At 41.6% G+C, this 144,179-nt stretch overlaps 1 protein-coding gene across 2 annotated transcripts; it reads left to right on the top strand.

Moving 5' to 3' along the window:
- Positions 1–34,616: 34,616 nt before the first annotated feature.
- On the top strand, positions 34,617–115,545 carry EXOC3L4 (exocyst complex component 3 like 4). 2 transcript variants are annotated; one of them, XM_020971185.2, is made up of 13 exons: positions 34,617–34,810; positions 64,828–65,220; positions 68,724–69,110; positions 70,333–70,963; positions 76,780–76,891; positions 82,681–82,803; positions 86,753–86,853; positions 89,833–89,928; positions 98,228–98,342; positions 105,047–105,166; positions 105,323–105,475; positions 107,016–107,137; positions 111,987–115,545. In XM_020971185.2, the coding sequence occupies exons 2-13, from the start codon at positions 64,863–64,865 to the stop codon at positions 112,162–112,164; spliced, it is 2,496 nt and encodes an 831-aa protein (XP_020826844.1). In that variant the 5' UTR covers positions 34,617–34,810; positions 64,828–64,862; the 3' UTR covers positions 112,165–115,545. The 2 variants fall into 2 exon arrangements, with proteins under 2 accessions (XP_020826844.1, XP_020826845.1); XM_020971186.2 differs by lacking the exon at positions 34,617–34,810 and adding an exon at positions 55,795–55,893.
- The last annotated feature ends 28,634 nt before the right edge of the window (positions 115,546–144,179 follow it).

Raw genomic sequence — 144,179 nt, 5'->3', positions numbered from 1 at the left:
ATACTTGCATACAGCAACACACATGCACTTATCAGTCATCAAGAAGTTATTAAGGGGCTACTACTTATGTTGCAGGTATTGTGATAAGTCATGAGGATACAAATACAAAGAATGAGATTGCAAATGAATACAGACACACAGAGTCACAAATACCTGCTCAGTTTCATTACCACCCTCTAAAATCTGTCAGTTTCATCAATATCCATTGTCCCCTGGGAACAGAAAATAGGCACTGGGGCCAGTAAATAGACACTTGGATAGATGTATACTAATACTCAAAGTAATCAGAGAAAATATAGTATCCCTGAAAGAGTTGACATACTTCATAGAGGAAAGAAGAAAAAGTATGTGAAAGGGACAGAGGAGAATTCTCACTTAGTGGGAAAAATGTGGCGTAGAAGAAAAAAAAAAGTAAACTCTTGGAGTTAATAGGTGTGAAACTCTCCCTGTAAAAGGGAGAGCTGGAACATCTCAGGAGGAAGCAACTTTTATGTTCTAAGGACTGACAGTTTGGTTTGTGCCATTGGGTGAGAGGTTATCCAATTATAGTCAGAGGAAGAAGTAACAAATGGTGATTGGTGACTCCTTGACAAGGGGTAGTGTGGTAGCTATTTGTCAGTCTGACGGTAATAATACAGAGGTCTGCCATCATCCCAGGGTATGTAACTGGAATAAGACAGAGATCCTTCCAACACTGGTCAATTGTGGTTATTCACATGGGGATAAATTATACCACCAGAAGGGACCTAGAAAAAATTACTAAGATCTTTGATGACTTGGGCAAAAACCTGATGACGTTAGGGGCACAGTCTTTGTTTTGTCATTAGAGGCAGGCAGACTCACTATTTTGAAGGCAGAGGATACAGAATAAGAAGGCTTTGTGTTAATTGGCTAAGATGTTGATTGACAATTCAATTGGAGCCATGGCATTGCTCAAATATAGGAATGATCAGGCTCTTAGCCAGGGATGGAGTATAGTGAAAACACTTAGTGTTTTAGATTAGATCATGATAGCTTTAGTTTAAAAGGAGAAAGGAAAGGAGAAATTAGATTACATAGACCTACCAAGGCAGATACCAAGAAGAATAACTAATACGCTGTAGAAATATCCCTACTTGTAAGTAGTTTACATTCTAATAGGGAAAAGCAAGTAAACATACACACAGTTGTAATCCAAGTTTCAAAGAGCATTTGTCTAAGACTCTTCTCATTGGTGGAGATTGATTACTTAATGCTCCCCAACTTGTGTGATGGGCAGAGTTGGTTATTGCGTAGAGGAAAAATAGATCCTAGTCTTCTGAATTCCAGATTTCGGAGAGAAAACACTCAGGTCCAGACTCTCTTCAGGACCCTGAAGGGAAAGACTAGAAAGCTGATATGTAGAAGTTAGCTCTATCCTCAACTTGCTACATACAGTGTTTGGGGGAATTTCCCCTTGGCTGAGATCTGGGACCCTCTCAGTTGAGCTGAATTATCTTGCAGTGGAAGAGTTCCTTCACTCTGCATATTGTTTGGTATATAGTCTCTTCTATCTGATTTATGTTTGCTATGATCTTGGATAAATGAGCTTATTTACTATTCATTGTGAAACGGACATTTGGACAGAAGAGAGTCAGGCCTCGGATAGATAGCTTGGGGAATTCTTCCCTGTTAAGGGAGAGTGTTGAGGAGCTCAGCTTGAACATAAATTATTTCCCCTGGACTAACAATATTTAAAAGGGAGGGTGTGGAAAGATATAATTCTAGCCTGATACCCTTTGGAGAACAGAGTGGCCAGCCCTAGTCCCAACCTCCTGCTCACCTCCTGGCAGCAACCAGTCTTGGAGAAGGATGGATGAAGGAGACTCTAGAAATATGTGTTTATGCCTCTTTGGGAACCACATCTAGTTTCTTTTTTTTTTCTTTTTGGGCTAGGCAATAGGGTTAAGTGACTTGCCCAGGGTCATGCAGCTAGTAAGTGTTGTGTCTGAGGCCGGATTTGAACTCAGGTCCTCCTGAATCCAGGGCCAGTGCTCTATCCACTGCACCACCTAGCTGCCCCTGGGAACCACATCTAGACAGACCCATTGTGTATACACGTAACCTACATGGGCAAAACATAGCACACATTCCCGTTATATATGTATATATATGTATGTGTATACATACATACATATATACATACATATATGGAATAAAGACAAAGACAAAGCAGTTTATTACCAGTTTAACAGTAGTTTAATACAAGGTTGTTTGGGAGGGAGGTTTTTGGCAGTTGGGGGAATTAGGAAAGACTTCATGAAGTGGTGTGTTTGATATATTTCTTGAAGGCAAAGAGGGATTCTGTGAGGAAGGGGTGAGAAGGAAATGCATTCTGAGAGATGGGAAAACACCAGTGCAAAGCTATGGAGAAAGAAAAGGAAACATTTTGTGTATGGAACAGAGAGAAAGCCAATTTGGACAGATCACAGATTGTGAAAGGGGAGAGTTATGTCCTTTAATGACACTTCAATGGGGGCCTGGTTTAAAAGGGCTAAAAAAGATGAGTTTCTATTTAATCCTAGACACAAGTGTTAGAGAGAGCCACTGGAGTTGAGTGAGTAGAGGAGCCACATGGTCAAATCTGCATTTAAGAAAAACTTCTTTAGCAGCAGCGTGGAGGACGGTCTGGACTTAAGGGAGGGAGACCAATTAGGAGGCTTTTAAAATAACCTAGATAGGAGGTGATGAGCTTTCGCACTAAGGCTGGTGGCTGGGTGAGTCAAGAGAAAGGGTCAGATGTGGGAGATGTTGTGAAGGGAGAAACAGCAAGATTTGGTGACTGATCGGATAAATGGATGAAGGAGATTGAAGAGCCAAGGATAATGTTGAGATTGTGAATCAAGGAGACTTGAAGGATGACGGTACCTTGGACAGCAAAAGAGAAATTTAGAAGAAGAGAGAGTTGGGGGCAGTGGCAAAGATAATGAGTTCAGTTTTGACATAATGAGCTTGATAATTTTCTGGGACATCTAATTTGAAATCAATCAATAGATAACTGTTAAGGTGGGACTGAAGACACTGGGGCTGTGTATAGGCCTGCAGGAAGATGATGATTAAACTCATTGTAAAGACACAAGCAGAAATGATTCCTGTGAAGAGGAGAAAGGAAAACTGTCCATGTAGCTATACAAGAAATTCACTGGTGAATTCAAATTTTTTTAATTCAAATTTTTTAAAGGTTTGCATGTTAGGTACCTACTCTTTGCCAGGATCTGCCAAATATTTTGTAAATATGTTTTCATTTGATTCTCACAACAGCCCTGCAAAGTAGATCCTATTATTATCTCCATTTGATAGGTGAGGAAACTAAGCCAAAGAGCATTGAAGTGACTTGCCCAGGGTCACACAACTAGTAAGTATCTGAGGTGGAATTTGAACTCAGCCCTTCCTGACTCCATATCCAGTGCTGTATGCACTGAGCCACTGGGTTACTTAGGTATAGGACTGTTGTTTAGTGTAGATGGGATGATAACAGATGATGGTGCGAAGGCAGAACTATTTAACTCCTGTTTTGTTTCTGTATTTTCTTTCAAGAAGAATAATATTTGAGCCAGGAAGGAAAGAACAGAGAACTGAGATCAAAGATAAATGGGGAGACAGCAAAAGAGTTGACTTGGATGAGTTAAAGTCTTGGGGCCACAGATGAAATACATTCCAAGGCACCCAAACAACTGAACAATGTGGCTGAAGAGCTGCTCTTTGTGATGTTTGAAAGACTTTGGAGAACTGTAGCAGTGGCCCAGAACTAGAAGGGCAAGTGCTCTGATTCTCCAAAAGGGGAAGAGAGTAGAATTCATCATGATAGTATTCTTTGGAAATTGTGAGAATACATTATCAAAGGGATGGTGTGTGAGCATTTGAAAAAGGAATTATTGTTTGTTCTTCATTTTTGAAGAGGACCAATGATATCACAGGGACTTCAATGAGGCAGAGTTGCTCAAAGTCGTTAGCCTCTCTCTCTCTTCCAGTCATCGAAGTCCAGTGGAATGTTGTCAAGTCAAGACAAGCAGTGATGGCCCTGGATGCAGTGGATGGCCTTGGTGTCATCTCATGCTTGCTTCATGGCTATCAGAACAAATTGTTCTCATCTGCCCGTTCTGCTGGGGAAAGCCTTCACATGTCTGGGGTAGACGTTCCACTAACTCACCAGTTGGTTTGAGTCCAGATTTTGTGTCTTGAGCTTCCCTGTTGTCATAATAGCTTTTTATGGTTGTGTTCTTTTTCTGTTGTTTGCTCACTTTTTCCAGCCTATTTCTTCAGTTTAGTCCTGTGACTATCACTGGACACTGGGTTGCTCCTGGTGCCACTACTGCTACAGCCCGTGGCCATGGAGCTCTTCCATACCACACTCCTAGCCAACTCCCAACCTAGTATCCACAGAACTCTTTGTCTTCCTAAGCTGATCTACACTGGAAAAATGACTCACTGTGACTTTTTCTTGGCTTTCCCTTCGTAACCTAGGCCCTCCCTCCCTGCCTTTCAGTCTTTTTGCACCTTACTTCCTAATATGTTACCTTTTAATCCCATGCCACTGGCTTCCTGGATGTTCTACAAATAAGACACTTGATTTCTTGGCTCTGGGAATTCTCTCTGGTTGACCCTCATGCTGGGAATGCTCTCCTTCCTCTGTTCAGACTACTAACCTTCCTGACTTCCGTTCCCAACTGAAATGCCACTTTCTAAAGGAAGGCTTCCCCAATCCCTCTTAATTTCAATGCCTTTTCTCTGTTATTTTCTATTTATCCTGTATATAGCTTGCTTTGTATATATTTATTGCACATTGTCTCCCCGATTAGATTATAATCTCTTTGAGGACAAGAGAACTGTCTTTTGCCTCTTCTTGTATCCCCAGTACTTAGCATAGTGCCCGGCACACAGTAGGTACTTAATAAATGTTTACTGATTTATTGATTTCCTGCTCAGAATTTGGTTCAGCATTCTTTTTAAAATTATTGTAGAGATGGTGTGTTGAGAGACCTCAGAAAAAAATGTTGACTTTAGTCCAGCATCTTGGCCTTGCCCCCCTCAAGTCTTCAGCAAAACATTTGACCAAGTCTCATTCTATCCTTTTTTCTTTCTTTTTCTTTTTTCTTTTTTTTTTTTTTTGGCTAGGCAACCAGATTAAGTGACTTGGCCAGGGTCACACAGCTAGTAAATATCAAGTGTCTGGGATTAAGTGACTTACCCAGGGTCACACAACTAGTAAGTATCAAGTATCTGAGGCCAAATTTGAACTCAGGTCTTCCTGACTCCAGGGCCAGTGCTCCATCCACTGCACCAGCTAGCTGCCCCTCACTCTATCCTTTTTTTTTTTTAAGGTAATCAGGGTTAAGTGACTTGCCCAGGGTCACACAGCTAGTCAGTGTCAAGTGTTTGGTCTGAAGCTGGATTTGAAACTCAGGTCCTCCTGACTTCAGGGCCGATGCTCTATCCACTGTGCCACCTATCTGCTTCCCCCTCCCCCCCATCCTTACAGAGATGTTGGAACAATATGGATTTTGGACTGGTTGAATAACTGAACCCAAATAACAGTTATTAATACTTCAATATTAACTTGGGGAGAAGTCTCTAGTGTAGCATCCCAAGGATCTGTCTCTGGCCCTGTACTGTTCAAAAATTTTTTTATCAGTCATTTAGATAATGCGATCAAAGGGGCATATTTGGAAAACTTGAAGATGACACAAAGTTGGGAGGTATCTAACCTCAGAATAATGATCTCAAAAGATCTTATCAGGTGAGTAAAAGTCCAAATATATAAAGATGAAATTTAATAGGGATAAATTTAAATCTCTGTACTTTGTTTCAAAAATCAACTTCATTGGGGAGTGGCTGAGCAAGTTGTGGTATATGAATGTAATGGAATACTATTTTGCTATAAGAAATGATGAACAGACTGACTTCAGAAAAAACTTGGAAAGACTTGTATGGATGATGCTGAGTGAAGTGAGCAGAACCAAGAGAACATTGTACACCATAACACCCACGTTGTGCCATGACTAATATTGATAAACTTAACTCTTCCCAGCAATACAAGGATCTAAGACATCTCCATAGACCTTGTGATGGAAAATGCTATCCGCATCTAAAGAAAGAACTATGGAAGTTGAATTGCTATCTCTTTTTTTCTTCTGTTGAGTTTTGTTTCCTCTTTCTGATGGTTCCTCCTATTGGTTTTAATTTTTACTTACAGCTTCACTAACGTGAAAATATGTTTAAGTAAATGTAAAGCCTGTATCGGATTGTGCGCCGTCTTGGGGAGGGTGGTGGGGAGGAAAGGGGAGAAAAAGTTTCAACTCAAAAGCATATGGAAGTGATTGTTGATAAATCAAAATAAATTAATAAAATAAATTTTTAAAAAATCAACTTCATAAGCATAGGATGAGGCAGACTTGTTTATACAATAGTTCCTGGGAAAAAACACCTACAGCTTGTATTGGATTGTAAACTAAAGAGGTGGTGCAGTAGATAGCTCAGTGACCCTAGAGTCAGGAAGAGCTGAGTTCAAATCTGGCCTTAGGTACTCACTAGCTGTGTGATCCTGGGCAAGTCACTTAACCACTCTCTGCCTCAGTTTCCTCACCTGTTAAATGGTGTTAATAATAGCATTTGAAATATCTTTCTCCAGCTTCTTTAATTAAATTTGCCCCTGGTGCCAGAACTAGCTTCAGTCTTATCTAAGAGGGTTAACAGAAGCCCTTCAGGAACTAAGGAAACAACCATTTATTTGACACTATGGGATCACGACTGACAAAGGGCAGGGACTTTGAACTGAGGAGGGACCATGGCTTGAAGGGAGTAGGGATTTTAGATCTAATAATTCTTTTCACAGATATGAACTCATAAAATCCCTGAGCTGGAGGGGGACTTAGAGACCACTGAGGCCAGTCACTTCAATTAACCAAATAGAGGGGAAGGCAGTTACTCCCCAAGGTTACCCAGGCCACGATGAGAACCCAAGGATCTGAGAGGAGGGAAAGGTAGGAAAGAGAAGCCGGGAGGGTCAACGATTAAGCATTGGGCTCCTCGTGGATCAGGACTGTTTCATTTTGTTTTGTGCACGCCCTGAGCTTATGAGAGTACTTGACACAGTGTTCATAAATGCTTGTTGAACTGAGTGCCGATGGCGGCTTCTCAGGAGCTTTAGGCCTATAGAGTAAGCAAGGACACGGTCTGGCTGCCCGGTCGACACTTCTCTCCCATGGAATCCTTCATTTCTTTCAAGGCTCAGGTCAGATGTCGCCTATGAGAAACTTTTCCCAATCCTCCCACTTACTAGCACTTCCGCCCACCTCAAATTGTTTCATATACGATACTGTTGTATCTTCCAGTAGAATGTTATCTCTGGTAGAGAAGTACTCTTTTATTTCCTTTAAATCTCTCCAGCCTGAGCACTTAGCAAGTGCTTAATAAAGTGATGGCAGTCTTTAAGCAGTGGATTATTTTCTTCTATCAAAGACACTGCCTAGTCCAACGCTGCACTTCCAACCTTTCCAGTCCTTTCCTTTCCCCTAGGTGAGGTGATAGGATTACTGAAAGATCTCCTACACAGGGCCATCTTGTTAGTGCTTGGAGAGCCCAGGAATATCCATGGCCTTCCCCCACTCCCACTCAAGGTGATGGGGGGAGAAGGAGCCACTCCCATGGTATGCCTGTACCCAAAGCCACTAAGGACATCTCTCCCTGGAGGCAATCTCTTCCTGAGACAAAAACCAGGAGACACTCAAGCCCGTGATTTTGATCAGTTGTGTTGGAAAGAAGCTTATCTTACGGTTTTTCACTATAGCTCACTCTGCTGACCTCTACTGCTGGGAGTGGGAGCAAATAGTAGCAACCAGATCATAGCTCTCTATGATCTCTAATCTTTCTACCTTGAACTAGATCTGAGGCTTCTCAGATACCCATTTACCTGTGATGTTCCTGCAGGTAACCGTTGAAACACTTTCACCATCGATTCATTCCCCAAACATACTCTTTTCACTCACCAGTCCACCTCTGACATACAACTAGGATCAGATTTTAGAGGTGGAAAGGACCTCAGAAGGCATTAAGTCCAACTCCCTTATTTTACAGATTAAAGAAACTGAGGCACAGAGAAGTTAAACGACCTACTTGCCAAAAGTTACACATCTATTAAGTATCTGAGGCAGGATTTGAACCCTGGCTTCCTATCTAGTGCCTCGTCTAAGAATCCACATTGCCTCCATTCAAGACCATTGGATTTCCTTCTATGAAATTCCTTTCTGAATCTATCACTGTTCCCAGTCCAGTTTCTCAGCCTCCAACTAGACCAATACCAGCCCTGAGGTCCCTTTCTGTCACACCTAAATTCTCCCAAGCAACTATATACAACTACTTCCCTTTGTAGCCTCTTTCTCCTTTTCTCCTTTTGGTCTCATACTGTTCCAAGGTGTGGACATGTGACTGTGGGACGATGGGCCTCAGTTTCCCCATCTGCATAATGAAGGAATTAGACTATTTTTTTTTCAGTGCTCACTTCTTTGACTCCAGTTCTTGGCCTCCCCTTGACAAAGCCTTTGTTCATACCCCCCCCATTTAGAATGGACTCCCCTTTCCACCCTCTGTGCGCATCTTAAGTCTCTTGCTTCAAGGTCAAGCTTAGGTGCTACTTCCTCCATGAAGCCTTAGTCAGAGGATCATAGGATTTAGAACTGCATAGAACCTTCCCTGATTCCCCAGTTGCAAGTGGTGTTTTCCTCCTCAAATTTCTCACAACGCTTAGCCTGGACCTCCTCTTTGTGTCTGTCTCTTCCCTTTTGTTCCAGTTACTTGTGCATTTGCCTTTCCCCAATATTTTAGAAAGTTTTTGAGGTCAGACCGTATGTTATTTCTATCTTTGCACCTCTAACACCCAGTATAGGATCCTATACATAACTGGGGCTTAATAAATATTTGCTGAATTTGAAGGCTTATACTCTATGGCAGAACTGGGAGTAAAATCCGGTTCTCTTGACTCTCAATTCACTGTTCTATCCATGGCCTGAGAGAGGAAGAGAGAAAGACACAGAGAGACAGAGAGAGAGAGAGATAGACAGAGATAGCAGAGAGAGAGAGATGGGGCCTGACATCTGTGCTTGTCTTTTTCAGTCTTCCCTCCCCCAAACACAGAAACTAAATCAAGAAGTCACTTTAAAAAATATGTTTCCAGTCTAACTGTGGCTCTGTGGTTCATTCCTGGGGCTGGACTAAGAGCCTGTTCCCCAGGGAGTCTAATGAAGGTCTGGATAGGACAGTGTTTCCCCTGTTACCCAGAAACTAGCCCTGACCTTTGGCAGCCCCAGGCCTCTGGATAAGCCACCAGCAGCTTATCTCTTGGATACTAAGCTGAGGGACTCACCAAAGCCCCAAAGCCCCATGTCTTAGTGCTTTGGGCCTGAGGCCATCAGAAGACTTATGGAGACCTCACAGTCAATTGGAAGGCCTTAATCAGAATCTCATGGGGATGGAGCATAGGGCAGAGGGTCACGTCTGAGGCTAAGCCTAGAGAAGAGCCTATTATTAGATTCCCAAGAAGAGGTGCCCATCCAGAGCAGTGTCCTATTGGGTTCACGCTGACAGGCCAGAGAGGGCCTAGAACAGGGGTGGGGAACCTGTGGCCTCCTAGGTCCTTGGGTGCAGCCTTTCGACTGAGCCCAAGTTTTACAAAACAGATCCTCTTTGAAAGCAGGGACAACCTTTCATCTACTCACTCCAACTCTGCGTTTGCCTAGTCTCAACTCAGTGGAAAAAGGAGCCCCTTCCAGATCAATCTCATCACCTGTAATCTTTTTTTAAAAAATTAATTAATTTTGATTTATCAACAATCACTTCCATATGCTTTTTTTTTTTGGCTAGGCAGTGGGGTTCAGTGACTTGCCCAAGGTCACACAGCTAGTAAGCGTTATGTGTCTGAGGCCTCATTTGAACTCAGGTCTTCCTGAATCCAGGGCCGGTGCTCTATCCACTGTGCCACCTAGCTGCCCCAAAGAAGCATTTTTTTGTTTGTTTTTGTGAGGCAATTGAGGGTAAGTGACTTGCCCAGGGTCACACAGCTAGTGTCAAGGGTCTGAGGCCAGACTTGAATTCAGGTCCTCCTGACTCCAGGGTCAGTGCTCTATCCACTACACCGCCTAGCTGCCCCTCCATATGCTTTTGAGTTTAAAATTTTTTCTCCCTTCCTCTCCTCCTCCCTCCCCAAGACGTGCACAATCTGATATAGACTATACATTTACATTCCTATTAAACATATTTTCACATTAGTGATGTTGTAAGGAAGAATTAGAACCGACACGAGGAACCAGAAGAAAGAGGAAACAAAACAGAAGAAAAAAAAATAGCGAATAGTATGCTTCTACCTGCATTCAAACTCCACAGTTCTTTCTTTCTACGTGGATAGCATTTTCCATAACGAGGCCTTTGCAGATGTCTTAGATCCTTGCACTGCTGAGAAGGGCTCAGTCTATCAAAGTTAGTCACCACACAATGTGACTGTTACTGTGTACAGTGGTCACTTCACTCAGCATCAGTCCATACAAGTCTTTCTACGTTTTTCTTAAGTTTGCCTGCTCATCATTTCTTATAACACAATAGTATTCCATTACATTCATATACCACAACATTCTCAGCCATTCCCCAATTGATGGCCATCCCCTCAATTTCCAATTCTTGGCCATCACAAAAAGAACTGCTATAAATATTTTTGTACATGTGGATCCTTTTCTCATTTGTATGATGTCTTTAGGATATAGCCCTAGAAGTGCTATTGCTGGGTCAAAGGGTATGCACGTTTTTATAGCCCTTTGGGCGTAGTTCCAAATTGCTCTCCAAATGGTTGGATCATTTCACAACTCCACCAACAATGCATTAGTGTTCCAATTTTCCCACATCTTCTCCAACATCTATCATTTTCTAAGTTTTGTCATGTTGACCAATCTAATAGGTGTGATGTGGTACCTCAGAGTTGTTTTGATTTGCATTTCTCTAATCAATAGCAATTTAGAGCATTTTTTCATATGACTACAGATGGCTCTAATTTCTTCATCTGAGAACTGCCTGTTCATATCCTTTGACCATTTATCAATTGGGGAATGGCTTGCATTCTTATAAATTTGACTTAATTCTCCATATATTTTAGAAATGAGGCCATTATCAGAGAGACTGGTTGTAAAAATTCTTTCTCAATTTTCTACCTTTCTTCTAATCTTAGTTGCATTGGCTTTGCTTGTGCAAAAACTTTTCAATTTAATGTCCATTTTGCATTTCATAATATTCTCTATCTCCTGTTTGGTCATGAATTCTTCTGTTCTCCATAAATCTGATAGGTAAACTGTTTCTTGCTCTCTCAGTTTGCTTACAGTATCAGCCTTTATATCTAAATCATAAACCCATTTTGACTTTATTTTGGTATATGGTGTGAGATTTTGATCAATGCCTAGTTTCTGCCATACTCTTTTTCCAGCAGTTTTTTTTTTTTTAAAGAGTGGGTTCTTATCCCAGAAGCTGGGGTCTTTGGGTTTATCAAATAATAGATCACTGTAGTCATTGACTACTGCACCGCCTCTAATCTTAACACCACATTGCTAACTCCAGCCTTGACTGATACCGCCTCCATCAGCCAGGAGGGTGGAGTACCAAACTCCTGCCAATGGCTTCCATTATAGAAGGCAGAAACTAGAAGTTTGGGCTCACTCCACTCTGCATCTGCTGTCCTGCCTGGTCTCAACTCCAAGGAAGAAAATACCCTCTGGTGTCCCATCCCCTTCCCCCAGTCCCTTCTCCCCGTTCCTGCCTCCTTTTGTGTATTGTCTCACCCTTTAGATTGTAAACTCCTGGAGGACATTTACTGTCTTTCTTTTTATTAATTGTATCCCTAGCACTTAGCACAGTGCCTGTCACATAGTAAGTACTTAATAAATATTTATTTAATTGGATTGAATTGGATTTGCACAATGAATATCTTCTATGTACATAGCTGTTTTTATGTTATCTCTTCCATTTGAATATAAGCTTCTTGAGGCAAAGACTGAGTTTTTGCCTTTCTTTATATCTTAGCTTAGCATTATGTTTAATAAATACTTTTTTACTTTATGTGGCTACTAAAAAAAAAATGGAAGCAAACAGGGAATGACTGATTTAGTACCACTGTCACTCCCAGGAAAGATGTGATTTCCCCCCACTATGTGGGTTTCCCTGAGAGACAGTACCTCTCCACTGGTAACTGTAATCTTTGTGCAGGTCATCCTGACATTACTCTCTCTACCATCCAGTTCATCTTTCCATTCAATCAGTATTTATTCTGTGCCTATTACATATAAGGCACTGTGTTTGGCTCTGAGAAGCCAGCATAGAGACTGGACCTGTGATTTCTCTGGCATAGGTAGCTCCTAGCTTGGGAAACTCTCTTTACTAATGAAGGTCAGCACTTTCTCTGTAACTTAGAAATATGCCTAGAGCATTAAGAAGGTAAATGACTCACCTAAGGTCATACAATTACTATGTAGGAATTGAACCTAGATCTTCCTGGCTTTAAAGTTGGCTTCCTAACCCTTCCACCATGCTGCCATCTCTCTAAGGTGATAAAACAAAAACAAAAATGATCTCTGCCCTTAAGGAACTTCCATTCCACTAAGGGCATGGTGATATGACTTCGATAAAGATGAGTATAATATGAAGTAGGCAGGGATAGGAGCAAAAGAGTGAACAAAGCAACGTTTGAGGAGGGACAGAACATGCTTAGTTGGGAAGGTCAGGGAAATCTTAAAGAAAGTGTAAGGTGAACCTTGAAAGAAGATAAAGAATATGAAAGGCAAGATTAGAGGGGGAAGTCTTTCAGACAGTAGACATTTGCGCATGCAAATACATGGAGGTAGGAAAATGGAATATTGCATGTATAGTTTTGCTGGATCGGGGATATTGTGAAAAGGAATAATATGAAATAAGACTGGAGCAGTTGGCTGGGGTCAGATTGTGGAGGGCTTTATATCTTGGCCCAAAGAGTTTGAATTTATTCTATAGGAAAATCGGGAGTCATTGAAAGCTTTTCAAGAAGTCAATGACGTTGTCAGAGATCTACCCTAGTAAGATTATTTTGGCAACTATGTGAAAGATGAATTGGAGAGAAGGAAATAACTGGAAACAGTGAGACCATTTGGAAGCTATTAGAATACAAGGGCAGCTAGGTGGCTCCATAGGTAGGGCACCTCTACCTTTCTGAGTCAAGAAGACTTATCTTCCTGAGTTCAAATCTGGCTTCAGGCACTTCCTGGTTATGTCAGTTAACCCTATTTGCCTCAGTTTCCTCATCTATAAAATGAGCTGGAGAAGGAAATAGCAGACCACTCTAATATCTTTGCCAAGAAAACCTCACATGGGGTCTCGATTAGTCAGATACGACTCAACTAGAAGAATAGTATAGGTAATGAGGATCTGAAGTCTTACATTAGGATGGTGGCAGTGGGAGTAGAGAACAGGGTAGATGTGATCTGTGCTGTGGGATAGTAGTTAAATTATTAGCCTAGAAATCATTTCTGTTTGTATGGCAAGCACATATCAATTATCCTGGATCTCCCCCAATCCCTCTCCTCTCCATGAAGATAAGGTAATCTTGTCTTTCTTGCTTTAGGTGTTTCATTTCCCAGGAATTAGATTCCTCTAAAACCGACCTTCTGCTTTGTGCAAGGCCATCTAGTTAGGATAGCAGAAGGTCAGATGACAGCAAGGCCCTTAGTGTATGTACGTAGTGTCATAGAGCAAAAGGTTTAGAAGGTTTAAAAGCTTTAGAAATCATCTTCTAGGCCAACCACTTCATTTTATAGACAAAGAAACTGAGGCCCAGAGATTATACATTATTTGTACAAGGTCACACGGGCTGAGCCAGATTTTGACTGCAGTGTTTTAAAGCCTAGTCCTTTTATTCCAAACCTGTGATTCTTTCTCCTGGATCATTCTGCTTATAGGGATTATTAGTACTTTTATTATTACTACTTTTTCATTTATCTCTCCTTTTGGAGCATAAAATCCTCTCAGCGTCAGAAAAGAGCCCGCTAGTTCAGCATTAGGGCAAGGCTCTGCCTGTTGCCATGCGTCTTTGATTAGAGGGGCCCACAGCACCTCCTTCCCACACCAGGGTAGGACACTGGGGCTTAAGGACAGCCCGGTTGAATGGGATTGTCATTTAAAGATTAGCAGGAATGTATCATGGAGCCACTGATTTTTACATGACTATGAGAGTCCTCTATAAACATATCTAGATCTATACACTGTGAGTTTCTTTTTCGTTCTTTTTTTTTTTTTTTTGATGAGGCAATTAGGGTTAAGTAACTAGCCCAGGGTCACACAGCTAAGAAGTCTTAAGTGTCTGAGGCTGGATTTGAACTCAGGTCCTCTTGACTCCAGGACCAGTGCTGTATCCACTGTGCCACCTAAGCAGTCCCGATCTACACACTGTAGAGAAAAAGAGTTGTTGAATGGCATTGATAGGAAATGACAAATGATTGATTATGTGAGGGAGCAGGAAGAGTCAGAAATGACTCTGAGATTTCAAACCCAAGTGATTGAGAGGATGTGGTACCCTTAACAGAAGTGAAGATGCTCAGAAGAAAGATGGGTTTGGAGAGGAAGATAAAGAGTTTGGGACATATTGGGTTTGAGGTGGCAGTGGGACACATGGATAAAGATGTGTAACAGAGTTGGAGATGTGGGATTGTATGTCAAGAGAGACTGTGCTTAAATATAAAGATCTGCCTACAAGTGGTGCAGTGGCTAGAGCACTGGCCTGGCGTCAGTGCAGATTCCTCTTAAGCTCAGTTAGGGTCAGGGTTAGGGTTAGAAAGGAATCAGAGCGCAATTAGGGTTAGGGTTAGAAAGGAATCATAGGGTTAGGGTTAGGGTTAGGGTTAGAAAGAAATCAGAGCGCAATTAGGGTTAGAAAGGAATTAGGGCTAGAACGCAATTAGGGTTAGGGTTGGGGTTAGGGTTAGGGTTAGAGCGCAATTAGGTTTAGGGTTAGGGTTAGGGTTAGGGTTAGAAAGGAATCATTAGAGCCCAATTAGGGTTAGGGTTAGAAAGGGTTAGGTTTAAGGTTAGGGTAACATTAGAAAGTAGTCATATGGTTAGCAAGAAATCATTAGGTTTAGAAAGGAATCACAATTAGGTTTACTAAAGAAAGGAATTAAAATTAGGGTTAAAAAGGAATTAGGGTTAGAAAGGAATCACAGTTAGGGTTAGGGTTAGAACGGATTAGGGTTAGTAAGGGTTAGGGTTAAAAAGGGCTAGGGTTAGTTTTAGGGTTAGAAAGGAATTAGGGTTAGGGTTAGAGCACAATTAGGGTTAGGTTTAGAAAGGGTTAGGGTTAAGGTTAGGGTTAGAAAGTAATCATATGGTTAAAAAGTAATCGTTAGGGTCAGAAAGGAATCTAGCATTAGAAAGGGTTAGTGCAATTAGAGTTAGTGTTACAGTGTAATTAGGGTTGTGGTTGGACAGGAATCATTAGAGCCCAATTAGGGTTAGGCTTAGAAAGGGTGAGGTTTAGAGTGCAACTATTGTTAGGTTTAGTGTTAGAGTTGGGTTAGGGTTTGAAAGGAGTCATAGGGTTAGCAAGGAATCCTTAGGTTTAGAAAGTTTTAGCAAGGAATCATTAGGGTTAGAAAGGAATTGTAAAGGAATTAGGATTAAGGTTAAATCGAAATTACGTTTAGAAAGCTTATAGTTAGAGTTAGGGTGAGAAAGGAATCAATTAGGTTCTGTGTTAGGGTTAGGAAGGTTAGGGTTAGAAAGGATTCATATTTAGGGTTAGAAAGGAATCATTAGGTTAGGGTTAGAAAGGAGTCATAGGGTTAGGGTTAGAGGGCAATTAGCATTAGAAAGGATTAGGATTAGGCTTAGCGTTATAAAGGAATCATAGAGTGTAATTAGGGTTAGGGTTAGGGTTAGAAAGAAATCAATAGTTTTAGGGTTAGGTTTAGAAAGGAAAGGCATGGAATCGATTGGTTTAGAAAGAAATCGTTAGGGTTAGAAAGGGTTGGGGTTTGAAAGGGTTAGAAAGGAATTATAGGGTTAGGTTTAGAAAGGAATCATTAGAGTTAGGGTTAGGGTTAGAAAGGAATGATTAGGGTTAGGGTTAGGGTTAGGGCTAGTAACGAATCATTAGAAAGTAATCATTGGGCTTAGAAAGGGTCAGTAAGGGTTAGAAAGTGTTGGGGTTAGGGTTAGGGTTTGAAAGGAATCATTAGGGTTAGAAAGGGTTAGAGTGTAATTAGCATTAGAGAGCATTTAGGGTTAGGATTAGAAAGGAATCATTAGAGCTCAATTAGGATTAGGCTTAGAAAGGGTTAAGGTTAGTGTAAGAAAGTAATCATAGGATTAACAAGGAATCATTAAGTTTAGAAAGGGTTAGAAAAGAATCATTAGGGTTAGAAAAGTATCATAAGGGTCAGAAAGAAATCATAGGGTTAGAAAGGGTTAGTGCAATTAGGGTTAGGGTTAGAGTGCAATTAGAGTTAGGGTTAGATAGGAATCATTAGAGCCTAATTAGGGTTAGGCTTAGAAAGTAATCGTAGGGTTACAAAGCAATCGTAGAGTTAGAAAGGAATCATAGGGTTAGAAAGAGTTAGGGTTAGAAAGGAATCATAAGGGTTAGAAAGGGTTAGGGTTAGGGTTAGTGTTAGGGTTAAGGATGAGGGTTAAGTCTCCCCTTCCTTAGTTCACATACGGCCTCACTCTCTTGTTAGCTGTGTTACTGATATCAAGTCACTTAGTCCTGTTTGCCTCAGTTTCCTCATCTATAAAATGAGCTGGAGAAGGACATGGCCAATGACTCCAGTATCTCTGCCAAGAAAAGCCCATATGCGGTCACAAAGGGTTTGACACAGCTGAAATGACTCAACAACAGCAAATGAATAAGGTCCCCAAGGGAGAAAATATAGAGAGGAATCGAATGAAGACCTGTGATAGAATCTTTGGAGACAACCGCAGTTATTGGGAGTGGGAGACAGATGCTGAAAGACTTATTTTCATCTAAAAAATATTTAGTGGCTCCCTAGATAAGTAAACTTTGAACTCCTTTGCCCTCTATAGTATTCCTCATGACTTTTTATAACATTACCTCCTACTACTTACTCCTACTCCATTTGTCCTTTACCCTAAGAAAATTATATGCCATAGGTACCTAATAATTAATTTTTAAAACTTTATTTAGTTCAATTAATAGATGACGAGAGTATTTCTTTCTTACTTTTAAAAATCTGTGAACTCTCTGATGTGAGTATTCCTTCCAATGAGCTGCTTAAAACCTATTCACATCTTTTCATCCTAAAAAAGTCTTGCTCACATCCTGAATGAATCCTCCACAGGGGCCATGCAATTTTCTGGGGAGCTTCTTTTGACATTACATAAACAGCAATGCATTGTGTGCGTTGTGCATGCCCCTTACCCCTTGCCGACCTTACCTACTGTAACCCCTCACTCTCATTGACTGACCTACTTCCTTTTCTAAATCATACATAGCTTTAAAGACCTATTCTTTTCTGCTATTGTACATAATTAATTACTGGTAATATACCGCAACCTATTTTTGCCCATCAGGCCTCTTTCCATTGCTCTTTCAATTTTGTTTCCTCAGATTTTGGCATTCCATAAACATGTAATATAACCAGAAGAAAACTGATATTAGGAAAATTGATTTTTGCTTCAGGGAGAAACTTGAGGTCATTGGAAGTACAACATAGTTTCCCAAATATAATCCACTCCTCTCTGTCATATTCAGTTCAAGAACCAGATCACTGTGCACTGGTCACATCTGTCCAGGGTATTTGCACTGATAGACCAGATCTATGGACTATACAATATACATTCTTCATCTGTTTGGTTTTTCTGTTGTGGATAGTTAGGCTGAACTCTTGAGTGATGATAGATCTCATTTAGGAGGCCTTGCACTGGTCTGGAGCTTCATGCAATTAGCACCACATCATCTACAAATAGAAGCATCTTCGGACATTAGCATTTAGAGGAAATCCTTCTTTTACTTAGACTTTCCCCCGACCTCCATGACGGTGGCAAAAACTCTCGGAGAGCATATGCCTCCACGTTTTATAACCCGTTTTGATATTATTAACTAGAGGATTGCCAAACAAAGCCATCTCCGTTGTTACCTCTTTCAAGAAACCTTTTATTAGGTTAAGATATGCATGGGAGACATCTTGTTAGGACTGAGAATGAATTGTTAGAGAAGAGCTTGTAAGGCTGCATTTTGCTCCACCAAAACACTTTTAATAGTCAGCAAACAAACACGCTAAGAGCAGGTGTTCTTTGTCAGCTGATCGGTTGGGTGGTTGTTACCCTCCGTTCTCCAAGAGGACCAAGATGACATCACTATGTTAGAGTCAAGTTTCAGTGTGTCTGACTGTGGCTGATCAGACCAAGACAAGCTTGGAATGTTCTACCACAGGTTGGGTACAAATAGTCCATGTGAACATCGTATTCTTTGTATCTTTCAGACAGTTGTATGATGGTAAAGTTGTGGTCCACTGTAGAATATAATTTGCAAACTCTTGGGTTTTTTTTATTTGTTTGTTTTTGGTTTTTTGCTTTTTGGTGAGGTAATCTGGGTTAAGTCACTTGCTCAGGGTCACACAGCTAGTAAATGTCAAGTGTCTGAGGCTGGATTTGAATTCAGGTCCTCTTGACTCCAAGGCCTGAGCTCTATCTACTGCGCCATCTAGCTGCCCCACAAACTCTTATCAATGAAATGGCCAATACTGTCTTCAGAGGTCCTATGATGAAGCATGTTACCCATTTCTTGACAGAGAGGTGATAGTGTCAAGGGGCTAAAGGAGTCATATATTTTGGAGCATGGCTTCCAAAGTTGGAGAACATAGTGAAAAGAACTGCTATTCTATTATTCTCTCATCCCCATCCTCCTGGACCCTACCCCACCCACATTCCACTTTACCCCCACCCCCACCTTCCATTATGCCCTTTAGATTCCTTAGTTAACAAACTCTCTTCATTTTGGACCTCTTTCTCTCACACTCCTTCCTACCTTCTCTTATTGAGACGAGTCTCATCTTCCTCCCTTTTGCTGCCAACAACACAGCATCCCTGGCCATTCTCAAAAGCACTGGCTATATCTTCACTCACATTCCCAATATACTGGTCCTAGAGGGAATGTTGGAATATTTCTTGCCACTAGCTGCCACCTCAACACTCTCTCTCTACTTCCATCACTCAGCAACCTTTTCTCCTTTGAAGTTCACTTAATTAAAAATTTTTACCCAATCCAGTTCATCATGATTGTTGTGGACTGAACCCCAGGTCATTCTCCCTCTTTTCACAAGTCTCACAGTATTCCTCTCTTCCCCTGCTTACTCCCTTATACCAGAGGCCTTCAACATCCACATGTCCAGCTCCTTCAAACTCCCTAACCTAACAATTCCACAGTCTTTTAAAATCCCGTGACCCTTTCCCTCCTTAACTACACATAGGAACAATCATACCCTGGATTTCACCATTATCCATTAGTGTTGTTTCCAATAAAGAAATCTGATATGGCTCTATTTGAGTATAAGGTCCCATTACGCCTCCTACGGCAATTCTTCACCCTCCTCCTGACCTGTAGTCCTTTCACCTCACAGTATTTTCTTAGGCTGTTACCCCTGCTCTGATTTCACTTTCTTCCCTTTCCAAGCTTGACACTACAATTAGCAAATTCAACTTTACATTGTCCTCTACTCTCAAATCTCTCACCCACTTGCCCTACCAATTCTCATTTCTTGACAAACTTCAGACTTGGATTACCATCTGCCTTTTCCACTCCTACTCAGAGTGCTACTCAATGGATCTGAAAGACTTTAGGTATCAATTCTGACTGATTAAGTTACAAATTCATGGTATCCAACTTCAATTGGGCCTTCCCTGCATCAAGTCTATACCCCTTTAACTCCTTTGCTGTTGATCGCCTATCATAATCCCCTTAGAAGTTATTTCAAACCTCTTCTCCCTGCATTTCTCCTTCCCCCACCCTCTCAGCTGAGAACCTCATCTTTTATTTTCCTGAGAAAATTTAGGGCATTTCACGAATTCCACCTTCTCTTCTCTTCATCTCAAACCCCCTTGGCATCATCCTTCATTCTTTCCTTTTTTCTCCCTCTGATTATAAGATGTTTCTTAGTATAAGGTGACCAATCTCTGCAATATGCCCTGGACTCCAAACTCTCTCCTGTTTTTCTGATAGATTGCATCCTCAATATGCAGACTCCCCTCCTGGGATCCAAACCACACAAGCTGCTATAGTTTACTTCTGAACTTGCCCCTTTCTTGGTAACCAGAACACCATTCTTAGGCATAGGTCTCCTTGTCAGTCTGCTTTGGATCTGTGAGCAGGATCTACTTGGAACTGGGTAAGGAGCAACAGAGCTTCCAGTCAGCACCTATTCCTGCACCTTACACAACTGCAGGCCTCTCTATGCTGGATGCCGGTCCTCCTCTTGCTCGGGCGCACAGCTTCTCCCCGTGCTGAAATGCTCCCTGTGGCAAGCTCCTGGCCAGAACCTGTCTCCAGTGTTTGCAACCTCTCCTTTTTACTCCCTATACTGACTTGGGCTGGAAAAATGACACACTGTAATTTTTTCTCCTTGGATTTCTCAATAAGGACTCAGTCTGGTGTGTTTTCTAGATGAGAAGTGTCAAACATGCAGGCTGAGGTCATGTGTGGTCCATAACACTCTTGAATCAGATTAAAATGTAACTGAGAAATATTTAACAAAATAAATAAAAAATACAACAAAACATAATACCACATTTAAAAACCAAGCCAATATGTAGCCTGCAGGTACTGATTAGTGGCCCCCATTTCTTTTTCTTTTTTTTTAAATTTTATTTTTCTTTTGATTTATTAACAATCACTTCCATATGCTTTTGAGTTGAAAATTTTTCTCCCCCTTCCTCCCCCCCACCCTCCCCAAGATGGCACACAATCTGATGTAGGCTTTACCTTTATATACCCATTAAACATATTTTCACATTACTGAAATTGTAAGTAAAAATTAAAACCAATAGGAGGAACCATCAGAAAGATGAAACAAAACTCAACAGAAGGTAAAAATAAGTGATAACGATTTGATGTCCTTAGTTCTTTCTTTGGATGTGGACAGCATTTTCCATCCCGAGGCCTCTGGAAATATCTTAGATCCTTGTAATGAGGAGAAGGGATCAGTTTAACAATATTAGTCATTGTATAATGTGGCTGTTATTGTGTACAAAGTCCTCTTGGTTCTGCTCACTTCACGCAGCATCAGACCATATAAGTCTTTTCAGGCTTTTCTGAAGTCAGCCTGTTCATCATTTCTTATAGCACAATAGTATTCCATTACATTCATATACCACAACTTGCTCAGCCATTCCCCCATTGATGGGCATCCTCTCAATTTCCAATTCTTTGCCACCACAAAAAGAGCTGCTATGAATATTTTTGTACATGTGGGTCCTTTTCCCATTTGTTTGATCTCTTTGGGATATAGCCCTAGAAGTGCTATTGCTGGATCAAAGAGTATGCACATTTTTGTAGCCCTTTGGGCATAGTTCCAAATTGTTCTCCGGAATGGTTGGATCATTTCACAACTCCACCAACAATGTATTAGTGTTCCCATTTTCCCCACATCTTCTGTAACATTTATCATTTTCCTGTTTTGTCATGTTAGTGGCCCCCATTTCTATTTGAGTTTGACACCCCCATTCTAGCTTTGTTTGGAGGAGTTGTTGAGGAGGAGGAGGAGGGAGCTCATTGTATTACTTTGTGCTACTCCTCCATCTTGGCTCCACCTCCTAGGATTAGTTTAAACTAGATAATAAAGTCAGCAAATACTCATAACTGAGCACATACAAACAATAATACATCACAATACAGTGCATGCAAACAAAGGAGTGAGGTCAGCCCCTTAGCATTATGGGATTCCCACACCCAGGACTATCTGACATACCTGGGGCCTGCTTAGCATGTCTTGTATATATTTATGTACATGATGTCTCCCTTGGTAGAATATAAGCTTTTTGAGGATGGGAGTGTTTCACTTTTGGTTTTGTATTACAAGTGCTTAACACAACTCCTGACATACCCAGTAGGTACTTAATAATAATGTTGTTGTTCAGTCATTTCAGTTGTGTCCAATTCTTCGTGACACCATTTGGGGTTTTCTTGGAATGGTTTGCCATTTCCTTTTCCAGCTCATTTTACAGATATGAGCTGAAGCAAACAGGGTTAAGTGACTTACCCAGGGTCACATAGCTAGTAAATGTCAGGGGCTGGATTTGAACTCAGGAAGATGAGTTTTCCTGACTCGAGGCTGGGCACTCTGTTCACTGCACCATCTAGCTGCCCCTACTTAATAATAATAGCTAGAATTTATATAGCACTTTAAGGTTTGCAAAGTACTTTACATATTATTCATTTGATCTTCACAATAACCCTGAGAGACAGGCACTATTATTATCCCCATTTCACAAATGAGGAAATGGAGGCTGAGAGAGATATTGAAGAACTATTTATTTTTTAAATTATTTTGACCTTAAAGCATCTCCAATTGTTAACCAAGATAGACTTGAGGGAGATGGAAAACTTGTGTTGGGGAAAGATCACTGGATTTGGTGTCAGATGACATAGTTTCAGATCCTGGCTGTGCCATTGATTTGTTGTGTGACCTAGGATAAGTACTTCACCTTTCTGGGCATCAGTATATAAACTGAGGAGGCTAGATTATATGCTTTCTAAGGTCCCTTCTCCATCTAAATGTGCCCATCTGTGGCCCCAGGTGCTTCTCTGGGCTCCAGAAAAGCCAACAGGTGTCAGCTGCTGCCTTATGTTAAGAAAGGGGGTAGACAATGACCTTTGGGTCAGAGAGTGTTCAGGGGTAAGCAGGTCCTCCTCCTGGTAGGATTAGGGCAGGGGTCCAGGTGGCTGGTGTTAAGTCCTCAGCTACTTTGTGAGGTAGTTGACACATAGGGCCATCCAAATAGTACAGGGGAGGTTTGGGAAAGAAGGGCTAATTTCTTGGTTCAGTTATCCCTTCCCCATTGCCATTGTGATATATCGCAGGGTCGGCATAAGAAATTAAATGGGAATTTTTTGAGAGTTTTGCTAAAGTTGGAGACAACATGTGAAAGCCAGTAGATGACACAGAAAAAGTTTTGAAACTCAGAAATGCATAAAATATATGTATTGCATTGTATAATATCAACATATTTTATCTTTTAATACAATAATAATTCAGACTTCTCTGGTACATAGGGAGGGCCAGAAATTTTTACACAGATTTTCCAGATTGAGGCACCCACACCCCTAGTCCCTGCAATGTGGAAGGGATAATTGTACATCAGAGAAAACATCTGAAGAAGTGGTAGCTTACTTGGGTCTTAATGGATGGTAGGCATTTCAATAGATAAGAAGCAGAAAAGGTTCAGGGATCAGTAGAAACAAAGGAATGGAGGAGACCGAAAACTCCAAGACAAATAGGGAGGAATTCACAATTGGTACTTTCAAAAAAGTCTCTGGTTTTTCCCTGATTTTCCTGCTTTATTCACCCTGGCAGGGATTCTGGCATTCAGGAGGGGTCTGCCTTTTATGAGAAGTCTGGGTAACAAAAGGCCCAGTATTCCCTTCTTTTCCATTTATGGGTGAGGTTCATTCATTCCAAGGCAAAGCTTAATCTAAGTCATTCATTCCCCTGGCCTAATGGGCACTCTTCCCTCCTCTTCCCTTTCCTAATATTGTCTGTCCTTCAAGGTCTACTTCCCATTCCAACTTTCAGTGCACCCCATCTGGTAAGTCATCTATAACTACAGCAATCTGCACAGAAGGATGTCTGCCTTCCCTGAACACCTGCAGCTATATATTCTGACACTCAAATGTATCTCTGTTTCCCATGTATGATGAGCTCTGCTCTCCTTCTCAGATGACCTTTTCATGAGCTGTTCACAATACCTAGTATTCACTGTCCCTTCCATTGCCACTTCTTAGAATCACTAGTTTCTAATGGTTTGTGCCATCCTGACAGAGCTGAATGACAGAATTGTTTCTGGAGTTGAAAAGTCAACAGTTGCAGTTCATGGTTAGAGGAGAATCTGACTATGATATTTCTTATTGCAATACATTATTAAAATTTTGAAATGTCTTTTTATTTGTTAATAAATTGCATAGCTAGTGAGTTGATATTTATTTAAGCCTATGAGAATAGAGGATTTGAGAAAGAGAGAGGAAAGACGTTTATGGGGAAAAAGTTTTTCCAGTTTATTTTACAAATAGGATTAGAGGTTCAGAATTAATTGATTAATTGATAAGAGAGATTGTACATTTCTATCAATTTGTGGGGAAATATAAAAATATACTTTTTAATTGCCTTAACATTCATGATGACAATTAATAAAGTAATGAGTCAAGTAGCAGGCTCAGGGGTAAGGATTTGCTGTAATTGTCAACTGGTATAGTATACCACCCAACCCCATCTAGGACACATGTGAGGTCACTGTCATCCCTGATCACTGCTGCACCTATATATGTACATGATGTCTCCTCTAGCCAGATTGTAAATTCTTTGGGAGCAGAATTGTTTCATTTTTTTCCTTTCTATCCCTAGCATCTAGCACTGTTGATACATAGTAGCATCTAATACACGTGTCTTGGTTGATTTTTTGATTGATCAAACAATGGCAGTTAGCAGAGGACCCTGTTGAAGTCTAGAAGATGGTAACAGAGAGAACATCTTGACAACCATGCCTCATAGAGATAATACAGCAATACAGCAGAAAACAGAGAGTGGGATGTAAGCATCTCTGCAGTGTCAGAAATATGAGTCACCTGGAATACAAGCGTACCCTGGCCACACATGACCCCTAACTTTATGCCTTTCACAATGTACCCTGGCCACATGAGTTCCTTACATGTGTGCCCTCTGTGTGTCTTCCCAGGTCAAATGTATTCCCTCCTTATGTACCCTCCTCTGCTGGTAGTGTGGTTATGGAAGAATCAACCCTATTTAGATATTTGGGAGGGGGGAGGTTTTTCTTGTTCTTTTATCAGCTATACTGGTTGATAAAATGACTCTTATTTCGAACTATGTGCTCTGGCAAGATTACTCCCACCATCTACCTCCTTCTGCAATGAGTGTCTCTACTTCCTTTCTTCCTGCTCTCTCCTTTTTTTTTTAAATGAAGTCTTGAGGAGTAGCTAGGTGGTGCAGTGGATAGAGCACTGGCCCTGGAGTCAGGAGGACCTGAATTCAAATGCAGCCTCAGACACGTAACACTCACTAGCTGTGTGACTCTGGGTAAGTCACTTAACCCCAATTGCCTCACCAAAAAAAAAAAAAAGTCTTATCAATACCTTTTGTTTTTATATTACCTAACTTTCTCTCAATATCCTTCCCCTTTGCCCTCTTCCAGAGAGTCATCCCATGTAACAAAAAATATTTTAAAAAGAAAAAAAGAAAAGAGAATAAAATTCAGCAAAGCTTGTCAAGACATCAAACAAGTTTGAACATATTTGCAGTATTTTATACTTATAGACCTCTCACTTCTGCAAAGGAATGGGATGAGGTGTTTTCTCATATCTCTCCTTAGGAGCCATGCTTGTGCTTTGTAATTCTGCACTGTTCACTTTCTTTCTTTCTTTCTTTCTTTTTTTTTTTTGTTACATAAATTTTATTGATTTTGTTTTTGTATCTTTGGAACTTCTCCCAGTATCCCTCCTTCTTCCTTTCCCAGAAAGCTATCCCACATATCAAAGAATATTTTTAAAGAGAAAAAGAACAAGAGGAAGAATAAAAAAAACACTAAGAAAACCAATCAATACACTGAGAAAGACTGGAAATACATGCAATGTATAACAGCTATACAAAAAAGTGAGGTGACAGTGTATTCTCAAATCTCTTCTGTGTAAGAAACATTGTTCCCATCCACTCAAACTAGAATCCAATCATATTGGCTCACAAACTCTATCTCTTATCTCTATGACTTTTCATGGTCCATGCCCCATGCCTGGAATGCTCTCCCTCCCCATGTCTGCTTCTTATGCTGGCCACCTAGCTTTCTTTGATGCTCAGCTTGGATGGATGACATCTGTGCAGGAGGACTTTCCCACTTCCCCTAGCTACTAGTAACCTTCCCTTTAAGGTTACCTTCTTCTACTCTGTATGCCTCATGTACATATTATTGCTGTTGCATTACTGTCTCCCCTATTAGAATGTGAGCTCATTGTAAGCAAAAGCTGTTTTTGCTTATTCTTCATCTTAACAGTGCTTTGTTTGGCAAGCCCCCCATGCATGGCAAGACCCCACATGTAATGAGGAGGTGTCATTCTGTAGCTTGAAGGGAGGCAGAATCTCTAACCTCTTCTCTACCCCCACCCCCATCCTTCTCCAAGGGAAATTTAAAAAAAAAAACCCTTTTTGCTTTTTGGTGAGGCAATTGGGGTTAAGTGACTTACCCAGGGTCACACAGCTAGTAATTGTCAAGTGTTTGAGACCAGATTTGAACTCAGGTCCTCCTGACTCTAAGGCCAGAGCTCTATCTACTGCACCACCTAGCTGGCCCTCCAAGGGAAACTTTAATTCCTAACAGGAGGGGAAGAAGGAGGTTGGCACTCTCCTCAGAAAGAGGGGATACTGGACTAGAATTATATCTATCTGTTCCCTTAAATATTATTCATCTAGGGGAAGTGATTTTCAAGTTCATTCTATCTCCTGATTGCAATTTAATTTCAGGAGGATCCCAAGCTCTATATCCAACCCCTTTTCCCACCAAATATTACTTCTACAATGAACACACATAGCATTTAGCCAAGAAAACCCATTTATCCAAATCAGTAGCAAAACAGAAACCTGAGGAAATATACATAGCAGAATATATACCATCTAATCCATAGAATAAAGAAGGTCTCCTATTGGGATCAAGGTAACTCTGCTCAACTGAGAGAGAGAGAGTCCTAGTCTCACCCAGAGGTAGTTCCTCAAAGTCTCTAGTGTAGCAAGCTGGGGATAGGGACATGATGGAGACTGCCAGCTTCTTTCATGTTCTCCTAGAGTTTTTCCTTCAGCAACCTGAAGTGGGTTGACTTTTTTCATCTTCCTCTCAAAACTTGAAGTCAGATGTCCTGAAGCAACTTGAAGCTTGAAAAGTGAATCTCTCACTCTTGCCTCTCATGTAGGGCAGGGCATTCATCTCCACTAATCAGGAGTGAGTCCCATATGAATGGGGTTCAGGACTGGTATTACATTTGCACAGTGCCAACATATAGTAAGTGCTTAACAAATGTATGTTGATTGATCAATGGGCTAAATATTTGGTAAAAGAACACATGTTGGTTGGAGGGCTTATGGTTTTAAGGGGGTGCTTTGCCAACAGAGAGCTTTGAACTTGAGGAAAACTTTGCTGGGAGTTGGGTAAATGTGAGGGGGTTGCTCCAGTTGTTATATACATTTAAAGGGATAAAAAGGAGATTTGGAACACCCAGTCAAACTCAACATTTAAGGGAAAAGAAACAGCATCTTCTATCATGTGCTCTTGGAAAAGAGGAATAAACTTGTTCTTTTTGGCAATTGGCCACAGACAGAAAAATTAGGAGCAATGGTTGAAAGTTACAGGATGGCAGATTTCAATTTGATATTTGGAGGGACAGGGAGTGGGAAGCAACTTTATAACAATTAAGACTATTCCAAAGAGGAATGAGATGTTTTAAGAGGTGATGAGCTCCCCATCAATTGTTCAGGATATTTGTAGAAGACATTCCTACTTATGTAAGTTTGGCCTTGACTCTGAGACTTAAGAATTCTATGAACTAAGATTCTATAAAGTTGTTAGAAATAATCCAGAAAAAGGATCCAAATTGGTGGAATAAAGGCAGGGACTTGGCTGAGTTCTCCCAAATTCCCCTCCAAACAACTTTAAAATAACACTTCAAGTTGAATTCTGGAATGGCAGAACCAACAAAAGATTGAGGTGAAACAATTTTCCAACCCAAGACAACTTTCCTGCAGTCAGCAGGAAAGGTCTGTCTCACTGGGGTGAGAGTGGAGTCCAGTACAACGCAGACAGTGCCCGCATAGACCACACAAGCTGGCAAGCCAACAGCAGGCTTTGGGGGCATCTGAATTGACAATGGCTGTAGTTTCCAGAGATCTCATCCCACAGACAGTACAGGGGTTGAACAGCTAGTCAGAAGGAGATTACAAGAGACCCTTTGCAGGTGCTGGGGGAAAGATTCTGTTGCATTGCTCATACTTAATTCTGGGTCACAGTCCCAGGAGTAAGAGGAGGACTAGAAGGAGCAGAGACCCTGATCACAATAGCAGAGTGGAAAAGAGTGCTTGTGGTCACTCACAGACCAGAGCATAGGCCAGGAGAGCAGTGACCACAGCTTTCCTTAGATCATACCACCTTGGAAGAACCAAAAACTTACAGACTCCCACAGGTAGCTCTGAAAACAGCAGCACAAAAAACTTGAAGCTTGGGATATTGCCTCCTCAATCCTGGAAGCAGAGCCCAATTTTAACATAAAGTTAAAAGTCAAGAAATAGTCTAGAAAGATGAGCAAACAAAAAAAAACACCTTACCATAGAAAGTTACTGTGGTGACTGGGAAGATCAAAACATAAACTCAGAAAAAGATAACAAAGTCAAAACAGCTACATGCAATGCCTCAAAAGAAAAATATGAATTTGTCGTAGGCCAAAAAAAAGTTCTAGAAGAGCTCAAAAAGGATTTAAAAAATCAAATGAGAAAGAGAGGAAAAATCAGGAAGAGAAATGAGAGTGATGCAAAAAAAAAATGTGAAAAAAGAGTCAACAGCTTGGTAAAGGAGAAAAAAATGCTGAAGAAAATAACACCTTAAGTAACAAAATAGGCTAAATGGAAAAGAGGCACAAAAATACACTAAAGAGAAGAGCTCCTTAAAAATGAGAATTGGTCAAATGGAAAAGGAGGTACAAAAATCCACAGAAAAAAAGAACTTTACAAATAGAATTGGCCAAATGGAAAAGGAGATACAAAAGCTCACTGAAAAAAATAATTCCTTAAAAATTAGAATTGAGCAAGTGGTAGATAATGATACCATGAGACCTCAAGAAACAATAAGCAAAATCAAGAGAATGAAAAAACAGGAGAAATGTGAAATATCGCATTGGAAAAAACAACTGACCTGAAAAATAGATCAAGGAAAGCTAATTTAGGAATTTTTATACTACCTGAAGGCCATGATAGAAAAAAAAAGGGCCTAGAAATCATCTTTCAAGAAATTATTAAACCCTGATATCCTAGAACCAGAAGATAAAATAGAAATCAAAAGAATCTGCCAATCACCTCCTAAAAGAGAATTCAAAATGAAACCTGCCAGGAATATTATAGCCAAATTCCAGAACTCTCAGGTAAATGAGAAAATGTTGCAATCATCCAGAAAGAAATAATTCAGATATCATGGAGCCACAGTCAAGATAGCACAAGATTTAGCAGTTTCCATGTTAAGGTATCAGAAGACTTGGAATATGATATTGCAGAAGGCAAAAGAGCTAGGATTACAACCAAGGATCACCTATGCAAAATTGAATATAATCCTTCAGGGGAAAAATGAATATTCAACAAAATAGGAGATTTTCAAGCATTCCTGATGAAAAGCTGAACAGAAAATTTGACTTTAAAATACAAGACTTGAGAGAAGCATAGAAAGGTAAACAGGAAAGAAAAATCATAAGGTATTCAATAAGGTTAAATTTTTAACCTACATGGGAAGATGATGATACTTATAACTCCTTGGAACTTTCTAATTATTAGAAGTATACATAGACAGAAGGTGCAGATGTGAGTGAACTGTGATGGAATGATATACAATAAAACAAAATTAAGAGGTGAAAAAGATGCAGTTGGAGAAGGGGAAAGAGAGAGGTAGAATGGGGTAAATTATCTCACAGAAAGCAAAAATAATGACAAGACAACATACCAAAATTTATGGGATGCAGCCAAAGCATTACTTAGGGGTAAATATATAACTCTAAACTTTTAGCTTACATCCATAAAATAAAGAAAGAGCAGGGGACAACTAGGTGGTGCAGTGGATAGAGCACTGGCCCTGAAGTCAGGAGGACCTGAGTTCAAATTTGGCTTCACACCAAACACTTGACACTTACTAGCTGTGTGACCCTGGGCAAGTCACTTCACCCCAATTGGCTAAAAACAAACAAACAAACAAGCAAATAAATAAATAAATAAAACCAGATCTGAATTGGCCATGCAACTAAAAAATCTATAAAAAGAACAAATTAGGGGCAGCTAGGTGGCGCAGTAGATAGAGCTCTGGCTTTGGAGTCGGGAGGACTTGAGTTGAAATGTGACCTCAAACACTTGAAATTTACTAGTGGTGTGACCCTGGGCAAGTCACTTAACCCCAATTTCCTCACCAAAAAAGAAGAAGAAAGAAGAAGAAGAAGAAGAGAAGAAGAAGAAGAAGAAGAAGAAGAATTAAAAATCCCCAATTAAATACCAATTTGGAAATCCTGAAAATGAAAGGAGAGATTAATAAAGGTGAAAGTAAGAAAACCATTGAACTAATAAATAAAAGTAAGAGCTGGTTTTATTAAAAGAAAAACCAACAAAATAAACAAACCATTGATCGATTTAAAAAAAGAAAGAAAACCAATTGATCAGTATTAAAAATGAAAAGGGTAAATTCACCCACTAATGAAGCAATTATTAGGAGCTACTTTGCCCAATTATATGCCAATTAATCTGACAACCTAAAAGAAATATATGACTATTTTTAAAAGCATAAATTGCCAAGATAGCAGAAGAGGAAATAGAATACTTAAATAACCTTAACTTAGAAAAGAAGTTGAACAAACCATCAATGAGCTCCCTAAGAAAAAAATCACCAGGACCAGATGGATTCACAAGTAAATTCTACTAAACATTTAAAGAGTAAATAATTTCAATACTATGTAAACTATTTGGGAAAATGGGCAAAAAAGTTCTATCAATCCCTTTTACAACACAGATACATGCTGATACATAAACTGGGAAGAGCAAAAAAAGAGAAATAAAACCATAGACCAATTACCTTAATGAATATTGATGCAAAAATTTTAAAACAAAACACTAACAAGGAGATTACAGCAATATATTACAAGGATCATACACTATGACCAGGTGGAATTTATACCAGGAATGTAGGGCTGGTTCGATATTAGGAAAACTATCAGTATAATTAGCCATATCAATAACAAAATCAACAAAAATCGTAAGATTATCTCAGTAGATGCAGAAAAAGCTTTTGACAAAAATACATAACTCATTCCTCTTAAAAACACCAGAAAGCATAGGAATAAATGGAATTTTCCACAAAATGATAGGTAATATCTCTATAAAACCATCAGCAAGCATTATCTGGAATGGGCATAAGCTAGAAACCTTTCCAGTAAGATCAGGGGCAAAGCAAGGAAGCCCATTATCACCACTATTTAATATCGTACTAGAAATTCTAGCTATCACAATAAAAGAAGAAAAAGAAATTGAAAGTATTTGAACAGAATATAAGGAAACAAAACTATTGCTCTTTGCAGATGATATTGTAGTATATTTAGAGAATCCTAGAGAGCAAACTAAAAACTAATTGAAACAATAGCCAGCAAAGTTTCAGGATAAAAAAATAAACCCACATAAATCATCAGGCTTTCTACATGCTACTAACAAAGACCAGCAAGCAAAAGATAGAAAAATTCCATTTAAAATGACAGTAGAAAATATAAAATATTTGAGAGTCTACCTGCCAAGACAAACCCAGGAACTATATGAACACAATTACAAAACCCTTTTCACACAACAACAACAAAAATAAAGTCAGCTCTAAACAACTAGAAAAATATCGCTTGCTCATGGATAGGCCAAATCAATATAATAAAAATGACAATTCTACCTAGATCAATCTATTTATTTGCTGCCATACCAATCAAACTACCAAGAAACTATTTTGTAGAGCTAGAAAAAAATAATAAATTCACCTGGAAGAACAAAAAGTCAAGAATATCAAGGTAATCAATAAAAAAAAGTGAAGTAAGCCATACCAGAACTCACTATATTATAAAGCAGCAATTATCAAAACAATCTGGTACTGGCTAAGAAATAGAGTCATGGATCAGTGGAACAGATTAGGTACAAAATACACAGTAGTAAATGACCATAGTAGTCTAGTGTTTGATAAACTCAAATATCCAAGCTTTTAGGACAAAAACTCATTATTTGACAAAAACTGCTGGGAAAACTGGAAAACAGTGTGGCAGAAACTAGATATAGATAAATATCTCGCACTGTATACCAAGATAAGTTCAAAATGGGTATATGATTTACACGTAAAGGGTGATATCATAAGCAAATTAGGAGAACATGGAATCGTTACCTGTCATATCTATGGATAAGGGAAGAATTTAGGACCAAACAAGATATAGAGAGCATTATGAAATGTAAATTAAATAATTTTGATTATATAAAATTAAAAAGTTTTTGTACAAACAAAACCAATGCAAGCAAAATTAGAAGAAAAGTAGAAAACTTGGGAAAAAAATTTTTGCAGCAAGTTATCTCTTATAAAGGCTTAACTTCTCAGGTATATAGAGAACTGAGTCAAATTTATAAGAATACAAGTCATTCCCCAACTGATAAATGGTCAAAGAATATGGACAGGGAGCTTTCATATAAAGAAATCAAAGCTATTTATAGTCATATGAAAAAATGCTCTAAATGGCTATTGACTAGAAAAATGTAAATTAAAACAATTCAGAGATACCACCTCACACCTATCAGATTAGCCAATATGACAAAAGAAGAAAATGGTAAATGTTGGATGTGGGAAAATTGGGATACTAATGCACTATTGGTGGAGGTGCAAACTGATCCAGCCATTCTAGAGAGCAATTTGGAACTATGCACAAAGTGCTGTAAAGATGTGCATACTTTTTGATCCAGCAATAGCACTTCTAGGTCTATATTCCAAAGAGATTTTAAAAAGGCGGTGGGGGGAGGGACCTACATGTACAAAAATATTTATAGCAGCTCTTTTCATGTTGGCTAAGAATTGGAAATTGAGGGGATGTCCATTGATTGGAGAATGGCTGAACAAGTTGTGGTATAGGATTTTATTATTGTGCTATGGGAAATGGTAAGCAGGATTATTTCAGAAAAACCTGGAAAGACTTATATGAACTGATGCAAACTGAAGTGAGCAGAACCAAGAGAACATTATACACAGTAACAGCAATATTGTTAGATGAAGAACTGTGAATGACTTCGCGATTCTCAGCAATACAATGATTCAAGATAATCCCAAAGGACTCAGTGATGAAACATGCTATCTGCCTCCAAAGAAAGAACTGATATTATCTGAATACAGACTGAAGCATACAATTTTCCTCTTCCTTCCTTCCTTCCTGTATTTCTTTTTATTTATCCTTTTATTCATTTATTCATTCTTTTTTGTTGTTCAAGTCTTCTTGTATAAAATGACTAATATAGAAATGTTTTACATGATTGAATATGTATAACCTATACCAAATTGTTTACCATTTCAGGGAGGGTGGGAGGGAAGAGAGAGAGAACTTAAAATTTTTAAAAATGAATGTTAAAAATTGTTTTTACATGTAATTGGAAAAGCTAAAATATTTCTTAAAAAAGGAACTAATCCAGAGACAACATCCTGTTAGGGAATTCTAGCAGTAGGTAAGGAAAGTGAGAGAAGCTAAGTCTAGGCTTCTGAGCATCCTCCCAGCTCTGACAGTTTGATATTCCTTTTTTTTTTTTTTTGGTGAGGCAATCGGGGTTAAGTGACTTGTCCAGGGCCCCACAGCTAGTAAGTGTCATGTGTCTTGATACTGGATTTGAACTCATATCCTCCTGACTTCAAGGCCAGAGCTCTATATACTGCGCCACCTAGCTGCCCCCAGTTTGGTATTCTTTACTCTCTGAACACTTACTATGTGCTGAAGCCTTATCTCAATAGATGATCCTGAAGCTCTCTTCTGGGCAGCTAGATGGCATCGTGGATAGAGTGCTGGACCTGGAGTCAGGAAGACTCATTTTCCTGTCCAAGCTTGGACACTGTGTGAGCCTGGGCAAGTCACTTAACCTTGTTTGCCTCAGTTGTCTCATCTGTAAAATGAGTTGGAGAAAGAATTGGCAAACTGCTCTAGTATCTCTGCCAAGAGAACCCCAAATGGGGTCACAAAGAGTCAGACACAACTGAACAAATATTTTTTTCATTCATCTGTTTGTTCTGACTTTCATAACCTTGAGTAAGTCACTTAAGTAAATCCTGGAGTCTCAGTTTCCTCATCTGTAAAATTGAGGAGCTGAAGTAGTTGCTCTTTTAGGTACTTTATAAATGGAAATCTGTGACCTTGTGACTCTAGATTATTTTTTTTCAAGGATAACTTGACTTATACTCATATGAATTAAACATTCACATCTTGGAATTAGTTAAGACAAAGGTCAGAGAAGTTGCAGCATTTCCCTGTTTGCTTTTACTTTAGAAAGTGAAAGCAGCTAGAGAAAAAGAAATAGACTGAAAGAGGTAGAAACGAACAAAAGGAGAGAGAGAGAAGGAGGAAGGTGCAGACACATAGAAAGGAAGGGCAGGAAAGAAAGAGAACAAACCCACAGTTACTGGTCCTCCCAGACCTCCCATCCCAAGGCTGGCTGCCAAACCCACATGGGGCCAAGGAGATGAACAGCTGTCTCAGCCTGACTTTCATCAGAGATCTGACCTCTTTGTAGAGCTGGTAGGTACAGCGCAGTTCTTTGGTGTAGATGGAAAGGTGGGACAAAAATGAGAGTGGAGAGGGCATCCCTTTGGCATCTAGGGAGTTGGCAGCTAGTTTCCTGGTACCTGTCACAGAGCCAACTGCCCAGCCTGAGCTGCTGCTTCTAGGAACTAGCAGCCACATAAATGTGGGATGGCTGTGGGAGGTGGGGCAAGGGTGGTTAAGGTGCTTAATAAATGTTGGTGGATTTATTAGACATGTCTGGAAAGATTTGGACTAGATTATTTCTAAGGTTCTTCTTAGGTTTGTGAATCTGCGCTTCTGCACCTTCATCCCTGAAGGTTTAGTGGGAACCTTGAATGACAGCTCCTTAACCTGTTTCTGAAGGAAGCAGGTAAGATATTCAGCTTAGGTGGCCTCTCCTCCAGGAAACCTTACCTGAGCCCTCCCTCCACCTTTCCTTCTCTGCTTCCTAGACAATTCTGTCTGGACCTTCCCTTTGCCCCAATCACGTTACATTTTGTACTATGTTTAACTGTGTAAATGTGACATTTGCCCACTTAGATTGTCTGCTTCCTGAGAACAAGGTCTGGGTAGTGCCTGTCTTCATATCCCCAGCAGTGAGTACAGGAACCTGAACAAAGCAGGGGCTTGATTAATGTCTGTTGAAATTGAGTGCACTGAGGCATTCAGTGTGGAGTGGTGGATAGAACAAGGGACTTGGAATCAAGAAGTTCAGTTCAGTCGTGTCTGACTCTTTGTGACCCCATTTGGGGCTTTCTTGGTGAAGATACTGGAATGGTTTGCTGTTTCCTTCTCCAGCTCATTTTACAGATGAGGAAACTGAAGCAAACGGAGTTAAGTGACTTGCCCAAGGTCACACAGTGTCCAAGCTTGGATTTGAACTCAGGAAGATAAGTCAAGAAGACTCATCTAAAGCAAAAAAGGAAAGTAACTTGTCTGGGGTTACACAGCTAGTAAGTGTCTGAGACCAGATTTGAACTCAGGAAGATGAGTCTTCTTGACTTCAGGTTCAGCACTCTATCCACTGTGGCACCCAGCTGCCCAGTCAAGAATCAAGAAGACCTAGGTTCAAGTCCCACTTTAGACACTTGATAGCTATGTGATCCTGGACAAGTAACTTACCTTCTCTGTGCCTCCATTTCCTCATCTGTAAAATGAGGGGTTTATATTTCATGGTTTATGTTTTATCTTTGACCTTATGAAATGCCCTGTTGGAGTTGAGGAGACATCAGTGGTCACTGACGGTTGGGTATGACAAGGACATCTTCCTGGAGGAGATGGCAGCTTGATCTTCATAAGAGAGGTAGGGCGTTACTCTGGAAGGAAAAAGGTCTGATCTGGGAGTTAGAAACCCTCCCTGATTTTCTGTGTGATAAGCAACTTTCCCCATCCCACCTCCGCCCCCTCCCCTGGCTCAGTTGCTTCATCTATAAAATAAGGATAATAATTTTTGCATTACCTACCTCTCAAGGTTGTTGTGAGGAAAGTACTTTTTGAGCTGAAAGGGATCTTAGAAGCTATTAAGTCGAACTTTCATTTTAATGATGAAGAAAGTGAGACATAGATAGGTAAAATGACTTGCCTAGGATCATAGAGTTAGCAAATGTCTGATGTGACTCCAAGTCTACTGCTCCATTTACTAAACCATTCAGCCTCTACTTAACTGTTATTATTAATAAAAAAAAAAATTATTCTGAACTTAAATATCAAAAAAGAGCATTTTTATACACATAGCATAGTAGAAAAAAGAAGACTCAGTGTAACAGTGAATTTCTATTTCACACAGTTTGCTTTAAAAATAGTATATAATAAATTCTACAAGCTACTTTCAAAACTATCTTGCTTATCTGTGCTTTCTTCTGAATTGCCTTTGGTTCTGTGAATTTTTAAGATTTTAATGGACCTCTTTTTTTTGGGTGAGGGGACACACCACTATTGCTAATACCTAATCTTTAAACTTCATCCTTCCCCCAGCCCCCATTAAGTGAAAGGGAAAAAAACCCTTTTAACAAATAAGCACGATTGAGCAAAAATGAATTCACATAGTACCTATGTCCGAAAAGGCATGTCTCTGCAGCCAGGGTCCATCACCACTCTTTTAGGATGTGGGTAACATGCTTCATCGAGGGGTGTCTTAAGACATTGCTGGTCATTGCTTCGATAAAAGTTCTTAAATCTTTCCAAACTGCCTTTTTGTGAAAACAGCATTACTGTCCTTATATAAATTGTTCTCCTGATTTTGCTCACTTTTTCCTGTGAATCCATACTACACACGGGAGACCCAAAAGGCATTGGGCAACGCGGCTCCTTCCTTCTTCCTTACCTTGCCTTGCCTCCAACCCTTCTCTCTGTCCACATATGGTATCATACCCTTACCTGCAGGTGCTCTGCCCAAAGGATTGTAAATTTTGATTGCTAAAACCTGACAACATATCTTGGGGTTTGTGGGCTAGATTTCTTTCTTAAGGACCATGCTAAATACCCAAATCACTCTGGCTCTCATTGATTGGCCAACAATAGGTCCCAGCCCAAGCCCACGGGGTCATTGTTTGGGCTCTGACTGGCTCAGAGTGAATATAAATAGCAATTGTTTCTGTTTTGGCCAGAAACCCTGAGGATCTTCCCCTCTCAGACTCATATAAACACATATACATACATATATAATATACATATATACACATATATGTACATATATACACATATATATATACACACACACATATATAATTTTTTTTTTACTAGGTAAAAGAGACCATTCTTTGCCTCATCTTTTACCTAGCCTTAATCACTGAATGGACATTGCCTCAGTCAAACTGAGACCTAGGAAAGACCTTAGCTTAAAAAGGCCATGGTTTCCCATTGCATCCAGGGCCATCTCCAGTTATCCTGATCTGTATCTTGCCACTGGACTCAGATGGCTCTGGAGGAGAAAGTGAGGCTGGTGACTTTGCACAGCTCTCCCTCACTTAAATCCAATTCACTTGCAAGTCATGGCATCACCTTCTTGATATCGTGGTCCTCTTTGAGAACGAAGGACAAGCAACAATTACCCAGTATTCTCTGAAATTATCTCTTTCAGAATTTCTTACAGTATAATAATATTCTATTATGTGCGATTCATTTACCACAATTTGCTCAGCTATTCCCAAATTGGCTAAGAGGAATTCTAAGGTACCCCTTTAGATTCGAATTCTTTTCTCTTCTCCCCTTTTAATCTCTCCCTTTAACATTAGAAAGTATGTTTTGTTTATGACTATTCCTCTCTGGTGCCATCCTTTCTCTTAACCTTACCCCTTCTTTCTTTCCCTAGTGAGTTTGATATATTTCTACACCAAATTCTTAGTATATTTGTATGTATATGTTTGTGTTGATCCCTCCTTTGTCTATTCAGATTAAAAGTAAGATTCATCTGATGCCAACTTCATCTAACCCTTCCACCATAGTTGTTTATTTTTCTTTTCATTCACTCCAATTATAAGAAATTCCAAGTGACAATCCCTTCTTTTTCCTTTCTATACTTGTATATTCCTCTATTTACACTCTTCTATTTTCCCTCTTCAAGCTCTCAGAATAGAACCACATCCACCCACAGGGCTTCTGTTTTTCTTATTTAACTCCCTTAATACCCTTTGAAGACATTAATATTCTGAAGGGAAACTTGTTTCTTCTTTCCTTATTAGCATATTAGCACTTCACCATCATACAATGTTTAATTCTTCAAACAAATTTATCTTTCTGAGTTTTTCTGACTTCTTGTGATTTTATTTCAAAGTTCCTTCTTAGCTCTGGTTATTAGAAATATTTGAAACTCCCCTATTACATTAAAGGTTCATTCTCCTCCTTTTCACCATTGGATTACACTCAGCTTTGTAAGGTCAGTTGTTCTTGATTATAAGTCTCTATCTTTTTGCCTTTCAGAATGTTGTGTTCTAAGATCTCCCCTCTTTTACAGCAGAAGCTGATAGGCTTGTGTAATACTGATCGCAGGTCCTTGGTACTTGAATTGCTTCTTTCCAGATGTTTGCAGAACTTGTTCTTTGACGTGGGAGCTCTAAATTTTAGCTAATATCATTCCTGGGACTTTCCTTTTGGAGATCCTTTCAGGAGGTCATAGGTAAATTCTATTTCCACTTTATCCATTAGTTCTAATAGATCTGGGCAGAATTCATGTATGATTCCTGAAATATAGTGTTCAAGATTTTGGGAGGGGCATGGTTTTCATGGAGTCCAGTGATTTTTTAAAGTTATACTTTTATTTTGTTAAATGTTTCTTAATTACATGTAAAAGAATTTTAATGTTCATTAAAAATTTTTTTGAGTTCCAGTTTCTCTCCCTCACTCCCCTTCCCTATCACTTGAGAAGGCAAACAATATGACATTGATTATGTGTGAATATGATATCAATTGATGTGTAAATTATTATGTGAGAACATGTGAAGTCATACAAAACATGTTTACATATTAGCAAAAGAAAATACACACAACACACACATGAAAAATAAGGAAAGTTTTAAAAAAGAATATGCTTCAATCTGCGCTGATAGTTCATCAATTCTCTCTCTGGAGGTAGCATTTTTCATGGGTCATTTGGAATTTTCTTGGATGATTGCCGATCAGAGTAGCTAAGTCTTTCACAGCTGGTCATTGGTACAATATTGCTGTTACTGTGTATGTTTTCCTGGTTCCGCTCACTTTGCTTTGCATTAGTTCGTATTAGTCACCCCAGGTTTTTCTGAAACCAACTTGCTCATCATTTCCTATGGAACAATAGTATTTCATCACAATCATACACCACAGCTTGTTCAGCCATTCCCCAACTGATAGACATCCCCTCAATTTCCAATTCTTGCCACCACAAAAAGACCTGCTATAACTATTTTTGTACACATAGGTCTTTTTCCTTTTTCTTTGATCTCTTTGGGATACAGACCTAATAGTGGAATTGCTAGGTTCGAGGATATGCACGGTTTTATAGACCTTTGAGAATAGTTCCAAATGTTTTTCAGAATAGTTGGACTAGTTCAAGACTCCACCAACAATTCATCAGTGTCCCAATTTTTCTGTGTCCCCTCTAGAATTTGTCATTTTTCCTTTCTGTAATGTTATCAAATCTGATAGGTGTGAGGTGGTACCTCAGAGTTGTTTTAATTTGTATTTCTTTAATCAATAGTGAGCTAGAGCATTTTTCATGAAAGCATTGATAGCTTCGATTTTTTTCTTCTAAACGCTGCCTATTCATATCCTTTGACCACTTAACAATTGGTGAATGGTATGTATTTTTATAAATTCAGCCCAGTTCCTTATATATTTGAAAAATGAGGCCTTTAGCAGAGAAACTTGCTGTAAATTTTTCCCTATTTCCCGTTTTCCTTCTAATTTTGGCTGCATTAGTTTTGTTTGTGCAAGTTCATTGAGTATCTCTCTTTGATCTGTTTTCCAGGTCAGGTTTTTTTTAAATTAAGTATCTTGCTATCTCTTTTTCAGTCTTTTGATTTTATTTGAATATTTGTTACTTTCATGGAACCATTAATATCTGATTGATCTATTCTAGTTTGGGGGGGGGGATTCCTACCACTTTCTCTTCTAAGCTATTTAGCTTCTTTTCAGTTCTTTCTTTCAGAGCTTTCATTTCATTTTTTATCTCTTTATTTCTCTGTTTATTTCTATAATTTATATAATTCTCATGGACAATTCATTTTTTCATTTAAGTCTCTGCTTATAAGCAAGTATAGCTTATAGTTATGGATTTGCCATAATTTTTTATACTTTTCAGTGTTTTCTTTAATTTACTTATTTCTCCTGCTTTAGTTCATGAATTGGGGCTTCATCCAAGGGCCAGGCTCTTTGTTCCCTTCTGCATGTTTGGGTGGGGTGGTTGGCACTGTGTGGTCTCTCTCTGGGTCACTTGGATTTTTGCTCTTACTTCCACCACTTGGAGTTAGCCCATTTGGATCTTGGAGGTTCCCAACTGGTGTTGGGAAGCCTTGAAGCCTTTGGGACTGAGTGCTGTTGTCACTTGCTGGTTATTGGTTGTTGTATTACTGTATGCTGTCATTCTCCAAGGCTCCCAATGACACCACTTTCTGGCTTTCTCAGGGACTCTTTTTGACTTAAGACATATAGCCTTAGACTACATATGTCCCAGTCTCTAATTACAGGTTCTCTGTGCTGGCAGTGGCAGGTGTGTATGTTTTGGGGAGCAGAAGGTGTTTCCTTTGTTTCCTATTTCCCTGTTGCATCTGTTGACCTTTTGTGCAATTCTGGGATGGAAGAAGTCACTCATTTGAAATTTCTCATTGGATTTCTTGATCATTTATTCAGTCTGTGTAAATCTCAAGATTTTGCTGGAGCATGTATGTGGGAGCCAGGTGGTCTGGCCCTCATTCAAGAAGCCACATCGTAAGAAAAATCTCTATATAGCACTATTATTATTGTAAAGGAATTAATGGTGAGCCCCTGATCAATTTAATGAAATTGCAAGGAATGTGCCTTTGTCTGAAGAAGTTTTCTGTGAATAAGACTTTATCTTGAACACGTCTTCCTTTGATTGGTCCCTAGCAACATGAGCTACCTCCACCAGTATGCTGGTAAGTGCTGGCTCTCGAAAGGAAGACAGACAGAAAGAAAGAAAGAAAGAAAGAAAGAAAGAAAGAAAGAAAGAAAGAAAGAAAGAGAGAGAGAGAGAGAAGGAGAAAGAAAAGAAAGAAAGAAGAAAGAAAGAAAGAAAGAAAGAAAGAAAGAAAGAAAGAAAGAAAGAAAGAAAGAAAGAAAAAGAAAGAAAGAGAAAGAAAGGAGGGAGGGAGGGAGGGAGGGAGGGAGGGAGGGAGAGGGAGGGAGGAAGAAAGAAAGAAAGAAAGGAAGGAAGGAAGGAAGGAAGGAAGGAAGGAAGGAAGGAAGGAAGGAAGGAAGGAAGAAGGAAGGAAAGAAAGAAGAGAGAAAGGAAGGAAGGAAGGAAGGAAGAAAAGAGAGAAAGGAAGGAAGGAAGAAAGAAGGAAAGAAAGAAAGAAAGAAAGAGAGAGAGAGAGAGAGAGAGAGAGAGAGGGAGAGAGAGAGAGAGAGAGAGAGAGAGAGAGAGAGAGAGAGAGAGAGAGAGAGAGAGAAAGGAAGGAAGAAGGAAGAAGGAAGGAAGGAAGGAAGGAAGGAAGGAAGGAAGGAAGGAAGGAAGGAAGGAAAGAAGGAAGGAAGGAAGAAAGAAAGAAAGAAAGAAAGAAAGAAAGAAAGAAAGAAGGAAGAGAGAAGGAAAGAGAGAAGGAGAGAAGGAGAGAAAGAGAGAAAGGAAGGAAGAAAGGAAGGAAGGAAGAAGAAAGAAAGAAAGAAAGAAAGAAAGAAAGAAAGAAAGAAAGAAAGAAAGAAGTGTACTCAACACACTTTCAAGCCCTAATCTGCATTAATATTTTCTTCCTAACTTTCTTACTTCTAGAAATCAACAAAACAATAAATCAAGTCCTGACTTGTAACATTTGCTGATTTTTGAGGTGTGTATTCACACAGAAAATTTAGTCATAAGTGTGAGCTGGCTCCAGCACAATACCTCTGACATGCTCAGATACAGTGTCAGTGAGTGGGATGGACTCCTCAGAGAACTCTTTCCTGAAACTCTCTAAGAGTGAGTAGAACCAACCCACCCTATTCCCACTGCTCCTTTTCACTGCACTTTGGTCTCCAAGCCTAAAAGAGACACAACAAGAAGAAAGGAGGTGTTCAGTTATCACAGTTCACTCTTACATTTATAATGAAATATAATGAAATATGATATGATATGATATAACATAACATAACAACATAATATAACATACCATCATATAATATAATATAATATAACATAACATAATATAATATAATATCTTTCATTTACATATCTCATACCCAGCAAGTTAGTGAGAGCATCTTATTTCCAGTTCAGGTTTTCTTTCTCTTTTTTAATTTAGCAGTCAATTAACAAGCATTTACTGAGTGCTTACTATTTGCCAGACAATATATAAAGTGCTGGAGATACAAAAAAGGCAAAACAAAACAGAACAAAACAAAACTCCATAATAATAATAATAAAATAATAATACTGACCATTTAGTAAGTTCGTTCACTATGTTCCAGGCAGGCACTGTGCTAATCACTATAATTATTACCTCATTTGATCCTCACAACAATTCTGGGAGGTAGAAACGGTTATCATTTCCATTTTATAGAAGAGGAGATTAAGGCAAAGTGACTTTCCCAGGGTCACACAGCTAATAAGTGTCTGAGGTGGGATTTGAACTCATATCTTCTTGAGGTCAGGCGCTCCAGGTGCTCCAGGTCCTCCAGGCCAGGTGCTCTATTCACTGCACTACCTGGCTGCCCACAAGAAGAAACCCAGATGGAGTGCTCTGAGAAAATAGTAGCTCGTAATTGTATAGTTTTGAGGTTTAAAAAGTACTTTATGCCCACAGTGTGTGAGGCAAGTTATAACGATATTATCACCCTCGTTTTATATTAGAGGGAAACTGAGGCCAGGAGAGAATAAGCAGTTGGTTCAGGATCACTAAGCTAAGAAGTAGAGAGTCAGAAGATCTGCCTCCCAACTCCTGGTCTAGAACTTTTCCTCTGGTACCATTTTCCACTCAAAGGAAAAAATGAGGTGGGGAAAGGGATGAAGGAAAAGTAGGACTGGGATTCCCTAAGGCCACAAGACCCTTCAGGTCATCTCCCTAACCTTACCCTCACCCCCTAAGCCAGGGACAATGGGGGTGGGGATGACTCAGGAGTCCTGAATGCTGTCTCAGGGCCAGGTCTTGCCACTGATTTATGATCTTATCTCCCTGAGCCAACAGTATGGCCTGGCCACCAGCCTACAGCAGCTCACATAGCATTGGGAATTTCCACCCAGACCCCCTTCTCAATGTCCAACTCCACCCCCAGCACATGCATGCACGTACACACACACACACACACACACACACACACACACACACACACACACACACACATTCCACAGGTACCCCTCCCCCAGACTCGGCTTTGTCACAGATCTTAGTACATACCAACCCTTCTCACCCCAGAACCATGTCCTCTCTCCCAGACTTCTCACACAGATTCCACCCTCCCCACCCTCCTCACTCCCAACAAGCCCTGAACCCAGACGCCCTCCTTTAGACTCAGCCCAACCTCCCTAGAGACTCTGGAAAGAATAGAAAGGGTCACTGACAGGCCCAAGACACAGACTGGAAAAAGGGGAAGGAGGGAAGTAGAAGAAGGAAGAAAAGAGAGGCCTGGGGTAGAGAATGGAGAAGAGAGAGATCCATCTGTCTCACTAATGACAAGACTTGATCCGAGGTCACCTGCCTATCCCTGGTCTAAGACCTGCCGTGAGCTTCTGGCCATTGGGACAATTAGGTCATCAGTCTGTCAGGCCCTCAATCCATCAGTCCATTAATTTTCAATCCATCAGCCTATCACCACTCTATCAGTCAGTCCATCAATCTGTCAGTCTGTCAGTAATGTTTATCAGGCGAGCATAAATACTCTTTGAGCACCTATCATGTGCAGGGCCATATATTAGGTTATGCTATGAGGGAGACAGAGAGGACTAAATCATAGTCCCAAACCTCAGGGAGGCCAACCAATGAACAGTTAAGCACCTCCCGTATTCCACACGCTGTGCTAAGCAAGAGGGCTACAAAGAGAAAACCAAAGTATCTCTTCTCTAGGAGGTTATACGCTTTTGGGTGAAATAAGATGGACACATATGAGTGTATGTAAATTCATATAACATATACCTCTGTGTGTGTGTGTGTGTGTGATGCAAAAGCACAGACAGAAAATGGAATGTCAAGTGTGAGGAATCCAAGGTCAGTTTGGCAAAATTGAAGTGTGTGTGAAGGAGAGTAAATATATAAGACTTAAAGGCAGGTGGGGAAGGTCTCTAAATGTCAAGTAAAGGAGTTTGAACTGGGCCCTAGTGGCAATTAAGAACCACTTCTTGAGCAGGAGAGTGACATGGTCAGACCCATGTCGTGGAGAGAAAAATAATGATAGCTAACAATTTATAACTCTTCAAGGTTTGTGAAGCACTTTGCATATTAATTTGGCAGCTATTTGGAGGACGGTTTGGAGAGGGGACGGGTGTGAGGCAGGGAGACTAAGGAGTATGCTATTGCAATAGTCCAGATAAGAAGTGATGAAGACCTGAGCTATGGAGGTGGTCGTGTGAGTGGAGAAAGGGAGAAGGAAGTGAGAGATGTTCTGGAGGTAAAAATGACATGCTATGGCAGCTGATTAAACATAATGGGGTGATGAGAGTGAGGAGATGAGGATAACTCTGAGATTGCAAGCCTGGGTGGATAAAAAGATAAGGGTGCCTTCAACAGAATTAGAGAAATTAGAAACAAGGGTGGATTTAGGGAACCAAATATTGTTAGACTTTTGGATATGTTGAATTTGAGGGATCTGTGGGATATCTAGTTCTAAATCATGAGGGCCTAAAGCTCTGGAGGGAGAATTGGGTTAGATATATAGATCTAGGGGACACCTCTGAAGAGATTACAGCTGAACCCATGGAAATTGATGAGGACAAGAGGTAGTGTTGGGAGACAACAGAAGAAGGGCCAGGACAGAGTATTGGGTTCTATCTACACTAAAGAAGTGACACACGAATCTAGGAAAGAAGACCAAGGAGTGGTCAGACAGAACCAAGAAGTAGCACAGGGACCTGGTGTGGGACAGAGAGATAGCAGCCCCAGCAGGCTCTTTTCCTAGTGAGAAGCATGGGGCCCCCAAAGTCCGAGTTGCTGATGGAGGATCACTTCCGTCTGAGATGATCAACCATGATCTTAGAAAGAGGATCTATCTTCTGGCTAAAACGCTAAACCATGGCCTCTAAGAGGGGATGATCTTTGCTTTAAAAGACAGCTAAGATTCGGATAGTAGAAAAGGGGGGTGTGGGAAAAGAATCCGAGGAAGGAGAGACTAATTGTGACAAATGATAGCGATAAATTCCATTTCCATATTAGTCTAAGGTTAACAAAGTATTTTCATCTTAGGTACAAAGTTTAGTCCTTTTAGGTAAGAAGTATAATTATTATCTTCATTTTACAGACAAAGAAATTGAACCTCAAATCAAGAAAATTATTTTTGTCCATTGTCCCACAGCTAGTTAAGTATCACTTTCCAATCAGCACTGAAATCTAGATTGGCTGATTGCTAATTAGGCTAGTCTGCTTAGGGATGAGTACGTTGGTCAGTCTGGCTAAAGAATGGAATATAGCTGAGGAAGCGGCATGAGCTGGGTGACTACAAAGGTGGGGTGGTGTTTGACTGGGGAGGCACTGAAAGCCAGGTGAAGCTAGCTTTGCATTTGAGCCTATAAGCAACAGGAAGCTAGTGAAGCTGTCCAAGTGGAGGAATAACATGGTCAAACATGTTAGGCATTATGAAGATGATTTTGGCAGCTGACTGACTGCCCTTTCTAGCTTTCCTTTGCCAAATCTACTCCATGTCTGGTCCCCTAACTTCTTTGCCCCAAGGAACTATCCTGGGTCCCTTCCTATAAGAATATCCCTCCTCTTGGTGACTTCCCCCATGTAGTCAGTCAACATCTCTGTGCAGATGACTTTTTAGTCTGTGTGGTCTCTCTCCTGAGCTCCAGCCTTACATCTCCAACTGTATGTCCTAGAAGCACATCAGATTTAATACATCCAAAAAGAAATTCATTATCTCCCACACACTCTTCCTCACTATACAGCACTTCTCTATTTCTGGTGAAGCCAATACCAGTTGCTTCCCTGTCCCCATACCATCGAACTCCCATATTCAATCAGTTGTCAACTTTTGTCAATTCTACCTCCAAAACATCTCTAGCATCCATCTCCTCCATACTCATATGAGTTACCACCTCAGCGCAGGCACTCCTTACCTTTCAATTTGAGTATTGCCACGGACAGTTAACTGGGCTCTCAGCTTCTAGGCTCTCCCCTAACCAATTCATCTTCTCTTTCACATAGTAGCCAAAACAATCTTACTAAAGCATAGGTCTGACCTTGTCACTTACCATTGTTGTAATTATTCATCCTTCATTTTCCAAGAGGACCAATGACATCACAGGTGATGTCTTGACTTGAGTATGAACCCCAAATGGGGTCACAAAGAGTTGGACATGATTAAACAACCACACCTTGTCACTAATCCTCTTCTCAAACCCTTTACCTTGTAGCTCCAGTCTGCCTTGGTAGGCCTATTTCACATTATTCCGCATCAGACTGTGTCCTGAGTCAAAATGGTCTAATTATTTTCCCTTGAACTCAGCCTTCCATTGGCTACCTCCACTTTCTGCTTGCTTCCACCTCTGAGAATCCCTATCCTCCTTTAAGGTTTAGTTCCTCTACCATCTACTATAGGAAGCCTTTCTGATCCCTCTTTTTAAAAAAATAATATTTAGTTAGTTATAGTTTTCAACATTCACTTCCATAAGATTTTCGAATTTTAAATTTTCTCCTCCTCCCAATCCTTCCCTCCCCAAGATGGCATGCAATCTGATATAGGCTATATATGTTTATACATACATACATACATACATATATATATATATTTCCACATTAGTCATGTTGTGAAAGAAGAATCAGAACCAAAAGGGAAAAACCACAAGAAAGAAAAAAAAGAGAGAAAATTGTGTGCTTCGATCTGTACCCAGACTCCATAGTTCTTCCTCTGGATGTGGATAGCATTTTCCATCAGGAGACTTATGGAGATGTCTTTAGATTTTTGCATTGCTGAGAAGGGCTAAGTCTATCAAAGTTGGTCGTTGCACAATGTTACTGTTACTGTGTGCAACATTCTCCTGGTTCTGCTTATTTCACTCTGCATCAATTCATGCAAGTCATTTCAGGTTTTTCTGAAGTCTGCTCGCTCATTATTTCTTATGCACAATAGTATTTCATTACATTCATATACCACTACTTGTATAGCCATGCCCCAATTGATAGGCATCCCTCAATTTCCAATTCTTGTCCACCACAGAAAGAGCTGCTAGAAATATTTTGGGTCCTTTCTCCTTTTTTATAATCTCTTTGGGATAACGCCCTAGAAGTGCTATTGCTGGATCAAAGGGTATGGACAATTTTATAGACCTTTGCACATAGTTCCAAATTGTTCTCCAGAATGGTGGTCTGATCCCTCTTCTCGTTAGTGTTTTCTCCTTCCTCAAATAATTAATATTTATGCATTTTATGTGATATATCCCCCAATAAAATATAAGTTCTTTGACAACAGGGACTATTTTTCTTGTCTCTGAATCCCCAGGGCTTAGTATAATGCCTCCCACATAGAAGGCACTTAAAGCTTGTTGGAAGGGATTGTGTTAAATTAATGGGAGAGAGGAGAGACTAGAGGCAAAGAGGACAATTAGTCTGCTATTATAGTCTTGGTAAAAAAGGCCTGAGGCCTGTTCTGAAGTGCTAGGGACTTTCCATTGTTCCTGAGTCAACAACTTTTGTGGGTTTGGAACAAGGTCCAGGATACCAATAATCCCCAGGGTTGGGCTGATGGCCTTCTCTACCCTTCTACTAGCAGCCCTGCCCCTTAGGGTGCTGCATATTAATAGAAAGTATTTATCATCATTAATTAGATCAGCTGCCAGGGCTGAACCTGGGCCAGGCTATACTGGCCTTCTGGCTACCCAGCTACCCAGCTACCCAGCTGTAGGGGAGGGGCAGGATCAATAACCTCACCCTCAAAGGATTTCGAACAATGAGTTCCAGCTACAAGTTCCCTCTCTGCTCTGAGACATAGGACATGGGACATAGTCTGCCTTTCACTCTCCAGCCAATAATAAAAGTATCAGTGCAGGGCATTGGCCTTTGGGAGAAAGGGAGGTCACAGAAGAACACAGAGAGTGTGGGATTAATGGAATCATATGATTTAAAGCTGAAAGGTTTCTTTGAAAATATAGGTACTTATCAGATTGGCTAATATGACAGAAAAAGAAAATGATAAACGTTGGAGGGGATGGGGAAAACTGAGAAACTAATGCAAGGTTGGTGGAGTTGTGCACTGATCCAACAATTCTGGAGAACAATTTGGAACTGTGGCCAAAGGGCTATAAAACTGTTCATACCCTTTGAATAAGCAATACTATTACTGGTCTGTATCCCAAAGAGATTAAAGGAAAAGGAAAAGGACTTATATGAACAAAAATGTTTATAGCAGCTCTTTTTGTGGTGACAAAGAATTGGAAATTGAGAGGATGCCCATCCATTGGGGAATGGCTGAACAAGTTGTGGCATGTGATTGTAATGGAATACTATTGTGCTATAAGAAATGATGAGCAGGATGATTTCAGAAAAAGTTAGAAAGACTTACATAAAATGATAGTGAGTGAAGTGAGCAGAACCAAGAGAACATTGTACACAGTAACAGCAATATTAGATGATGATCAATTGTGAATGACTTAGTTATTCTCGGCAATACAATGGTCCAAGATAATCCCAAAGGACTCGTGATGAAATATGCTATCCAGCTCTGGAGAAAGAACTGATGAAGTCTGAATACAGACCAAAGCATACTATTTTCACTTTCTTTCTTTTTCTCTCTTTCTTCTTTCCTTCCTCTCTTTCAAATTTTCTTCTACAAAATGGCTAAGAGAAATGTTTTATATGATTGCACATGTATAACCTATATCAGATTGCTTAACATCTAAGGGAGGGGGGAAGGTAAGCAGGAAAGATAGAATATGAAACTCAAAATTTTAAAAAAAAACAATGAATTTTAAAAATTGTTTTTACATGTAGTTGGGGAAAACAAAATATTAAAAAATAAAATAAACTTTTTAAAAAATAAAACTAAAAAATAAAAATAAACTTTTATTAAAAAATAAAATAAAATAAAAAAGAGAATGTAGGTACTAAGAAAAAAATACCATCTCACATTTTTATGCTGTTTTGATGTTTATAAAATTATTTTCTCATGTCAACTGTAATATAAACTGTGAAAATATTATCCCCATTTCACAGATGACTACTTCATGCCTAGACTATTGCAGTGGTCTGCTGGTTGTCTTCCTTGATTCAAGTTTCTTCTCCATCTAGCCCATCTTCCACTCAGCTACCAAAATGATTCTCCTAAAGTGCAAGTCTAACCATATCTCCCCTCTATTCCGTAAACTCCAGTGGCTCCCTACTACCTCCAGAATCAAATGTAAAATCTTGACTTTCAAAGCTTTTCATAACTTGGCCCCTTTCTACCTTTCTAGCCTCCTTACACCTTATTCCCCTCCACATACCCTGTGATCCCACCTTCTACAAGAAGCCTTTCCTGGTTTTCTTCCCCTTAGCGCTAATGATGTCCCTGTAAATTAACCACATTTTATCCTTATACAGTCATTTGTGTGTCATCTGTCCGTGCTTGTGAGATTGTGAGCACCTTGAATGCAGGAATTGACTTTTGTCTTTCTCTCTATCCTCAGTGCTTAGCACAGTGCCTGACACATAGTAGATGTTTAAGAAATGCTTTTTGACTTGACCTGAGGAAGACTAAGTGTCCTGCACTGAAGTCTCACAACTGGTGTCAGGACTAGGAGGACTTTTGCCTTTAAGACCAGTATTCTTTCTACCCAAACATGCTGCCTCTCCAGACTTGTGGGTCCCCAAAACCCACTGTCAGTTTCTACAATACAGTGGAAAACATCTGGACCTGAGAGTTAAAAGACTTGAGTTCCAGTTCCAACTATGTCACTAACTCCATGTGTGACCTGGGACAGACCCTTTCCCCAACTTGGCCTCTGCTTTCTCCTCTGTAAAATGACAGGGACTAAGTGATCTCTGAGATCCCTTCAACAACAGATAATTCACTGGATAACTGAAAACTGTCAGTAACAAATGTATATGCAGGCTCCCCATTGCCCATAGAATAAAATGCCCACCCTCCATGGCATACATGACTCTCCATGTCATGGCTCTGATCTTTCTGTACAGCTTGATCTAAGCCCTTTCCTGTACCCTCTCCCCCTTTAATACTTTATATTCCATCTAGAATAATCTCACTGTCCCTTCCATACTTCCTCATTCTGGCCTCCTCGCCTTTGTTTCTACTGGATTCAGAGATGACCAGAAGACTGGACCCTAAGAGTATTGTTATGTCAGTGTCAAAGATGGGCTTCCATTAGAGAATTCTAGGGCTCCCAAGTTGTTTACCACTTTTACTAATAACTAGCTGTAGGCACAAACATAATATACTGTACTTAACAGATTAATAGAAGATATGAATCTGAGAGGAAAGAAGAAAAGATATAACCATTTACTAAGCATCTGCTATGTGCCGGACACTATGGTAAATATCTCCTTTGATTCTCACAAAAATCCTGGGAGGTAGGTGCTATTACTATTCCCATTTTACAGTTGAGGAAACTGAGGCAGACATCAGTTAAGTGACTTGCCTAGGGATATATAGCTAGTAAGTGTCTGAGGCTGGATTATGAACTCAGATCTTCCTGACTTTAGGCCCAGTGCTGTAGCCACTATGCTACTTAGATTCAGGATCCAAAAAGAATCTCAACAGGTAAGAATAATGTTTTTATGTAATGAAATTAAATCGGATAAGAACAAATGCAAATACCTATAAGTGAGTCCCCCCAAAATCAGCTGATGGGTCAAAGAGGTAGAGGTGGTGTGGTGAGGGAACCATTTGTTTGAAAAAGTAAGGGAGAATTGATTGGGAGCAAAATAAACAGATCAAGAAGAAATACATGGCATAATGCATATATATATATATATATATATATATATATATATATATATATATATTTATATACACACAACTATAACAATAGAAGAAAAATAGCACCAAAAGGAACTTTGAGTTGACTCAAAAAAAATCATCATGCAGAATAGATAATGAATGAAACAAATGTCTCCCTCTTCGAAGCAGAGAGTCCAGAGCGATAACAAGGGCAGAATCGGGCATGCCCTGTCAGATTGGGTCACTACTTCTTTCTACCTGATTATTTTTCCTTGTTAGAAGGGAACAAAGACGATTATTCCAGGCTGAGGGAGGGTGGCAGGTGGCGGGGGGTAGTATACTTGGAAATGACAATGATATAAAAATAGGAGATGTCAATAAAATTTAATTCAAGGGGAAAAAAGCTAGGAGTCTTAGTCAACAACACGAATTAATGGTTTGAAAGGGCAGCAAAAAATCTGGCCTACTCTTAGGCTGGTGGCATTAAGAGGCACACAGATGTACAGAGGAGAGAGCCAGCAGTTCTCTGGCCTTCTGTTTCTTTGGCGTTTTGTATTCAGTTGTGGCCTTCGCACTTTAGGCAAGGCACTAGAATGTATCCAAAAGAGAGAGGGCAGAAAGGCCAGGAGGTTAAAGACCATGCCATGGGCAACCAACTGACAATTTTCTTTGGACTAAGGCCAATGTAGGAATTTGTTTTTCTTGATTATACATGTTTGTAACCAGGGTTTTATTTTTTTTGCTTTCTCACTGGGAGGAGGAGGAGGAAGTGGGAAACAAAGAATGTAGGCCTGAAAGAAAAAAAAAAGAACATGGAATTTTTTTAAAAGAAAGAAAAAAGTCAGTTGGAGGAGCTAGGGATATTTAGCTTGGGGAAGCAAAAGATTTAAAGGACCATGATGGTTTTCTTCAAGTGTTTGAATGTCTGTCATGTAGTGATAATAATAATAATATCATTATATAGCACTTTAATGTTTGCAAAGCACTTTACATATGGTAACTCATTTGATGCAATAACCACGTAAGGTTGTTGTTATTCTGTCGTTTCAGTCATGTCCAACTCTTTGTGACCCCATTTGGGATTTTCTTGGCAGAGATACTGGAGTGGTTTGCCATTTCCTTCTCCAGCTCATTTTACAGATGAGGAAACTGAGGCAAACAGGGTGAAATGACTTGCCAAGGGTCACCCAGCTAGTAAGTGTCTGAGGCCGAATTTGAACTCATGAAATGTCTTCCTGACTCCAAGCCCAGTGGTCTATCAACTGTGCCACTTAGCTGCCCCTACCATGGCTCTATTTTACAGCTGATGAAATTGACATAAAAGTGAAATGACTCACCCAGGTCACACAGCTAGTAAGTGAATGATGTAGGGCTTGAAGTTAAGTCTTCTGGACTATAAATGTGCTTAATCCACTGCACCATCCAGCTACCCTGCTAGTAGAAAGATTAGACTTGTTCTGCTTGGCCACAGAGGAAAAAGCTAGGAGTAATGGGAGTTGAAAGGATATAGATTGGTTCTCCTTATAAGAAAAAATAGAAATCCCAAAGCAGAGTGACCTACCTAGACCTTGTGGAAGGGCTCTTGCTCAAGTACAGGTTGTATTAGATCACTTTCATGGTCTCTTTCAAGTCTGAGATTTTATGCCGTTTCCTGAACTCTCCCTTCAATTTTTTTTTTTTTGGCTAGGCAATTGGGGTTAAGTGACTTGCCCAGAGCCAGATTTGAACTCAGGTCCTCCTGACTCCACGGCTGGTGCTCTATCCACTGCACCACCTAGCTGTCCCCCTCCCTTCAATTCTTAATTCCCCTTTAGCATCCCTTTGGGTCCCATTTTTCCCATGAAGCTGCCCCTGACTATTCCAGCCTCCCAGGATTCTCTCTTGCTTCAGAACTTCGGTAGCTATAACTATGTGAACCCTGAAGATGAAAACTCAGTTGCCCATCATGTTGTCCTTTTCTCTTATTAAAATTATAGGCTTCAGAGGCCATCTAATAGATTTAGAGCTGGAGGGAACCTGAGATTATCTAGTCTTTTTTGAGCTAGGTTTTACTTAGCTCAGTCTCCTGTTAATTTAGGTTTGATGATGGAACTAAATAAGGCTCTTGTAAGTCATTCAACAGCTAATGAAAAGAGAGTTGTTTAGCTATAGCAAGGGAAAGATATTCAACAAGGATCCTAGGAGTGGATTCGACTGAGTGAAGTTCTCCTTTGTTCTGAGTTGCCCATGATGGTCTGCCAGCCAAGCATTAGAGAGACAGAGGATGGAGCTCCTTATGGCTGTACATGGCTGGTGACCAGTAAAGTGATGCCAATGGCCCAAGTCTTTAGATATCTTGAGCTAATTAATTCTTGAAGATGATTTCAATATCTTTTAAAGAAAAATTGGCCCAACTTGCATGGAGAATAAGGGAATGGGGTTGAGATGGGTGAAGTATGGAAGAGTGTTTAGATATGGTTACTACCACATAGTCCAATCTCTTTATTTTATAGGTGAGGAAACTGCCCCAAAATATGAAGTGACTTATTTGAGGTCACATAAGTGGCAGCGAGTGGCATGTCCGCCATGTCCTCTGACTCCAAATCCAGAGCTATTCCTTTAAAAAAATATTCTTTTTTTTAAAAAGTATGAACTTTTCAAACATGAATGTTTCACCATACAGAGAACAGAAGAGGATTATCTATGAAACTTTGAACTTCTATTACATAGGGTTTTCTAAAAGTATATTTTAAATTTATCGCAATGTCATAAAATTGTCATGCTTGTCTGTATCTTCTTCTAAACTTCCTTCTCTTCTCTTGCAAGTATTTTTTAAATGTTTGGCTCTTTCCACTACACTGTTTCCTGTGTATGTCTTGTCTCTCAGACCAGGCTTGGACTGAGGACAACAGTCCAGGTTTCTATCTTCCTATCTCCCCTCATTTGAGCCAGCCCAGGGCTGGGCACACAGAAGTTGTTGAAGTAATAAGCTGTGTTCCTTCTCTGTATTTCAGTTACCTTCCTCAGGAAAAATGATCCTAAATCAGGAGTTTCTAACTTTTTTTGGTCTTGGCTTTCAGTAAATCTCCATATACTTCCTATTCAATATGAAAGGAAATAAGTTCTAGAGTTTACTATACATATGCATGTAAGAAATAAAATAGATTGATTTTTCCTGAAGAAAACTTTGGCACATAACTTCTTTTGTGTGTGTATCATAATGTTGTTAAATGTTTATCAGTACAGTCAAGTAAATAAGTGAGAACCTCGGTTCTCACTTATTCTCAATTATCTGGATGGTGCAGTGGCTAGAGTGCTTGACTTAAAATTGAGAAGACCTAAGTTCAAATCCTGCCTCAGACACTTTCTTGTCACTTAAATTCCTGCAGCCTCAGTTTCGTCATCTATAGAAAACTTCTCGGCCAAAACTTTAAGTGCTATATTACCTGTTATTTTTCTCTCTGTGACTCTTGAAAGAGATGCCAGCAAATCATGTTCAGCCTCCATTTTGTTTCTTGCTTTCTCTTTGAATGAGAACAGGACTGATGATCCTGATTCGCAGAGTTAAGTTGTTTTCAATGGAATTAAAGCCTTGAGCACATTTCACAAGACATGGGGCGTGATTCTCCAAGGAGAGTTTTGTGATTTCAATGATGGGAAACCAATTTGGAGTTTCAAGTTATTGCAGAGATCAACAAGCTTGTAAAGACAAGCTCATTAATGTGGTCATTATTGCTGATTTTTTTCTAGCTCATTATGAAAAGTGTTTTGTATCCAAACCTCATTCATTTTGTCTTGGTCAGTAAGAATTTTCCTTCAACTGGCTCTTTCATGTCTTTCAGATTCTCTATAACACTATTCCCTTTCCCTGCTTCCTTTGGTGAAAGTGACCCTTCTTTTCCTCCTCACTGTTTTCTCCCCATTCCAAATTTTTTCTACCAATTGCTACTTTTGGAATATTGAATAACATTTCAAATATAATGCATATATTTATACATATATGTATACATATATGGTCACATGTTTGTTTACCAAATATTTCCTGTATCTCCCTGCCAAGTTTCTTGTACTGTCCGACACCCACTCCTCAGCCACACTCCAGATTGGGAACCCCTACACTAAATGGTCTTTCATGTGCCATCTAGCTCTTCTAATCTATGAGCTAAGATCACTTCCAGCTCGAATTGCCATGATCATATGATCTTTCCAGCTCAGACCTAGGATTCTGCCCTCTTATCCCAAGAAGTACTTATTGGCCTTTGGCTCCGTGATAACACCTCCTCCTGGGCCAGCTTGACCTCTCCTCTCCCAGTCACAATGCAATAAGCTCAGTCTCAGATATGTCTGGGGCCAAGGAGGAGCCTTTGCCAGGAGCAGCTGCTTCCTCACTCAAGGTAGGGTGGTTGCAGAGAGGATCTGAGCAGTCCTGGCCAATGCTTTGTCTTATACTGGGGCCGTAGGGGGTGCAGGGAATGGGAGAGGAATTCAAAAGACACCAGAGCTGGAAAGGATCTTAAGAGAGAATATTGGACATAAAATATCAAAGCTATATCAGTGTGTCTATTGGGGTGGAAAGGGACAGAACAGAGAATCTCAAGCTGGAAGGATCTTAGAGACCATCTAGTGATCAGGGTAATTAAGGGTTCTTAAGCTGTGGTTTATAAACTTGCTTTTTTAAAAAAAAATCATATATTTTGATATTTTTATTTTAATATAATTGATTTTCCATGTGATTCTATGTATTTTACTGTATACATTTAAAAGTATCATCTTGAGAAGAGGACCATACGCTTCATCAAACTGCAAAGCTGTCCGTGCCACAAAAAAAAGTTAAGAATCCCTGAGCCAATCCCTGATTCCAACTCCCTTATTTTGCAGAGGAGAAATATGAGGCCCCAGAAGAAGAAATGACTTCCTTTTATTTTGTTTTTCCTAATAAGCTTTTGACTAATTTATTATCTTTAATTTTTAAACTTATTTTAATTTTTCTAACTTAAATATCTAAAAATAGATCATTTCCATGCACAGAGAAGAACACAAAAATAATTCTACATGAACCCTGAGTCTCCATGTCATACTGCTTGCTTTTTGTTTTAAAAACGTGTAAAATAAATTTTATCCATTGTGGAAAAGTACTTGTCCAAGATCACACAGTGAGGAAGGGAGTTCCTGAGTTAGGACAAGGACTCAGAAGTTCCAGACTCTTTTTTTTTTTTAGGCTTTGGGGTGAAGTGACTTACCCACAGTCACACAGCTAGTAAGTGTCTGAGGTCATATTTGAACTCAGGTACTCCTGACTCCAGGGCCAGGGCCAGTGCTCTATCCACTGAGCCACCTAGCTGCCCTTCGGCTCTTTCCACTACATCATCATACAAAGAGAAAGTAGAAGAAAGAAGGGCGAGGAAGTCAAAAAGGGGGTGGAACACAGGCAGGACGCCGGCAAAGGGCAAGGCGATCCAATGAAAAGAAGCGGCCCCAAGGGAGAGGCACAAGGCTCCTGTCTGCCCGTGTTCTAATCCTGCCGCTGGCACTGAGTCTGTGTCACCTTGGGTGAGTTTTTCCATTCTCTGAGCCTCAGTTTCTCCTTCTGTAAAACAAAGGCAGTGATCCTATAAATAGAGCTAAGGAATAACAGCTGGGTAGAAGCTTTGTTATGGTGGGATGGCAGGGCTGGAAGGTCCTTAGGGATTGGCCACTCGATAGGTCCAGGGGTGTCCCCTGGTCCCCCAAAAGTTAGGAGAGACTTCAACAGAATCTAACTCATACCTTGATTCAGAGAAAAGAAGGAGGAAGGGAAGGGAAAAACAGGGGGGTAGGGTGAGATGAAAGGAGAAGAGTATGGAAAGGAAGGAAGCACGAAGAAAAGAAATGTCTGGCTCTTTGGTTGGAGGGAGAGAGGAAGCTGAGTCCAGAGGCCTGGGGGAAGGAAGAAGTCGGGAAATGAGAACTGAGCAGGAATCCTGGGTTTCCTCATCTTCTGCCGGGAATAGGAGCGGAATGAAAATCCAGGAATTCAGGAAGGTCCCACAAGGTTAGACTTCCCACAGACATCAAAAAGACTTCTCCTTTCTCCTCTTTCTATCTTCAACCCCCACCCTCCTATTCCCATCTTCTTCTCTTCTGTCTTCTCTCTTCACTCTCTCCTTTCCTCCCACTTCTCTCTTTCGAATAAGGAATGGGAAGGAATTTCTTTTTTCTTCCTTGATTTGTGGAGTAGTGGAGACTCCTGGGCTGAGTGACAGTCAGAAGCCCTGGTTCCAGTCCCATCTATGCTGCTTTCTTGCTCTGTGACTTCAGCTAAATTTCTTCCATTCTCTGGGCCTCAGTTTCCTCCTCTGTCAGATGAGGGGGTTGAGCAAATGACACCTAAAACACTTCTGTGTTTAAGGAGCTCAGTCTAGCAGAGTAAATAAGATATATACATGAGCCTCACAAAACACTTTATTTTGAAACTCTGCGTTTACCAAATGATCGCGCAATAACTGACATTCATGAAGCGCTCATAAAGTTTCCTTAAGTATATTATCTTATTGTGTGGGACAGTGAGGTGGTAAAGTGGATAGAGCACTGAGTCTGGAATCAGGAAGACCTGAGTTCAAATCCAGTCTCAGATACTTAGTAGCTGTGTGGCTCTGGGCTAGTCAGTTCACCTCTTTGTTTCAATTTCCTCATCTGTTAAATGAAGATAATACTAGCTCTGATCTCACAGGGAAGATCAAATGAGATAATAAATGTAAAGCATTTAGCACATGGCCTGGCATATAGTAGACACTATATAAATGTTGGCTATTAGTATTATTATTATTGTATAGTAGTATTATTAGTATTATTATATTATATATATATATATATCTCCATTACAAAGTAGATAATATAGGTATCGTTCTCCTTATTTTAGAAAATATAGGTATTGTTATCTTTATTTTTAGATTATCATTATCCTTATATTTAGATGAAACTGAGAGATTGAGTGACCTGCTTGTTGTTGTATAGCTTTCATTGCAGGCAGGATTTGAATCCAGGTCTTACTGACTCCAAAAACAGTCCTCTGTCTACTTCACCACTGTGTAGTACAGCTAGCTGCGCAGGTGCCTGACCGATTTCCTGTCCCCTCCTTACCCCATTGAGGTCCATGAGAGCAAGGGATGACGGCTTATCTAAACCAGCACCAAACAGGACTACGTACAGACTAGAAGATTAATAAACATTTGCTTTATCACAAAATAAAAATTAGAACATGGTAAGAGGAATATAGAAGTCGGAGAGATCACTTCCAATTGGGGAGGCATCCAGGTCTTGGCAAAGATACTGGAGTGGTTTGCCATTTCCTTCTCCAGCTCATTTTACAGATGAGGAAGCTGAGGCAAACAGAGGTTAAGTGACTTGCCCTGGGTCACACAGCTATTAAGTGACTGAGGTCAGATTTGAACTCAGGTCTTCCTGACTCTAGGCCCAGCACTCTATCCGTTGTGTCACCTAGCTGCCTTTATAACCTTGGATACAGACTTCTTTCCCCTCTCTGGGTCTCACTTTACTGCTTTGTAACATGAGGTATTTGGGCTAGATGGTCTTTTAGACTCTTTCTAACTCTACATCCTATTAACCTATGACCTTTCGGGGTTCTGTGCAGTCTGTAAGATCCCACAAAGGGATGAGGATCGCCAAAAGATATGTGTTGCTGTTGTTTTAGCCTCTCTGTTGCATACATTTTCCATGAGTTAATAGTAACCCAGGAGCAGCTAGATGACATGGTGGACATAGTGCCTGGAGTCAGGAAAACCTGAGTTCAAAATCTGGCCTCAGACACTTACTAGCTGTGTGACCCTAGGTAAGTCACTTAACCTCTGTTTGCCTTAATCTACTGGAAAAGGAAATGGCAAACCATTCCAGTATCTTTGCCAAGAAAACCCCATGGACAGTATGGGGCACAATGAGTCAGACATGACTGAATGACTGAATAACAACAGTAGTAACCCAGGCAAGGCAACCAAGAAAGCTAACCTGGTCCTGAACTGTGTTAAGAGAGCATGGTGTCCAAATGGAGGATGTTGATGTCCCCCTGTACTCTGCCCTAGTCAGATCACAGCTGGAGAATTGTCTTAAGTTCTGAGCACCGTCATTTTAGGAAGGACTCTGATAAACTGGAGTATGTCTAGAGGAGAGTGTACTGCTAGGTAATATTATTGCTATATATTACTATGTAATCGTAACCCAGGGGCAGCTAGATGACACAGGAAGACCAGAGTTCAAATCCAGCCTCAGACACTTCGTACCTGTGTGACCAGAATGGGGAGGGCACTGGAGATCAGGATATATGAAGACTGGATCTAGGAAAGTTTAGTCTGGAGAAGAGAAGACTTGGGGGAATATCAGATGCTTACTAGCTGTATGACCTTGAGAGAGTCATTGAACATCTCTGAGCCTCAGTTTCCTCATCTAATATCCCTTCCCACTCTAAATCTATGATCTTTGGTTCTTTTTTCATTTACCTGTTTTGTCATGTTGGCCAGTGTCATAGGTGTGATGTGGTACTCATCTTTGGTTCTTATGAAGGCCAGCTATGTGGAAGAGGATGTAATTTATTCAGGTTGCCTTCTAGAAGTAGCTAGAAGCGATAGCAAGGGCAGAAGCAAGGGGTGGGGTGGGGAGAATCAAAAAATATGTAAATCTTAGCTGAATGGAAGGAAATGATTACAGCTGTCCTAAAGCATAGTGGACTGACTTGGAAGGTCATGAGTTTCCCAAAACCAGAGGTCTTCAAGCAGGAGCCGGATCGTGATTTGTGGAGGCTGTTGTAGAGAGATTCCTTGTGTGGGATGGGTTAGACTAGAAGCCCAGGGAGGTCCCTTCTGGCTTTGAAATTCTGGGATTTCATGTGACAAGCCTAGGGTAAGAGTCTAACATGATTGTAAGGGGAAAACCCCTGGATTAGGAGGCAGAGGAACTGGGTCTGGGCCTGGCCTCTGATGCTCACTCTGTTACCTTGGGCAGATCGATCTGTCTCTGGTCCTCAGATTCCTTATTTGCAAAATGACAGGAATGTGAGTACTACTTACCTCAACAGGTTGTAGTGAAGAAAACACTTTAAACTTTAAAATACTATGTCAATGTGGCCTGCTGTCATTACCCAGGCTTCCTCAAGTTGTGGGCCCCTTGAGAGCCATCCCAAGCTCAAGCCAGGTTCAGCACCCACTTAAAGTTGTGGCTTATGAGCCCCCATTCCCCGTGCTTCCTTGCCAGACCAACCAGAGGACACACAAAAATTAATTAAATTGTATAGCAGAATAAATGACAAGGGAAAATTCCCTCATACCCACAGGGGTACATTCTGCCCCAGATTTCCATACCACTGGATTGGGAGAGAAAATATATATGGGTAATGTGTGTGGCTAGGAAATATGTAAGGGAAAATACACATATGGGGAAATGTAGTCAGAGAAACTCATATTCTTAGAGAAGCTTTTTAGCTGGGACTCCTCTCCACTTTGGACACTAACGCTTGCTGCTACAGACCTGTAGGTTTCTTATCCTTAGGATGTTAACAGAGGACCAGAGAAGCAAAGAGGAGAAAGAAGGACATTGTGTGAGGGGAGCCAGACTCCTCCCCCTTCTAAGCCTTCCTTGGGAAGGTAGGGAGAGGTTCTAGGAAGGACAGTGGCTGCATACTTGTTCCAAGTAAGAGAAAATCCAGCCAAATCTAAAATAGAGTGGTTGTCAAGTTGGACTTGAGCAAATCACTTGGGCAGGCTTCCCATATGCAAAATGAAGGGGTTTTACTACACCAAGAATTCTTAGCTGGGGTCCATGGATACCTGTGTGGTCAGTGGATAGGTTTCAAGGGGTCCATGAGCTTAGATAGGAAAAAAATATATCTCTGTTTTTACTAACCTCTACTTGAAATTTAACAGCATCTTCATTTATTTAAAAGGACCAGAGGGGTCCCCTGAGAAAGGGTCTATTGGCTTAACTGGACTACGAAAGGGGTGCGCGAAACAAAAAAATGCTAAGTATCCCTGCACTAGACAATCTGTAGGCCCTTTCTAATTCTTAGGTTCATAGCATTTAGCACTGGAAAGCGTGTTACATATTATGATACAGTAGACAGAGCTCCAAACATGGAGTCAGAAAGACCTGAGGTCAAATCTGTCTTCTGACACTAGTTGCCTGAGCAAGGCAGTTAACCTATTTAACTCAGTGTTTTCATCTGTAAAGTGGAGATTATAATAGCACCTACGTCCCAGGACTGTTGTAAGGATCAAATGATGTAATAATAGTAATAAAAGCCCTTAGCAGAGTGCCTGGCACAGAGTAGATGTTATATAAAGTAGCTATTATTATTACATGATGTTGTTCAAACCCCTCATTTTATAGGTAAGAAAACTAAGGCCCAAAGAGACGAAGTTATGTGCCAAGATAGTAAGTAGCACAGAGGGGATTTGAACTCAGCTCCTCTAAATCCAATCCAGTACCTTATCCACTAGTTTAAGCACTGCTTGCTGGCTTAAGGCAGGAGGAGTCTGGGTAACTTGATCAGTTTCTTGAAGCTTTGTTGACCCAAGCCATGACTATGCATGGTATCGCTAAGCCACAGAGCTGATATCAGTTACAAGAAGGGCAGGAAACCACTGGGAGAATGAAAAGGATACTCTGGAGTTCCTGGTCTTTCTCTCCTTCCCCTCCTGTCTAGTCAGAAAGGAGACTTCAGTGAAGGGAGCCAGACCTTCTAAGCCTTCCTTAGGAAAGTAGGGAGAGATGCTATGAAGGACAGTGGCTGGGAACTTGTTCCAAGTAAGAGTGTGTCTTGTAGAAACAGACTTCTCAGGTCCAGTCTCTCCTCCCCCAGTCTAAGGTCAAGAACTAGGAGACCTTAGGCTACCAGGCAGTCCCTGGAGATTCTAGCCTTAAATAGCTTTTCTTGTTCAGGCTGTGAGTTCCTTTTTGGGACAGCCCAGACCTGCTCTTCAATCCTTCTCAGAGCAACCTTGACCCTGAGTTTGCTCCTTCTCCCTCCCCTCTAGACCATGAGGTTCAAGAAGGCTGAGCCTGGATCGTTTCCTCTTATTTCCATTGCCTATAAAGTTCCAAAGGCTACATTAGTCACTGAGTGTGTTCTTCCTGTCTCTCCCTTATTATAGATTATATAATGTCAGCACTAAAAGGGAACGTAAATCATACTCTTTCAGGAAGACATGGTGGTACATACTTGTAATCCCTGCTAAGAGGGAGACTGAGGCTGGTAGATCTCCTGAGCTTAGGAGTTCTAAGCTGCAGTGGGCTAAGCCAGGGGTCTGCACCAAGCATATGAGAGGGGGGGCCCAGGTCAGAAACCAGTCAAATGGGATTGGAAAAAGGAAGGCGGGAAGGAGGAAGGTAGGAAGGAAGGAAGGAAGGAAGGAAGGAAGGAAGGAAGGAAGGAAGGAAGGAAGGAAGGAAGGAAGGAAGGAAGGAAAAGAAACAAAGGAGGGAGGAAAGAAAGGAAGGAAAAGAAACAAAGGAGGGAGGAAAGAAAGGAAGGAAGATGATTTTCAGACTTGGAAGAGACTTTCTCATCTAATCCAGAAGTTCTTAATCCATGGTTATGAACTTGTTTGTTTTAAAAAAAAATTTTTTTTGACAAATGTATTTCAATATAATTGGTTTTCTTTGTAATCTTGTGTATTTTATTTTGTGCATTTAAAATGATGTTTTGAGAAGGGGTGCAAAGGCTTCACCAGACTGCCAAAGAGGTCAATAATACAAAATAGGTTGAGAACCGCAGCTCTAATTCAATCTCCTCATTTTACAGATGGAGAAACTGAGACCAAAGGAGCTGAAGTGATTTGTCCAATGTCATATGGCTAGGGAAATAGACCCAAATTGGTTACCAGGTGGGATTTGGATTCCCAAGTCTTTGAGTCCCCAGGGATGGATGGACCCATATCTCACCTGCTATATTGGGGTCCCAGTCTCTGTACCAGGGCTGTAACTCCTCATTTTTTGGGCTGCCCAAACCCTGAGAACAAAGAGAAAGAATGTATTTTCCCTTGCCTCTGGCTTCCCTGTCCCCAAATATCTAAGCAGGGGCTGGTCCATATTCATGTTAAATATAGACATAACTGGTGTACAATTCTGCTCTTCCCTCCTTCCCTTTTTCCTTCCCTCATGCCCAACTCAGATAAGCCACCCCTTTGTGCTGTGCTGTCTTATACAAGAAACTTTCGTGGTAGTCTACTTGTAGACTGATTGCCAATCTCCCTTCTGAGCCTGGGACTACCCTTCTCTGCCTCCTCCCGGTAAGCTTGGGACCTTGTCCACGGCTCCCTACCCCTTCCAGCCTGTCACCCATAGCACCCTCCCTTTCCAGCCTGGGACCTGAAACCACCCTTCATCCCAGGCTGAAGCCTTCTGTAGAACCTTAAAACCCAGGGTCTCTTTGAGAGAAATGATTCTGCCCATTTCCCCTGAAATTCATGGCAGGGGGAGATAAGGAGAGGAGATACCAAGACCTCTTCCTAAGACGACCTATAAATTGTCTGTGTCTTCCCCAATCCTTTTCTCCCTGAAATTCTGTCCTTGCTTTGCATCTGCATGAAGCATTGGCCTGTTATGGGATGGGCAGGGCAGGGCCCTCTCATCTGAGGGGCAGAAGGTCCCTCCTAGGGGAGGCTGTTTGTTGGGGGCGTAAATCGGAGAAGATGGCCTCAGGAACAAGGAAGCCAGATTGGGGAGGGGTAGGCTTTCTCTCTCTTCCTCTGGGTTCCTGTGTGAACCACACAGGGTATGAGGGGGTGACAAGAGGAAGTATTATAGCATAATAACAACAAAAAGAATGCTTTTTTTGGAGCCAGGAGGCCTGCCTGCCAGTCCTGACTCTTCCTTCCAATAACTTGCTATATCACTTTACAGGTCCCTCCTCCTGTCTCAGCCTGAGTTTCTTCAACTATTCTTACAGGAGACAGTTCTCAAAGTTTTTAAACCGTCTTTGTTGCCCCTTCTCTGTATGCTCCCTGCTTGTTGATAATCTTCCTGAAATGTAGCATCTGAGAAATTTGATAACAAATATTTATTAAGCAAGGCATTGTTCTAAGTGATGGGGATAGGAAGAAGAAAACCAAATGTCTCTTCCTTTAAGGAGCTTACAGTCTACTTCTCTGCAGGTAGTACTCTTTAAGAAAGAAATCCTCAGGGTAAGAGTGTCTGGGGATCAGCTCCCTAAATGTTAGTATCCCTATGACACCCAAATAATTGAGAAGAGGCTGAGTTATTAACCATGGCTGGGTTAATTGGGAAGGAATGAATAGGTATCTCCTGGGCTCTCTAATGACCAGGGCTCTTCTATTTGTTCCCAGACTCCTTTGAGGCTCCTAGAACACTTCTGTCAAGCATGGGGGACCAGAAGCAGGAGCAGAGAAGTTCGCCTGGCAAGGACTCTCTGACCCAGAATTGTGGCCAGAAGATTGATGAGTCTTCCAACTTGAGTCCCAGGAAGGAAAAGAATGACCATCTGGGGCTGGGAAACTTCAAGAGGGCCTTGTCATGGAAGATCAAACCTGATGTGGAATCTGGGGACCACGTGGTGGAGAAGAGAACGGTCCTCAGGAGTTCACGTTCCCTCCTCAACTCCTTCCGAAAGGTGGTGGAGAAAGAGGCAGACAGGTCTCAGAAGCCATCCAGTGGTCCTCAGATGAGACAGCAGGTGTCCTCTGAAACAGAGGCTCTGAAGGAGGAGGAGTCTGAAGCAGGTGAGGCAAGCAATTAGGTCTGACCTGGCCAAGGCTTTCCCCACCTCCCACTTAACAGTATTTCATTTTTTTTTTCAATTGCATATAAAGATAGTTTTCAACATTCACTTTTATAAGATTTTGAGTTCTAATTTTTTTCTCCCTCCCCAAGACAGTATGCAATCTGATATAGGTTATACATGTACAATTATATTAAACATATTTTCACATTAGTTGTCTTATGAAAGAAGAATCAGAACAAAAGGGAAAAAAATGAGAAAGAAAAAATAAAGAAAAAGTCTGCTTCAATCTGTATTCAGACTCCATAGTTCTTTCTCTGGATGTGGACAGCATTTTCCATCATGAGTCTTTTGAAAGTGTCTTAAGTCATTGTATTGCTGAGAAGAGCTAAGTCTATCAAAATCGACCATCTCACAATGTTGCTGTTACTATGTAAGATGTTCTTCTGGTTCTGCTAACTTCACTCAGCATCAGTTCATATAAGTCTTTCCAAGTTTTTCTGAACTCTCTGGCCAAAGCTTTTAGAGCTGACAAGTTATAATCATGACATATTATAAATTTGCATAACATTTTATAATTTGTAAAGCACTTTAAAAATAAATATACTTTATATACCATACAATGCTTTAGCATCTATAAAACTTTACATACAGTTTACAAGGTATTTTGTGATTTATAAAGTTTTTCTTAACAAAGTATTTTTAGTTTATTAAATACTTTATAGTTTTGAAGATGTTTTGCCACTTATAAAGGGTTTTACAGTTTGCCAAGAAATTCATTGTTTGTAAGCACTTTGTGGCTTACAGAACTTTTATTAGTTACCCTGATTTCTACCATTTACTAGTTTCACAGCTTTATAAAGCACTTTACTGTTTACAATTTGAAATATGTCACAATTTACAGATCATTTTCCATTTTAAAAGGTATCATTTTATTTCTTATTCCTAAATGTCTACAATGGGATTTGGAGTTTATAAATCACTTCACTATTTATAAAGCATTTTACAGGCTGTAGAATGCTTTCTGACCCATCATCTCGTTGGATTCTCTTAACATCCTCCCCTTAGTCAGGGCACATCATTGTCTTTGAAATTCTCCCCTTTAAGAACTTTTGGAGTGGGGAAAAAAACCCAACAACAACCTTAGTTCTGATTAGTTTAACTGAGACAATATAGCAATAGGAACAGGACCTCTATTTCAGAAAATTCTTGGGTTAGGCAATTCCTTCTCCCAATACAGGTTAGCATCTTTTCTGCTTGTCTTAGAGACTACATTGCCTTGAGAACTTAGAGGTCACATGACTTGCCCAGGGTCAGGATTTTTCAGAGCTATCCATTAGAAAGCAAAGAATAGGGATAGAAAAAGATTCCTAAGCCTTAGATTCCATTGGTATCAGTGGCTAATATTTTCATTAGGAGAGTTCCTGGCACTGGTGATTTTCTGAACAAATCATATCACTCGGGACAGCCTGAGGTCATTACAATGTGCTGGGGCAGGGATAATGGTCCTAGATCCACAGCTGGATTGGCTCCCATTCCTTCAACTTAAAATTCGTCAATACAAATGCTATTCTCAGGACTAAGGATAGAAAGCTAGGTAGAACATAGTCCCTTCTCTTCAGGAGCCTATAATCTAAGAAGAGGATAGGGCATTTGTACAAATCAGTACCCTACAAAAGAGAGTAAGATGAAGCCAGAGAAGTCCAAAGAGCTCTATTTGGTGAGGGGTAGATAATTTTCAACTGGGTTCAGCTCAGGCAAAGATAATTTTTTTTTAATAAAGAGCTTGCTAAACAAAGAAAAGCAAAGAGAATGCAAAATCTTAGCTAAAGGGAAGGCATCATGGAGAATACAGACCCTGAAACCTGAGGGAAGAAAAGGATTTCAATAGATGGTCATGAGGAAGGGAAAGTGCATTCCAAACATGGGAGATGGCTTCCATGTGTGTTTGGCAAAATAAGAGTGTGGAACAGTGGGTCATCCAGTTCTGCCAGAAAGGAGAGAGACTGAGAAAGGGAAAAGTGAAGTAAACTGGAAATTTAAGTCAGAGCAAGATTTTGGAAGGCCTTGAATGTCAAGCGAACTAGTTTTTATTTTATTCTAGAGGGAAAAGGGAGCTACTGAAGTTATCTGAGCAGGAGAGTGGCATAGTCAAAGCTGTGTATTAGGAAGATAATTTTAGCAGCCGTTTGAAGGATGGATTGGAGAAAGGAAACCTAGAAGTAGAACGACCATTGAGGACCAGTGAGGAAGCTATTATGACAGTTTAGATAAGAGATGATGAGGGATAGAACTAGGGATACTAGCAAAGTGAGTGGAGAAGGGGTTGGATTCGAGAGATGTGAAACTCCCATTTTGACACGACCATGCCCAGGTCCAGTCAATCTTGAGATGATGTTTAAGAGGGCCAGTGTCTCATTGATTGGCCTTCCCAGCCCTCCTGTGTCATGGACAGGTAGGTATCAGCTCTCTAAAGAAGCTGGGTATTTCCAGCAAGGAAGATTCCAAATACGGTGGTGAGGGGTGGAGACAAGTTACTGAGAAGGGGCAGGGCAATGCGAGATAAGGCAGGAAGAGGTTTCTGGAACAGAGACAGCCTGTCACAAGAAGGAACCAGTCTAGAGGACCACCATAACTCACTTTACATGCTTGTTATGAGAAAAGGGCTTTGTTTTAACAGTTGTGATGTATAAAATGTTCAAGAGATACAATTTCTGGGTAATCATTTTATTAATAATGCTAGCACATCATTAATAAAAGGATGGTCATTTGGCCGGCTCTCTTAGACCAAAGACCCCTCATGGAACCTATTCAATACTTATATGCCCTTGGAAGAGTGGGTATTCCTGAGGGTAGAAATCAACTTTGATTGGTTAACAATTAATGAAGGAATATTATAATGAGAGGTGGACCTATTCTAATGAAGGTCTGGGGCACATGACTTTGATCATTCAGTTTATTTGTATCCATGTCACCCTTCTGACAAAAGGGAGTATCCACATTTTCCCAGACCTGTCTAAGTCTGAGTAAAACACAAGATAAGATAGCCTAGGTGGGGTAAAATTTTGGCAGAGGTCAGTAATGTCTTTCAAAGTCTGGGCTTCGAACAAGGAAATAGGACAGGGAAAAAGCTTGGATCTCCCCCATAATTGGTTATCAAGAATCATTTCTCTCAGTGCTGGATAAATGCGAGCTTTTCTTTCATTGTATTAGGTTTAATTTGGCAACTACCTATGGAAATATGGTGGACAGTCAGCATGGTTTTGGACTATTTGCTCTATACTATACAGTGGTTTACCATTTATAAAGCTCTTTACATCCAGTTTGTAGGGTATTTTATGATTTAATCTCTGTTCCCTCATCTGTAAAATAAGAGGGTGGGACTCAACAGCCCCTAAAGTCCCTTCTGGTTCTCTGTGACCCTATGATCCTATAACTTGGGGACCCCAAATCCTACTCCCTGGTTGTTGAGTCACAGTGGGGTTCTTCTCCATTTCTCCTCAGATTCCTTCAACAAGACACCGCCAGCAAGAACAGGGGACTCCCAGCGAGAGAAACAAAGAACCCCCAGCAAGCTTTGCTCTCCAACCCAGAACCAGAGGGGTAGGAAACTTAGTGCCGACTCCACAAGCTCTTGCCCTGGAAAGGAGGATGACAGTGTTCTCGGACTGGCCAACTTCAAGAGGGCTTTTTTAAGGATGAGCAAGAGGGAAGGTAGCCCTGGGGGGCAGGAAGCAGAGGAGAGCGGCTCTCGGCGAAAGAGCTCACGCTTCCTCAGGCCTTTCAGGAAGAATGAGGAGGAGGTGACCAACCGCCTTCCAAGGCTACTAAAGGGATCCCAGGGGTCCTCTGAAGAAGAACCCCTAGAGATCAAAATGGAAGTGGAGGAAGGTAAGGGGAACTGCAACCAGTGATCAGAAGAGCTGTCCCTCCCATGTTGTCCTGACAGTTCACCCTTTCTGGAGAGATTTATTTATGCTTCCACAGTTTACCCAGTGTTTTCATTTCCGCTGTCACACAGTCCCCACCTCAGTGTAGGCTGCTATTGTCTCTTCCTTAGACTATTCTCAAAGACCCCAAACTGGTCTCCCTGCCTCTAGTTCTTCCCCTCTCCAATCCATCTTCCTAATATATAAGTTTCATGAGGCCGGATAAGTCTCTAAAACTTTCAGAGGATCCCCATTGTTTATAGGATCAACTAACTTCCTTAGCCTGGCATTCAAGGCTCACCACAATTGGGCTCCAGCCTTGTTTCTATCTCTTCCACTGTGCTAGCATCATGCCTACACAGAGTAGACACATGGTGAATGTGTACTAAATAATAAAAACAATAATAGCTTCAATTTAATTTACATGTATTAAGAGTTTATTGTGTGCCAGGCTCTTGCTAAATACCAGGAATACATATAAGAAAAAGAAAGATAGCCCTTTTCCTCAAGGTGCTTACAATCTAATGAATTAACTTTTATATAACACCTTGAGGCTTACAAAGCACTTCTCAATTGAATTGAACTTTATAGCTTAAAATATACTTTCCTATTGACAAAACACTTTACAATTTACAAATGCCCTATAGTTCATAATATGCTTTCTGACCTATTGCTTCCCTTGGTTTTATTTGGGGTGCTAGGTGGCTCCATGGTGCATAGAGTACCAGGCCTGGAGTCAGGAAGACTCGTCTTTGTGAGTTCAAATCCAGCCTCAGACACTTACTAGCTGTGAGACCCTGGGCGAGTCACTTCACCCTGTTTCCCTCAGTTTCCTCATCTGTAAAATGAGCCGGAGAAGGAAATGGCAGACCACTCCAGGATCTTTGCCAAGAAAACTTCAAATGAGGTCATGAAGAGTCAGACATGACTGAAAAAATGATTTTGGTTTTGTTTCCTACAAAACAGGTACTCAACAAATGTTTTTTTCAAATTGCTTTGATACTCACAACAAATTCACGAGATAGGGCAGGGATTATTATCCCCATTTTAAAGAAGAGGAAACTGAGGCCCTCAAAGGGAAAGTCACTTTGGCAGGAAGTCAACTGTCAGAGCCCGTCTATTGGCTTTAGGGCCAGGGTTGTGTCCCCTGCTCCCAGGTACTTACCATTATTCTCTTTGGGCAGAAAAGCCAGTGTCTGATCTCATTGCTGAACGGCAGCTGCTGAAAGCCTTTTCCCAGCTATACCAGCGGGAGGCCAGTCTCGTGGAGGACCAGCACTCAGGGAGGTTCAAGGACGATGTGACAGCCTACGCTCGCCAGGCCATGGACATCTGTGTTCATTATGATGTGATGGCAGCTGAGATCAGGAACATCGTAGGTGAGACTCTGAGCCAGCCTAGTGTGGACTCAGAGGCTCTGCTGGGCATGGCCCAGCTGATTGAGAAGGAGGAAGAGGTGCACCCGGGGGGTCTGTCTGACAGCGACATCCTGAGTGCTCCTCGGAAGTGGAGGCTCCTGTGGAAGGAGGCGGTGAAGAAGAGTGCCTTGGATGAGGTGGGAAAGGTGGGCCAGGGCATGAGCGAACCTAGCCTGGCCAGCCTCCTTGCCAACCTGGGCAGGGTGGTCAAGAAGGACCTTGTGAAGATCCGGCGGGAGGTGCAGCCCTGCTACCCAGAGGACTTCCCTGTGTGGAAGACCTACGTGGATGCTTTCCACGGAGCTGTGTCTGCCCGGCTTCAGGAGCTCTTGCAGGAGGCTCAAGGCTTTGAGCAACTTTATGTGGTAATGGACTGGGTAGCTAATGTCTACTGCAGGTGAGTCACTCTGGGCTCAGCACTTGCAGGATGAGGTGGAGGGGAGAATCATGGAGCATGTGGCTGGAAGGGATAAAGGATCATAGGTCTACCTCAGAGGCTGTTGAGGCCAACCTCCTTATTTTATAGGTAAAGAAACTTAGGCCCAGGGAAGTTAAGTGACTTGCCCAAGGTCATATAGATTGTCCGCATCCAAGGGGGGATTTGAAGCCAAGTCATCTGATGCCACAGCCGGTGTTCTTTCCACCGTACCCCTGCTTCCTATGTTCTAAGGGAGCCAAGGCAAGGCAAGTCAATCTACAAGCATTTATTAAGTGCCAGGCACTACATTAAATGCTACAGTTACAAAGAAAGACAAAAATACAGTCTTGGCTCTCAAGAAACTCACAGCATGATGGGAGAGACAACATTCAAACAACGATGTTCAGACAAGCTGTAGACAGGATAAATTGGAGATATCCAACAGGTACTATTGATTGCATTGATATGGGGTTTATATGTGTAGATGAGCCAATCACATCTTAGCTCAGCCCCCATCCTAGTAGGAAAATTGATCCCTTTTGTCATATCAGAGTCTGGCTATAGACTTCATTTGATTCACTCAAGAATATATTGTGTAGAACTTTAATCAGAATGTTAGAAATGAATGAAGTAAATAGCATTCACCAACTCAGCTTCGCAGACCAGCCAATAACACCCTCCTCCTTAGCACCTTGGGGCAGCTAGATGGTGCTCTACTTAGAATGCCGGGCCTGGAGTCAGGAAGACTCATCTTTATGAGCTCAAATCCAGCCTCAGTCACCAGCCGTGTGACCCTGGGAAAATCACTTAACCCTGTTTGCCTCAGTTCCTCATCTGTAAAATGAGCTGGAGAAGGAAACGGCAAACCACTCCAGTATCTCGGCCAAGAAAGCCCCAAATGGCGTCACAAAAAGATGGACGTGACTAAAATGACCGAAAGACCACAAAACCTTGCCACCTTATTGTGAGGCAGGTTGAAAAGCCCCAGAGTCTCAGTTCTCCCTCCCAGTCCCTCTCTGGGGGAATTGGTGAGATGTTCTTCCTGGCATTTTTCCACTCTTGATGAAACCTGGGTCAGTACTCAGTCTGTGACAATAATACTGAAAGTCAAGTGTTTCTGCCTGTCTCCTGACACAGTCTGGGCTCCGGTAAACAGAGTACCTACTGTGCTGTGCATTCACTGGACAGGCCCAGTTTCTAATTCTCGGTTCCCAGGGTTTTTCTGGAGTACTCATTTAATGGTATGCAAATGTAGAGGGGGAGCTTTTTTCCCCCTAGGGCATAACAGAGAGGGTCTCCGGAAAAGGGAAAGAAGAAGGGAGGAAGGAAGCAATTGAAGCATTTACATATCATCTACTATGTGCTATCTTAAGCATTGCCATGTTTTTTAAACAAATGCTCAGATTCTCAGGATCTGAGACTCATGACAACCCTGGGAGGTAGGAGCTATTATTATCCCCATTTTATAGTTGAGGAAAGTGAGCCAAACAGGCGTTAAGTGATTTGCCCAGGGTCACACAGCTTGTAATCAATCAATAAACCTTTATTAAGTGCCTACTATGTATCAGGCACTGTGCTAAGCACTGGGTATACAAAAAGAGGCAAAAGACAGTCCTTGTCCTCAAGGAGCTTACAATCTAATGGGAAGTGTCAGAGGCCAGATTAAACTCAAGACTTCCTGATTTAAGGGTCAGTTCTCCATCTACAGAACCACCAGCCGGCTCCTAAATGGTCAGAGAGAAAGAACACATAGGATTTCTTAAGAGAGTACCATTCCCCTCAGCTCCCTCTGTCATGGCCAGCTCACTGAAGAATCAGTTCCAGGTCTTAGAGTACTGCCCCTCTGCTTGGATTTCTCCACTCTAGTTCCGCTTCACTTGCTGCCATGGTTTCTGATTAATCTCTCTGCTCTTGGCATGCTTCCCATTTCTTGGTTGAGTCACCTGTGTCTGTCATTCACTGCTTGTTGCCTTGAGCTGGCTTAAGCCCAAAGGATCCATAGACTCTCTATTAAAATCTTGGCAAAAGAAAGACATTTAAGTGAAAATTTACCACTTATCTGAGCTCCCTTTAAAATCACCATAAGGTGGCCCTGGAGTCAGGAGGACCTGTGTTCAAATGTGGCCTCAGACACTTACTAGCAATCCTGATTGCCCCTGCCCAAAAAACAATCACCGTAAGAACAAGAAGAAATTTAGCCACAAGAAACAAAATATGATCACGAATATAAACCCATCTGTCCTTCCCATATGAGGATGCAACCAGGTTGCACTTGGAGGTGTAGTCTCCAAAATCAGCCCAAGTGTCCTTAGAGGTCAGAAAGAATATTTAGGAGCTCAGGACAGTGCATTTAGGCAGTTCTTCTTCTGCTCTTCCAAAGCCCTGCAAACTGTACTGACCTTTCCTAGATGCTGAGTGAACTGGTCATTTGTTCTGACTTGGGCAAGCCAATATTGCCAAGGATGTGGCAAGTGGCTTATGTTAGGAAGTGCCTTGGGCTGAGTCAGGAGATCTGGATTCTAGTCCAAACTCTGCTACTAGCTTCCAGTGTGACCTTGGACAAGTCCTTTCCTGTTGCCAGTCTCTGTTTTTTCCTATTTAAAATGAGGAGGTAGCAGTAGATGATATCAGAGGTCTTCTTCTCTTGCTCAAAATCTTGTGAGTAGAGAATGCCACGATTAAAAGGAATGTCTCAGGCAGAGTTAGTTTACGTATTGACCAAGATGATGTCTGAGGGAAAAGGAATGTGAGAAGGGAAGGGTAAATACAGCCAGGCAGCCAAGAAGGGGCTCCACCGTCACCAGGTAATCCCACCATTTCTTTACTTGTCCTGGGCCTTGCCTTTTCCTATTTGGTCAATCAGACAATAAACATTTATTAAACATTCTATATCTCGGGCACTGTGCTAAGCACTAAGGGTACAAAGAAAGACAAAAGACAGTCCCTGCTGTCAAGGAAGTTCACAGTCAAATGGGGGAGAGAACCATGTGTTGTTGTTCAATAGTTTTTCAGTCTTATCCAACTCTTCATGACCCCATTTGGGGTTTTCTTGGCAAAGTTGCTGGAGTGGTTTGCTTCTTCAGCTCATTTTACAGATGAGGAAACTGAGGCAAACAAGGTGAAGTGATTTGCCCAGGGCCACACAGCTAATAAGTGTCTGAGGCCAACTACAATGTACAAACAAGATAGGTACAAGATAAATTAGAGATATTTTTAGAGTGAAAGTTTTAGTATTAGGAGAGACTTTTTATAAAATGCGATATTTTAGCTGGGACTTGAAGCCAGGGAAGCCAGGTGGAGAGATGAGGAGGGAGAAAATTCCAGGCATAAGAGATGGCCAATGAAAATGCATGCAGTCTGGAGATGGAGTGTCTTGTTTGAGGAAAAGCAAGGAAGCCCGCGTCACTGCATTGCAAAGCATATAGGGGTGAGTAAGGTGAATGAAGACTGGAATGGTAGGAGGGATCTAGGTTGTCAAGGGCTTTGAATGCCAAACAAACAATTTTGTATTTGATCCTGGAGGTGATAGGGAGCCACTGGAGTTCATTGAATAGGGGGTTACATAATTGGACTTGAGCTTTATTTTTTTAATTTTTTTTTTTTGGTTAGGCAATGGGGTTAAGTGACTTGCCCAGGGTCATACAGCTAGTAAGTGTTATGTGTTTGAGTCCAGATTTGAACTCAGGTCCTCCTGAATCCAGGGCCAATGCTCTATCCACTGTGCCACCTAGCTGCCCCCTGGACCTGAGCTTTAGGAAGCTTAATTTGACAGCTAAGCAGAGGATGGACTGGAGTGGGGAGAGAATTAAGGCAAGGAGACCAACCAGCAGTCTATTACAATAATCCAGATATAAGGTGATGACACCAGGGTGGCGGCAATGCCAGAGGAGAGAATGGGGCATAAATAAGAGATCTTATAAAGGTAAAATTAGCAGGACTTAGCAATGGATTGGAAGTGGGGTAGGGGGTAAGAGAGAGTGAGGAGTTGAGGATGGCACCTACATTGTGAGCCTGGGGGACTTGGGAGGATGATAACAAAAGGGAAATTTATAAAGATTGGAGGGTTTCAGGGGGAAGATGAGGGGAGTTTAAGACATGTTGAGTTTAAGATGTCCATAAGACATCCAGTCTGAGATGTCCAATAGAAAGCTGGAGATGCTAATCTGGAGGTTAGGTAAGAGTTGAGGGCTAGATAAGTAGATCAGAGAATCATCAGCATAGAGATGATAATTAAATCCATGAGAGGTTACAAGATCACTAAACAAAACAGCATGTAGGGAGAAGAGAAGAAGGGCCAAGCTAGAGTTCTAGGGGAACTCCATTAGCAACTGTGACCTGGATGAAGACCCAGCAAAGGAGACTAAGAAGAAAATATCAGATGGGTAGGAGGAAAGCCAAGAGAGAGCAGAGACACAGAAATCTAGAGAGAAGAGAATATCAAAGAAGATAATAGCTAATGGCTAACATTAATATAAAATTATTATCTCCTTTGATCTTCATAACAACCCTGGGAGGTAGCTGCTATTATTATCTCCACTTTACAGATAAGGACACTGAGGCAAATGGAGATTAAGTGACTAGCCCAAGGTCACACAGCTAGTAAGGGCCACGTTTGAGCTCAGGTCACCCTGACTCCAGGCTCAGTGCTCTATCTACTATACCACCTAAGAGGGTAATTGACAGTGTAGAAGCTATAGAGATTAAGAAAGATGAGGACTGAATAAAGGCCATTAGATTTGGCAATTAAGAGATTGTTGGTAACTTTGAAGAGAGCAGCTTCAGTTTAATGACCAGAAGCCGGACTGCAGAATTAAGAAAAGAGAGGGAAAGGAAGTGAACACTGGGATTACCTGTGGCCCACTCCAGGAATATAGTCACCCAAGGGTAGAGAGATGGGATGATAGCTATCAGGTATGGGCAGATCCAGGGAGAATATTTTGAAGATGGGGGAGACATGGCCACGTTGGTAGGCAAAAGGAAAGCAGCCAGTAAACAGGGAGAGATTGAGAGAGTGGGGCTGATAGGATGGACAATGTCCTGGAGAAGATATGATTAAGTGGGATCACTTGAGTATGTGAAGGTAAGGAGAAGGGTCACCTCTTCAAGTGAGACAAGAGTTAAGGAGGAGATAGTGCTAGAAGGAGGAGGGGACAGGAGGGTGCCCATGACAAATGGCTTCAATTTCTTTCAGTGAAGTAGGAGGCAAGGTTCTTGAGTGAGAATGTGGGTGGAGAGTGATCAATCCCCCCTTGAGGGAGGACAAAAAGGTTGGGAAAAGCCACTGTGTTGAGTGTGATAGTGAGTCAATTAGGGAGATACAAAAAAGTTGCTTCAATGCAGTGAGGGCCCAGTTGAAATTATACGACAAAAATTTGTAAGGGACCCAGTCAGTATGGTTTCATGACTTTCTTGTTTCATTAAGTAGCATGTAACAGCAAAGGCAGTAGTGGTGGGAGTAACCCAATGCTAAGGCTTGAGAGGGCAAGACCTTCAAGGGAAGAGAAAAGTATAGACCCTTTGGCACACCAAAGGGTCAAGATGGGGAAGGGAGGAGAGTATAAACAATACAGGGCTGATGGTCTGGAGAAGAACTGAGGGACGGAGGGATTTGAGCAAGGTCATGGGTGAGGATGAAGAACAGGATTTGGGGTTTGGGGTTGCAAGGAAGAGGGAAAAGTAGAATGCCAACAGATTGAGATCAGATAAGGGAATTTCAGAGCTCATGAACATGGAAGTGGTGCATTTGTGGGTGATGACAAGATCAAGGTTATGACCACTTCTGTGTGTCCTCCTAGCAAGGACTTCCTGGGCTCCTTGGACCTGGAGCTAGATGTGACCACAATGCCAAAGCTGCTGGCACCTGAGGTATGGGAAAAGCTAGAAAGTGACTACACCAAGTTCCTGGAGGTAAGACCCAAGGGCTGGGCCATCCGTGGCAGGTGGGGGGAACATAGGGTAGACATGGACAGCCAGCTCCTACGTGGAGAGATGTAGATGATGGGGGGGTCATCAGGGTTTTGCCCAGGGTGATTGGATTTAGAGAGTACTGACAGCGCTTACCTCCATCAGGTAGAAATAAATTAGCTTAACTTTTAGATAATAAGAAAATAATTAGTGAGAACAGGAAGCTCCCAAATGGTACCACTCTTTAGCACAGGCCTGCACAACATATGGCATGTTTGCAGCCTGCCAAAGGATTTCGGGTGGCTGTCACATGACCGGCGGCAACCAACCATCATCAGTCTTATATCCTTGTGATCAGTCAAAAAGATTTGTTTCTGTGTGAATTTTGATATGGAGCTCCTCGATCAGATTTGAGGACGTTGCCATTTCAAAGCTGTTAGCCCAAATTTAAGCTGTGTGGTGTAGTTGAAAGAGTAGTGAACCTGGAGTTAGAATACAACAGTTCAAATCCCAACTTCTCCTCCCAATGTTTGCTTCACCATGACAAGTCTCTGGACCTCAGTTTATTTTGCTTTCTTTTTTTTTTGAGGGGGGGGTGAGGCATTGGGGTTAAGTGACTTGCTAAGGTTCACACCTCCAGTAAGTGTCTGAGGCCGGATTTGAACTCAGGTCCTCCTGACTCCAGGGCTGGTATACTATCCACTGTACTCCCTAGCTGCCCTTAGCCTCAGTTTCCTTGTCTGAAAAATGTAGGGTTGGACTAGATGACCTTAAAATTCCCTTCTTAGATCTAAAAGCTATCATCTTATGAAGAAATTTAGATGAGATGTGATGAAAAATCTCTTGACAGTAAACAATCAAGGGAATGGGTTATACTGAGGTTAATTACACCAGCAAGAATCTTCTTCATCCAGTTTCTTTTTCCTCTAATTAACTTTCAGCTCTGTTTTTTAAAAAAAATTATAATCATTTCCTAATATGGCACCATGCTGCATTGAATCTTCTGTTTTAATAAACAAAAATTTGAGTAAAACTTAACCACCAGAACAACTGTGACTATATAAGCAATATGTGCACCATTCCACAGCCATAGTCCTTCTATCTTTCTAATGACAGAAGGGCCAAGATGGATTTGGAATCAGAAGGCCCGAGTTTGAATCCCAGTTCTTCTGCTTAGTACCTTAGGCAGGTCATGCCACTTCTCTGGGCCTCAGTTTCCTCATCTAAAAAAGGAAGAGGTTGGATGCAATATCTCCTCCAATTCTAAATCTGTGATTCTGTGATTCTATAACTCTCCCTACCCCAGGAACCACCTGTATCCCGTAGAAGATCCTCCCCTGTTTACCCTGGTCTCCCTCCATCCACAAATGGTAGCCACCCTGACAGGGGCCTTCTTTGTCCCAGTGTCTGCATCTGTGGTATGTTGTGTTCTGAGGTCTGAAGTTTTTCCAGTTGAATTTGCCTCAGAGCTTACCTCAGGAATGCTTTGTGGTACTTGCCCTGTCTTCAAAATTAGTAGCTATGGTTCTGCTGTGAGGGCTCTCATGTCAACAATCCAACCCTGGGCTTTAGAGCTGACTGATCAGTGTCAGCTTCCCAGGCCATCAACTCCTTTATTGTGTGTGATTCAACCAATCGATAAGCATTTATGAAGTGCCTGCCATGTGCCAGCCACTCTGCTGGACACAGAGAATACAGATGCAAAAGCCAAACAATTCCTACTCACTAAGAGCTTACATCCTAATTGGGAAGCCATGTGTGTGTATTTGTGGTTCAGTCGTTTATCAGTCATGTCTGACTCTTTGTGATTCTGTTTTCTTGGCAAAGATACTGGAGTGGTTTGCCATTTCCTTCTCCCGCTCATTTTACAGGTGAGGAAACTGAGGCAAACAGGGTTAAGTGACTTGCCCAGGATCCCATAGCTAGTAAGCGTCTGAGGCTAGATTTGAATTCAAAAAGATGAGTGTCCCTGACTCCAAGCCCAGCACTCTATCCACTGAGCTACCTAGCTGCCCAGGATGCATATAACTACATGCAAAATAAATATAAAGGGAATAAAGACAAATAAATATGAAGTAATTAAATACAAGGTAGTCTGATAGGGAGAACACTAGCAGCTGAGTCTTCATGCAGAAAGTTGGTGCTTAAGCTACAGCCTGAAAGAAGAGAGAGATTCTACAAGGCAGAGATGTCATTACAGATATGGGGAGATGGCCAGGGGCAAGGACATAAAGATGGCAAATGGGATATTTGTGAAAGGAACAGAGAGAAGGCCAATTTGGGTAGATCATAGAGGAAGTAATATTCAAAGGGGCTAGAAAAGTGGGTGGGGGCTAGATTGTGAAAGGCTTTGAAAGTTAAACATAAGAGTTTGTATTCTACCCCAGAGGCAATAGGAAGTCACTGGAGTTGACGGAGTAAGGGAATGACATGATCAGATCTGCACATGAGGAAAATCACCTTGTCTGACATATACAAGATGAACTGGAGTGGTGAAATGAGATAGGGAGACCAGAGAGAAGGCTAGTGCATTAATCTAAGTGAGAGCTAAGGATGGTCTGAACTAAAATGGTTGCTATATGAGTAGAGAGAAGGGGTTGGATGTGGGAGATATAAAGGTAGAAACAGCAAGATGTGACAATTGATTGGGGAGGTAAAGTTAGAGAGAATGAAAAGTCAAGGATAATGCCAACGTTAAAAATCTGGGAGACTGAAAAATAGTGATGCCTTTGAAAGAAACAGGGAGATTTGGAAGAGGAGAGGGTTCAAGGGGAAAGAGAGTTCAGTTTTGGAGATGTCGCATTTGAGATGTCTGCAGGACATCTTATTTGATGTGTCCAATGGGAAATCGGTGGGTTTAGTACTGAAGCTCAGGAGAGGATGGGGCTGGATATATGATTAGTTAGTCATCGGCCTACAGATGATGGTTAAATTCATGGGAACTCATGAGTTTATCAAGACAGATATTGTAGACAGAGAAAAGGGCCTACCACAAAATCTTGGGTAATATCCACAGTTAGGGGTTAAGGGATGGATGATGAACCAGCAAAGGAAACGGAGGAGAGATCATATGGGTAGGAGGAGAACCTGGAGAGAGCACTGTCACAACAATCCAGAGAGGAAAGAGGATCTAGGGGAGCTTTGCATCCGTTCCCAGGGCTTTAAATGTTCACTAATTTCTAGGACAAGAGAAATTCATTGATAAGACAATAGAATGTGAGAGTTAGAAGGGACCTTAGATGGTGTGCTCACTTGCTCCTAGGGTTCTCATAATCTCTGCTTCAGCAACTGGCTCTTTCTTATAGGAATCAGATCTATAACAGCTGTTCCTTTTGTTAGGCTCTCTACCTTCTGATGAATGGTACTATCATTAAGGCTAATTGAGAAATTATGAAACTCTGTTCTTGGCAGAGAATATCCTCTAGCAGATGTCCAGTTAGTATTAATTATCCCATTATTACTGTATCAGGCCTCAAAGCCAGGCTTAGGATCTCATTTTGTTCAGGTGGTTCTGTATTATACTCTGATGACACATTGCTTCTGTTTCTACCTCTCTCTGTCTTTACCCAAACACTCTTTACCATATGTCCCTGTTCAAGCTCTTCAAAATTTCCCCATATATTCATTTATCTTCTTTTTTTTCTTCTTCAGAAATTGATATATTTTGTTTGAGACCAGTTATTTCCTCAAAAATGACATGCTCTTCCCCACAGTATCTTCTCATTTTAAAAAGAAGTCATGCAAAACTACTTAATGGAATGATTGTGGCTAATGATATGACACATTACATTTATGCGGTTTGTCACCTGTTAATAAAAAAGAACGTGCATATTAACTTCAATAATTTGGAATAACCATTTTCTGATGTATTTGAATTGGATTTTCTTGCTATTTAGTGCTATTTTCATTTATGCTATTATAATAAGTGAAAGAATATTTTCATATATTCCTTTATTTTAGTCATTGACCCCTTTGCAGTATAAACCTAGTAATGTGTCTACTATACCAAAGGAGATAAACAATTCAGTAACTTTTCCTGTGTAGTTCCAGATTGTTTTTCAGGTTGATGTGATCAACTTATAACTGTATCAGAAATGAATTAATGTGCCTACCTATCCATAGCCCTGGCCACGTTGAATTTTTCCATTTTTTCACATCCTGGTTAATTTGTTCAGCCAATTTGTTTTATTATTAGTGATTGTGAACAGTTTTTCACACAGTTCTTGATAGTTCACTTTTCTGCTGTTGAAGACCATTTGCTCATATTTTTTGACTACTTGGCTCTTAACCAATGCCCTATAATTTTGATTGTCAAATTTTTATTAAACATGTTTGATGCAAATATTTCCCCCATTTAATACCATTTCTCATTTTTGTTCATGCAAAACCTCTTTTCAATGAATAAAAACTTATTTTTTTTCTTCCCACTTCCTACACCAATTGAAAAAGAAAACAAAACAAAATCCTGGCATCGAATATGCATAAATAAATAAAACAAATTCCTGTATTGGCTGTGTTAAATATACATATATATATATATATATATGTGTGTGTGTGTGTGTGTGTGTGTGTGTGTGTGTGTGTGTCTATACATACACATATATATGTGTGTATATATACATATGTATATATGATATATGTGTGTGTATATATACATATATACATATATACATATATATACATATATACATATATATACATACACACACACATATACATATATACATACACACACACATACACACACACACACACACACACACACACACATATATATATATATATATATATATACATACATACATAAAATTCTGCATCCTGAGCCCATCCTTCTCAAGAGGAAGGTGGGCAGCCTTGGTGTTCTGGAATCATTGTTGGTCATTGTGTATTTCAGAGTTCTTAAGTCTTTAAGAGCTGTGGTGTTTAAGAGCTGTTCAGTCATTTCATCATGTCTGACTCTTTGTGACCCCATCTGGAGTTGTCTTGGAAAAGATGCTAGAGTAGTTTGCCATTTCCTTCTCCAGCTCATTTTATAGATGAGGAAACAGGCAAATAGGGTTAAGTGGCTTGCCCAGGGTCACCAGCTAGTGTCTGAAGCCAGATTTGAACTCATGAAGGGGAGTCTTCCTGACTGCAGGCTCAGTGCTCTATCCACTTCACCTCCTAGTGGCCCAGAGGCTGGATAACCCCCTCTAAGGAATGTTGTACAAGGGATTCCTATACAATAAGAGTTTGGACTAGATACCAGAAAGGCATAGAGAGGGTTCTAGGGCTCCTTTATCTTTGGAGCCATGCGAGGGAAGGTGCAAAGTGATGTGGGCACATATGAAACCTTGAGTCTGATGTGGGTGTATCCTGGCATTTGGGTCTCTTCTCTCTCTCAGGAGAATTGGTACTGTCCTAACCATTACCTGGAGCCTGGAAACATACTCATAAACCTGTCTTCACTCACAAAATTAGGCTTTATCCCTGGGGTAAACAGACAGAAATTCAAGAAAGGAAAAGTCTGTCTGTTCCAACCGATGGTAACACTGGGTCAAAGAATTTAGAGATAAAAGGCACCATGGGGTGGAAAAAGGGGGAAATAGGAGAAAGAGACAGAGGAGAGAGAGAGAGAGAGAGAGAGAGAGAGAGAGAGAGAGAGAGAGAGAGAGAGAGAGAGAGAGAGAGAGAGAGAGAGAGAGAGAGAGAGAGAGAGAGAGAAGAGACAGAAGAGGGAGGGAAATAGAGCAACAGAAAGAATACAGAGAGAGAATGAAAGAATTTCTTTCCCCTTTTCGTTTCCTCTTCAGACAAAGATCAACAGCTGCTTTGACAGCATTCTGAAGCTGGAACTGGACCGGTGGGCAGAAAGGGAGGGCCCTGCCCTGCTTCAGGGTCTCTACCACTCCCCGATCTCCATTGACATTCACATGGTGGGTAATAATAACAGAACTGGTAAGTTTCTATTTCTGTAGCACCTTAAGATTTCCAAGGCATATTCCTCACAACAATACAGGGTGAGAGTGTGAATATTACTATGCCCATTTTACAGATGAAGAAACAGAGGCTCAGAAAGGTTAAGTGATTCACCTAAAGTCACCCAAGTAAGTGAGGAATAATTTGGGAATGGGGTAAAGCCAGGGCAAGGGGTGTTGAGAATGAGGAAGGTGATGACCCTTGATGTTCTACTCCTTGGTCAGACTTCATCTGAAGTTAAGCTCTGGAAACCACTTTTAGGAAAAACAATGACAACTTGGAGTGGGTCTGGAGGAAGGCAAACAAGATGGTAAGAGTACTCAAGGGGCAGCTAGGTGGTGCAGTGGATAGAGCACTGGCCCTGAAGTCAGGAGGACCTGAGTTCAAATCCGACCTCAGACCAAATACTTGACACTTACTAACTGTGTGACCCTGGGCAAGTCACTTAACCCCAATTGCCTAAACCCCCCCCCAAAAAAAAGAGTACTCAAGACCAAGCCATGTGATGATCAGTTAAAAAAAAAAACCAATGATGGTTAACCCTGAGAACACTTGAGATCACAGGAGAATTTACCTCTCAGTAATAATAGTCCACACTCATATGACATTTAAGGTTCACAAACAACAGTCCTCACAATATGCCTATAAGTAAGAAGTGCAAGTCTTATCATTCCCATTTTACAGATGAGAAAACAGGCCCTGAAAGCTGAAGTGTCTTACTCAGGGTCATACACTGTCACAGCTGGAATTTGAACCCACATCTTCTGACTCCGAGTCCACTGCTGTGTCTACTATCCCATACTGCTTCTTTAGAAATAGAATGGCTCTCAAAAATATTTTGAAGAGGAATTTCAGAAGGAGGGACCTCTGAGGCCATTTAATCAGTCTCATATCTGAACAAGAATCATTTCTATGATAACCCCCCCAAAATAGTAGGTAGGTCTTCAAACCTTTGCTTGAAGACCACCAGTGAAGGGGACTCTACTAATTATGGAAGCCCTCTTGGCCAACTTTAGTTTGGCAAGAATATTTTTCTTACCTCGAACCTAAATATGCATCTCTACAAGTTCTCCTCGCTGTTTCTAGTTGTGTCCTCTGGAGCCAAGCAGAGCAAGTCTCTTTCCCATGACAGCCCTTATTGCATTTTAAGACTTATTCTGTTTGGTCAGGGAACAGAAGTGAAGTTCTACAAGAAGGAAGATTTTAGCTCAATACAAGGAAGAACTGTCTTACAATTGTTGATGTCCAGCAATGTAAATAGGCTGCCTCAGGCGAGACGGAAATCCCCATCACCTGTAGCACAAGCGCTACTTACCTGTCTCAGAGGCTGTGGAGGGAGATTCCTTTACTGGCAAAGAAGGTGGGACAGAATCTTCTATCAAAGGGCCGCACTTAAGGACCTATAAGACCACATGTGGCCTCGAGGCCGCAGGTTTCCCACTCCTGGACTGAAGTATTCTGGGGGCCCCTTTCAACTCCCAAGATTATAAGATTCTGTGACCCTAACCTCTTCGTTCCTCCATTTCCTCATCTGTAAAATAAGACAATGATATCTGTGTTCTCATATATTCACACATGAGGTAAGTCCTTTCAAAACTGAAAATACTATAAAAATAAGAGCTGTTATTTATTATATTCTAAGATTATAAGCAGCTAGTAGGGGTGGGGAACCACATAGCTACGTGGCCTCGAGGCCACAGGTTCCCCACCCCCGAGCTAGATGATGCAGCGGCTAGAGTACTGGAATTGGAATCAGGAAGACCTGAGTTCAAATCTTGCCTTTCTACCTATATGTCCACTGAAAAGTTAATTGATCTCTGGGAACCTCAGCTTTCTCACCTATAAAATGGGGATAACATTAGCACCTACCTATCAAATTGCTGTGAGGATTAAATGAGATAATATATGTAAAGCACTTTGCAAATCTTGAAATGCTATATAAATACTAGCTATTATTGTTATAGTTGCATGAGAACAGATAAGGAAGAGAAAATAGATCTGGCATTTCTACTGACTGGGAGGAAAAGGGAGCAAATGTTCCTCTGTGTGTGTGTGTGTGTGTGTGTGTGTGTGTGTGTGTGTGTGTGTGTGTGTGTTGTGAAAGGTAAGATCAGAAAAGGGAAACATCTTGTCCAAGGTCACAGTGAGGGGCTCAGTGAGGTCTTGAACACAGGTCTTCTGACTCTTAAGTCTCTCCTTTTTTCCCCTCCTTTCCTCCCTCTGTTGCTTCCTCCCTCTCTTTCTTTCCTTCTTTCTCTCTCTCTCTGAATATGAGTTTATCAGGTCACAGAAACACCAAATGTTCCCAGCAAATAAGTACCATTTTAAACCCTTATAATTTGTTTACTCTTATTTTTCCCATCAAAAAAATTGTGGCCTATCAATTATACATGAAACAATGTCTGAGGCCAGTAGAGCATGTGTTGGCTAAGAGAGCATACTGACCTTGAGCCAGGTCACTTTAATAACAGAGATTATTCTATATTTGCAAATGTCTGCCATTCCACATGTCCATATTCCAGATAGAAAATAGTAGGGAAATGAAGAGTTACCCTGGCCATATATTTCCAAACTCAAATTCAGTTTTTACATACATCTTCTCCTTAAAACTCTGGTCTTCTGTGTCCCTTCTAGCTGCCAGGTCTCTTTCCATCATCTTGAGGCAGCTGGGTGGCCTAGTGGGTAGAGTACAGGGATTGAAGTCAGGAAGACACGAGTTCAAATCCAGCCTCAAATATTGGCTGTGTGACCCTGGACAAGTCACTTATTCTCTCTAATCCTCAGTTTCCTCATTTGTAAAAGGGGAATATAAAAAGCAGCAATTCTTCAGGGTTATCAAGGGGAACAAATGAGGTAATATTCTTATAGTGCTTTACAAACGTTAAATTAAGTGATATAAATGCCAGCTGTTATTCGCAGCCTATGCTGGCACGGTGAGAATCTAAGAGAAATCGAGATGAGAGGAGAGCAGGTGGTCTCAGGATGAAGAACACCATGTTCTTATCCCCAGGGGCAGGAGGTCTTAGTTATCCACATTATGTCACACAATCCCAGAGCAAGAGTCTCTGGGGGAGATGAGGATTAGCGAATCTCTAAGCGATGACTGAGGGTCATCAGAGACAGCTGGGACATCCCATTTGAGAAGAGGGACACAGCTTTAGCAGTCAATTTGTCTATACCAGAGAGCTGTGTAAATAGTCAGAAATTCGATTCATTTCACCATAACCACCTTTTATTAAGCCCCTGATATGTATGCAGAGCAAAATGCTTGCTGTTGAGGAAGATGAACCTTCCTGACTCCAGGCCCAGCTCCCTAACCATTGTACCACCTAGCTGCCCCAATAAGCATAATTAGCAAAGTATAAAACAAAATTCAAAGTGAAATCTGAGCACAAGACTGTTCCTGGGGGAATGGGGTTAGAGTTAGAAATGGAGGAGAGAATAAAGAAGGGGGTTGAGTAGAGAAGGGGATCAAGGATGCTATTCTTGGAAGAGATAGCATTGGAGTTTAATTTTAAATGATGAATGAGTTCATTGAAAAGATTCAAGAAGTGAAAAAGAAAAGAGGGAAGCACCAAAGCATGAGATTATAGGGGTTGTGAAAGACAGAGTAGGTCAGTTTAGTTGGATCTAGATTGTGTGGGAAGAAGATAAGGCATAAAAGGTAGAAGGACTCCAGATTGTAGTGTCCCAGGAACAGTGGGTAAAGAAATTTGAATTTTACTCTTTAAGTAATGGGGAGCCAGGAAAGACTGTGGAGGGGGGGACATCACCAGATCCATATATAAGGAGAATTAATGCACCACATCACAAAGGATGGACTGAAGGGGGAGGAAATATGGTGGTCATAAACTGGGGCCTCCATCGGGTACAGCTGTTGTATTACTTCCTTGGCCTCCTTCCCAGCTGGTTGGGGAGCATGTGAACACAGCCCGAGCCATCTCCTTGGGGCTGGAGGCTACCACACTGCAGATCTTGGAGCAGTCACTGAATGAATTCATCCCCAGGTCAGTCTTACATTCCCCCAAATGCTAGGCCCCTTACTCCATAGAGGGCCTGGCCCAAGACTACCTAAAGCAGGGATTCCTGCCTTTCCTTGGGAGGGGAATAGAAGGGAGTAGCTGGGGAGGAAGAAATATTACCAAGAACCCACTGATGCCTGGGGTCTCAAGGTCTCAGTTTTGCCATCTATAACCCCAGGAATTGCTTGAGGCTCATATATGAGTGCTTGCACCCAGGCTTCACAGTCAGAATTACACCCTACCCTCTCACCCCCATAGAGTCCTCCTTTTTCCTGGGGTTAAGGGAAGGGACTAGGCCAGGGAAACCCATAGTGGGATTGGCTGGGTGAAAGTCAGGCGAATTTCCTCTTCTTCACCTGTTAATAGTTATTATTATATTTATTATAAAGGAGGTCAGAGAGAAGCAGGAGTAATGATGGCAGGGTATGCAGATGAAAGAACTATGCCAGATGTGAACTTTATACACAAATGAAAGTATTCTTTTAATAAAGCATAATTATAATATCTGGGTGGCTAGGAGGTACAGTAGATAGAGTGCTGGACCTGGAGCCAATACTACATCTTTGTGAATTCAAATCTGGCCTCAGACACTTATTCAGCTGCGTGACCCTGGGCAAGTCACTTAACTCTGCCTCAGTTTCCTCATCTGTAAAATGATCTGGAGAAAGAAATGGTTATTACAACCCATCACACTTGTATTTTCTTCAGTCCCTCAGGTGGAAAGCAACCTAGATTTAAAGTCTAAGGATCTGGGTTTGAATCTCACCTCTGCTACTCACCACTTGTGTGATTTAGGGCAAAGGCTTTCTCTGGGCTTCAGTTTTCTCCCCTATAAAATGAAGGCTTTGGACTATAATATCAGCTCTAAGGTCCCTATTATCTTTAAATCCCATGAGCCATGGACTCTCACACCAACCCTGAGAGGAAAGGGATTATTATGTCTCCATTTTGAAGAGAAGGAAACTGAGGCTTAGAGAGGGGACAAAGTTCATTGAAGGTCACACAGAGAATTAGTGACGGAACTGGGAGCAGAACCTATGTTTTCTGTGTAATTAATTGTATGTCTATGAGGAATTCTTGGCATAACATGGAAAAGTCTACCTGCTGGACAACTGCAGGAAGGGAGGGGTACAACCCACCCTGCCTCTTCTCCTCTTCTCTGACCTCTACCTTTAGAGGTGGAAATTGCCAGTCTGTTCCAGCCCATCCCCTCCTCCTCCCACCTGGTTACCATGTCTAATTACTAGCCCCTGCTCTCTCCAGCAGAGCGGAAATTCTTGAACATGTGTGCAGCGGAATAATGGCCAAGGTAGCCCAGCCCCATCTTCCCCTTCCCACCCAGGCAGTTACTGCTACTGACTCCTATTTTGGCATAAGAGAAAAGAGAAACCAGTTTCATGCTTTTTTTAAAATTCTGTTTCAGGAAGTATATAAAATATAAAAATCATTAAGATTCTCCCTCATTTAGCTCTAGTGTTCCCAGCGGGGACAAGTCCAACAGAAAAGCTCCATTTTTTTTTCTTTCTTTTTTTTTCCAAAGATATTATGATCTTGTTGTTTAGACATGTTTCAGTCATGTCTGATTCTTTGTGACCCCCTTTTGGGGTTTTCTTGGCAAAGATACTGCAGTGGTTTGCCATTTCCTTCTCCAGATCATTTTACAGATGAGGAAATTGAGGCAGAGTTAAGTGACTTGCCCAGGATCACGCAGCTGAGTAAGTGTCTGAGGCCAGATTTGAACTCACAAAGATGTATTATTGGCTCTAAGTCCAGCACTCTATCCACTGTACCTCCTCACCGCCCAGATATTATAATTATGCTTTATTAAAAGAATACTTTCATTTGTGTATAAAGTTCACATCTGGCATAGTCTTTTCATCTGCGTACCCTGCCATCATTACCCCTGCTTCTCTTTGACCTCCTTCATAATAAAGAACTCACTCACTACTTTATCTAAGCTGGGCATTTAGTTCCAATTAGAGAGAAATGTAAACAAATGTGAAAGAACAGATAAATGTTGGAACTGGTAACTCAGTCTACCTGGGAAGGGGAGAGGAAAGGAGCAGGGAGAAGGGGAGAAGGGAAGAAGCATCACCATCTCCATCTTTGTTTTTGGCACCCATAGACAATTACTCTCTGCCTCATCTCAGCCCTGGGTGGCTATCTGCATGGTTTATGCCCCTACCCATGGTGGAAGGTGAGGAGGAGGAGATATGGCTGTGGCAGCTTTTGCTCTCTCCTCCATCAGTACTCCACCTAGCCCTGTGTGAACTCTCTCCTCCACAGTGAGGGGACAGCAATACTGCCCCTTTAAGGATCACACAGCCAATGAGAACTCTTTGCCATCTGGATGTGGTCTCTACTATCCTGCTACACCTGATTGCTAGAGCAGTGATGACTACCACCATTCAAACCATTCTGACACTTTTAGTGTTGTCCCAGTGTATTCTGGGGTATTTTTTGGTTGTTTTGAAAAAAATCATTACATTTATTATTAATATTCAATAATGTTGCGTTTATTATTTTTGCTTTACCAAAGCCCCATGGCATTTATATCATATTATATATATGAGATATATGTTATATATGATATATATCATATTATATCATACTATATATTACATTATATTATATTATATTATATTATATCATATCATATCATATCATATTATATTATATTATATTATATTATATTATATATTATATTATATTATATTATATTATATTATATTATATTAATTATATTATGAAAATACAGTGGGTTTGGAGTTAGAGGACTTGAGTTTGAATATTGGCTCTAACATCTGTATGACCTTAGTCAAGTCATTTCTCCTCCTCTCTGTCTCAGTTTCTTCCTTTATAATAACTCCTCTTCTGACTCTAAATCCTGTGATTCTTTGACCCCTGCTTTGGACCAAGCAGCCACAGGATTTTTTTTTCCTTCTTCCCTCTCTCCCTGTGCAGGTTTGAGGAGAAGTTCCTGGACTCGGACACTGCAAAGGATCAGACCCTGTTCCTGCCCTACCTCTGTGCCTACATCACTGCCTTCCAGGAGCTGAAGTAGGCTTCAGTGTCTGGGGAGGACAGGGGAAGACACTGTCTAGAGGTTGGGGAGGAAGGGGTACAAGGAAGCTGTTAGGTCAGTCTCTGGCCAAGGCCAAAATCCCTCCTAAGTCATCTTCCCCTCAACAAAAGTTTATTAAGCAGCTCGCGTGTTTAGAGCGCTATCCTCAACAACGGGGGAGATGCCAAGTTTAGGCATGCCATTATCCCTGCCGTCATTGAGCTTACAGTCTGATAGAAGGATAAGGACTGAAATACTTAATAGTACCTATTAAGTGTATTCTTGCGATGCAGAACAGGTCTCTGGGAGGGATAAAGAGTATGGGAAAGGCTTCCTGAGGAAGCTGTGTTTGAATGGGGTTTTAAAGGAGGAATAGAAATTGTTGATTAGGAATTCAAAAGACACAGACAGAGGTGATAGGGCATTCAAAACATAGGGAACTGCATGAACAGAAGCTTGGAGGCAGAAGACCACTGGATATATCTGGGGAGTAGAAATTAGGTGTTTGTTTGGAGTACGATGTGTAAAGGGAGGTAATAGGAGATAGAGTTGGCAAGGCAGGCTGGTGCCGGATGGCAGCAGGCCTCCAATATCTGGATGAAGAGCCTATACTGAAGTTCAGTAGAGAGCCAGCAAAGATTTTGTTATTGTTGTTATTATTTTTAGTAGAAATGTGACTAGCTCCATGCAATAGGAAAGTTATTCTGACAGCAGCATGAAGAATGGATTTAAGAGTGGAGAGAATAGAGGATGAAGATTTGGCTTCATGCTCCAATATCTCTCTTTTCTCCTCTCTCTCTTTCCTTCTTTTTTTATCAAACCCTCATCAGTGTAATTCAGTGGGAAAGAACCTTTGATTCCATTTTCCCCAGCCCTGCCAATAATTCACTGGGTGACCTTGGACAAGGATCTTCACCTACGTGAATTTCATCTGTAAAAGGAAGTGAATGTTTGTAGCACGTACCTTGCAGCATTTTGAGCAAAGAAATGGAAGCTACCATCATGGCTTTTTCATGCAAGAGGCAGAGGAAGAACAGACCTGGGGCCTGGCTTAGCCCCTTCTCTATGGGAGCTCATAAACAGGTGCCCCAGAGAAGGAGAAATAAGAAAGACCTGGTCAGTTCTAACCACAGATGTGGATAATATTGGATTGACCCAATGACATGCTTAGAATGCCAGATGAGAGGGTGGGCAATTCCCTCCACTATTACCACAGAATCTCCTGAAAGGAGTTAGCTCTTGGAGCCCAGAATCATTCACCATGTTGAGATCGTTAAAGATTGGCCTCCAGGCATTGCTAGAAAGCTTGCTCATTTTTTTACCTTCATCCCTGTCTGAGGAATCCACCTCAAGAAAGGGGCCATATTGTCTTAGAAAAACACTTGATTTGAAGTCAGGAGGAGTTCAAATCCTGGCTCTGCTATTTACATCTGTAAAATGAGAGAGCATTGACCCAGATGATTTCATCATCCAGATGATGTCTGCCTCATGTTCTGAAGTTGTAACACTTCAGAGCTTGGGTAGGAAGAAGAATCACTGGATTTAGAGATAAAAGGGACCTGAGAGATCACCTGGGCCAATAATCTCAACTTACAGATGAGGAAACTGAGGTCCAGAGAGGGCAACTCATAGAAAAAGCCAATTGTCCGAGTCTCATGTTTCCAAATCCAAAAAGGAGCCATGGGAAAAAGATGTCCTTTGTTTTCCTGGGGATCTTTTACCCTTTTTGGTGATTACTATGCCAACAGATCCCATTTATGGCACTTTATAGCGCCATAAATACTCCCTCCACAAAACCCCATGAAGGGAGGAAGGATTTTTATCTCCCTTTTATAGATGAGGAAACTGAGGCCCCAAGAGGGGAAATAACTCTCTCAGGGTCATAAAGTGAGTCAGGGACAAAGGTGGAGCTTGAACCCAATCACCTTCACTCCACATCTGATACTTTTCCCCATTGGGTGAGGTTTAGAATTATACTCCCACCCCTCACTTGCCTACTAGCCTGTGAGCTTAGGGGACTAGATTTTACCCATCCCTCTACAGGATTTGAAGTCAGAAGATCTAGGTTTGAATACCAGCTCGGCAGTTAATATTTAGTGGTACAAGTCACTCTCTTTCACTGTAACTCAGTTTGCTGATCTATAAAATGAAGTGGATGGGAAAGATGATCTCCAAAGGCAAAGGCCACTTTAGATCTTATGAGGACTCCTCCACCACCCCCACCTCCTGTACAGATACCATCAGGGCTGTTGCTTTGGGATCTCATAAACATATCATATGTGTTACCCCCCCCTCCCCTGCCTCCTCCCTCCTTCACAAAAAACCAGCTTCCTATGGTCCTCTAGTCTCTCTTTCTAGACTCCTAGGGACCACTTTCCCCTACCTGCAATACTAGTCCAGGCCTCAAGGTGGCAGAAGGCCTCTGGGAATCACTAGCCTTAAAATGCTAAGAATCAACAGACTGAAGAGTCCCCAAACCTTCTATAACCAGAAGTTCAAGGAGGTCCTGAAACTCCCATGTTCCTAGTTCTGGGCAGTGGGGGGTTATAGAAGGGGACCATTCCGGCTCCTTCCCTCAGGAGGACCACAGTCTGGAGTAGACAGGAGAAACAGACCCAGCCCTGCCCTCAGAGAGCTTGTAGTCTAACTAGAGGAGAAAGGTGCATGACCATGGGACACAGCACGGCCAGCGAGGCCAGTGTGGGATACCATAAGGGACAGAGAAATTCAGAAAGGGCAAGAACTATTGTGCACTGGCATAATCAGGGCTGGCTTCCTGAAGGAGGTGGCATGAGCTGAACCTCAAGGGAGAGGCAGGTTTTTGACAAGGGGATTACTGTCCCCTTGCTCAAGGAAGGAGAATGGCATAGAAGGAATAGCTCAAAAACAAAGAAAGGTGGAAATGAGCCTAAGGTGTGTATGGCAGAATGAAGAAATAGTGCTTGATGAGACATATAGATGTGTTGAGTAGTATGAGATACACCCGGAGAGGACGTAGAAGTCAGGTTTAAATACCAGGCTAAGAGGTTTGTGTTGCGTGGGGTAAGAGTAGAAATGGGGAGCCACTGAAGGCTGTCAATCAGGGAACGCTATCAAGCAACAAGCAAGTGTCACTCACTGGGTCACAAAGACAAAAGTGAGCCATTCCCTGTCCTCAGAGAGTTGCCAGTCTAAGGGGGGACAGTATGTACAAAATATACCCACATACAACATAGATGCATAAAATAGACGTAACCTAGGATTCAGGCCTGGATCGTTTGCGTGAAACTTTCCACCAATGAGGAAAGTCTTAGGGAAATGACCCAGGCTTGAATTTGGTTACGAAGTACATACAAAGCAGACTCATGGTCAAGCTAGGCATTATGAATTTGATTTTGACAGTCTTTGGAAGGATGGATTGAAGAGGGGGAGACTAGAGGTAGCGGGGCAGGGGGGCAACCTAGAAAACTTTGACCAAATGAGGTGAAAAGAGCCTGAATGAGGGGGGTGGCATTGTGAGCACAAAGATGGGAATAAATTTGGGAAATGGAGGTGACCAAACCAGTGTTTCATAGTGGATTGAATGCAGAGATGCGTACAGTTCAGAAGTGCTATAGGGGTCAAGAGGATCAGCAAAGCAGGGCCAAGCACTTTAGGTGAAGGCATTCATAGACATAGGGTTTAAAAGCTACATTTTGTTGTTGTCAGTCATTTCAGTCATGTCGGACTCCTTATGACCCCATTGGGGGTTTTCTTGGCAAAGATACTGGAGTGGTTTGTCATTTCCTTCTCTAGTGGATTAAGGCAAACAGAGGTTAAATAACTTGCCCAGAGAGTGAGTATCTGAGGCCAGATTTGAATTTATGTCTAAATACTTTGACCACATAATGAGAAGATGGAATTTATTGGAAAAGACCCTGATGTTGGGAAAGATTGAAAGCAAAAGGAAAAGAGGACTGCAGAGGATGAGCTGGATAGATAGCATCATGGAAATGACAAATATGCCCTCGGACAGACTTCAAGAAATAGTAGAAACATGACTAATGTAGAAATAGGATTAATATGATTTTACATGGACACCCTATATCAGATTGCTTGCTGTCTTGGGGAGGGAGATAGAGGGAAGGGGAAAAATTTAGAACTCAAAATCTTATAAAAGCGAATGTTGAAAACTATCTTTACATGTAATTGGAAAAAGCTATTAAGTGGGGGAAAAAAAAGAGAGATAGTGGAGGATAGAAGGGCCTGCTGTGGTCCATGGGATCATGAAGAGTCAGACAGGACTGAATAACTGGACTACTTCTTGACTCCAGGCCCAGTACTCTATCCACTGAGCCACTAGTGACCTCAGAAATTTCATCATAGATCATCCATTTCCTCTTCTTACTCCACCTTTTTTTTTTAACAGATAAGGAAATTGAGGCCCAGAGAAGCTAAGTAACCCTACCCAATGTCACATAAATTGTAACATAAATTTGAACTCAAGTCCACTGCTTTTATCTATTATCTAAATCTATTGTTTTTTTATTTATTGTGTTGTTGTTTCAGTCAAGTCTGACTTTTTGTGACCACATTTGGAGTTTTCTTGGTAAAGATACTGGAGTCATTTGCTATTTTTACTTCTCCAGCTCATTTTACAGATGAGGAACTGAAGGAAACAGAGTTAAGTGACTTGCCCAGGGTCACACAGCTAGTAAGTGTCTCAGTTCCTACTGACTCCAGGCCTAGTGTGCAATTCACTGCATCATCTAGCTGCCTATCTATTATCTAAATCTATCACTTTTTATATTGATCTATGTTGTCTCTAATAAAATACTGAAATTTCTGTAGCCCTGTAAGACAGACAGCATAGCCTTTATAAGATTTTTTAAATAAGATTTAAAATTTATAAGGTTTATATTTTCCTCAAAAAAAAAAACCCTTAAAAACCTATGAGGCAGGTAATCCATTTTACAGGTAAGGAAACTAAGGCTCGGTAAGTTAAATGACTTGCCCAAGGTCACATAGCTCACAATATATCATATAGGACCAAGGATCTGAGAGCTGGAAGGGAAGAAATCTAGCCTGACCTCTCATTGTACAGGTAGAAACCTGAGGCCCAGAGGAAAGTGATTTGCCCAAAGGCAGACAATTTATTAAGCAGTGAAGGCTGGATTTGAAAACCTATCCTTTGACATTACATCTAATACATGTGTTATATGGAGGAGAAGTATTGTGAATGAGCTCCTGAATTGTGTCCCAAGCCTTATGGGGCTCAACCAAGCCCTGGGCAGGGCCAGTTTGGCTGGGCCTCCATGGAGGCATGGAGCATGGTGGCTATCTAAGTCGCAAAACTAGGTGGTAGCCACCCAAATATAGAAGGGCACTAGTGTCCTTAAGAGCTCTGTTCAGAGTGGAAAGAATGCTAAATTGGGAGTCGAGAGACATGAGTCCAAGTATCATCTCTGTCACTCACTATTGTATATGACCTTGGATCTCAGTTTCCTCATTTGAAAAATGAGGGGTTTAGATTAGGTATCCTCAAAAGTCACCTTCCAGTACTAATTCTGTGATCTTCTGGTCCCATGATCCATGAACACTGGGAGTCCCCAGGGAATGCAATTGTCTGACCAGTCTTTCTCAGTGTCTTTTGCTAACACCCATGCCACATCCACTAATCTGGAACTTCCCCCAAGTATTTTTCCTGGACCTTCTTCTCCTTTCTTTCTATTCATTCAGTCTCAGTCTCTCATCATTTTCCATGGGTTCAACTATTATCTCTATAAAATGGTTCTCAGATCTATATATTCAGCTCCAATCTCTCTCTCTTGAGTTCTAGTCCAACCTCATGAACTACCTATTGGACATTTTGAAGAGGATGTCTCCTAGGCATCTCAAAGTCAACATATCTGAGGGAACTTTCTTTCATCTAGGACCCATGCCCATCTGAAATGTCACCATTACTCGTCAAGGTCATCTCTTAACTCCTCACTCTCCATCATCAGACTATCCAATCAGTTGCCAAATTTTGTTTTTATTGTCACAACTTATCCTTCTCTCCAATCATACAGCCACCATCCTAGTACAAGCCCTCATCACCTCTCAAGCAGACTAAAGCACTAGCCTCCTAATTGACTTCCCCTGCTTCAAGTTTCTTTTCCTTTTTCTTTTCTTTTTTTTTGGGGGGGGGGAGGCAATTGGGGTTCAGTGACTTGCCCAGGGTCACACAGCTAGTCAGTGTCTGAAGCCAGATTTTAACTCAGGTCCTCCTGACTCAAGTCTCTTCTCCCCTTAATTCATCTACACTACTGCCAAAATGATTTTCTTAAAGCTCAGGTCTGACTATATCACCCTCCACTCGATAAATTCCAATGACTCCCTATTACTTCTATAATAAGATACAGAATCCTGTTTGGCATTTAAAGTTCTTCACAACTTAACCCTTTCTTCCCTTTCCAGTCTTACACATCCCAGCCCTCCACTTACTCTAGTAGCCACCCTAGCCTGCTTGTCCTCATCTTCACCTCTCAAAACTGCTGTCTTCCTTTTAAGACTCAGCTCAGTCTCCACCTTCTACAGAAGGCATATTCTGGTCTTCCTAGCTGCAGGTGCCTTCTGGGCCTAGGTTACCTTGAGTCTGTTTGTGTCTGACATATATCTCTATCTGTACACATTGTCATGTTTCTGGAACGCAGGGACCGCTTTGTTTTGTCTTTTCATTGCTAGCACCTAGTCCACTGGCTGGAGCATAGCAGGTGCTCAGTAAATGCCTACTGGTTGACTGATTGGTTGAACAAGGGAGTGAAGCTGCTCTGCCTCTCATTCCATTTTGTCCCATCTGATCCTATTCATATTTCCCTTGTCTAGCTTGGCCAGTGATTCTCTGCATGACCTTGGTCTAATTATCTCTTCCCTATAAACCTTATCTTCCTCTGTAAAAATGAGGAAGTTGGCCAAGATAACTTCCACTCTCCCTTCCAGCTCTGATATTCTGTACTCTATGGTGTGGTGCCCAGAACAACCACAGAGTAAGCCATGCCAAACTTTCCTCTTCCTCCTCCTCCCCCAGCTACCAGCTGCCCTTTTGAGGTTTTTTTCTCTCACATGCTTCCCAGGCACACCCCAAAACAAGCATTTACAGCTGGGCCGAGCCTACAATTCTGGGATTTCCCAGCCCTGTGCCCTCCCTCATTGGCAGGCAACAGATGGGCATGAAACTGGCATTGTCATTCTCAGAGTAGGGAAAGATTAGGGAACCTTGGAGCCAATTTCTTGTCTGGAGATCCAGGGCCCTGTATTTGGGCAGGGGGAGCTAGTTCCCTGTCTGTAGGGTACTCTGTTTCAGGGCCCAAGTAGTACCAACTGTGGCCATTATGTAGATACCCTTCCTTAATGCAGATCTTTTCATCCTCTCCCCATCAAAACTGACCCCAGGATTCCCCTCCCATCCCTGCAGGTTCCATTCCCAGGCCTGTAAAGACAGTTAACAAGGTTACTTGGAGGCAGCCCAGTTAAGGCTGAGAGCCCAGGCCTTCAAAGCAGCAAACTTGGACTCTAGTTCGAGCTTTGCCGCTGACTCTGTTTTGCTTACTTGTTTGTTTGCTATTAGTTTTTTGTTGTGGTGGTTGTTGCCGTTTTGCCAGTGACTCTCTAGGTAACTTTGGGTAAGTCAATCCTCTGGGCCTCAGTTTCCCTATCTGTAAAATAATAATAATAGTGTTTTTGTTTATAGAGGCTTAAAGCACTTCCTTTCAACAACCCTGTGAGATAAGCAACAAAAGTCATCTTAGACAAAATGGAGTCTCAAAGAAGGGGGCTCAACTCGCCCGAGATCAAAGAAGCTAATAAACAGAAGAGCCGTAATTAGAAAATTAATGTGCATTCCATTGCACTCTTCTGCATCCATGGGCTTTGACTAATTGAAAGAAGCAGTGTGGAGGAGTGAAACACATGGTGTTAGATTTGGAGTCAGGGAAGTGGGGTTCATATCTCAGCTCTACTACTTACAATGGCCTGAGCAGTTATGGGGAGAAGATGGGAAGGAACTCATGGAAAATAAAGAGGTTGAACTAGCTGTCCTCTGAGATCCCTTTTAGCCCTAAGTCTAGAACACAGTAGTCTCAAAAGGCCTTTCCAGTTCTAATATTCTATGAGGCTCACACTGTGCTCTTGGACCATTGTTTCAAGAGGAAAAAGGGGGCGGCAATTACAGACCTCAAAGTACAGAAGAGCATCTGATTAAGTGAGTACAGAGGGATAAGGCTTTCTCCTCTTCCCAGGCTCCTGTACCTTGGCTGGTGCTAGGAGGCTCACCTGCTCCTGGCTTTTTCTCTCCAGGACCAACCTACCGGCCAAATTCCTAAGCAGCTTTAAGAATGTGGAAACAACCCTGTCCGAGGTGATTAGCGGGTTCAAAAAGCAAATGTTGATCCATTTACATCGAGAAACACAGGTAAGGTCTTTGGTTCTAAGTTCCTAGACTCATTATCTGCTCCAATGGTATCAGATGGAAATGGAGGTCACCAAATCATACATAAGGATGACTGCAGGACACACAGGTAGACCCAGCTATGGGATGAGCAGGGGTGCATGGGACTGTTGACCAGCCGGAATCTACACTGATCTTTGACAAAGGACAGAGTGGAGGACCTTGGCAAGGGGCAGGGGTTTTCTGGTAAAGATGGAGAAGGACATGGGAAAGTTTTTCATTTTCCTCTCATTAGGGAAAATGTCTATTTACAAAGAGCCCTTTTGTAAGAGAGGCAGAAGAAGAAGTTGCCCAGGCCCCGTGACAAGAGGTGATATCCAAAAGGAGTCTGCATGGGAGAAGAGATAGTATGTGGATGTAGACAATGTGTAGGAACAAGCACTTTGTCAGACGTGGCACTGAGATAGTGTATGCTTGGGTCCACAATGTGAAGTGTGTCCACAAATCCTCATTATCTAAACTAAACTGGGCCCTCACTACTGCACAGCAATCCTTTTAACCATCTCTGAGTCTTTATCACACTAACCAGAAAAGCGGCTTCGAAAACCTCTCTCTCTTCAAGACTCCAACTATACTCCCATGCCCTCTCCACTAAACATATGACTTTGTCTCCTCTCTAGCAGACAAGGTTGAGGTCATCTATCATCAGCCCTCTTCTTTCCCATTCTCCATACTCCGAAACCTGCCTACAACTTCACTCACCCTCTTCCACTTCCCCAGAAGTCTCTGAGAATGGGACAAATGTCTCTTCTTGCCAAAGCTAACTCCTTTTGCTATGCCTGTGACTGTCAAAAAAGTTCTGAGAGACATGGTTTCTGGGTGAAGTGATCATCTTACTAATAAGATCAACATGTCTATTAGTAAAAGGACGGTCATTTGGTTCTTTCTCTTAGAACAAAGACCCCTTACGGTGGCGAGTTCACAGTTTATATGCCCTTCAAAGAGTAGGTGTTCCTGAGGGGTGGCAATCGATTCTGACTGGTGAACAATTAATCAGAAAATGAATATTATGATGAGAGGCTGGGTTATATCACAATGAGGGTCTTGGGGTACATGACTTGGATTAACCAAGTCTTGGTCAGAGAGATGTATCAATTTTCATATCACCTGTCTGACAAAAGGGAGGATCCACATTTTCCCAGGACTGTCTGAGCAAACAAAATGAGCAGGAATATGTTCATTAACCCAAACTTAGAATTTCTTTTACTGTTGGATTAGATCTTGGCCTGGGTAAGTCTTTAACAGAGATATATTTCTACACTGGTTGGTTTCTGGATGGGGAAGTAGAAAAGGGGAAAAAACCTTGGTTCTGATTGAATAATTAGTTACTATTACCAGAGAGAAATAATCATTTCTCACATGCCTTTAATCTTATCCCCTCCTTTGGGAACTTCCTATATTCATTATTCTCTCTTTCTCCTCATCACTGGTTCCTTCTCTGTTATCTACAAAAATGGTCAAGTCTTACCCATCCTTAAAAACCTTTGACTTGACCCTGCCATCCTCACAAGCCTTTGTCCCATGTTTCTCCCTCCCTTTGACTGCCAAGTTCCTAGAGTTGTCCATAATTGCTGTCTATTTCCACACCATCCCCTCACTTCTTAACTCCATGCAACATGCTTTTGCCTCCTGTTCTCTCCAAAGTGACCAGTGATATCTTTTTTTTATTGATTTATTTTCATTTATCAACAATCACTTCCATATGCTTTTGAGTTTAAAATTTTTCTCCCCCTTCCTGCCCACCACCCTTCCCAAGAGGGTGCACAATCTGATATAGGCTTTACATTTACATTCCTATTAAACATATTTTCACATTAGTGATGTTGTAAGTAAGAATTAGAACCAATAGGAGGAACCACCAGAAAGAGGAAACAAAACTCAACAGAAGAAAAAAAAATAGCAAATAGTGTGCTTCAATCTGCATTCAAACTCCATAGTTCTTTCTTTGGATGTGGATAGCATTTTCCATCATGAGGCCTTTGGAGAGGTCTTAGATCCTTGCATTGCTGAGAAGGGCTAAGTCTATCAATATTAGTCATCACATAACGTGGCTATTATTGTGTGTAAAGTTCTCTTGGTTCTGCTCACTTCACTCAGCATCAGACCATACAAGTCTTTCCAGGTTTATCTGAAGTCTGCCTGTTCATCATTTCTTATAGCACATTTCTTATAGCATCACATTCATATATCACAACTTGCTCAGCCATTCCCCATTTGAAGGGCATCCTCTCAATTTCCAATTCTTTGCCACCACAAAAAGAGCTGCTATAAATATTTTTGTACATGTGTGACCAGTGGTATCTTAACTGCTCCATTTAATGGCCTTCTCTCAGTCCTTTTCCTCATTGACCTCTCTGTAGCCTTTGAAACTATTGACCTATTCAATTCAAGAGACATTTGTTAAGCTTTTGCTATGTGCCAGACACTGTGCTAAGCACTGGGGATACAAATAAGAAGACAGTCCCTGCTGTCAACTAAATGGAGGAAGACAACACAGAAAAGGAAGTTGGGAAACTGTGGAGGCGGGGGAGCCCTGGAGTCAAGGCAATGTTCCAAGGAGTTCAGACCAAGCCAAGCTGCAGAGGGAAAGTAGAGTGAGTTGCAAAGTCTAGGTTCTGCCGTCTATGGAGGAAAGCTTTCAGAGGAGTTTAATGGTCTATTCTCCAGCCCTCCAATCACAAGGGAGAAGGGCCTGAGGCAGCTGGGAAGGTGCTGAGTATCCAAGGCTGAGTTAAAGAGCATGATGAGATTCCTGGTGATCAGCTTATCCAGGACTCCTCCCCAACCTCCTTAACCTACTCTCTTCTCTCAAGTCTTCTTTGCTGGTTCATTATCCATCTCCCATCCTCCAAGTACAGGTATTCCCCAGGGCTTAGTCCTAGATACTCCTCTCTCTCTCTCTCTCTCCTCTCTCTCTCTCTCTCTCTCTCTCTCTCCTCTCTCTCTCTCTCTCTTTCTCTCTCTCTCTGTCCCTTTCTTCTTCCCTCTCTCTCTCCCCCCTCTGTCTCTGTCTCTGTCTCTCTCCCCCTTTCCTCCCTTCCCCTCCTCTCTCCGTCTTCTCCTCTTTCTTCCTCTCTCTCCCCTCTTTCTTCCTCTCTCTTCTTCTCTCTTCCCCCTCTCCCTTCTCTCTCTCTGTCTCTCTGTGTCTCTCTCTTTCCCTGTCTCTCTCTTTCTCTGTCTCTCTCTCTCTGTCACTTGTCAATCTCATTAGCTTTCATAGGTTCAATTATAATCTCACGCAGATGAATCCCAGATCGATATAGTCTGCACTAAACTTTTCCCATAAGTTCTAGTCTCACATATCAGTTAGATATAGTTAATCTGCTGGGCATCTCAACCTGGACTTTCTGTTGGTACCTGAAATTCAACCTGTCCAAAACTGAGATTATCATCTTCTCCCTCACATCTCCTCCTGTCTTCCTGTTGCAGGCACTATTACCATCATGCAAATTAAGAAGGACATTGAATTCTAATGAATGGGATGAAGTTACACTAGGATGGGTTAGAATGGTTTGTTGATACAGCCAAACAAAGGCTATAAGAGGGTATGGACATATGAATAACAATGCAGTCAGAGACAGAGTAACATGATGTCTGTCACCCCCACCTGCAGGGCAGCATGCTTTGGGTGGCAGCCCAGATGAACAGTGAGATAGGTCCTACACAGGAGGTTCAGAGCTGCGTAAGGCCTAGGTTTACACAAGGTTTTCAGACAAAAGATCTGTTACAGAAGCTTTCACATCAGGGCCCAGGAACATGCACTAGTCGCAAAAGGATGGGAAGTCCCTAAAATTGAATCAATTCAGAACAAAGAAGGTGGCGTCATAACTATTTTGCATCAGCAAGCTTGCTAGAGATATTCAGCAACCAGTTCTAACTAGAGCCAGGTACAATTTAAACCTTAAGCCTTCTAGACCTGGGGACTGGGAGATAGCCTTGGAGAGGGGGGCCATCGACTCCTCTGGCTCCTCAACTGTTCTCCTGGTCAGTCAGGTTCAAAATTTCAGGGTCATCTTTGATTTGTCACTCCTCATCCAATCAGTTGCCAACTCTTTGCACAATTGTGTATTATATATTATTCATTATATATAAAGAATATATATTATGTCAATAATATATGTATACATTATATATTAGCAATATGTATATATAACATACAAGTATATTTCTATGTATAAGGTATGTGTATATAACATATATATATATAAAATACATTAAAATGCATTGTATGGTATATGTAATAAATAACATAATAAATACATTATGTTGATATATATTGTTATACATTACATATGAATTATAAATGTATATAAAATATACATGCAAATGTATGTCTGTATTACACACATGTAAATAATATATTGTATAGGTATAATTTCTACCACACATATAAATAATATGTGTACATATCCATACACGTTTTATTTATGCATATATTAAGTATAAATAACACATGCATAGTACAGACATATATAATGTGTAGCTTGTATTATATGTATGCGTACATGTGTGTATGTATATATACATTTATCATATATAAACATAAATATAAAACACATATATGACATATGACTATATATACATAGTTAATATGTATGTATTCATGTGTATGTATATACACACACACATATCACAATGAGGATACTATAGGGTCATTATAAATCCATTTTCCTCCCCACTTTTGTGTAAGCTGTACCTATTCTGGGTATATATCTACCTCTACATCTATATCCGTCTCTATATTTCTCTATCTATCTGTCTATGTCGAAATTGAGACAGGTGAGAGCACCAATGATTTTGTTGCCATTATTCAGTCATTTCTGTTGTGTCCAACTGTTCGTGACCCCATTTGGCGCTTTCTTGGCAGAGATACTGGAGTGGTTCGCCATTTCCTTCTCCAGCTCATTTTACAGATGAGGAAACGGAGGCAAACAGGATTAAGTGACTTGCCCAGGGTCACACAGCTAGTAACTGTCTGAGGCTGGATTTGAACTCAAGAAGATGAGTGTTCTTAACTCCATGACTGACATTCTATCCACTGCAGCACCTAGTCGGCCATGCACCAATAATTAGATGTATCCAAAAAGGCTTTGTATAGGAGGGGTCACATGAGCTGAGGCTAAAAAGAGGCCTAGGATACTGAGAAGTAGAAGTGAAGAGGGAGTCTAATCCAGACATGAAGCACAGCCCCTGTAAAAGCCATCAGCAGAGCCCTTGCCCTCATGGAGGTCTCAGTTTTGTTGGAGAGACAAACACTGACCACATGGGATAGTCAGAGACCAGGACAGCATGTTCACTATTTGAAAGCCATACATTAATCACCTGCCATGACTAAGGCCCTGGGCTTAGCATGGGGGACGTGAAGAGAGATCTAACATTAGCCCTACCCCAATGACCTTACAATCTGTTATTTTTCTTTGACTTTTTAAATTAAAAATTAACACGCATCCCTTTATTTGACCCCAGTCTTATTAAAGGAGTACGTCGGGCAACACTTGCCACAATTCATTGCCAGCATAAAGCCTCCAGCCCCACACGTGTCAGAAGGGCAGAGAGCCTTGTAATCCTCATCAACCTCATGGCACTTGAGCACAGCAAGCTTCACCTTCTTTCTCTGGTGCTTTTTCTTTGAGAAGTGGTGTCAAGTTTCTTTCTCTTCTTTGGCACTACCTGAAGTCTAAGAATAAGACGCGGCGTAGACTCCTTCTGAATCACTGGAGTCAGGTGACACCTGTCCAGTTTCCAGTTGCTTGCTGGCAAAAATCAAACTTTGCAACTTGGCCTTGACATTGTCAATAGCATCAGAAAGTTCAATCTTCTGCTGGTCAAAAAGCCTTTGCAAAACTCTAGATTGTGGCTCTGGCCCTATCTGTGGGCAAGGTGAGGAAGAAAGAGGCAGATCCTGCGTGGGGGAGGTTGGCGGCTCAGCCATGGAGCCCAACATGGGAACTTATTGTCTAACGTGGGGAATGACAAACAGGGATGAAAGAGATGGAAGTAAGTGCAAAGAAGTCTGAGGAATCCAAGGAGGGGGAGCTCACTCTCAGACAGGGGTCAAAATGGGGATGTCAGGGAGGAAAGGACATCTGAGGAGGGAAGAGGGTTTCAGCCAGCAGAGATATGCTGGAGTCTGTTCAGGAAATAAAGGCTTGGCCTCTGGGAATACACTGAGGAAGGCGAAGACAGGGAAAGACCGAGGAGCAACCAGGAGCCCCATTTGTCTGGGATAGAGGCAGCAATGCATGCTTTTCATAAATTCCATTTATATACATTATGGGGTATACGTTGTGCAGCAAAGAAGGTCTGGCAGTCAGGACAGAGAATCAGGATCTGACTGTTGTTGTTGTTGGGTTTTTTTTTTTGACATATTTCTTATATGCAACAAATTATTGAGTTTTGTTTTCTTACCTATTCAGTCATTGGGAATCAGGATCTAAGTGGGCTTCCTGAGGCAATTGAGATGGCTTAGATCCTGAAGGCTAGGGAGGATTTGGATTGGGAGAAGTGGGGGGAGACCACCTCTTCATGGCATTGCATCAGGTCCTAGGATGTGGGGGCGGGGTGGGGAGGGAAGGAAGAAGGTGCCACATTGTATTGGAAGAGTCAGGTCTAATGATGCTGTAGGCTGGGGGACAAGATGTGAGTGGGTTCTGTCTCTGCCCTGACAGGTCCTATTCAGGGATGTGGGCAGCAAGGCGTGGGTGACTTCCGACAAGCTACACCCAATCATGGAGAAGACTGTCACCTTTGCCCAGCACCTAAAACACCTGGTCCAGCCCCACAGTCAGGTGGTTCGAGGGCCCCTGGGGATCATCCTGGGGAGGGGCATGGAAGACATAGGGAGAGGGGGCTCAGAAAGAAAAGACTGAAAGACAGAAGGCTCAGAAGGGGGAAAGAGTTATGGAGTTTTGAGGCTGATCTCCACTGTCCTATTTCTATCCCAGGAGTGTCTTCAGGAAATCCACTGCTATGTGATTCGGGAATACGTAGCCCACGTGCTGAGGCCGCGGGAACGGCTTCGAGGAGCAGATCGCGTGGCCAGCGCCCAGAAGATGAGCCAGGAAGCGGATGCCATTGACTCCACCTTTCACAGTCTGGTACCACTCAAGAGTTATCTCCTTTGGCTGGTGACGGGTTGGGGTTGGTACCGGGGTCGGAATATGTGGTTGTCCGGTCCTTTTCAGTCATGTCCGATCCTTTGTGACCCCATTTGGGGTTTTCTTGGCAAAGATACTGGAGGGGTTTGCCACTGCCTTCTCCCGCAGATCCATTTTGTCAGGCAATCAGAGTTTAAATGACTTGCCCAGGGGTCACACAGCTGGTAAGTGTTTGAGGCTGGGTTCCTGCTTATTGCCTGTGTTGCCTTGGACGAATCATTTGCCCTGTCAAGGCCTTGGTTTTCTCCTCTGTAAGATGATCTCTGAGGTCCCTCTAAGTTCTAATATTCTACTGTGCATTGTGTTCTGTATCCGAAGGCCAGAGTTCCATCTTTGATATTCTATATTCTAAGCCACCCCCCAGCCCAACTCTGAAATGTTAGGTTCTCTTTTGTAACCCCTCCAGCTCTAAATCTTTTTTTTGTTTTGTTTTGTTTTGTTTTTTGGCTAGCCAATGGGGTTAAGTGACTTGCCCAGCATTACACAGCTTGTAAGTGTTATGTGTCTGAGGTCATATTTAAACTCAGGTCCTCCTGAATCCAGGGCTGGTGCTCTATCCACTGCGCCACCCAGCTGCCCCCAGCACTAAATCTTATGATACTAATAATCCTTTCTCCTGCCCCCATTCCCCTGCAGGTCCAGACATAACACCACTCAATGGAAGGAATCCCCCAGCTGAGTAGGGACAGCTTAGTGTCCTCCTCATACACAGAGATTGTACCTTTATGGGGTATCAGAGCTGGAGGGAACTTTAATATCATTAGAACACAAGATATTACAGCTGGGGGGCAGCTAGGTGGAGGAGTGGATAGAGCACCAGCCCTGGAGTCAGGAGGACCCGAGTTCAAATCCAGCCTTAGACACATAACACTCACTAGCTGTGTGACTCTGGGCAAGTCACTTAACCCCAATTGCCTCACTAAAATAAATAAATAAATAATATTACAGCTGGGAAGGATTGTAGAATACAGAACTTGAGAGGGGGGGAAGCACAGAACATAGAATAATCAGAGCTAGAAGGGACCTCAGAATCTTAGAATATCAGATGGGGAAGGGGCCTTAAAACATAGAATACGGACTGTCCCAGGCAGGTTTCACCTCAATAAATCTGATGAGCGGGCAACTTTAAGTTATTTAATACAACCCCATCATTCTACAGAGGAGGATGCAGAGGATCCTCCTCATACTCGCTTGCTTGTTTCAGTCACGTCCAACCCTTTGTGACCCCATTTGGGCTGTTCTTGGCAGAGATACTGGAGCAGTTTGCCATTTCCTTCTCCAGCTCATTTGACAGATGGCAAACAGGGTTAAGTGACTTGCCCAGGGTCACACAGCTACTAAGTGTCTGAAGCCAGATTTGAACTCAGGAAGATGAGTCTTCCTGACTCCAGGCCCAGCCCTTAATCCATTGTGCTACCTAGCTGCCCAATCTTCCTCATGCTCACCCCTTTCTCTTATATCTGGTTCCTTGTCTTCCCAGGGCTCAGAAGCCTCTTGGCTGGGTTTGGTCATCCCCTGCATCTCAGATATCCTGGGTGAGACCTACAAAGAGGACATTAGAAAACATATCGAAACCCTCATTAAGGGTTACCCGGACATCAGGTTAGTGCTGCCTGCATCTGGAGGCTCCCCCTAGGAGCATCCACAAACACTGAGACCCTGAGCTGGCATGCCTCCGGACATGAAGTTCTTTCACCCCTGCATGCAGAGCCCCCTGCATCTCAGCACTCTTTACCATCCAGTGCTTCCTTGATCCTTACACCAGTCCTTCCTGGGCAAGGCAGAGATGTTTATCCTCAGTTTTCCAGCCAAGGAAAGTTGGTGGTAGATCTAAAAGCAGGATTGAATAAGAGAAGGAACTCTGGATTTGGGGTCAGAAGATCTAGGTTTGAACTTTGGATTTGTAACTTTGTAGTTGTGTCACTTTGGACAAGTTCCTTTCCATCTCTGGACCTCAGCCTCCTCATCTGTGAATTGAAAAGAGTGATCTCTAAAGTCACTTCCAGCTCAAAGTCCCATAATGTTGTTATCTTCTAAATCAGGGCTCCTGACTTCCACCCCTGGCTCTTCCCTTTGCCCTGGGCAGCCTCACATGCAGGCAGACCTTGGAGGACAGTGGGTTAATAAAATCAGAACAGGAATATGGTAGCTGAAATCTAGTGTGCTTCCCCTTGAACTTTAGAGGTTCATTATCAGGGAGTGATCAAGTCCCAGCGTGGCCAGGCCTGTCCCTGGAGAGACATACATCTCCCAGATTGGCACCTCTTTGTTCTAAGGAGGGAGGCAACTTCTGGTCTAGAGACAGGGTGGAACCTCTCCTCATCTCCAGAAAAGAAAAGAAAAAAAAGCCCGCTCCACATTTCAGTTGAACAATCCCCAAACACGAAGGCACATTATCTCTCTGAGGAAGTTCTTCTTGCCCTCCTTCCCATGGCTCTTCTGTCTCCTGACAGCCCCCTAGTCTGAAGGGAGTGCCATGGTCCTAGCTTTAGCAAAGTCCCTGGTCTTGGGAGTTGGGGGAGAAGACAAATGAAGAAATGAAGGTCCTGCCTTCAGGGAGTACCCAGACTGAGGGGAATTCACAGCCTCTGATCAAAGGGAGGAAAGAGGCTCTACCCTTAGAAACAATGAAACCTCTCAATCTACTATACTCAAGCATAGAATGTTAGAATTATGAGAAACCTCAGCGATCATCTATAGGCCTTCCCTCTTATTTTATAGATGGGGAGACTGAAGCCTAGACGGGGGGACTTGCCCATAGTCACCTAGCTGTATTACCCTGAACAAGTCGCTTAACTACTATATGCCTCAGTTTCCACATTTATAAAATGGGCATAAAAATAGCACCTAATTCCCAAGATAGTTGTAAGGATAAAATGAGATAATATTTATAAAACACGTTGCAAACTTCTAAAAGTGGCATGTACACAGTAGTTATTGTTGTTGTTAACATGGCGGGACCTGGAACCTGGTCTTCTGATGACATATTCAGGGCTCTTGTCATTATGTTTGTTGTGCTTCCTCTTCTATGTCCTTCTTTCCTTTGCTTATGGGTTGGACAATGCTCCATCCAGAGAGACAAAGTCAACAGAAGATCCCACCTTGGGCAAGTCAGGCTTTCTCTCTTGGCCTCAGTTTCCCCCTCTGAAAAATGGGGGTGTGAGGTGGTGACTGGATGGATTTGAAGCTTTCTTCCAACTTTGATATGCTATGAGTATAAGATTCCACAGGACATTAAGAGTGGTTCAGGATATTTGGACTGTCGCTATTCTGAGAGGATGAAGTCAGGAAACTCAGTTTGATCTTCCTCAAACCTCCTCTTCTGCCACTGTAGAGGTATGATCCAGCCTGAAGTGCCCAACGGGATATCTTTATGCCTAACAGAACCCCAGAGCTGGGGAGGACCTCTGAGTAAATATGTCTAGTTCAATCTCTCCAACCCCAGCCTCACCTCCATAGAAATCCCTCATATCGCCTTCCTGATTGCGTGTCATCAAGCCTCGGCTACAATATAGGGAGCTTATTCTCTACCAAGTTAGCCGGTTCCAGCTCTGATTAATTGGGAAATTTTTCCTTGTACTGAGCCAAAATCTGCCTCCTTATAATTCCACCTGCCCCCACTCTCCTTGTTTCTAGTTTTACCTTCTGGAGGCCTGATGAACAAATGTATTCCTGTCTCCACATAATAATTCTCCATGTACTTAATAATAACAAACACTAATCCGTTGGAGAAGGAGATGGCAAAGCACTTCAGTGTCTTTGCCAAGAAAACCCCATGGACAGCATGGTCCGTGAGGTCCCGAAGAGTTGGACAAGACTGAAAAACAACAAGCATTAATACAGGGCTTTAAAGTTTGTTTGCACTAACTATACCTCCCAGGATTTCAGTAAATAAAATTGTAGACCATTAGGAAGGCAGGAAACAAGCATTTATTAAGCACCTACTATGTACCAGGCACTGGGCTAAGCAGTTTACAAATATGATTTTATTTGCTCCTCCCAACAACTCTGTGATATAGGTTATTATTATCGCCCCCATTTTACAGATAAGGAAACTGAGGCTGAGAGATTAAGTGATTTGGCCAGGGTCACATAGCCAGAAATTATCTAAAGCAGAATTTGAACTCAGGTCTTGACTCCAAGTCACTCTATTCACTGTGCCACCCAGATGTTGTTGTTGTTCAGTTGTTTCAGGTGTATTTGACTCTTTATGACCACATCTGGGATTTTCTTGGCAAGAGGAATGGTTTGCCATTTCCTCTTCCAGCTCATTTTACAGATGAGGAAACTGAGGCTGAGATTAAGTGACTTGCCCAGGGTCACACATCTTGTAAAGGCCATATTTGGACTCAGGGTGATGAGTGTTCATGACTCCAGGCCCGAGCACTCTATTCTTAGCTGCCTGATGCTTAAAGACAATAACTAGGGGCAGCTAGGTGGCATAGTGGATAGAGCACCAGCCTTGGAGTCAGGAGGACCCGAGTTGAAATCTGGCCTCAGACATATAACACTTAATAGCTGTGTGACCCTGGGCAAGTCACTTAACCCCACTGCCTAGCCAAAAAAAGACAAAAAAAGACAATAACTATATTACTCCTAAACCTTCCCTTCTCTAGGTTGAACAATTTCAGTTCCTCTCCATACCCCCAGCCCATCTTGGTTGTCTTCTTTTAGATTCAATCTAGCTTGCCACAATATGCTTCCTAAAATGTGGTGCCCAAAACTTCATACAAGACTCCAGATGGGTTTGGACCAGGGCAGAGCTCAGGAGTACTCTCATATCCCTTATTCTGTTTGGTCCAGACCAATGATTTCATCACTGTGTCAAATGAGGCACTATTTGTGACTAAGTCAAGCACTTAAATATTTGAATAATTATTGTCTCCCTCCATGCCTTCCTTCTTTAGGGAGTAGTCCCTCAGGAAGGCCCCTCTACCACTGCAGATCTGCAGCTTACCATCTCAGAGCATTGCCTGGTTAAGTAACCTATGCAACATCATAGAGCCAGGACGTATTAAAAGGAGGACTTGAACCAGGTCATCCTAACCAGGAGCCTGGCTCTCTATCCAAGAAGCCACAGTGCTTTTCCTACAAAGGGTGTTCCTACCAATGCAGTCTGAAACCATAGCTCTTCAGAGCACCATGCCCCACTGCTGCCTCATATTTAGCATGCAGGCCACTCAAACCACAAATGCTTTTTCCATGACCTGTTGTCTGGCCACACCTTCTCCCTCGTGTATTTGTGCAATCAATTCTTTGAAACCCAGTAGAAGACTTTGCAGTATCTCAGTGAGGTTGCATCTTATTAGATTTGCCCCTCATTCTTACCTGTGAAGGTATTTTTGCATCTTGACTTGAATCTAAGAGTTCGTCAGCCCTCCTAGGGAAGCAGCTAGGTGACACAGGAGGTAAAGTGCTGAGCCTGGAGTCACGAGCACCTGAGTTAAAATGTGGCCTCAGATACTTACTAGCTGTGGGACCCTGGACAGGTCACTTAACCTCTGTTTGCCTCAATTTCCTCAGGGAAATGGGGATAATAATAGTGTCTACTCTCCAAGATTGTTGTAATCATTAAATGTCATAATATTTGTAAAACACCTAGCATGCTGTCAGGCATATTTCAGTTGTTTTTCAGTCATGTCTGACTCTTCATGATGCCATTTAGAGTTTTTTTTTTTTGACAAAGACAGATACTGAAGTGGTTTGCTATTGACTGATGAGGAGCTGAGGCAAACAGAGTGTCTTAGGTCAAATATGAACTTCAAGAAAATGAGTGTTCCTGACTTTAGGCCCAGCCCTCCATCCACTGTACCACCTAGCTGCCCATCAGGCACATAGCAGGCATTTAATAAATACCTTCCTCCTAGCCTTGTGTCATTTGTAAACTTGGTTATCAGGTGGTATATACTTTGGTTTATGTTAAAACTTCCACTGTTACTGTTGGGGAGCAAAGCCTATATCTGTCAAAATCTTCTACTTGCTTCTCTTCCCACCTCAGTCATTAAATAAACATTAAGCACCTACTTTGTGCCAGGCACTGGAGATACAAAGAAAGGCAAAAGACAGTCCCTCCTCTCAAAGAGCTCCCAGTCTAATGGGGAAGACAAGAAGTAAACAACTATGTGCAAAGAAGCTATATGCAGGATAAACTAGAAATAATCAATTCAGTTCAATAGTTATTAAGCTCCTACTATGTGTCGGGCATTGTGCTAAGCGCTGGGGATACAAATAAGAAAAAGAAAGTCCTTGCCCTCAAAGAGTTTATAATCTAATGAGAGAAGACAAGAAGAAACTGGAAATCCAGATAGAGGGGATCTAATCTTAGAGGGAAGGCATTAGCATTAAGGGAGATCAGTAAAATGAGGGACTAGAAGATCTGAAAAGTTCTTTCCAGCTCAAAATCCCATGATCCCACGACTTGCTTCTGTTCACTGGGATGGTCTCTCTGCAGGCAGGAGCACGTGGCTGCCATTTTGGCCCTTAGGAAGCTGGGCCGAAGACGAAACCAGCTTCTCCTTCGCCATGCCCAGGCCCTGCTGAAGAAGGCACCAAAGACTCTCCCAGGCCAGGGACTCTTTGAGGAGATCGATGTACCTGCATCTGTGGAAGTGCTCCTCACCTGCATTTAGAAAGCAGCATGGATGAGAGGAAAAGCAGGTCCTGTGGGGTCCCTCACTCAGTATTCTTAAAGATGAAAGGATGAGAGATCTCCTTGGAGTGGATTCTTCATGGAGTTGAGGACCCCAGGACTGGGGAAAGGGACAGAGGGATTCCAGAAAGCACAGATGTCCCTCCCCCCAACCCCCCAAGAATAAGGGAAAGGTGTTAGTTCAGCAACCCTGGCCTCCCCTTCTTGACTTCCTTATCTCTCCATTCCGATGTCCCCCTCTACTTCCCCCAGATAGCATATCCAACCAGTCACCAGATTCCCCTCTCCTGTTCCTAAGCCCCTGGTTCCACCTATTTCTAAGAAATTAAGAGATAAACATATTCCCTCTCAAGTGGGAAAGACTATGTATGCTTCTTTCCCAAAAAAGGAGTTCATTCCTTTAAACAGGAGCCAGGGGAGAGCAATGCTGACCCCAGACATGGGAAACACAAATAGCGGAATTCTAAGAAGACAAAATACAATAGAACATTTTTCAAGTGCCCTCTATATAGAGGAAAAACAGAGACCCGGGAGATAGAAAGTTTAGATAAAATCATGTCCCCACCCTTGTGGTACTCAATCTAGTACTGAATTATATATAGACACAGAGAACTACACAGGTAACTAATTCAATATTCATTAAACCATGCTGTGAACTCTCCTGAGTACTGGGGGAGATAAAAAGTTTAGCTAAGATGAGGTCCTTGACTTTATGAAGCTCATATTCTAGGGAAGATGCCATAAGAAGCTATAATATCCAAAATTACCTGAGTAATATTGTTATGTATTACATGCAGTCCAATATAGGAAGTTCAGTCCCGACTGGGGTGAAACCAGGGACCTGGGTTGAGACCAGGAGATTCCTTCCCCTGAATGTAAGCCGAGCTCTGACAGGGAGGACTAGAAAGAGAACCCCAGTTAGGATGCCTATGGGTCCAACCAGTCATGCTTAAAGCTCCTGGGGCTCAGGAGTTTGGGAGGGGTAGATATGATATGAATGTCTGAATCATCCATCCCTCTAGGAAGCAGAGGACTCTTCCCAGTTATGACATAGTGACCAACTCCATGGTGAGCCCACCTTCACATGCTAAATGTTCTATATTTATTTTTAAAAATAAAATTGTATTAGATGAGAATTCTTTGAAAAAACTGGTGACTAGAGAGGCAGAATGGTGATGTGGAGTTAGGAAAGACCTGGGTTCAAGTTCTGCACTCCCTCAAGCCTCTTCCTTACTCTGGCATACAGAGACAGTTCAATTTCCCTATCATCTATGAATGTTAAACCTCCGTGGTTCAGAACTTTAATATTCCTCTCTTAGCCTATTACTTCTTATCCTTCCCTCTCAATCTCTATCTCACTTCTCCTAAACCTATTCTTCCTAATCCTGATCTCTAGTCATACCACTTAACCTCACCCACTTTCCTAGTCTATCACTCCTCTTCTGGCATAACATTCCTCCCTTCAAAATCTTGACCCTATAATAGTCAACAACTTCAATTACACACTAGGAAAGTCTACCCTTGACTCCCTCGCCCCCTTCTCCCATCTTTGCCTGTGCCTTTCCAAAGCCCACTCTGGGTTATCCCCATCATCTTGCCTTCTCTAAAGCACTGTTGGAAAAAGTTACATGATATTGCTGAATCCACTACAAATGAAAACCAGCTGATCGATCTTGACAGGGCTCTAACCACTATGTGGCAATGCTTTTGCTCTTCCCTGACTGACTCTCTATTGAATCCCTCACAGAACCTGTGACTCTCTCCTTAAGCCAGCTCCACTTCTATCCCCATCTAACTCATATTCTATAGAGGAAATAGAGATAATCCATCTCAAGCTCCTATTTCTCTCAATTCTATTCTTCAAATCCTCTTTTTCTTCTCTTTTGTTTCCATTTCTGAGGAAGACGTTAACTTTTTCCTTGCCAAGCCCACCTCTCCTAGTTGTGGCCATCCCTCTACCCCCACATCCAGGTCTCCTCCAGTAGTTTGCCCCATCACCTTTTTTCTTTCTCTAATTTTCAATCTCCTCTGCTGCCTGACACATCCCCAGATTGCTTCCATTCTTTAGACACCCACATTTGAATCTCTTACCCTCAAACTATCATTTTATATTTCCTCCTCCTTCCCCTCCCACCCTATTCACAAACACCTTGAAAACCCATCTATGTTCTGCCTCACCTTTCTCACTTCTTCCTTTGCAATGGGGTTTCCAACCTCCCATTTAAATAAAACTTCTCTCTCCATAGTCACTAAAGATCTCTTAGCTGTTCTTTACAATTCTTCTTGACTTTTTATCTTTTAACATGGTTGACCACCATCTCCTAGAGCCTCTCTCTTCCCCAGGCTCTTGGGACATCACTCTCTCCTGGTTCTCCTTTACCTCTCTGATTGATCCTTCTCAGGGTGCTTCAGAGGATAGTCATCCATATTCTGTCCCCCCAATTGTAGCTAAGTCCTGAGGGAGCTCTTTGTTTCTCTCTGTCCCTGTCTCTCTCATCAATCTATGGGCTCAGTTATCTTTATCCAAATAACTCCTGAATCTACATTTCTAACCTTCAGCTCTACTCTGTACTCAAATTCTGCACCTCTGGCTGCCTGTTGGACATGTCCAAATGGATGACCCAAACTGAGTATATCCCAAACTGAACTCATTATCTTTTCCTGAATCTATATACTTCTTCCAAACTTCCTCCTTTGTGTCAAGGGCATTTTCATCCTTCCAGTCATCAGATCTGTGACCTTAGGGTCATCATCAATTCTTCACTCTCCATCACCCTCCATCCAGATAGTTGTCACCTCCACATTTCTACCTTCATAACAAGTCTCTCTAATCTGTCCCTTTCTCCCCATTTACACAGCCACCACCTTAGTTCATGCCTTGATCCCCTCTCACCTAGACTAGTCAATTCAATAAGCATTTAATAAAGGTACCACTCACGTGCCAGGCAGTGGGGATATGACAACAAAAACCTCAATGAGTTTACTTTTGATGGGGTGGAGCAGGAGGAGAAGTGAAGAACATCTAGACAGCTAAAAAAAATGCATGGTATATGCAACATGTACACACAGTTGTTTTGGGGGGAAGGGCACTAGCAACTAGGGAGATCCTGAGAGGCTTCCTATAAGCCACTCACACTTAATTTGAATTTTGAAAGAAACTAAGCATTCCACACGGCAGAGGGGAGAACGGAGTATATTCCAAGCATGGGAGACCTTTGCGAAGGCGTGGTGATAAGATACTGAATATATTAGAATACATACAGTACAAAGCAGGGACTGCCTTGCCTTTCTGTTTGGATCCTCAGCATTTCGTACAGTATTTTGTACACAGTAAGCACTTAATAAATGCCTCATTCATTCATTCGCGTATGTACATGGAACAGCATTTTAATAGCCACCTCCCCCAAACTAGTCTCCCTGATTCCAGTCTCTCTCCTCTTAATTCTGTCCACCCAACTGCTGAACCGATATTCCTCTTTTTGGGGGGGGGGCGGGGGAGTGGAGGCAATTGGGATTAAGTGACTTTCCCAGGGTCACACAGCTACTTAAGTGTCTGCGGCCACATTTGAATTCCGGTCTTCCTGATCTGATTCCTGGGCTGGTGCCCTATCTGCTGCACCACCTAGCTGCCCCACATGGATATTCCTAAAGCGCAGGTTTGCTTCTATTATTCCTCACCTCCAGAAGCTTCAGTGATTCTCTGTTGTCCCTCAGATAAGATAAAACTCTCTTTGGCGTTTAACTACAACTCTTTACAGTCTGGCTTCAACCTGCCTTTCCTGGTTTATTTTATGTTATTCTCCCGATGCACTCTATATCCCAGACAAACTACCCTGCTTGCTGTTACTTCCCTGACTTGGATCGAGGAGCCTCGTTGGGGAAGAATAGGGAAATTCTGAGAAAAGGCTCCAGGGCCCCAGGCTATTTAACCTGGAGCTGAGCCTGGAGCTAGAGAAACGGGGGAAGGTGCCTGGGCCTGTTGTCCCAGGACTAGAGATCTGCGGCTCTCTCTGTCCCCAAGAGGGCATAGAGCGTTAGTGGGACACAGCCCCTGATCCTGGAAAAGAAAGAGCTAAGAGCTACAGCAAAGGGGACCCGAGTAACATTTTCTCACAACGGAAGTTGTTCAGCAAAGGATGGCTGACTAAGAGAGGGTGAAGAGAGCATCTGGGTCCTTACTCTTCCATACTAACCAAGATTATGTATGTAAAATGCCTTGCAAACCATCAAGCTGTATAAAAGTCAGCTATTATTACTCCTCTGGCCCGCTCTCCCATCTACTTCCCCGTGAGGAAACAGCATTGCCCAGCAGAGCGTGGCTACACGGGCTGCCCCCAGCAGTCACTCCCCCAAAGCCCTGGGCTGGGTTACTGGGAAACACAGGCTTCATTTGCATTGGCAAAGGAAAGTGCTTCCAGCAGGCATGCAAGGAAACCCACACACCTTCACCCCGGAGGGGAAGCTGGCCCCTGCCTCGAAGTTGATTTTCCCACTACCAACATCTCAAATCTGGGAAAAGGGGGAGGGGGTTGCGGGAACTAGAGCTGAGCTACATCCTGCTATTAAGCCCAGGGGCCCTGGTGCCCTCTGCATCTAACTGGAGAATGGCAGGAAGGGGCAGGGAACCTATACCACCCCCAGCCTCGCACGTCCGGCCCAGCCCCTTCTTTCAGAGATTGGGGGGCAGCTGGTAGGGGAAGTGATGATATACTCCTTTGAGGATCACATATTTCAGGCACCACCAGTATCCTCCCCTCCTCCCCTCTCTCTACCCACTCCCCCCTCAACTCGAAGTCTTAGGGGTCCTTTCAGCTCTGACATGATGCACCTAAAGACTTATAGGGAAGTTGGGTTGGGTCAGAGGTTGGAGAAGGGAGCCAGACTCCTGTAGCTTCTTTAGGGAAGGAAAGCCCCAAACTCCCCCTACCCTCACCCCTGCCTACCCCAATGGACCATCAGCACTGTTAATCATTAAGTTTTAAGAGCCACTGAGGCTCTCGTGGAAGAAAGGGGGAGAGATAAGGGCTGGGAAAACAGAGACAAGGAAATGGGGACTTAGCAAGAGGAGAGACGAACTGAGTGTGGACAAGAAGTTAATGATTGCATGCATTCACTAACACTTCATCTACTGTGTCTCCTGCAGTGTGTAGCCTGGGACTCAGTTTTCTCATCTGTATCATATAGGAATTAGACTAGGCAGTCTCTTAAAGGTTTCTTCCCAGTTCTGACACTTTGTGTCTTATGTTCTAAGGGTCCTTCCTGCTCTGTGTTCTATGTTCTGGGTCAGCTCTAGCCTCCTACTCACCGTAACCCAGGGAGGGAATCATTGCTCTTCCTCCCTTGTCCAAGACCTGGAAATAGAGTCTCATTGTCAGAAAGATCAAGTCCAGCCTCCTAATACTGACCTCCTAGAATCTAGCCCCTGTTCTGGACTCATCCCACCCCCATCCCTCTAGCCTGGTTTATGCTTCCACTCCCTCCACCCCATACACACCTTCCCTACCTCCACCCACAGCAGGCTTATCCCTGAAGTCCTGTACACACACACACACACACACACACACACACACACACACACACACACACCCCCTTCTCTTGACCAATCCCAATGTTCCCCATCCCTTAGGACCCATTTCAGGTTCCTCCTCCTCCACAAAGCTTTCCCTGATGTGCAGTATACAGTGATCTCACCCTTCTCCAAGCTTTTACAGTGTTCACTGTCTCATTTAGGACCATAGATTTAGGATTATAGGGCCATAGATTATGAACAGGAAGGGGCCTACCTTCTACAGATGAGGAAATTGAGGCCCAGAGAGGATAAGTGATTTATTCAAGATCACACAGATAGTGGGAAGTAGAAAAGTCAGGATTCAAACCCTTGTCCTATGTTATGGTACCTAAAAAAACCTTCAAGACAATCACTAAAGTTCAAAGACATTTTACTTGCAAGGGGGCAGCCCTGAGAGAATCAGCATCTCTGAGCACAAACTCACTTTGGTTTTCCTACACTGCTCCTTCTATACAGAAAAATCTAGCAAAATCAAAGTGGAAATGCTCAAGATATTCCTTTGATTGTTTGACGCTCCAGTCCTTTTAATTGGTTATAACGAGGTATTTTGTCATAGCAAAATATTTTACTAGTAGGATACAGAAAAATATGGGAGTGAAAATATTCTCATTGCAAAAAAAAAGTCAAAAATATATAGGAGTAAAAGTGTACCCATTAAAATACTCCTGCTTTAACAAGACACATGATACAGAGTTCAGATAATTAAAGCAGGATGATTAAAGTAGGATAGAGATGACATGTAGTACAGGCAATTGAGTCTAATTCAAAACCATCTATTTGTTTCTTTTTTTTTTTTAATAGGCATTTGGGGTTAAATGACTTGCCCAAGGTCACACAGCTAGTAAGTGTCAAGTGTTTGGTCTAAGGCTGGATTTGAATTGAGGTCCTCCTGACTTCAGGGCGAGTGCTCTATCCACTGTGCCACCTAGTTGCCCCAAAATCATCTGTTTGAATAGGCTACATGCTATAGGTAGTTTTTAACCTACAGAGAAGCTTTGCTATACTTTTTGCTTTCCCACTAAACTACAGCAGTCCTGTGATTGATTAAAACCAAGGTGGAGTTGCTTAGGTTCAAAGTTAGCTAAATTCTACTTCACCTATGACTCTAAATCCAACACTTTCCCCACTACACTATATGCTGCCTCTTGAGCCAGGGATCACATATCATCTTGTTCCACTTGGTTGAGTCTCCAAGAGTAGAGCCCCAATAGGCAGTCTTCATCCACTTGTTTTTCATGTGTGGATTGTTGTGGTTTAGTCTTATCTGACTCTTTGTGACCCCATCTGGAGTTTTCTTGGGAAAGCTACTGGAGTGCTTTGCTATTTCCTTCTCCGGCTCATTTTACAGCTAAGAAACTGAGGCAAACTGCATTAAGGGACTTGACCAGAGTTGCCTAGCTTGGTAAGTGTCTGAGGCCAGATTTGAACTCAGGAAGATGAGTGTTCCTGACTTCAGACCTCACACTCTATCCACTGTGCCACTTAGCTACCCACTCCTGTGTGAACAGTTAGGCCAAATTCTTTTGAGTAATTATCAATCTCATTGATAGGCTTTGCTATGTTCTGGGACATGATGCAATCAGCACAATGTTATCTACAAACTCAAGCATCTGGGCAATCTCCCATCTATAGGAAATTCCTCTTTCACTTGGACTTTTCACGAGGCACCCACCATGACCACGCAAATACCTTTGACAGGCAGATGGTTGTGCCTCACTTGATTTTAATATTCAGAAAGTTGCCAAATTTACCCTTGTTGCATCTTTCAAGGAATCTTGCCAGATTTTGACATATGCATGAGAGATACCTAGTTGGAGGAGAGCATTTAAGGCAATGTTTCACTCTGTTGAATCAAATATTCTCTTGTAATTAATAACATGCACTGTGGAATTTTGCATTCTTGGCACCTTTTAATCATTTGTGTAATTGTAAAGATGAGGTCTGGATAGCTAGGTGGATAGAGTGTAAGGATTGAAGTCAGGAGGATTCATGTTCCTGAGTTCAAATCTGGCCTTTATTAACTGTGTGACCCTGGGCAAGTCACTTCACCCTGCTTGCCTCAGTTTCCTCATCTGTAAAATGAGCTGGAGAAGGAAATGGCAAACCACTCCAGTGTCTTTGCCAAGAAAACCCCAAATGGGGCCACAGAGAGTTGGACATGACAGTGCATATTATTAATTACAAAAGAATATTTGGTTCAACGGAGTGAAACAACAATAGTTAACAACAACAGGAGGCCTGGTTTCTAGTCCTGGCTCAGACACTAACCCACTTCCTTTCTTCGGGCCTCACATTTTTCCTGTGTACAATGAGGGAGCTTAATCTAATGTTCTCTAAACTCCCTTCCAGCCCTGACTTGTTGTGTTCTCTGTGCTCCGGTCTTATCATAAGATCATAGATGTTGAGCGAAGAAGGGAACTTAGGCATGATCTAGTCCAATCCTTTTATTTCAAAGATGAGGAAATTGAGTCCTGAAGAGGAGAAGGTACTTACCCAAGGTCTTCCAGCTGATAAGTATCATAGCTAGGTTTTTAACCCAGGTCCTTATGTTTTTTCCACTATACCAGTGGTATCAACTATGGCCCAACACTCTCAAGTGTAGCCTGAACCAGATTAAAATGTAATTGAGAAATATTTAATGAAAATAAGTAAGATACAATAAAACAGATAACAATAATATTATCTGTCAATATAGCAATATGCTATCAATACTTCAGTCAATATCTGGCCTGCAAGAATCCTCACGTACAATTTAGTGGACCCTGTTTCCATTTGAGTGTGATACCACTTGGTACCTTGTGTTCTAAGGCCCTTTTCAGTTCTGGCATTCTTCTGCTCTCTTCTATTCCATCCCATTCTATCCTATCCTATTCTATTCCAGTCCTATACTACAAGGATTCCCATCCCCAACCCCTTGCCTTCTTACCCAGGTGTTCATATGTGTAGAGAGGATGTGGCCCAGTAGGAGGGAGGGTGAGTTCAGCTATAAATACTGTAACCTTGGGCCTAATTCCTTCTTCAGACTCAGGCAAGATAGGACGGGTAGCCCTAAATCTCTACAGAAATATCACCTGTTTTTATTACTCTTCTTCTTCCCCTAAGATCATCCTCAGTTTGCGGCAAGATGTCCAGAGGGTGAGAAAGCCATGAGGATGGTAAGTGTTTCACACTGATCTCACTAGGTCTTCTCTGGCCACCCTTGGAGGTCAGGGAAATGCCTCAAGCTTATGAGCTTTAAGTGGTAGAAGGAAGGCACTTTTGAGAGAAAGGGGTCTGACAGGCTGCTATTGTGCATGCTGCCAAGGTCGCTAGAGTAACACTGGCTTTTTGGAATGGATGTTTGAAACTCCCCTTTGGAGGCCACCACCCCCTTGTGAGGGCAGGATGACTCACTCCACAGGGCTGGCCAACCCCTTTGATGCCAATCGTGGTGTCAGATTCTTGTCTGAAAAAAAACATAAAAGACTCAAAGAGGCTGGGAAATTTTCAGGACTGCAGTTGAGGAAGTAGAGTAGGCCTGGAGAGTCCCTGGTATCTTCCAAGTTCCCTCCCCCCAACAAGGCTGTGCTATCAGCCACTCCCCAAAAGAGCCAGTTTTAGTGGTAAATACACTTCATGCCATAAAGAGGAGAAGCTACAGAAAGGGATCATAAATCTAGAACTAGGAGGAACCCCCAGGAACCATACAGTCCAACATTTTATAATTTACAAAACAAATTGAAGCCTACATGGCTTAAATGACATGCTCCAACTCATACATGTAGCAAGCATCAGTGGTGGGATTTGAACTCAGGTCCTCTGATTCCCTTGCCGATGCTTCTTCCACTGTACCAGAAAGGAGCAGGGAACCTGTGTCCAGTACCTTTGTTCAGTGACCTCCTAGCAACAGGCTCAGCTAATTCAGGGAAGGTCAAATGTGAGCAAGCACCATCCCTTTCATCTTTATCTTCATCAACATGGTGATCTCCACCATCATCATCTCTACTCCTCACTACTGTTACTCTCTCCATCCTCCAGACCACCATTGAATCCCCAACCCCAACTTCTCTATCTCAGTTAAATTCATCACACCCTTGTCAAGCAACCGCTATATGCAAAATACTCAGTACTGGTAGTGGGGAGGAGAGTTTAGACAAAATGGCACCCCCTGCCATTGTGGATCTCATGTTGTTATTCTAGTTAAGGGGAAAGGCACAAATACAGGTAACTATAATATACAGTAATGTGTGATTAAGTAAAAAGGCATATGACAAAGTTGTCTGTGAGGTCTGAAGGGGAAGATGGATACCAAGTGGCATTGCAGCTAGGTGGCACAATGGAAAGAGTGCCAGGCCTGGAGTCAGGGAGATTCATCTTCTTGAGTTCAAATCTGGCTTCAGATACTTACTAGTTGTATGACCCTAGGCAAGTCACTTAACCCTGTTTGCCTCAGTTTCTTCATCTGTAAAATGAGCTGGAGAAGGAAATGGCAAACCACTGCTGTATCATTGCCAAGAAAACCCCAAATGGGTTCACAAAGAGTCAGACACGACAGAAATACCTGAACAACAAAAACCCCAACAACTTTAAAGGATAGATAGGATAAGGGCTTTAAACCTGAGGTCCATGGATAGATTTCAAAATGCCTGTAAACTACACAGTAAAAGCCACTTTGTGCCATGACTAACATTGATAGACTTAGCCCTTCTCAGCAATGCAAGGATCTAAGTCATCTCCAAAGGTCTCATGATGGAAAATGCTGTCCACATCCAGAGAAAGAACTATGTAGTTTGAATGCAGATGGAAACATACCATTTACTATTTTTTTCCTTCTGTTTTGTTTTGTTTCCTCTTTCTGGTGGTTCCTCCTATTGGTTCTAATTCTTCCTTACAACATCACTAATGTGAAGATATGTTTAATAGAAATGTATATGCATAGGCTATATCAGATTGCATGCCATCTTGGGGAGGGAGGGGAGAAAAATTTTAAACTCAAAAGCTTATGGAAGTGATGGTTGATAAATCAAAATAAATTAATAAAAAAGAAAAGAGGGGAAAATATGTGGAGAAAAATTCAGAAAAATTAAATACTTCAAAAATCTGAAAGAAAAGGTGTCTGTAAACTCAAATGGGGAAAAAAATTACATCTTTATTTTCACTAGTCTGGATTTTCTTGGCAACTTGATGTACTTTAATGCATTTTAATATTAACTGTCAGGCCAAAATTAGCGCAAGTGATAGAGAATCAATCCATATTCTGTTGCATCTCAGCCTTAGAGGCTGCACAATCATCTGTGAGCAAAAAGTCATGAACCAGCTCTCCCTTCATGTTAGTCTTGGCTTGTATCATTTTCAAGTTAAATAATTTACTGTCAGTGCAATAGTCAAGCTTGATGCTGTTTTCACCCTCGTTGAAAGCGTCTGACAACATCACTGAAAACATCATACTAACAAGCATGGGAGCAAGCAGACAGCCCTACTTTACTCCGTTGGTGACTGGGAAAGCATAAGAGCATCCTCCGCTATCCAAAACTCATGCAAACATGTCATCATAAAACTAACGTATAATACTGATGAACTTTTTTTTTTCTTTGCCAAGATCTTTCACAGGCCCTCACAATCTCAAAGGCCTTGGTTAGATTGACAAATGTTGTGTACAGATCTCTGTTCTACTCCAGACATTTCTTCTGGAGTTGTTGGGCAGCAAACACCATGTTAACCGTTCTTCGGTCCTTTCTGAAGCCACAGTGGCTCTCAGGAAGTTAACAATCTTCCAGGCGAAGGATCGCCCTATTAAAGGCAACTCTGGCAAGAACCTTGATGGCAGTGACTAAGAGAGAGAACCCCTTGTGATTGTTACAGGATAACTTATTTCCTTTTCCTTCCTATAAATGGACAATAGAGGCATCCTTGATCTCCTGGGGGATAACTTCCTCTTGCCATATAACCCAGAAGATTTCCGTCAGGTTTTGTATGAGCAGTGGGTCCCCTGCCTTGCAGATCTCTGCTGGAATGCAATCAGCACCAGCTACTTTGCCACATGAAAGGGGCCTAATGGCATTCAGAACTTCATCCGTTGGAAATTCGGTTAGAAAGGGATTGACTTCGACCTGAGGTAAATGGTCAGTGGCTTCAGCATTGGTTTAACGATTGTCTGTTGAGAACATTATGGAAGTGTTCAGCCCATCTTTCTAGGATCATGTCCTCATCACTGAGTAGTTGAGATGCACTATAGGTCTTTGGCCCATAAATAGCCTTCAAGGCATTGTGAAAATACTTTGGATTGTTATTAACAATGTAAAACTGAATTTCATCTGCCTTCTTACTGAACCAAGAACCCTGAATCTCTCTAAGCTTTCCTTGCATTTTGCTTTTGATGGAGTTAAATGCTGCCTTTTTAGAGACAGATGAACTATCCTGCTGGTAGACCCCGTAGAATTCTTGTTTTTAATTTAGTAGCTTCTCAATTTCCCCATTATTTTCATCAAATCATTCCTGATGTTTACAGGTGTTCTGGCCCAGATGAGTAAATATGGTGCTGTACACCACATATCTAAAAACTACTCCTCTTCTTCTCCACTGTTACCAACAGTGTGCTGGCTCAGCTTTCCCTCCAAGTTAGCAACAAACCGTTCACACACAGAGAAGTACTCTAATCCGATGGCATCGAGTCTTTCTGATAGTTGTCATTCATGTCTTGGGGCTGCCACTTTTGTTGAATGCCAAATGTTTAGCTTGGAGAGGATGAGTCTATGATTGGTACAGCACTCTGTACCCCTTTTTGTCACTCTCACATCCTGTCTCTTCTCCTTACAATGACATAGTCTATTAAATGCCAATGTTTGCTGTGAGGGTGTATCCATGAAGTTTTATTGCATTTAGGTAAACAGAAGACAGTATTGGTGATGAGATCGTGAGACACACGTCTTTAGTAGTAAGTGACTATTGCTGCTCCTGTTTCTGATTCCATTCTTCCCAATGACTCCCTGCCATATCTAATATTGTGCCTACTCTGGCGTTAAAGTCACCCGGGATTACAAGCTTGTCCTCTTTCAGCACATTGATAATGAGGGTGTCCAGGCCTTCATAAAATTTCTCTTTGACCTCATCAGGGTTCATCATGGTGGGAGCATGTGCACTGATGATGGTGGCATGATGGTGGCTTGGTGCTTTCTGTAAGGGGCAATCACATTGTCATGAGCCTATAGTTCACTCCTTTTGGGAAGCACGCAATTGTTGACTAGATTAGCTCTGATTGCAAAACCTACACCAGCTTCCTGGAGCTCTCCACTACTGCCAGCCACTCCCAAAAAACATGTATCCAGCTCTGACTTCTGTAAGCTGGCCTTTATTTGCCATCCTTGTTTCACTCAGGGTTATTATTGGATGCGATACTTGCTGAGTTCTCTTGCAACAAGAGCTGTTTGTCTTTCAGGTCTATTGGCTTTTATGTGGTCCATTAAGTGTGCACACATTCCATGTACCAGTGGTGAATGGAATCATCTTCACAAAAATCTTTGAGTTGAAATTTCTCTTTAATTTTCTGCAAACATATAAATTAAATGTATTTTAAAATTCAATCTTATTTTATTTTCAAATAAAGATCTGCCTTCCTCTCTCCTACCTCCAGTTTCCTCAACCCCAGCAAGAAAACAAGAAAAACGAGACCCCCATCACAAACTCGTATAGTCAAGCAAAACAAGTTTCTGTACCAGCCACATCTAAAACAATGTTGCAACTGCACTTTGAGTCCATTATCTGGAGGTGTTCTAGTAAATGTTTAACAACTAACTTTCTTAATATGTACTACACTCTCTTAAGTTTAATTTGCATTATTAACATTTTCTCCATCACTTTCTGTTATTTAATACATTTTTATTGATATCTTTTATTTCTTACATCATGATAATTATCCCAAGTATATGTCTTCCTCCCCCTCCCAGAGAGCCATCCCATGATATTTTTTAGAGAGGAAAAAAAATCAGCACAACTGATGAATACATTGGAAAAGCCTGAAAACGTGTGCAATGTGTAAAACCTGTGGAGCTCTCACCTCCCCAAAAAGTTGGGTTGGGGGTGTCCTTTCACATCTCTTCAGCTGAGTCTGCTTGATTTTTATAATTTTATCACATTTACTTTTAATTTTTTGATGTGTAGCTGCTCTTTCAATTTGTGTATATTTTTTTCTTGGCTTTGCATACTTCACTCTGCATCAGCTCAGATAGATTGTTCTACGCTTTTTGTCTTTGAACTTTGCTAATGCATAAATTTGTTTTTTCATGACTATACATGTTTTTAACAGGTTTCATTTTTCTTGCCTTCTTAATGAATGAGGGAGGGGGATAAAAGAGGGAGAGAATTTAGAACGGATAAAAAGAATTTTAAAAGTCTCTGTTCTTTAAAACATAATATTTAATTTAATCTTTTTATTTATTTATTTTTTGGCAAGGTGATTGGGATTAAGTGACTTCCCTAGAATCACACAGTTAGTGAGTGTCATGTGTCTGAGGCCAAATTTGAACTCAGATACTCCTGACTCCAGGGCCGGTGCTCTATCCACTGCACCACCTAGCTGCCTCTAATTTAACTTTTTAAAACATACATTTCCTATTCATAGCTGGGAGAGGTATACTCAAGAAACTCCAGTGGCTTCCTATTGTCTCTGGAGTTTGTCAACCCCCAAATAGAGTTTAATCTAAGAAACACAAATGGAATTAGGTTGTCTGCACTTTTATCTTCTCTCAAGCTGGCAACATACGTGCATTGCATGGGCGTTACAGTCTAGAACTGGCTCAATTTGGGGGTTGGAGGGTCCAGTTTATATGCCTTTTCAACAGGGGCTGATGTTATCATTTTACCTCCCGACAGAGGAAATACTTGTTCTATCAGACCACTCCCAGCCTTGGGCTATCTAGGAAGAAAAATCAATCTCCACCCAAGCCTGAGCAGAACACTAAAGAATTTCCATACCTTTGATTAAATAAAATTCAGGCCTGGGTTGGGGTTTGACTGGGATAAGATTCAATGTAATTTCATTATCAGTAGTGTCCTTCTGAAGAACTTTACAGAAAGGTTTTTCACAGGTCAAATACAAAATGCTCTATTTGGCATTCAAAGCCTTTCATAATCAAGCCCTCTACCTTTCCTGTATTCTTGCAGTACTGCCCAACATATACTCCTCAATTCAGTGACATTGATCTCCTGTTCCATGAACAAGACACTCAAATCTCTTGGCTTCAGGCATTTTTTTTCTTTTGCCTGTCCCCCATAGCTGTAATGCTTTCCCTCTTCCTCTCCAACAGCTATTCTCTCTGGCATCCCAACTACAATCCCATTTTCTATAAGAAGCCTTTCCCAACCCCTCTTAATTCTAGTGTCTTCCCCCGTTAATTAATTCCTATTTATCCTGTATACAGTTTGCTTTGTATATATTTATTTTCACGTTAGACTCTCCTGTTAGACTGTGAGCTCCTTGAGGGCAGGGATTGTCTTTTTTTTTATATCTACCATGCTTAGTATAGTGTCTGGCTTACAGTCCGAAGTTAAATGTTTATTGAATAATTGATTGATATGATCTGTTTCTCTTCTAATTTTTAAAAAGTGTGATCTTTAACATTAAGGTTGCATATCCATTTAGAATGTATTGTGCAATAACCTAATTTCTATTGGACTACTTTCCCGGTTTTTTTAGTAGTAGTTTTTTTTTTAATCAAAGACAGAGTTTTTTCCTAGGTAATTTATGTTGCCCACTTTATCAAACATTGGGTTGTTGAGTTCTATTGTTTTTGATTCTCCCTTGTCTGTTCCATTGATCTCTCTATTTTTCAACAGATACCAGACGATTTTGATGACTGCTGCTTTTGAATATAGATTAAGGTCTAGAAGTGCTAGTCCCTCTCTGTCCCTACATTATTTCCCTTGATATTCTAGATCTTCTGGTTTTCCAAATTAATTTTGTTACTATTTTATCAAGTTCTCTAAGGTATTCCTTCGGCAATTTAATTGACATAGCATTAAAAATGTACATTAATTTTGGTAATATTGTCATTTTTATTATGTTGTCATGGCTTAGCCATGAGCACTGAATATTCCTCCAGCCATTTAAGCCATTCTTTGTTTCTTTAAGGAACCCTTTGTAACTGAATCTATGCAATCTATCTATTGTATACTTTGGTGGGCTATTGAACCCTAAGTATATAATGCATTTTATAACCACTTGGAATGGGATTTTCCATTCTATTATTGCTTCTTGTATTTTGTTATTATTACATAGAAATACTGTTGATTTTTGAGGATTTATTTGTAACCTACAACTTTGCTGAAGCTGTTAGTTGGCTCAATTAGAATCACTGCTGGTTCTCTAAGATTTTCCAAGTAAACCCTCATGTTATCAGCAAACAGGGATAGTTTTATTTTTCTTTTAATTTTTAAAATTTTCAAAATTTTCTTTCTTTTTTTAAAATAGTTTTATTTCTTTACTTATCTTTATGCCTTTAATTTCTTTCTCTTGTCTTACTGCTGTTGCTAGCATTTTCAGAGCTAAATCAAATAATAGTGGGGAGAGTGGGCTCCCTTACTTCATTCTTATGTATGTTAGACAAGGTTCTAGTGTATCCCCATCACATATACTGTCTGCTTTTGGTTTTAGATTGTTGGTCTGCATCAATTACTGTTTCTATTGGATTATGATGTGTTAAGGATGTGTTAACTATTTTTGCCTTTTTATTTCGTTTACAATTCACTGTGCCCTGGTATATGGTCATTCTTTGTAAAAGTTCCCTGTGGTGCTGAGAATATTGTATATTTTTTCACTGTCTCATTTAGGAGATGTCTTAAGTCTCTTAACTCTAGCTTGTCTACTCAGAATTGAGAGAAGGATTACTGTCTATGTCTTCTTGTGGCTCAATGTTTCTTTTGTGCATTTGGATGTTAAGCCATTAGGAGCATCTAAATTTATTACTGATACTGGTTTGTTATTTATGATTCCTTTCAACATAATATAATTTCTCCGTTGATCTATTTTTGTCTTTGTAATGTTTATTGTTATTGTTATTGTCTGGTAGCATGATGGCAACTCCTGCTTTTTTACATTCACTGGATGCATAGGAAATTTTTTTCTCCAGCTCCTCAGCTGTATTTTGTGTATGTCTTTGTTTTTTAAATGTGCGTCTTGTCAGTAGCAAATTATAGAGTTTTGTTTTCTTATCCAATCTTTCTCTTTTTTTCATTTTATTGAATGATTTAATCCATTCACATTTAACGTTATGAGAGTTAGGCTTTTATTTTCCTCCCTCTATCTCTAATATTGTTTTTTTAAGTTATGATTTTCCTTCTCTTCTGCTGTAAACACAGTACCATATTCCTTCAGGTGCTTTACCTCAATCTTTTTTAAGGTAACCCTGTTCTCACCAGCTCTCTTCCCCTCAATCCTGACCCCCTTCTCTTGTTTGTTACCCTTTTCCTATGAGATTTTATTAGTTCCCTTTTCTCTCTGGCTCTTATCTAGTTACATGATTCTGTTCCCTTCTTTTTTCCTCTCAATCAGTCCAATAGATTCTCCCTTCCTCCCTTCCCCTTCAATTGGTCCTGTTCATTAGCTTTTTTAAATTCCATTTTTTCTTTCCAAAAAGGATTTTTCTCATTCTCATCATCCAGCCTCTCTTTCTGTCTACTTTAGACTGTCACTCTCTAATGCATTACCCCTACAATTTTCTGTTCTCTCTCTCTCTCTCTCTCTCTCTCTCTCTCTCGCTCTCTTCTTCATGCAGTCAAATTTTCATTCTAGGATATCCCCTCCAGGTCATTTCTGCCACTGCTTTGAAGTCTGGCTTCTCCTTTTTCATTGTGCCTCATCCCCGAAACAATGCCAGTTGTTATAAGAGTCAGAGAGGACATTGCTCAATGGTAGGGTAGGCCCCTGCTCCACCACAACCTGAGCTGCACAGTCCACCACCTTCCCCCATCCTCCGTGTACCTCAGCATGTTTTGCCACATAGTAAACATATTTTGAAAATATTTTGTTTTTTGCTTCTCTTCTAGGTTGTCCTTCACTTCTGTGTATTTACATTCCCAATCTATTGTTCTCTGTCTTTACTTTCTTTGCTGAAGCTTGCCATTGCAGATTCCAGCTTTTCTATTCTACCCATTATTTTTGCTGTGCAGGCCATAAATTCTGTTCTCATACTTCTCGTTTCTCTTTTGAAGCACTCAGAAACAGCATATGGTGGTTCTGTGTTGTCATATTCCACAGTCCTTTATCTCATCAAGCATTGGATCATTTTCCTTTGTTTTACAGTATTTATTTATAGATACCCGAACTTGTTTACTAGATCTAGAGGTAATATTTCCTTCTGTTGCTAATATTTTCCCTGTCAATTTATCTGCATATGTTCAAGGTCTTTGAGTTTTCTTCTTCCCAAGCTCTTTGGATATTTCAGTGTCCCCCACCCCTGATTTTCCCTTTTTTATTTTTTGACTCTGTCCCCTCTGAGAGTGGTTTCCTTTGGGACTGGATCTCAAAGTGCCTCAGTCCCCTCCCACACTGGACAATTTGTAGTTCTTCAACCTAGGTCTCTGCCCTAAGAGACATTTGGGTGGTCATAAATGGCTCCAGCTGGATATTGTGTTCTTTCCCTCAGGCTTAGTGGCCTCTGTGTCCTCCCCATGCCACACACATGCACACGTAAGCATGCGCGTGAGTGCGCGCGCACACACACACACACACACACATACACACACACACACACACACACACACACACAGGGTGTCCTGTCCCTTTCTCTTCGTTCCTCACTTCTCTGGTCTAGCACTTGTGGTTCAGAGGGTAACCATGCTGCTGTTACAGGATTGTCTGCCTTGGCACCAGCAGTTCAGAACTTTGCAGCACTGGTGCTATGGGATTGTGACCCCAAACAGGCTTTTGTACCTAAAAAGCCGCAGCCTGCTATGCTGGCTGGGTGTTGTTGCCCAGCCAGACTTCTATAGCCTGGAGCCAGGGTCTCCACAGCGCTGGAAAGAAGTAGAAGGGACAAGGGTGTAGGGTTGGGTTTTGTTATAAGCCCCAATCCATGTGTTGGGTCCTTGGGACTGCTAGTGCAGCCTGGATGCTAGTAATAGGAAATGTGGGGGAGGGGTACTGAGGGAGCTTAGTTAGGGTCAGTGAATGTCAACTCATGGGGTTTAGGTGGTGTTTTTTAAATATTCTGTTGGATTTTGAGTGTCCTAGGCCATTGAGACCCTGAAGTTGCTTTATCTTTGGTGAACAGTTTCTGTTTTGGGCAGGTTTGAGAGGTCATAGGTATCAAATGAAATGCCCAGTCCTCTATCTTGTTGCCCACATGACCCAGAAGGTCTATCACTTTTTAAAATCTAGACAACAAACAAAAACAATAAATTAAGTCCTGACTTGCAATGTTTGCCACTTTCCAAGGTGTAAATGCTCCCACTGAAGATTAAAACCAGCTCTAGCCCATCCCTGTATTTCTCCAGCAGGAGGTTCGTAGCATGTTTCATTTTGAGGTCCTCTGGAATTGGGGTAGGTCATTGTGTTGATCAGAGACCCCAAGAGTTTCAAAGGTGTTTGTTTGGTACAAAATTGTTATTTTGGTATAAACTAAATTTAGACCCGGCAAAGTGGCTTAGTACTACTCATGGAGCCAAGCTGACCTTGGTTCAAGGCCTACTTCTGGCACGTACTGGCTGTATGACCCAGGCCAGTCACTTAACCTCGTAGTACTCCAGGCAATTCTCTAAAATGACATATTTCAGAGAAGTTCTTGCTCTGCATGCATGAGTAGAGACAGTTGCCACACCAGGACTTCCCCTTACTTTATGAAATTATAGTTATGGACCAAAAAAAGAAAAGGACAGGGACTGTTTTCGTTTTTGTCTTTGACAATTCATCACCAAGTACAGTTCCTGACACAAAGTAGGCACTGAGGAAAGGCTTATTTAATTGAACAGTAGAGTGTGGAAGAATCTGGGGATCTTAGTGGAATGTGAGCTCAATGTAACTCAGCAGTAGGATGCGATTGTCATGTGGTTGTCAACAAATCTTAATGTGACCCTGTATTACATTAAGAGGTATGGCTTCTAGGAAAAGGAAATTGAGTCTCACTATACTCTGCCCTGCTCAGACTTACCCTGGAGTATTATATTCAGCTCTAGGCTTACAGTTTTAAGAAGGACATTGATAAGTTATAGAAGAGGGCAACCAAAATGATGAAGGGCCTTAAGTTGGCATTGTATCAAGACTGATTAATGGAACTGGGGATGGGATGGAAAGGAATACACATTTATATAATACCTGTTATGTGCCAAGCACTATGTTAAATGCTTTTCCAAATTTTATCTCATTTGATCTTCACAACCCTGAAAGAAAGGTGCTATTATTACCTCCATTTTAAAATTGAGGAAACTGAGGTAAACAGAAGTTAAGTGACTTGCCCGGGGTCACACAACTAGTAAGTGTTTGAGGCTGGATTCGAACTCAGGTCTTCTAGTTTAACCTGAAAAAAAGAAATGGGTAGGGGGAAAAGGAGTGGTAACTATCTCCAAGTATATGAAGGATTATCAGGGATTAGACTCATCCTCTCTGGCTCCGGGAAAAATAAGTTGCAAAGAGACTAATTTAGACTTGATGTTAGGAAGGATATCCAAACATTTTGGGCTGTCCAAAAGTGGGATGAGCTGCCTCAAGAGGTGGTGGGATCCCTCTCATTGGAGGGTCTTCAAGCAGAGCATGATAACCCCTGGTATGTAACAGTGAGAATCCCTTTGGTTTATGGGTCACGCTACATAACTGCTGAGATCCTTCCCAACCCTCAAATTCAGTGATTCTGTAAATCATTGGAGAGGAAATTGTTACTAATTCCAAAGATCAAATGGCTGCCCCACCAACCTGTCAAAGTGCTTGGAATTTTTAAAATGTTCCTTTTGGCTCCACCATTATCAACCTGGTGCTCCTTTTTTGTCAGAGTGACCCTCATCTTCCCAAGGGACAAGCACTACGTTATTTATTATTCATGTTTTTTTTGGCATTGGGTTATCATTTATTTGGCCCCACAACAGGAAGTTTCAAGCAGGGCCTTGCTGGGGAGAATTGACTATGTGAGGAGTAATTTGGGCTGAAAGACAAGAGAGCCCGGGTAAGGGAGCAGAGTAGAGCTATGGGCAGTAGGGAGGAGGTGAATTTGGACAGGTGGGAGGAGAGAAGGCAAAGAGGAGAAGCTGAGGACCGTTTCAACAGACTTTGCCAGTTATGCCACCCCAAGCATCATTCAAGGTCCATCTCAGTCATCACCTCTTATAAGAAGCTGCTCTATGAATCCCTCTTAGCTGAAAGGCTTCTTGTCTCATTCTCCACCACCACCACCCCGCCTTGACGATTCTTGCATTATAATTAGACATGTCCCTTTTTGATGATCCAACTGGACTAGGAGACCCTTGAAGGATTATGTGTCTTATCACTGTCTCCACTACCATTATCCTCCTGCCTGCCACAGCCCCAAGCATTCAGTAAGCTTTGGAAATTTTTATTGAATGAATGAATGAGGAATACTTTTTTTTCCTTTAAGTTAAAACTACAGTGTGCCCAGCCTTGTGTTCTGCCACACTTTGAAGGAGGAAGATCAAATGTAGGTCTTGTCCTTGGGGATCTCATAGTCTTGGGGTGGAAGACAAGACTCATTCAGAGGAGACAAAGAACAGAACTGAACACAATATAAGTAATTGTTGGACTGTGAGGGCCAGGCAACAGTGGTGGAATGGTTAGATTCACTGGGAATCAGAAGCTTGAGTTTGAATTAGGGGAGGGGAATTTGAGAGGCAGAATGATATAATAGAAAGAACTCTGGTTGTGGAGTCAGACGTTTGGAGTTCAAATCCCATCTCTGACAATTACTATCTGTGTGACCTTGGGCAAGTCATTTAAGGTCTTTGGTTTTTAATTTCCTCATCTTTAAAATGAGGGGATTGGGCTATTTGGACTACCTAGATCTGTGATCCTATGTATACCCCACGCCTCCTTACTACTGACTTTCTATATGACCTTGGGCAAGTTCTCTTTCCTTTCTGGGCCTCAGTTTACTTACTTGTAAAAAGAAAGCAGGAAGGGTTGGGAGAAACTTAAGAATCGTCTCTGAAATTCATTGCTTTTCTCTGCCTGGCCTGGCCTGTCCACTCTCCTGATTCCTCCACACTCTGGCCATGGTGAAAAAGGAGCTGAGAGAAACAAGCAACCCCACCTTCACCTGTACACACCATCACTGTCCCTTACCTCCCATACCCTACACACATACTCCAGCTGGACTCAGTGGGCTGGCTAGCCACAGAAGGCTTGTTCAGCATCTTCTCATCCTAGGGAGTCAGTTTGGTAAGTGAAGGTGTCTCCAGTCGGGTTTCAGGCTTGTGTTTCAGGCAAGATGGGATAATCCCACTCCCCAACAAAGCCATCTGTCTGGAAATACAGGAACTAGCAGGGTCCAGTAGATAGAGCAGACCTGTAGGCAGGTCTCCCTTACATTAACTGAAGTGTAGAACTTTACATTTATCTTTATTCTGCTTCATCTTATTAGATTTGATCCGGCCTAGTCTGCTGAGTCTTTTCTGAATCAGGACTGTTAAACAAAACATTGAAGCCAAGGCTTCAGTTCTAGCCCTACCCTCAAGGCCATATCCTTATCTCTCCTTGGAGAGGCTTAGGACTCAACAGAAATAAAAAGAAAAAAAGAATCTTACTACATTTCTTTCACATTGCCTTTACAATTCACAAAGCAATTTTCCGCCTGGTCAGAGCATACGGTCTGTAGGCAGACCCAGGCCTGCTTGCAATTTCTTGTTGAACAGCAGGATTGGGCCAAGGATTTAGTGAGGGGCTGTGGGAAGGCAGGCTCTGGACCCCTAGTACAGCCTCCTTGGTATTCAAAGCCCCAGATTCTGGGAAAATGGGGGCTTTCCAAATCTAATCTTGGGACATATCCAGGGAAACCTTCTGGTAGCTGGTGAGACAAGCCAAGGGGCTCAGCTTGAGAAAGCCAGGGTAAGCTGGTGGACTGGCCAGCAGGAAGCTTGGGCACTCTACCCAATTCTGCCACTGGTTTCCCATATTAATAGCAAATCACTCAACCTCCACGGGCCTCATTTTCCCATCCTAACCCTGCCAGCAAAAGGGGGAAACCTGTGACCTTCTTTGCTTCCCATGGAATGTCTTTGAGCTTCTGGGGGCAGGGAGTAGCTAGGGGCACAGGGACTCTGATGAAAGAGAGAATTTGGTGCTGTTGTCTGGTATTGTTCACCTGACTCCAGGAGAGGAGGTGGGATGACTGCCAGGTTTCCTTGGACATTTCCCAAGAATAAATTTTGAAAGTCTTCATTTCCCCATAATCTGAAACTTTGTGTACCAAAGAGTCTGTCCCAGAGATCCAGAGCCTCCCTTCCCCAGTCCCAACTAATCCCTGGGCTCAATCCCACCCTTTAACAGGGCTATGGGAGCAGGCCTGGGCTGTCTAGGGGCACAGACTCTTACCAGTTGGATTCTAACTACCCAGAGCCCTAAGTCATAGGGGACAGCTCTCCATCCATCTGGATAATTCTAGATTTCAGTTCTTTTCCTCCAGAACTCTCTCCCAACTCTTTCAATCATAGTCCCTTGAGTTTCTATTCTCCAGGCCGGAGTAGGTGAGAAGGGACACCCCCTTTTCAGAAGCAGTGTTGAGGAGTTTTCTAGAGGAGAGGAAGTTATTCTAGAGTCAGGAGTCCTGGGTTTGAGTACCAGATCCAGTACAAGTGACTTCGGGTCTTGGTTCCCTCATCTATAAAAAGGTAACGGAACCAATTGAGGCATTGTTCCTGATATCTGTAGGTTCAGTTCAAACCAACAAACACTAAATAAGCCCCTGCTTTGTATGAGGCACTGTGCTAAGCAATGGGAGACAAAGGGAAATGTGAAAGAATCCTTGATCTTCAAGGAGCAATAAATAGTAAGTTATCTGAAGGGCCCAGGAACCACTAACAGGGAGAATCAGGACACTTTAGGTAGGAAGCGATAGCTGAGCTAGGCCACTAAGGATTCTAGGGGGCAGAGTTAGGAGGGCAGGTCAAAATCTGATAAGAAGCTCGGATACGGACACACTTAACTCCAAAGTCACAGTCGAGGGACAGATACAGAGACGCAAGACGGCTACTGTCTGGGCAATCGGTGATTCTGAGATTCCTGGGTTCTTTGAAGGAGGGCTTTAGGGAAGGAATAATCCCTGAGTTGGATATTGAAAGATGGACAGAGTTCAACAAAGAATTAGGATGTTCCAAATATGAGGAACGGTTCAAGTCAAGGCCCAGACGGAGAAAGGAGAAAGGCGTGTTTACCAGACCATCATGAGGGGTCCAGTGTGAAAGTATATAGCAAACACAGGGGGTAGGAGTAGAAACTAAGGCTGGAAAGGTGAGGTGACATCAGGTTGTGAGGGTCCTTAAATATATGGCTGAGGAGTCTGGATTTTAATCACTTGAATTCAGCTAGCTTTTTTTTTTAAAGCACCTACATACAATGGGAACACCACATTCCCCCTTTCCTGCGCCCCACAGAGAGGTTTCTTGGATGGAAAGGAGGGTATGTGTGACATGATCAGAGTTGTGAATTAGGAAACTATCTGGCATCTCATGAAAATGGATGAAAGGGAGAGAGTCTGGAGGCAGCAAAAACACTTAGGAATCTGTGACACGGGGCAAGTCACTTATTTTTGTTGAGACTCAGTTTCCTCATTTGTAAAATGGGAGAATAGGACTAGATAATCTCTAAGAACCACTTTGGCTCTAACATGTTACCTTTTGCAAAGGTATGAACCTCAGAGCCAGCAGGCCACATGAGATCTAGAGTACAGCAGATTAAAATGTAATTGGGAAATGTTTAATAAAATAAATTAAAATATGATATAATGTAGATAATATTTAGCTTTCTTAACTTATTTTTTGTTACATTTTAAGTTTTGAACTGTCTCCTTCCCTCCCTCCCCACCCCACACTAGAGAAGGCCATCCTTTGATATATATATTATACATATATACACATATACACACACCTATACACATACACATACATAAGCATGTGTAAAAATTTACATACAACTATACTGTGCACACTTTGATTTATCAGTTCTGTCTCTGGAGTTGGATAGCATGTTCCATCATGAGTCCCTTGGAGTTGATTTGAGTATTTATGATACTCAGAATAACTTATCGTTCAGTTATTCTTCAAACAGTATTGCTGTTACTACATACAATGCTCTCTTGGTTCTGCTCATTTCATTCTTCATTATTTCATGCAAGTCTTTCCATGTTTTCTAAAATCAACCGGATCATCATTTCTTATAGCACAGCAGTATTCCATCACAATCACATACCACAATTTGTTTAGCCACTCCCCAGCTGATGGGCATCCCTTCAATTTCTACTTCTTTGCCACCACAAAGGGAGTTGCTATAAATATTTGAGAACACTTTTTTCCCCCCTTTTTTCCTGATCACCTTGGGAAACAGACCTAGTAATGGTGTTGCTGGGTCAAAGGGTGTACAGTTTTATAACTTTTGGCACATAATTCTAGATCACTCTCCAAAATGGTTGGATCAGTTCATAGTTCCACCAACAATGTATTAGTGTCCCAATTTTTCCACATCCTCCCCAACCTTTGTCATTCTCTCCTCCTAATATTTAGCTTTCTAAGTTAATATGTAGCCCACAGGGATCCAGTTCTATTTAGGATGGACACCACTATTCTATCTTCCATCTCTGATATGAAATAATCAAGGCCACATTGTGTGGTAAGATTCTGGGACCTTCCCTTCTGGGATTTGTAGTGTAAGAAGCCCATAGATAAGGTAAGGGGGCCTTTGAAAAGTTTGAATGGAAAACCCTGATATGTGCTGGCAGCTCCCCGTGCTTCAGGAGCTTGGACTCTGGAAAACACAAATGTTGAAACTGTAAATTACAGAGCTTCCTGTCATTGCTATGGGAAGCCAAAAAAAGGGAAATTCTACACAGGATGGAGAAGTGGTGTTAGCTTCGTGGAGGAGGCAGCAGCTCTCCCCACATGACCCGAGACGTGGAAACAATTAGTGTGTATCTATTAAGCACCTACGGCTTACAGGAAACTGTGCTATGGGCTAGAAGATATAACGGCAAAAAAAAAAGAAACTGTCCCTGTCCCTCAAAGAGCTTATATTTTAAGGGGGAACCTGGATAATCAGAAATGGTATCCCTGATGGTATAGAAAACTAGCCCTTTCCACTTTCCTGGAGAAAGAAGGTGTTTGTGATGATTGGATGGGCCAGCCCTGTAAGGACGCCGTGACAAGAACTGTCAGAGTTTTGAGGGCCAAGAAGGAGGCCTATGGGACCAATGGAGGGAGAAGGACTTCCCCACTGTGTGAAAAACCTGGACAGAGGGGAGGGAATGTTAACATCTAGAAAGGTGGAAGATATGGGTTGGACTGGCTGAGAATTAATTAAATCAAAAATTGTACCCAAAACCGCAGAATCACAGACACCATCCCAGGCTCTTTTCCCTGCACCCTGATACTTCCTGCGTGCCCAAGCTTGTACTTGGCTAGTTTCTTTTTTTTTTTTTAATAGTTTATCTGAAGAGGCCCTGGGGTGTGGGTTATGTAAATAAAACTGGAGTATTTTTATTCCTTCATCCTGTTATCTTACCAGCTGTGACTTGGGACAAGGGAGCAAGGCTTGGCATTCGGGAAGGGAAAGGGATAATAATCAGGAATGTCAGGGTTTCCTGAATATTTGGCCAGAATTGTCTGGGCCTCGAAGAAAGCATCCAAAATAACATCCCGTGACGGGGAGATCAGGCAACTCTATTTCATATTACTTATAATCAAGGACCTCTCCCCTCAGACCCTTAGAGACTCTCTAAGGACTGGGATGTGAGCCCCTCCTCCTTCAAACAGGTCCATATACCCCTGGAACTGACCTAAATCAAGCCAGGTTGGACAGGGGTCAATGGCTCCATGAGGCAATATCACCCCAGGTACCCTTGTCAGCTGAATATCCTGAATCAGAAAGAGATGGTCCATGTTTTCTCCAGAAATGCAAATGTGAATGCACACAGTGTACATTTTAAGAAGAATCCTGACAAATTAGAGTACACCCAGAGGAGGGCATCCAGGATAGTTGGGAAAAGTGGAGCCACTGTGACAAGTGAAGTTTATTTTTTAAGTGCTTATTACAGGCCCAGGCATTGTGCTAAGTGCTGGGAATACAAACACAAGCAAAAACACACTGAGTTCCTGTCCTCAAGTAAGCTTATAGTCTAGTGGGAAAGACGATATACAAAAGAAAGCTGAGGGGAGTGGGAGAAAGAAGGTAAAGGAAGGGACGGGTGGCGAAGGGTAGTGTCAGAAGCAGAAGAGGGGAATGAAGCGTGGCCAGGGTGGGCCCATCCCCAAAATGGAGGACCCTCTCACCAAAAGGAGAAGTGAAGGCAGTATTCCACTCTGTGGTCTGGTTGGGCTTCAGAGGCATTTACTAGCTATGTGACCTTGGGCATATGATCAAATAATTTAGAGCTGGAAGGGACTTTAGAAACCATATAGCCCACTCCCTCCAGTTTTATAAACGAGGCTGCTGAAGCCCAAGATCCCACAGCCAAGTACACAGAGCAGCAAATTTCATTAGACTGTGCCCCCAAGGGATTTTTATTTAGTTACTTATCTATTTTAGAACAAACATTTATTGAGTGCTAAACCATAAAGGACATTTTTACTTCACCAAGCAAATTAAGAAAATGAAAACTTAATGAAGCTTAATTTTACAAATTAACAAAATTTTCCTTTACAAGCTTTAAAAATGAGGCAAAAATAACACACATTTCTGTAAGTAAATAACAGCCGATAATCTCACTCTAGTCCTCTGACCCCCAAACCAGTGCTTTTGTCACTGTATATATACAACAGTTGCCTCAATTCACTCTACCCCTTGGAAACTCAGATTCCTTATCTGTAAAATGGGGATAATAATAACTCTAGTGTCTACCTCACCAACTTGTCATGAGGAAAGCTCTTTTTAAACCTTAAACCCCAATAGAAATATGAGTTATTGTTATTAATATTATTCTGGGTTGGTTCCTGAAAGCACTTCCTCTATTTGTCGTCACCAAAAAAAGTGTTTGTCTAAGACCTAAGGACTATTAAAAGCTCCAGGGGCCCAGGGAACGGCTCCAACAGGTCATTAGCCTTTGTTGGCTCTTGTCCTGGCAGGAGGGAAGGGGTGGGATAAGGCTTCCTTCTACTCGAGAGGGACCTCTATCCAAACACAACACTCTCCCCTTGCCAGAGGGCACCGATTGCTGCTGTGACAGATGGTGTCCAGTTTGTCCCTCCCCCAGAGGCTAGGTTGGAGCTAGGCCAGTGCTAGATAACATGGGGGAGCCAGGAGGAGGAAAGGAGGCTTTTATCATGCCTCTGGGCAAAAAGGGCCAGTTAGGAGACAAGTTATAGAGACAAGGCATTTCTGAGTAGAGTGAAGAGAGAGTTGGCCAGGGAGCTCCATGGTCAGCGTCTATTCTACAGACATTTCCAAGTCCCTGCCTGGTCTAAGTCAGAGGTGATACACACACACACACACACACACACATATACATATGTATGCACATATACATATATGTATGCATGTATATATATAATATAAATAAATAAATAAAATAATGACAATTATTTTCCTTTACATATATATATATGTCAGAGGTGTATACACACACATACACACATACATATGTATGCACATATACATATATGTATGCATGTATATATATAAATAAATAAATAAATAAAATAATAACAATTATTTTCCTTTACATATATATATATATATATGTCAGAGGTGTATACACACACATACACACATACATATATATGCACATATACATATGTGTATGCATGTATATATACATGATATAAATAAATAAAATAAAATTATTTTCCTTTATATATATATATATATATATATATATATATTATATATATATATATATATATATATATATATATATATATATATATATATGTCAGGGGTGTATATACACACACACATACATGCATACATATATATATGCACATATACATATATGTGTGCATGTATATATACATGATATAAATAAATAAAACAAAATTATTTTCCTTTATATATATGTCAGAGGTGTATATATACACACACATACATATACATACACACATACATATATGTGTGCATGTATGTATATATACACACAATATATAAATAAATATGTAAAATAATAAAAATTTTTTTCCTTTGGGCCTCCTTAGTCTGCCTTCTTCAACTAACCTTCTCAACCAGGGAGTGTTGATTGGTGTCACAGAAAGATTCCTGAATTTGGAGTCAATAGATCTGAGTTTGAATCTGGTATTTGCTACATAATAGTTGCATGACTTTGGGGGATTCATTCAACTTCTCTGAACTTCAGTTTCCCCATCTTTAAAATGGGGAGGTTGGGTCTATGATCTCTCAGGTTCCTTCCATTTCCATGATTCTATGGCCATTCAGATGATAGGGACCAAAGCATTCACACTTCTGGGGGAAGGGCTGTCCTCTCCTTGGTGAGTTTCTCCATTTTGTAGAGGAATGAGGCTAGTCAGCCTTCATTGTCCTTCTAGCTCTGCTCCTGATTTCCTTGCTTCAAAACCATGCCTTTACTTGGGTATCGTCATTCCCACACCACTTCCCACCTACTTTTTTTAACTTCTTTGTGTGTACTGTCTTGCCTCACTAGGATGTAAGCTTCTTGAGGAGAGGGACTACTTTTCTTTTTGTTTGTAGTTTTTTAAATTATATATGAATATACATTTATGCGTGTGTATATATATATATTTTTTTTTTGATCAGTAAAAATCTGCCTTCTCTCCCTTCCACATAATACCACCTCCCTCATTGAGAATGTGGGGGAGGGGCAGCTAGGTGGTGCAGTGGATACAGCACCAGCCCCGGATTCAGGAGGACCTGAGTTCAAATCCGGCCTCAGACACAAAATACTTACTAGCTGTGTGACCCTGGGCAAGTCATTTAACCCCTTTGCCTAACCAAAAAAAAACAAAACCTAAAAAAAAAAGAGAGAGAGAATGTGGGGGGAAAAAGACCTCTTGTTACAAACATGTATAGTTAAGCAAAATAAATTTCTGCTTGGTCATGTCCAAAACATATCTCTCATTCTGAGTCCTTCACCTTTGTATCAGGAGGGGCACAGCATGTTTCATCATTAATGCTCTGTATTTCTGGTTGGTGATTACACTAATCAGAGTTCCTAGTTCTTTCAAAGTTGTTTCTCTTTCCCATATTGCTGTCTTTGTATAAAGTGTTCTCCTAGAATTGATGAACTCTGAGTACAAATTGAAGCATGCTTTTTTCACTCTCTTTTTGCTTTTTTTTTTAATACGACTAATATGGAAATATGTTTTGAATGACTTCACCTGTATAATAGGTATCATATTGTTTGTCTTCTCAGTGGGTGGGAGAAGGGCTACAAGGAAGCAGAGAATTTAAAACTCAAATTTTTTTTAATGAATTTTAAAAATTAATTAATTAATTAAAAAATAAATTGTTCTTCCAGTTCTGTTCATTTAACTTGGCATCAGTTCACATAAGTCTTCCTAAGTTTCTCTGAAACCATTCCCTTCATCATTTCTAATATCACAATAGCATTCCATAACATTTAAATACCATAACTTTTTCCTCAGTTTATGATACCCCCTCAGACTCCCATAATTTGCTACCTTGAAAAAGAGTTATAAATATTTCATACATTCTTAGGATTTGTTTGTTTTAGGACTAGTTCCTCCCTTAACCTACTTTCCCTATAATTTCTCCCTTTCCCTTCTCCCCTTTCCTTCCTATTTCTTTGCTGAATGAAATTTATTTTTATAGCTAACTTTGTGTGTATTTTTCCCTCCTTTGACCAGTTCAGATGAGTGTGAGGTTCAAGTGTCAGTCACTCCTCCCCCAACCCTCATCCTTGTTAAACTACATGTCTACTTGTATCCCTAGATTATGAGATAATTTTCCCTAATCTTCCTTTCCCTCCCCCTCAAGTAGATTCTTTTAATTTTTTTAATTTTATTTTATTTTTAGGCAATTGGGGTTAAGTGACTTGCCCAGGGTCACATAGCTAGTAAGTGTCAAGTGTTTGGTCGAGAGGTCGGACTTGAACTCTGGTCCTCCTGACTTCAGGGCCAGTGTCCTATCCACTGTGCCACCTAGCTGCCCCAATACTGTCTTTTATTTTATTTTATTTTATTTATTTTATTTTATTTTTGACAAGGCAGTTGGGGTTAAATGACTTGCCTAGAGCCACACAGCTAATACATGTTATGTGTCTGAGGACATGTTTGAACTCAGGTCCTGCTGACTCCAGGGCCAGTGCTCTATCCACTGTGCTGCCTAGCTGCCACCTAGCTGCCCCCTCAAGTAGATTCCTCTTCCCCTCCTTTTCCATTCTTCTTTTAAGATCAAGACTCCCTCTGTGACCTCTGATGATGATATCATTCAAACATATATCATTTCCCTTATCTGAATCGAGCCATTTGTCTTTATTTAGTCCCTTATAATTGTTCATTCACGTTTATTTACTTTTTTATGTTTCTCCTAACTCCTGTGCTTGAACATCAAAGTTTCTACACAGCCCTTGTCTTTTAAACAGCAATGCTTAGAAATCTTCCATTTAATGAAATAGAGAAAAGTCCATTTTTTCCCCCATAGGATTATGTTCAGTTTTGCTGAGTCTAAGCTTATATCCATTGCCCCCTGGAATATCATATTCTAAGCCCTCTGCTCCTTTACAGTGGCGGCTGCTAAATCATGCCTACTTTTAATATTTTTTCTTTGACCTGGAAGTTCTAGATTTTTGCTACAATGTTCTGGGAACTTTCATTTTGGACTTTCACAAGGTGAATGGTAGATTCCTTCTGTAGCGAGGGCTTCCCACTCATATGTAGCATAGGGGTGTCATTGTGTGGCTCAAAAAAAGGCAGAATAGACATCTTTACCCTCCCCCCAACCCCCTTCTGCAAGGGAGACTTTAATTCCTGTCAGGAGGAGAAGCAGGAGGTTGGGGCCAGAGTCCACTCTACTTTCCTCAGAGACAGGGAGTACCAGATTAGAACTAAATCCATCTGGTTTTCAGGTTCACACTAGCTGTTCATTATTGGGGGGAAGCAGGATTTTGAGGTTTATATCCAAGGCTTGACCCCCTTCCCACCAAATACCAGTTCCACAATGAACACACATAGCACTTACCAAAAAAGCCCATTTATCCAATTTCATAGCAAAACAGAAATCAGAGAAAGTATACATAGGAGAATACATACCGGACAATATCAGATAATACAGAGTGAAGGAGCTCTTTCATTGGGAGCAAGGTAACTCAGAGAGAGAGGGA

This window comes from Phascolarctos cinereus, unplaced genomic scaffold, assembly GCF_003287225.1.
Source record: "Phascolarctos cinereus isolate Bilbo 61053 unplaced genomic scaffold, phaCin_HiC Scaffold_2;HRSCAF=192, whole genome shotgun sequence".
Classification (NCBI taxonomy): Eukaryota; Metazoa; Chordata; class Mammalia; order Diprotodontia; family Phascolarctidae; genus Phascolarctos; species Phascolarctos cinereus.
This window is presented reverse-complemented; position numbering and strand designations above follow the sequence as displayed.

What these genes read in the sequence shown, in the direction of transcription:
- EXOC3L4 (XM_020971185.2), top strand. Translation starts at nt 64,863, where the DNA reads ATGGGGGACCAGAAGCAGGAGCAGAGAAGTTCGCCTGGCAAGGACTCT. An exon ending in CAAAATGGAAGTGGAGGAAG is followed by an intron (nt 69,111 to 70,332) that starts GTAAGGGGAACT and finishes CTCTTTGGGCAG; the next exon opens with AAAAGCCAGTGTCTGATCTC. An exon ending in ACTGCCTTCCAGGAGCTGAA is followed by an intron (nt 89,929 to 98,227) that starts GTAGGCTTCAGT and finishes TTTTCTCTCCAG; the next exon opens with GACCAACCTACCGGCCAAAT.